The 127,422-nt window shown below is 49.3% G+C and overlaps 3 protein-coding genes across 4 annotated transcripts; 1 reads left to right on the top strand and 2 right to left on the bottom strand.

Annotated features, from left to right (window-relative positions):
- Positions 1-6,422: 6,422 nt before the first annotated feature.
- LOC130480039 (dual specificity protein kinase CLK2) lies at positions 6,423-74,280 on the bottom strand. 2 transcript variants are annotated; one of them, XM_056852446.1, is made up of 20 exons: positions 74,199-74,280; positions 65,997-66,160; positions 63,425-63,659; positions 58,546-58,639; positions 58,090-58,156; positions 57,392-57,508; positions 57,080-57,246; positions 56,113-56,207; positions 55,253-55,382; positions 53,734-53,816; positions 50,868-50,951; positions 47,653-47,739; positions 17,326-17,403; positions 16,833-16,958; positions 15,722-15,848; positions 15,206-15,334; positions 12,050-12,209; positions 10,797-10,898; positions 9,724-9,841; positions 6,423-6,597 (listed from the first exon to the last, which is right to left on the bottom strand). In XM_056852446.1, exons 2-20 carry the CDS (start codon positions 66,158-66,160, stop codon positions 6,451-6,453), a joined length of 2,310 nt encoding a protein of 769 aa, XP_056708424.1. In that variant the 5' UTR covers positions 74,199-74,280; the 3' UTR covers positions 6,423-6,450. The 2 variants fall into 2 exon arrangements, with proteins under 2 accessions (XP_056708424.1, XP_056708423.1); XM_056852445.1 differs by lacking the exons at positions 6,423-6,597; positions 9,724-9,841; positions 10,797-10,898; ... (6 more) ...; positions 65,997-66,160; positions 74,199-74,280 and adding an exon at positions 46,700-46,895 and having other exon boundaries at positions 63,425-63,623.
- On the bottom strand, positions 33,085-37,578 carry LOC130480040 (complexin-3-like). Its single transcript, XM_056852447.1, has 3 exons — positions 37,424-37,578; positions 34,719-34,806; positions 33,085-33,291 (listed from the first exon to the last, which is right to left on the bottom strand). Exons 1-3 carry the CDS (start codon positions 37,576-37,578, stop codon positions 33,085-33,087), a joined length of 450 nt encoding a protein of 149 aa, XP_056708425.1.
- A 16,203-nt stretch (positions 74,281-90,483) lies between the features above and the next one.
- On the top strand, positions 90,484-120,451 carry HCN3 (hyperpolarization activated cyclic nucleotide gated potassium channel 3). Its single transcript, XM_056852444.1, has 8 exons — positions 90,484-90,725; positions 103,288-103,717; positions 107,092-107,253; positions 110,492-110,710; positions 111,809-111,955; positions 113,085-113,325; positions 114,799-114,963; positions 119,352-120,451. The coding sequence occupies exons 1-8, from the start codon at positions 90,484-90,486 to the stop codon at positions 120,449-120,451; spliced, it is 2,706 nt and encodes a 901-aa protein (XP_056708422.1).
- Positions 120,452-127,422: the final 6,971 nt, after the last annotated feature.

Genomic DNA, 127,422 nt, shown 5'->3' with positions numbered 1-127,422 from the left:
AATAGGCATGCTCCTCTGATCCTAGAGAGGATATAACGGGCATGCTCCTCTGATCCTGGAGAGGATAGGCATGCATCATGAGTAGTATCCATTTTGACTAGTAGCTGTGGATAGCCTTATCCTCCATGACCATGTCCACTCCCCTCTTCAAGCCTTCCAAGTTGGCAGCCATCCCCACCTCCTGGGGCAGGGAGTTCCACCATTCAACTACACGTTGAGTGGAGAAATACTTCCTTTTGTCTGTTTTGAATCTCTCCCCCTCCAGCTTCAGCAGATGACCCCCGCGTTCTGGTATTATGAGAGAGGGAGCAAAGCTTCTCCCTGTCCACTCTCTCCATACCAGGCATAATTGTATAGACGTCTATCTATCTAGGGGGCCTGTGGGTGCCACAGCACCCACCAGTACCCGCTGAGCTTTTCATAAAGGATTAGGGGCCACTGTAGGGCGAGGCTTGTTATTGTCTTCCCTCATTCACTGGAGGATGACGAGGACTGGCAAGCAACTGGGCTTTCATTTGCCAGAACTGGTTTCATTTTTCCTTCAGGATCTCCTTCTTCCCAGGAGGTGCGAGGAGGGAGGCGTTCTGTTTGGCTTCTCCTCCCAAGGCAGCCGTTTTGGGTCTGACTCCACGTCTCCGGCGGAAGCTCACCACCTCGCGCGCTGCAGTGGTTAAGAGCAGTGGACTGTAATCTGGAGTAGTGGGTTCGATTCCCCGCTCCTCCACATGAGCGGCAGACTCTAATCTGGAGTAGTGGGTTTGATTCCCCGCTCCTCCACATGAGTGGCGGACACTAATCTGGAGAACCGGGTTCGATTCCCCACTCCTCCACATGAGCGGCAGACTCTAATCTGGAGTAGTGGGTTCGATTCCCCGCTCCTCCACATGAGTGGCGGACACTAATCTGGAGAACCGGATTCGATTCCCCACTCCTCCACATGAGCAGCAGACTCTAATCTGGAGAACCGGGTTCGATTCCCCACTCCTCCACATGAGCAGCAGACTCAAATCTGGAGTAGTGGGTTCGATTCCCCGCTCCTCCACATGAGCGGCGGACACTAATCTGGAGTAGTGGGTTCGATTCCCCGCTCCTCCACATGAGCGGCAGACTCTAATCTGGAGAACCGGGTTCGATTCCCACTCCTCCACATGAGCAGCAGACTCAAATCTGGAGTAGTGGGTTCGATTCCCCGCTCCTCCACATGAGCAGCAGACTCTAATCTGGAGTAGTGGGTTCGATTCCCCACTCCTCCACATGAGCGGCGGACACTAATCTGGAGTAGTGGGTTCGATTCCCCGCTCCTCCACATGAGCGGCAGACTCTAATCTGGAGAACCGGGTTCGATTCCCACTCCTCCACATGAGCAGCAGACTCAAATCTGGAGTAGTGGGTTCGATTCCCCGCTCCTCCACATGAGCAGCAGACTCTAATCTGGAGTAGTGGGTTCGATTCCCCACTCCTCCACATGAGCGGCGGACACTAATCTGGAGTAGTGGGTTCGATTCCCCGCTCCTCCACATGAGCGGCAGACTCTAATCTGGATAACCGGGTTCAGTTCCCCACTCCCCCATATGAAGCCTGCTAGGTGACCTTGGGCTAGTCACAGTTCTCTCAGGACTGTCTCAGCTTCACCTACCTCACAACGTGTCTGTTGTGGGGGGGGCAAGGGAAGGCAATTGTAAGCCGCTTTGAGACTCCTTAACGGTAGAGAAAAGCAGGGTATAAAACCCAACTCCTCCTTCTCCTCTTCTTCCCTCAAAATCCCAAAGGTTACTGCAGCCTCAGAAAGGTTGGCTTAGTTTACGCAAGGCACAAATGCTATGCATTTTTTTAAAATGCCAGCGTCTGCAGAATTCACAAGGATCAGCACAATCCCGTTTCCCCAAGCAAATTTTCTCTCTCCCCTCCTCCTTTGCCACAATTTCAGTATCAAGAAAGGGCAGATACAGTCGCTGCTGCCGTCTTGTTTGTGGGCTTCCTAGAGGCACCTGCTTACAGTGATGGACGCTGTTGCCATACGCCGGCTCCTTCCTCCTTTGACAAACACACTAAGCCAAAATGACTGGTCCTTACAGAGGAGGGTTGGTTGGTTTTTAGGGAACATTCATCTCCAGTGGTCACAGAGAAGATCCTTCCCTTTCCAAACGTCAGGCAGAGGCATATGGCCATTTATTCATGGAAGGTTTAGCATTGGATTTGCCACTCTTTAGATGCACTTTTTCCCCATCCATATTCTCAAAACTCAACAATAAGCCGCCATGCAGAGTTTTGAGAATTCAGATGGGGAAAATGTGCATCTAGAGAGTGACAAATCCAATGCAAAACCTTCCATGAATAAATGGCCTAAGAACACAAGAAAAGCCATGCTGGATCAGAACAAGGCCCATCAAGGCCACACAGCGGCCAACCGGGTGCCTCTAGGAAACCCACAAACAAGACGGCTGCAGCAGCATTATCCTGCCCATTACCCAGCACCATTATCCAGCTGGGGCCACTGCCTGGGAAGGGAGCTCGGTGGGAATGTGACATCACTCTAGGACCAGTGGTTTCTCCTCGAGTCATAGAGTGTGCCCTCCAAAGCTGCCATTTCCTTAAGAACATAAGAAAGGCCCTGCTGGATCAGACCAAGGCCCATCAAGTCCAGCAGTCGGTTCACACAGTGGCCAACCAGGTACCTCCAGGAAGCCTACAAACAAGACGACTGCAGCAGCACCGCATCCTGGGGCAGGGAGTTCCACCATTTAACTATGCATTGGGTGAAGAAATACTTCCTTTTCTCTGTTTTGAATCTCTCATCCTCCAGCTTCAGATGACCCCAGCGTTCTAGTGTTGAGAGGGAGAAAAGCCCTCCCTGTCCACTCTCTCCATACCATGCATAATTTTACAGACCTCTATCATGTCTCCCCTTAACCGTCTTCTTTCTAAGCTAAACAGCCCTAAGCATTTTAACAGTTCCTCATAGGGCAGTTGCTCTAGTCCCCTGATCATTTTGGTTGCTCTTTTCTGGGCAAAAAATCCCAACTTCACATATACACTGATGGGATCTGTGCTGGCAGCAACAGACCGAGAAAGGCAACTGAACAGGATCCAACCTCTGCCAACACATTCCAGCTGGACCCAGTCTCGGAATAAGATCTAAATCCTCTCAGTGAATCGCTGGAAATCACAGCAAGCTCCCGAGTCAAAAATCAGAACCAAATGTCCACCAGGCCTCAATCCAGCAGCTGAACTTGCAACTGCAGGAGTGAGCCTCTGAGCATACACAGAGTAGTTTCTTCCCCCACAGACACACCAGCAGCACAGTGTAAACCTTCAACTATCACATCTTTAGCTGTAATAAACATTTATGCAGGATGCTCCACGGACCTCTTTGTTGTAGACAGCCAAGGATCCATGTGTTGGGCTGAGATGCAGATTCAGTTGCAAGTTTGAGGGCAGAGGAAGAGGGGGCAGCCGGGGAAAAGGCCCTGCTGAACTTAAATATCACAAAGATAACCTCCCCCCCCCCCACACACACACACACAAAAGCACATTTAAAATATTGTGTCATTTTTGTTCATTTTAACTGCTGTAAGCTGCTCCAGAGCCCCATGGCGCAGAGTGGGAAGCTGCAGTCCTGTAGTCCAAGCTCTGCTCACAACCTGAGTTCGATCCCGACGGGAGTTGGTTTCAGGTAGCCGGCTCAAGGTTGACTCAGCCTTCCATCCTTCCAAGATAGGTAAAATTAGTACCCAGCTTGCTAGGGGTAAAGTGTAGACAATCGGAGAAGGCAATGGCAAACCATCCCATAAACACAGCCTGTCTAGTAAACATCGGGATGTGACGTCACCCCATGGGTCAGGAATGACCCGGTGCTTGCACAGAGGACCTTTACCTTTTAAAGCTGCTCCAGAACTAATTTTTTTGACTAAAAACAGTTTTTTAAAAAACGAAACCAGGCGGTTCTTACAATGACTCTGCAAGGTAGGCTCTGCTTGTACTGCAGGTGGCATTCTGACAGAAGTGACATTCAAAGTGAGGTCATCCTGATACCAGCTGAGAGCCAGAGTGGTGTAGTGGTTAAGAGCGGCAGACTCTAATATGAAGAACTGGGTTTGATTCCCCACTCCTCCACATGAACAGCGGACTCTCATCTGGAGAACAGGGTTTGATTCCCCGCTCCTCTACCTGAGCGGCAACTCTTCTTCTGGTAGTAATACCAACCTTTCCAAGCACAATATATATTCTCAGCTTCCACCTCCACCCCGTTTTAAATGAGAGCTCCCCCACCCCCAAATAACCACACTCCAATCCAGAAAACGGTGAGTTAAAATGTAGTTTATTCCTTAAATAAAATCCCATTAAGTAATTTTTGCATTTGGCACAGCAAAAGAAAAATAAAAGAAATGGGAGCTTCTCCCCCTCCCCCCCAAAAGACATACCTACAAAACAAAGAAACCAAGGGGGAAATCAGAGGTGGCGAGGGAGGGGGCCGGGGGGACATCAAGTCAGTCAGGAAGAGATCGGAAGTCAAGTACAGATCCAGTCAAGGGAGAGGCGCGAGGCCGAGGGGGGTCTGTAACTGGGGGGGGGGGGTCCAAACAGATGGAATGAAACACAGGACTGAGCAAAGACAGCGAGTTAAAACCAGGAAGCAGCTCCAGGGGGGCTGGCAACGGAGGCTGTGTTGGTGGAAGGGGAGGGCATGTTAGAACACAGATGTTAGACAGAGGTGAGCGGCGGGGGGGGGGAGCTCCTTTCGAACACATCAGAGGACCCAGGGCCTGTAAGGGGCAGGCATCACGCCCCGTGCCACAAATCTGCTTTGAAAACAGGGATGGTGCGCATATGTACAGCGGGGGGGAATGGACAGAGACCGACAACAGTTATTCAAAAGCTGGCATGTAACAGTCCACAACAGCTTTACGGTTCATGGCGGGGGGAGCACACAGCCAGAACAGGCTGGTCCCAGGACACTCTTTTGGGGTCATCCCCCCACCTCCAAATAGGATACACGAAAGTCAAAGTATATGACTCTGGGTAAGAGAAATAAAACAATTTATCGGCGTACTTTTAAAGGCAACGTAAAAAGACGACTGGATTCAGCGCAGAGGCAGAATACAGAGGGAGGGGGGAATGAGAGGAAATACCCTGTTAGTGATGAGGGTGGGGGGAGAGAAACAGGGCAAGGGTCTTGGCTAATAACCAGACCCCCCCTTGAAAGAAACGGAAGACCCCGTGTGTGACGGTAAGGCATACAGAGACAAAAGCGACACTGAGCGTCAAGGAGAGATGCGCAAAGGGAGGGGGGCGCACAGAGCAGAGGCAGGGAGTCCCCTCACACCCCTCCTGCGGTGACCCATAAGGCCTGGGGCTGGAAAGGATAGGCAAGGGACACCTGCCTGAGAGTCTGGCGTTACACACAAGGATCGTAGCACACAAACACACCCCGGCATGCTGCCAGGTACTCATTAAGGTGGACTGTGTGGACCAATACTGCCTCCTGGTGGCGGCGAAAAGCACCACCTGCCCGGTTATGGGAGACTGACGGGGAAGGGGAAGCGTGACGGGAATCCAAGAACAACCCAATTCACTGGGATTCGGGACCACAAAGCCAATGCATCCCTCCCTCCCTTTCACAGATGGAGCATAAAGATTCCACCAAGCGGTGCAAAATAACTCTGGCACACGAAACGAGGCGCACACCCTTCCTGCCGGCGCCCGGAACTGCTGCACGGCCGACACGCATCCCCAAAGGGGTTCTCCACCCCCATCTCTGCAGGGCCACGCAGGGAACAAGAAGCACCAGCTGAATGGCGGCCCACTGGACAGCTATTCAAGGTGCAGCATGTCTTGCTAGGGAATGCTGGGCGGGGGGGGGGGGGAAGCATCACCCAAAGAGGATTGTGGGAGTCGAAGGGCCAACCTGCCAATGGCCCTTGGCTACTGCTTGAATGCAATTACTAAAATGGGGCGGTGTGGGAAGCTGAGGGAAGAGGGATAAGATCCCGGCTATTCCTCCTCGCCCGACCTCGGTTGGGGAGAGGGGGCGTGAGCCCGTGGAAGCCTCGATCATCCGCAGCGTTTCCGTTTGTTCCAAATATTGTAATTCGTCAGCCTCTTCGGTCCCCCTTGCGAGGGCAGGAAAGGCAGGGTAAGCATTTTGCAAATCAATAACAACAAACTCCCGGAAAGACATCGTGGCTTCCCCCCCACTGCATCTTCGGTTCTAGGGTCAGGGAAGAAGGGAAACTTTTTACTGTGTGCTGGGCCCGGGGCGGGGTGCGTGTGTAGAGGGAAAGGGGCAGAACAGATCCCATGCTGAAACTGGAGGGGAGGGTGGGGGGCAGCGTTCTAATCGGCACAAGGAAGGACTCCAATGAGAGCAACTCAGTTTCTGTTTCCACGAAAGCTGCCCCACGTGGGACGGGGTGCAAGGAAGAGCGGCAGGCTGATTTCTGCCCCCGACTTCTACGGGGCTCGGAAGGCGCTGGTGGCCGCCCCAGTGGCCGCGTTGGCGGCCGCCGTGCGCACTGTCGGGTTGGAGAAAACGCCGGCTGCAAACTCCTCTTGCGCCTTCTGGAAGCTGGCCCCGGTGCGGCGGTAGAGGGAGTGGATCTGTGGGGAGGAGAAAGGAGGGAAAGAAAGTGAATCGGTTAAAGAACATAAGCAAAGCTCTGCTGGATCAGACCAAGGCCCATCGAGTCCAGCAGTCTATTCACACAGTGGCCGAACAGGTGCCTCTAGGAAGCCCCCAAACAAGATGGCTGCAGCTGCAGCATTCTGCCTGTGTTCCACAGCACCTAAGATAATAGGCATGCTTCTCTGATCCTAGAGAGAATAGGTATGAATCATGACTAGTATCCATTTTGACTAGTAGCCATGGATAACCCTCTCCTCCATTAACATGTCCACTCCCCTCTTAAAGCCTTCCAAGTTGGCAGCTATCACCGCATCCTGGGGCAGGGAGTCCCACAGGGAGGGAGGGAGGGAGGGAGGGAGGGAGGGAGGGAGGGAGGAGAGAGAGAGAGAGAGAGAGAGAGAGAGAGAGAGAGAGAGAGAGAGAGAGAGAGAGCGAACGAACAACGGATCGCGCCTGGTGAGTTTTGTGACCAAGGAGCAAACCAGAGGCTGGAAGACCTGAGAATTAGCACCCTTGTAAAACAACAAACAAATCCAGTTCACCAGATTAGCCTCCACTGCTCACGTGGAGGAGTGGGGAATCAAACCCGGTTCTCCAGATCAGACTCCACCGCTCCACACCACTGCTCTTGACCACGATACCATGCTGGCTCTATGGTTTAACTGTGACTGCTCATCACAACCCCTCCACAAACGCATCTGAGAATTTCCAGGAAATACCAAGTCACAGGCGAGATTGTGTGCACTCAGCTGAAAGGGGGTGTGGCGGGAAGAATCCAGTTTTTGCATCAAGGTGGCTGAGTTCGGCGACCTGCTTTTAGCATACCAGTTTAGCAAAACAATATAAACATTGTGTTTCCGGTCCTCACGGCTGTGGAAACTGGCTTCAAAGCACGCAGGCGACGCCAGGCAAACCCGAACTCTGGCGCAAATTGTCACGGTGCACGGTTTCCAATTTGCTCCACTTTCTCTTTGTGATGCTTTCCTTAAACCGCTGCTGCCAATCAAGTGGAAGGGACTTTCAGAGCCGCCAACGGCTCGCCCGCATTTCCAGCAGATGAACTCTTCCCTGGCGCCTCAAATTACAGCGAGAATTCATAGAATCATAGAGTTGGAAGGGACCACCAGGGTCATCTAGTCCAACTCCTTGTACAATGCAGGAAATTCACAACTACCACCCCTTCCCACACCCCCAGTGACCCCCTACTCCATGCCCAGGAGATGGCCAAGATGCCCTCCCTCTCATCTCTGTCTAAGGTCATTGAATCAGCACTGCTGACAGATGGCCATCTAGCCTATGCTTAAAAACCTCCAGGGAAGGAGAGTTTACCACCTCCCAAGGAAGCCTGTTCCACTGAGGAACTGCTCTGTTCAAAAGTTCTTCCTAATGTCTAGACGAAAACTATTTTGATTTAATTTCAACCCATTGGTTCTGGTCTGACCTTCTGGGGCAACAGAAAACAACTCAGCATCCTCCTCTATATGACAGCCCTTCAAGTACTTGAAGATGGTTATCGTATCCCCTCTCAGTCTTCTCCTCTTCAGGCTAACCATACCCAGATCCTTCAACCTTTCCTCTTAGGACTTGGTCTCCAGACCCCTCACCATCTTCGTTGCCCTCCTCTGGACAAGCTCCAGCTTGTCTATATCTTTCTTAAATTGCAGTGCCCCAAACTGAACACAGTATTCTCTAGCAGTCATTCAGCAGGACTAGAAACTTGCTTAGCTGCTTTTCTTTTTTAAACAAGGAAGAACCTTCCGGAAGCTAGATTCGAAACCAAAGTCCACCCACTGCACCCTCTCAGCCCTCCGGCACATGTGCAGGTATCATCCGACACATGGGGCATAGTTTAAGCAGCAGCGACGGAGTTGCGTCAACAACAGCAGAAGAGAAGATCAATCCTTCCCCCTCAGGCACACTCTACCCCACTCCTGGGCCTTAATATAAAATATATTATATTAATATAAAAGTACAACATGGCTGGCTTGTTAGATTCTATCCCAGCCTTCCTCCAAAGGACTGAAAAGCAAAAGTAAAGTAAAAAAAAAACAAATACATTTCAGCATCCATACAGTAGTGGAATGGTGGACCCAGGTTCGAATCCCGACTCTACTATGGAATCCCGACTCTACCATGGAAACTCACAGGGTGTCCTTGGGCTAGGCACACAGTCTCAGCCTAACCTACCTCACAGGGTTGTTGTGAGGAGAAAATGGGGAAGAGGAATATGATGTAAGCTGCTTTGGCTCCCCATTGAGGACAAAAGTGGGGTGCAAACGAAGTAAATAGTTAAAATAAATCATAGTTTCTAAATAATTGTTTTACAGCGCATTCCTAAAAGGAATGCCTGCGCTGGGCTTAGGAGGCAATCCAGCGACGTTGCCTCCTAAGGAGGTTTCGGCACCCGGTGCCAAAACCCGTGCAACCCTCATAGGGTTGCACAGGAGATACGCCAGCATCTTTTGAAAAACAAAAAGGGGAAAAACAAAAACTAACATCGGCCCTGCCCTCTGGCCGGCGCCATTACACCCCGGGAATGCCTCCCGGCTCGCCGCTGTGGCCTGTACCGGCAGCCGGAGGCCAGCGGGAGGCTGCGGCGGTGGCCAGGCCCAGCACTGTCGCAGTGGCGGACAGGGACGGGCGGCTGGGCCTGCACGCCGGCGCTAGGGCCACTCACACCGCCGTGCGCCATCCAGGCACCGGTGGTGTGGGCTCCTGCGCTGGCAAAAGCCTTCGTCAGCCTCCTAAGGTCTTTCGCTGCGGCTGCCAGCGCATTTGAGGAATGCGCTGTTAATAGTTTTAAATAATTGTTTAAATCTGAGACATGCTTTTAAAATGAAAAACACAAACAACCACTTTCGTTTTAACCCAACCTTCTTCCAAATATACATGGGTATCCTCTCCTCCATCTTATCCTCACAACCACCCTACGAGGTAGGCTAGGAGCAGAGTGACCAGTGGTAGGTCCACGGCCACACACACCCTGCCCCCCCGACGCAAAGACTCACAGCAACGAATCGATGGCAGTGTGAGTGGAGGGAGGAGAGAAAGGCAGGAGAAGGAGAAAGAAACGCGACCCCTGACCCCCTTCCCACACTTACCCGCTTCAGCATGACGACGCCTAGGACCGCCACGGCTGTGAAGAGAGTGGCAACCAGCATCATGAGAACGGCCACGGCAGTATTCTCCTTCAGTGCCGAGAGACTCACAATCCAGCCACTGTGATGGGGTGGGTGGCGGGGTGGGATTCAGAAAAGAGAAAGGGGAGAAGTCAGCGATGGGAGGGTGGGTCCAGGCAATGAATAAGTTATACACTCCTGGCCAGTTTGGGAAACACTGCACTGAGAGAGCCAGCGTGGTGTAGCGGTTAAGAGCGGCGGTTTGGAGCGGTGGACTCTAATCTGGAGAGCCGGGTTTGATTCCCCACCCCTCCACAGGAGAACCGGGTTGGTTTCCCCACTCCTCCACATAAGCGGCGGACACTAATCTGGTGAACAGAGAGAACAAAACCAACCCTGTAGCAGCAGCTTCGGCCAAAACAACATTACTTTAATCTGCCCAATCAATCAGATCTTTAATGGCCAAGAAGAGTTGGTTTTTCTATGCCGACTTTCTCTGCCACTTAAGGGAGACTCAAACCGGCTTACAATCACCTTTCCTTCCCCGCAACAGACACCCTGTGAGGTGGACAGGGCTGAGAGAACTGTGACTAGCCCAAAGTCACCCAGCTGGTTTCATGTGGAGGAGCGGGGAAACCAACCCAGTTCACCAGATTAGCGTCCGCCACTCATGTGGACGGTTGGGGAATCAAACTTGGCTCTCCAGATCAGAGTCCGCCGCTCCAAACCACCACTCTTAACCACTACACCACGCTGGCTCTGAGGTCCTGCTGGGCAGCCCCACTTGGCCCCGCCCACTTTCTATAAAACACTTGGCGGGTGCCAGTAAAATAGTTGGTGGCCGCCATCTTGGGGATCCCTGTCTTAAGGTGCGAACTTCCAAGCCCGACAGCACTCTGCGAGCTTTCCGTTCATGAGAAATCACAGTGCATGGACATCCTCCGGTCCACCCAACCAAAGATCCTACATTTACGAGCTCCCCAAGTTCCCCCACTCCAGGCAAACTCATGTAGCACAAGATCCAGGGCTACAGGAACACACAGGGATTCCCCTACCTGAACCCCCAGCCCGGGATGCCGATGCACTGGAGGACATACACCACGTCCTGCGCGAAGAAGATGAAGAAGAAGACGAAGAAGTTGAAAGAACTGTCGCTCCTGGAGAGGGGAAGAGAAGAGAATCGTCAGCGATCCAGGAGAAGTCACCACAGTCAGTCAGTTGCGGCTCAAAGCTAACTAGAGCAGGGGTGTCAAACGCAAGGCCCAAGGGCCGGATCCAGCCCGCAAGCCAGCCATTCCCCCCACTCTCAATCTGGGCTGGCCAGGCACGGCCTGGCCCAACCAAGTGACATTGATGTCATATCCGGCCCTCGAAACAATTGAGTTCGTCACCCCTGAATTAGAGTCTTGTAGAACCTCAGAGAGGATCAAGTGTCGATTCAAATGTGAGCTTTGGTGAACTACAGCCCACTTCGTTAGATGCAAGAGGTGGGTTCTTGGCAGGCAGGCATACATAAATGAGATTACAAAGTAAGTAATTGTGAAAATAGGGTCAAGGGGTCATGCACTGCAGTAAGTACAAGATGTGATGTAACTGGGCAGAATTACTACAGCAAACATTTGCAAATGAGGCAATTGGCAATAATACGAAGTCCTTAGTTTTGTTAAGGGCAGAGGAGTCGCAAGATTTAGTTCTCGGGAGAATTTTTTAATCAAGTCTCTCAATGAAGTCTAATGCTAGTGACTCTGGGCTGTAAGCTCCACCGTTTTCACCCTCCCAACATCCCCAGGGATCGTGGGATACCCTGATGCTGGTGGCGCTCCCAAGAAGTTGATTTTTATATTCTGACTTTCTCTATCACTTAAGGGAGACTCAAACCGGCTTACAATCACCTTTCCTTCCCCACAACAGACACCCCGTAAGGTAGGTGGGGCTGAGAGAGTGTGACTATCCCAAGGTCACCCAGCTGGCTTCATGTGCAGGAGTGGGGAAACAAATCCAGTTCACTAGAGTAGCCTCCGCCACTCACGTGGAGGAGCGGGGAATCGAACCCGGTTCTCCAGGTCAGAGTCCATTGCTCCAAACCACCGCTCTTAACCACTACACCAAGCTGGCTCCCAGAGCGGTCCATAACTCCCCAAAAGCCCCTTATATGGAGCACGCAGGAGTTGGAGCCTTACCCTCCAGAGATCCGCGCTGCTCTGCCCTCTTTGCCAGGCATCACTCACCCCCCCTAGGCATTCGGATTCATGACCGCCCCCCAGCCCTGCCGAGATGTGCCCAGCCCCCCACCCCCAGGCCCCTGTACCTGAAGGCCTTGTACATGGGCCGATACCAGCACAAAAAGGAGCAGGGCGTGAAGAGCAAGGCCCAGAGGATGGAGAGGCCGAAGCCCGAGCCGCCCCCACTGTTCACGCAGAACCAGGCCAAGGAAGCCAGGAAGTTGAAGAAGAGGGTCACGATGCTGGCTGCGGGAGAGGGAGGATGTGGGTCAGCGGAGCCTGAGGTCGTGAGGCCTAAGCCCGTGCCACGTAGTGGAGGGAAGAATTCAACCAAACCCTTGCTCCATCTGTTGACATGGGCATCTCTAGACTGTGCCACAGGAGCTCCAAACTAAATTCCTTGCTATTGGGGACATTCCTGGATCTTAGAATCATAGAGTTGGAAGGGACCACCAGAGTTGGAAGTTGGAATCTTAGAATCAGAGTTGGAAGGGACCACCAGGGTCATCTAGTCCAGCCCCCTGCACAATGCAGGAAATTCACAACTACCTCCTCCCCACACACCCCCAGTGATACTGCTTGCCTACCTTACAGGACTGTTGGGATAATTATGTATGTGAAGGACACTTTTGTATTCCAGAGCCACAAAATCTGGTGCCATGGCTTGATACACAACACCTCAAAAACTAAAAATGGTTCTCGTGTGACCTGGTACAGGCAGCCTTAGAGCCCGCGTTCATCTAGCCCAAAGCTTCTTAAAGTGTGGGTCGTGACCCCATAAGGGGTCACGTAACTGACTGTGGGGGTCGCGAAAGATTTGGCAACAATAAAAGGTTTTCCAAGCCTTTTATTAGTAAATGTTTGATTTGTATACCTATTTTATATATCTATATATCCGAGGTTGCATAAAGATTTTTCGCGTGGAAAGGGGTCGCGAGTGGAAGAAGTTTAAGAAGCCCTGATCTAGCCAACTTAAAACTTTGGAAGAAAAACAAAAATGCTAACATAAATTCATTTAGTTAGCAATCATTTAATCTCTTGCTGAGCAAGGATCCAACTCGCCTTTGTATTATTAATAATATTCTTTTTCGTTATTTTGTCCCCGATGACCTGCTGGGCGCTTCAGCGACAGTTCTACGTTGCGCAACTGGGTATAGAAGGGCGATGCTCTGATTGATAGCTCATTAATTCTCCAATCTAAAGTCTTCTCCATGGTTTAAATTAATAAAAAAAGACCATCTCAGAACCAAATATCTAGTTGATATCTCAATCCAAAAGCTCAGAATGGCTTTCACAACTCTACGCTTTCAAACAATGCAAACTGCAATATTGGATGGACGATATCATAAAGTACCACTAGCACAATGTATCTGCATTTGTGGTTCTGCTGGAGAGGATTTATCCCATTATATTTTGGTTTGCCCTCTTTGTGTAATACGTATTCTAGGGGAAAATTCCTTCATACCATATTAACTGGGTTAAACTAGTGTCCTGACTCCAATAAATTAATATTTTTATTGTCAGATGTGTGTGTGTGTGTTAAGTGTCGCCAAGTTGCTTCCAACTCATGGCGACCCTATGAATCAAAGTCCTCCAAAATGTCCTATCTTGTCTTGCAAACTGAGGGCCATGGCTTCCTCTATAGTCAATCCATCTCTTGTTGGGTCATCCTCTTTTCCTGCTGCCCTCACATTTTCCTAGCATGACTGTCTTTTCCAGTGACTCTTGTCTTCTCATAATGTGACCAAAATACGATAGCCTCAGTTTAGTCATTTTAGCTTCTAGGGTCAGTTCAGGCTTGATTTGATCTATAACCCACTGATTTGTTTTTTTGGCAGTCCAGGGTATCCGTTACACTCCAGCACCACATTTCAAAGGAATCTACTTTCTTCATTGTGCAACTTTCACACCCATATACATGGTAATAGGGGATACTATGATATGAATTAACTTAATCTTGGTGGCCAGTGACACATCCTTACACTTCAGAATCTTTTCTAGCTCCTTCATGGCTGCCCTTCCCAGTATCAATCTCCTTCCAATTTCTTGGCTGCGGTCTCCCTTTGGGTTGATGATGGAGCCAAGGAATAGAAAGTCTTCAACCATTTCTATTTCCTCATTGTCAACCTTAAAGTTGTGTAATTCTCCTGTAGTCATTACTTTTGTCTTCTTGATGTTCAGGTGTAGTCCTGCTTTGGCACTTTCTCTTTTAATTGTCTTTATTTTTTATTGTCAGATACCAACTCATTTATTACTTACATGCTGACACTTTTCTCTCGAGCGGCTGGAAAGATAAAGAGTCAAACCGGTGCCAAAGAACGTTACCAGCCAGAACTGATAGCCAGCTAGGATATATTTTAATTATACTGTATCTTATCATAATTTATATGGCATTTTGTATTTTATCTTTATTGTATAATCTTCTTGTTTTATAGTTTAATATCCCTTGTAAAGGCCTTTGGCTATCTACAAATAAAATATTTACTTACTGGTGCAGGCAGCAAAACTCACTTGGGATCTTGCTTCGTGTTCCATGATCCCAGTTAGCCAGCGGGGCTCTTAAAACACTCACACCAACTCCTGGTACCAAATTTGATCCCAGAGAAGCACCCCCCCCCCCATCCTCCATATAAGCAAATGAACCTGCCTTATACCATTCGCCTCCTCTGAACGGCAGCCACCCTCCAGGGTCTCCCGAAGAGCAAAATCTTTCCCAACACCCGCTACCTAAGATCCCTTCACTGGGGATACCAGGCTTCCTCGGGAGGTGGTGAGCTCTCCTTCCCTGGAGGTTTTTAAGCAGAGGCTAGGTGGCCATCTGTCAGCAATGCTGATTCTATGACCTTAGGCAGATGATGAGAGGGAGGGCATCTTGGCCATCTTCTGGGCATGGAGTAGGGGTCACTGGGGGGGGTGAGGGAGGTAGTTGTGAGTTTCCTACATTGTGCAGGGGGTTGGACTAGATGACCCTGGTGGTCCCTTCAACTCTATGATTCCATGATCAAACTCGGGACCTTGAGCACACCCCGTAGGTGTTCTGGATACTGAGACCTCCCATCCATCTCAGCTTCTACTCCCTCCAGCTTCTGACGTGCAGCAGCTCCCAGGTAAGGATCCCTTTTTGTCCTGCTGCCCGAGGTTTTTTTTTTTTACCACGAGATACCTGGGACTGAATCGAGGGGCCTTTTGCGTGCGAAGTGGGCGCTCCCCCCCCCCACCGAACCACGGCCTCATCCACTCACCCATCCAGAGGTAGTACATGGTGGTGACGGTTTTCTGAGACTCCATGGGAATCTCCACCGAAATATCCTGGTAGAAGCAGGGCTTCACGGGGCAGAAGGAGGGCAACGGGGGCCAGTTGTTCTGTCTTGCTGCAAAGGTGGAAGAGAAAATGAGAATGTGAGACCCCCCCACCGGCACTCTGGCCAAAAGGTCCGGGGCAGGGGTCCCCAACGTGGTGCCTGTGGGCGCCTCGGCACCCACCAACAGCTTTACTGGCACTCGCCAAGTGTTTTTAGGAAGTGGGTGGGGCCAGGTAGGGCTTTTGCCCAGTAAGGCTTCTGATTGGCCACTGGATACCAGTTTGGCTGTGCAGCTTTTAAAAAAATGTTGCTTTGGCAACCATTTTGTGGCTGGCTCCGCCTCCTGCGGCAGTCATTTTGTTGCTGCGCCCACCATGCCGTGTCAGAATTCCAAATGCGCCCACAGGCTCAAAAAGGTCGGGGACCGCTGGTCTGGGGGCTTCTCGTTGCTGGGGCGTGCCGTACCCGCACCACCAGCAGCGGCGTTCTGCAGCTCGCGCTCCCGCCGGTCCAGCTCCTCGGCTTTGCGGTTCAGTTCCTCCTGGCGTTTCAGCAGTTCGGCGGTGGCTGCCGCGGCCGACTCCTGACGGGAAAGGAAGAAACAGATTGGAACGGGTGGGGAAATCCGTCCGCCACACATTTCCTCCCCCATTTTGAGAGGAGAAGGGTCCCTCTGCCAGGACAGGCATTCTGTGAAATAAGGGAGTGCCTCGCTGCAAAGCAAGCAATGACCGCACAACGCAATTCAATACAGCGCTGAGCCAATTAATCCCAATCACTGAACAGGAGATGTCGCCAACAGGCCGGGCATAAACCTTGCCAAGAAGCCTTAAACCACCACAACACAGGAGCCCAAAAAGGAAACCCTGAGAACCTACCACCTGTGAAAGATAAGAGCCTCAAATCAGACCCAAGAGGGTCAATTTACTCATCTGTCTTGTAAGCACAAAAACTGCTATCAGTGTATTTTCCCCCACAAAGTTTTATTGGCTTGTTGTCTTTTTTTTTTTTTGCCCTTTCTCCAGGGTGCCCTCCACTCCCTGCCAACCCTGACAATAACCCTGAATGGTTAGCTAAATGGTCAGATCCAATGCAGAAGTTGGTTTTTATATGCCAACATTCTCTACCACTTAAGGGAGAATCAAACCGGCTTACAATCACCTTCCCTTCCCCTCCCCACAACAGACACCAGGTGAGGTAGGTGGGGCCGAGAGAGCTGTGACTAGCCCAAGCTCCATGCGTAAGAGTGGGGGAACCAACCTGGTTCCCCAGATTAAAGTCCGCCGCTCCAAACCACCGCTCTTAACCACTACCCCATATTGCAGAGGGAAGGCTGAGGGTGGGTAAATTGCCTAAGGCCACTTTGAGGTTGTAAGTAATGGTCACATTCGAACCAGGGACCTCCTGAGTCACAATGCTGTGGCGATCCCCCAAAATAAATCTAGTTTTGTGCAGAGTTCCACACAATCCTAGGTGAGTGTCACAAAGAAGCCATTCCCCGTGCTCCAAAAATAAGATTTGGGACAAGATACATATATTCACACGCACACAGAGGCTTTTGAGATACCTGAGTTCCGTAGGAGCCATAATTCTTGGGCTCTGTGGGGCTGGTCTTCCTGGGGGGTTGTGGGGCAGGAGCTGGCTGGGCGGGCAGACCTGAGGGCCGGGGCTCATACGGAGGGGGAGGACGCTGCTGCAAAAGACACAGGAGGAGCATCCAAAGTTTATCATTTTTATTTTACTCCTTTCAAAAACAGTTCAGGCCCACAGTTCTCCGGCCCCCGTTTTATCCTCACAACAACCCTATGAGGTGGTCACATGGGGCTCTCATGGGGAGAAACTGACTTTCACCGGGAGGGGGAAGCCCCCTCATTTTTCTCGACCTCATGGAGGCAGGCTTCCATTTTGAAAACAGACGTAAGCAAACGAGGGCCGATCTCCAGCTTCGGCACCCGCTTTGATACCAAGAGGACGTGTGCGAGCCGAACAGACGCACCAATCTCGGCCTCTCCACCCCGCGTGAGTGAGACCCCAGGCCACCCACGACGCAACCCCCTTACCCCCGGGTTTTCAAAGGGATTGTAGACATCCAGGGTGGCGTACTCTGAGGTCGGCCTGTGCTGGGTGATGGCAGGGTCCTAAAAATGAAAGGAAGGCACAGTGAGAAACAAGGAGATCAGGAATGCCCGCCCAGGTCCCCACTTCTGCAGAGGACCCCGGAAGCCAAATGTCAAGAAACCTTCTTTAAAAAACAATCAGGAGCCGGGGGGGGGGGGGGGAGGCAACACCCGAAGCAGCTATCAGACAGATATATGAAAATAACTAGTTTGGGAAGCTCATATTCTTTGGATGATCACAGGGAGAATTTGGGACATGGAATTGCAGATAATAAATGCCGGAGCGAACAAGATCTGCTCGCCTAACTTTTTTGGCCTCTCTTTCCCAAAAAGAACGACGGCTGAACACTTCTCCAACTTGGCCCATCCCTCCCAGCGCAGAGCCTTTAGGTTAGCCAGATTAAACACATTCCCATCAGCCATCGTTTCTGGCAGATATCAAGGTATTCCCCAGAACAAAAGACTTTGCAACTGTCAGATGAGATAAGAGTTTTAAAACTGAAGTTTTAATTTGATAGCCATGTTTTAGTTATATCGTTGTATGTGAGACCCTTCTGAGCAAGATGGGAGTACGTGTATGCACTCTTGTTATTATTATCATGCCAATAAAGGTGACTGAAACTGAACTCAGAACTCAACATATCTAGTATGTTTTTGTCTCATTTTCCACCCAAGGAACTCAAGAGATCTCCTTCTTCCATTTCATCATCACCACAACCTTGGGAGGTAGGTACGTCTGAGAACGAAAGAGAGAAACTGGCTCAGGAGGCTCATAGCAGAGTGGAGATTTGAATCCAGGTCTCCCTAATCTTTAGAGTATTGTGTTCAGTCTGGGGCACCACAGTTTAAGAAGGATGCAGTCGAGCTGGAACGTGTCCAGAGGAGGGCAACGAAGATGGTGAGGGGTCTGGAGACCAAGTCCTATGAGGAAAGGTTGAAGGAGTTGGGTATGTTTAGACTGAAGAGGAGAAGACTGAGAGGGGATATGAAAACCATCTTCAAGTACTTGAAGGGCTGCCATATAGAGGATGGTGCCAAGTTGTTTTCTGTTGCCCCATAAGGTCAGACCAGAACCAACGGGTTGAAATTAAATCAAAAGAGTTTCCATCGAAACATTAGGAAGAACTTTGTAACAGTGAGAGCGGTTCCTCAGTGGAACAGGCTTCCTCGGGAGGTGGTGAGCTCTCCTTCCCTGGAGGTTTTTAAGCAGAGGCTAGATGGCCATCTGTCAGTAATGCTGATTCTAAGACTTAGGCATTTCATGAGAGGGAGGGCACCATGGCCATCTTCTGGGCATGGAGTAGGGGTCACTGGTGGTGTGGGGGGGGAGGCAGTTGTGAATTTCCTGCATTGTGCAGGGGGTTGGACTAGAGACCCTGGTGGTCCCTTCCACCTTTATGATTCTATTCTATGATTCTATACCCGCTACCCCACACTGCCTCTACAAAGCCGGTCCTCCCAACTGCTCACCAGCTGTTAGTAGCACAGTCAGCGTGAAAGTGGTTGTGGAGTCAGCAAAGTTCCCTCTGGAACGGTTTCCTGTTTTCAACAGTGGCAAGTCAGATGCTTCTGGGAAGCGCACTGAACCAAGAACACTCCCCTTGTTATTCAGCAGTCATGGGTAGGCTGCTCCTGGACATGGATGTTCTCAAAGTACCTGCCTTCAGCGAAGCAAGACTAGTGGGCAGGCAGAAGCTAGGGACGCCAGCCTCCAGGTGGGATCTGAGGATCCCCCGGAATGACAGCTAATCTCCAGACTAAAGAGATCTGTTCCCCTGGGGAAGATGGATGCTTTGGAGGGTGGACTCTATGGCATTGTACCCCACTGAGGTCCCTGTCCTCCCCGGGCTCCATCCCCAAATCAACTACTCCAGACTTTAAGATTATTTCATGACTATGAGATGTTGGCAACTTTCTTTATGGCCGAAATATAACATCCCCTCATTTAAGAGGGGATGTTAAAATCAAGAGGGGATGTTAAAATCAAAGGAGTTTCCGTCTAGACATTAGGAAGAATTTTCTAACAGAGCGGTTCCTCAGTGGAACAGGCTTCCTCGGGAGGTGGTGAGCTCTCCTTCCCTGGAGTTTTTTAAGCATAGGCTAGATGGCCATCTGTCAGCAATGCTGATTCTATGACCTTAGGCAGATGATGAGAAGGAGGGCATCTTGGCCATCTTCTGGTCACTAGGGGTGTGGGGGGGGAGGTAGTTGTAAATTTCCTGCATTGTGCAGGGGGTTGGACTTGATGGCCCTGGTGGTCCCTTCCAACTCGATGATTCTAAGAGGGAAACACGCACAGGGACTAGTTTCCCATCGGTATGGAAGCCTAAGACAGAAGAAGAAGTTTTGCAGTTATATATCATTTGTTATCCTGCAAACACAACACACATATAGTCATAAAGAATTTTAGAAATTTATGTATATATTTTGTAGTCTGGAATGGTAATTGTTTAGACCACTGAGGAAGGTTGTATAGCTGAATCGCATATGGTCAGAGTGTAACTGTGTGATCAGCCTCTGCCGCTCATATGGAGGAGTGGGGAATCGAACCCGGTTTTCCAGATTAGACCCCACCGCTCTTAACCACCACACACACTGGCTTTACTGATATGCATTCTCCTATGGTAGATTCTTGTTGGGTTTTATGGCTGCTTTTGTAAGTGGGGCTTTAAGAGGGCGGTTAAGGCCTGGTTTCTGAAGGTGCTTTTAAAAATGTTTTAATCTGTTTACCACTCTTTTGTAGACAGGCAGGATAAAACCACAATAAAACAATTTACCTCATTTGGGTATCAAAGGCAAAAACTAACTCTCTCTTTTTAAAGAAAACCTCTAAGCTGGTGGTTGTTGCCACATTTTGTGGCAAAGAGTTCCACGGATTCTGCAGTGTAGGATAAAATAATTTCCTTTTTCTAGAATCTAGTGCCAATTGCAATAGTGGGACAACCCTGAGTTCTAACATCATGAGAAAGAGGGATTTTTCCTCCCTGTCCCTACACCCCAATATTGGTAGCTTAACAGACTTCTAAATAAATAAATAAATTTTATTTGAGGCTAGTATGCCAGACAAAACAGGTAAAATTAACAGACTTCTATGTATCTGTCCTACCACTCAACTAAATTAGTTTTTAAAAAAACTGTTTCAAGATAGATCTTCCTACCTATACATCTAATACATTTTTAATTCCACCCTTTTCTCCACAGAGTAAGTCAGATGAGGACAAGGAAGAACCAATTTCAAACCTCCCCTCAGTTCTGAAGCTTGCTTGGGGACCGTGCGACAATCACTCTCTCAGCCTGTCCTACCAGACAGGGTTGTTGCGAAGATAACAGAAAGCCATTTACAACACCCTGAGCGCCTTGTAGGAAGAGTGGGATAAAAACATCAGAAGGACAGGAGCTCAGCGTGTCTTACATGGTCCCCCCATCTCTGTTTTAGCTTCACAACCAACCTGTGAGTAGGTTAGGCCAAGAGGGGATGACTGGCTGGGGGAAGAAATCCATCAAACTTTGTGGCAGTGTGGATTTGAACCCAAATCCTAGTCACTCTAACTACTACACCACATGGGCTTTCTTGCCTTTATATGAAAAGAATAAGGAGGTGGTGAGCTCTCCTTCCCTGGAGGTTTTAAAGCAGAGACTAGATGGCCATCTGTCAGCAATGCTGATTCTGTGACCTTAGGCAGATCATGAGAGGGAGGGCATCTTGGGCATCTTCTGGGCATGTGGGGGAGGTAGTTGTGAATTCCCTGCATCGTGCAGGGGGGTTGGACTAGATGACCCTGGTTGTCCCCTCCAACTCTATGATTCTAACTACCAAGAACTAGCCTCATCTGGGGGATTGGGACCAAATATGCCCCTCCCCAGTGTGGAATTACAAACTAAACCGCCTAAGGATCAGTATCTAACCCAGTATCCTGCTTCCAACAGTGCTCAGCTTTGGAATACTTACAAAAAAGGGCATGAATAGCCCTCATTGTCTGATATTGTAAGGTAGACTGCCTCAGAACAAAGAGGAACCACTTTTAAATAACACGTTAAAAGGGATTGTTAGGCCTGGTTATTTAATACAGTTAATAGGGATTGTTAGGCCTGGTTATCGAACACTTTATTAAACTCGTCCGGCAGGTTGAGACCAAAAGTCTACCTAATCTAGCATCCTGTGTTCCGAACACCCACAAACTGTTTCCCCTTGGTAGCCCATAAGCACGGCAGCAGCACAAAGGCCGGCTCGCCAGTTTGTGTTGACAACTAAGCATACAAGACCCACATCCACTCCAAACCTCCCTGTGGAATGGTAGGGCATCTGCTTGCCGTGCAGAAGGTCCCCGGTTCAATCCCCAGCATCTCCAGTTAAAGGGACTAGGCAGGTAGGTGATGTGAAAGACCGCCGCCTGAGACCCTGGAGAGCCGCTGCCGGTCTGAGTAGACAATACTGACTCTGATGGACCAAGGGTCTGATTCAGAATAAGGCAACTTCATGTGTTCACAATGCCGTCACGATTAAACCCTTAAGTGCCTCTGAGCATGGACAGAAAGAGCAGCCAGCACCCACAGCTTCCTCATTCATATCTGGGACCAGGAAAGCTGCTGGCGGATTACCAAGGGAGGTTTCCAAGGTGGCGTGAAAACCCCCCCATCTCTCTGAAGAAGTGAGACACCGAGACCCGCCCAAGGCAAACATGATCAAGGGCAGTTACTCATTGCCATGGGAGCGAAGGGACACTGTTTCCAGGCACAAACGTTGGCCCTCAAGATTAGGACCAGGGCCAAGAAGCCGGGGGAAAGCATTCCAGGAATCTCTCCAACCGTGACAGGATTCTCCTTCGCAATCGCAAAGTAAACGGAGGGAGCCAAATTGCATCCAAGCGGTAACGGGGATTCTGCCTCAGCTTGGGAAAGGGCTGCAGAGATAACTTAGAAAATATCACACAGAGAAAGAGAGAGATGTCAATTCAATTATGAGCAACCAGTGTGATGAAGTGACAAAAAAGGCTAATGCGATCTTGGGGTGCATCAACAGAGGCAAGATGTCATAGTTCCACTGTACACCGCATTGGTCAGGCCGCACCTGGAGTCCTGTGTGCAGTTTTGGAGGCCTCACTTCAAAAAGGATGTGGCTAGAATGGAGCGGGTGCAGAGGAGAGCGACGAGGGCGACCAGGGACCTGGAGACCCTATGAGGAAAGGCGGAGGGACCTGGGAATGTTCAGTCTGGAGAAGAGGAGGATGAGGGGGGACAGGATTGCTCTCTTGAAGCATTTGAAGGGCTGTCACTCAGAGGAGAGCAGGGAGCTGTTCCTGTCGGCAGCTGAGGTGAGGACGCGCAATGTGTGTGTGTGCATGTTAAGTGCTGCCACGTCGCTTCCGACTCATGGCGACCCTATGAATCAACGTCCTCCAAAATGTCCTACCTTTGACAGCCTTGCTCAGATCTTGCAAATTGAGAGCTGTGGCTTCCTTTATTGAGTCCATCCATCTCACGTTGGGTGTTCCTCTTTTCCTGCTACCCTCAACTTTTCCTAGCACGACTGTCTTTTCCAGTGACTCGCAATAATGGGTTTAAATTGAGGGCAGAAAGGTACCGGCTGGATATTAGGGGAAACGTTTTTACAGTAAGAGTTGTTCAACAGTAGAATCAGCTACTGGGGGGTGGGAGGTGAGCTCCCCCTCACTGGCAGTCTTCAAGCAGAGGCTGGACAAGCACTTGTCAGGGATGCTCTGGGCTGATCCTGGATTGAGTAGGGGGTTGGACTAGATGACCTGTATGGCCCCTTCCAACTCTACGATTCTAATTACCCTAAGGGGGGTGCCCTGACCTGGATAGCCCAGGCTAGCCCAATCATGGAAGCTAACCGGGGTTGGTCCTGGTTAGTATTTGGATGGGTGACCATCAAGGGAGTTCAGGGTTGTTACATGGAGGAAGGGAATGGCACGCCACTTCTCTTTGTCTCTTGCCTTGAAAACCCTATGGGGTCAACTGTAAGTTGGCTGCGACTTGACGGCGCTTTACACCACCAAGAGGGGCACTGATGCGACACGTCCTGAGGACTGAGAGTGGAGGTCAGCCCCCGAGAGCCCTATTGCAAAAGGGCAGAATGCTCCATCTCCCCAATAAGCCCCTTCCCAGTTACTGCTAGACATCGTTTATTTATATTTAACACACTTATTTTTATTTACTTCGTTTATAGGCCACCTTTCTCACCGAGACTCAAGGCGAATTTTTAAAAATGGAAAACGCAATCCAAATTAGGAAGCGAAGATGTCCAGTAAAAATGCCTGACCTCCTCAAGGTAGTCTTTACTCAAAGAGAATAAGTGCTAAGGACTATCAGCCCCACCTTACATCTCTCTAACCCAGCATCCTGTTTTCACCAGCGGTCAGTTAGGTGCCTCTAGGAGGCCCATAAGGAAGACAAAAACAGCCCTCGGTATTCATTATCAAGAGATAGGCTGCCTCAAAAAAAAAAAAAAGAGAGAGAGAGATAGGCTGCCTCAGAATATGGACGATCTGCGGTTATTTATCAGGCTAATAGATATGTCTAGGGGTAGTTATTGAATACTTGATTAAAAAACATGACTAATGATCCATCTTTTTTCCAAACACAGGCAACCATTCCCAGAAAGACCTGGAAGGCTTGGTATAGGAGAAATCCAAACGCCATCATCTATCTCCAAGGGGCCATGGTTCAGTGGTAGAGCATCTGCTTGGCATGCTGAAGGTCCCAGGTTCAATCCACAGCATCTCTAGTTAAAGAGACCAGGCAAGTAGGTGATGAGACCTTGGAGCGCCGCTGCCGGTCTGAGTAGGCAACACTGACTTGGATGGACCAAGGGTCTGATTCAGTATAAGGCAGCTTCATGTGTTCCTGTGTCTTGGGGAGGGGCTGTGGCTCAGTGGTAGAGCCTCTGCTTGGCATGCAGAAGGTCCCAGGCTCAGTCCCCGGCATCTCCAGTTAAAGGAACTAGGCAAGTAGATGATGTGAAAGACCTCCGCCTGAGACCCTGGAGGGCCGCTGCAGGTCTGAGTAGACAATTCTGACTTAGATGGACCGAGGGTGTGGGTCAGTATAAGGCAGCTTCATGTGTTCAAGGGGAGGCGCAAAGATATCACAGTGTAAGAATATACCCAGCAGCCTCAAACCTAGGGCACGGTATAGCCCAATCTTGTCAGCTCTCGGAAGCTAAGCGGGGTCAGTACTCAGAAGGGAGACCCCCAAGGAAGACTCTGCAGAGGAAGGCAATGGCCAATCACCTCTGCTTCTCGCTTGCCTTGAAAGCCCCTTGCTGGGGTCACCATAAATCGGCTGTGAACACATGAAGCTGCCTTATACTGAATCAGACCCTTGGTCCATCCAAGTCAGCATTGTCTACTCAGACCGGCAGCGGCTCTCCAGGGTCTCAGGCAGAGGTCTTTCCCATCACCTACCTGCCTAGTCCCTTTAACTGGAGATGCCGGGGATTGAACCTGGGACCTTCTGCATGCCAAGCAGATGCTCTGCCACTGAGCTACAGCCCCTCCCCTGTGACTCGACGGCGCTTTACACAGTTAGCAGGATGGAGGATTAACCCCCTGGAATCAACTTATTGCCAGGAAAGGTTAAGGACCGGAGGCACTGACCTCACAGCTGGCCCCCAAATTAGCCAACTCGAATTCAGCAGACACAAAATTAGGGAAACGGCAGCAGCCAGGATTAACAGCGATCCTTCAAGGCAAGGCCCTCGTGATAAGCCGAGGGCTTAATGTGTATAACTGAGATGGAAGCAGAACCCGGCAAGGCCTCGGACAACACAGGAGGGACATTTTAAAAATTTATTTACGTTTACGGTCCGCCTTTCTCAGTGAGAGTCGAGGCAGATTACACAACATAAATCAAGGCAGTCAACAGGCCGATACAGCTAATAAATAATCAAACAGGCCTAGGAAATACAGAAACTGAAACAGAGCTGTCGTCTGAACAATCTATTATAACATGGCATGCTAAACAATGGAGAACATGGTATTGCAGCAGTAAAAAGACAGGGTATCTTACTGCACCAATATCTCCCCCCCCCCCAAGGAAAGACAAGGCCCCGATTATTGTAATACTCAATTACCCCAGAATAAAGTAATTCCAAAACATAATTAGAGGGTATTTCCTCCCAATACTCGGGGATTCTGTCGCTAATAGAAACTAGACCTAACCCAGTGATGGAGCAGAAACGGAGCAGAAACCTTGGAGGAGATGACAGGGTAGGATGAAGGGAAAGAGAGCAAAACCCAGCCCCCGTAAACGGATCAATTTACCACGAGGCTGCTTCTTCCCTAGTCCATTACCCCCATGGTCTTGCTCAATGCAACTACCCCAGAAGGGTAGGTATAGGAGAAGCGCCAAGACACTTGGGCATTCATCTAGCCCAGAGGTAGGATAAGCACACGCCCAGCGACCTGAAACCTAGGTAGGCATCAAGGGAAAGTCAAACTACCCCGCTTCTGTTTTTATCCCGGAAAGATGAAGATGAGAAGCATACACCGCAGGGGGAGCAGGAAGCGGGCTGACATTTAGTCCCCCTACTACGTGCGGGGCCTAGGCTTACCCCGCAGGAACTGAGGATAAAGGTCCCAACAAACCTTAGTTACCCCGGTTTCTGGTCCATACTGAGGAAGGACCCCAGTTACCCCAAAGCCACAGTCACCCAAGACACTCCTGCATTCATCTAGCCCAGAGGCAGGATAAGCACACGCCCAGCAACGTGAAACCTAGGCATCAGGGGAAAGTCAAGCTGCCCCGCTTCGGTCTTTACCCCGGAAAGATCGGGGTGAAAATGAGAAACCTACACCGCAGGGGGAGCAGGAATTGAGTCCCGCTACTCCGTGCTGGGCCTACGCTTACCCCGCAGGAACTGAGGATACAAGTCCCAACAAACCCTAGTTACCCCTAGTCACATTTACATAATGTTAACATTTACATACTAATGCTTGTCTGAATTCACTCTCCTCTACTTAAAGACAGATCACGTTCTAGCTGTATCTGAAGAAGTGAGCTGTGGCTCACGAAAGCTCATACCCTGCCAGAAAATATTCTTGTTAGTCTTTAAGGTGCTACTGGACTCTTTGCCCTTTCCTAGTTACCCCGGTTTCTGGTCCATACTGAGGCAGGACCCCAGTTACCCCATGCCACAGTCACCCAAGACACTCCTCCATTCATCTAGCCCAGAGGCAGGATAAGCACACGCCCAGCGACGTGAAACCTAGGCATCAGGGGAAAGTCAATGCCCCGCTTCTGTCTTTACCTCGGAAAGATCGGGGTGAAAATGAGAAACCTACACCGCAGGGGGAGCAGGAATTGAGTCCCGCTACTCCGTGCTGGGCCTAGGCTTACCCCGCAGGAAATGAGGATACAAGTCCCAACAAACCCTAGTTACCCCTAGTCACGCCTGCTATTCACATTTACATACTGATGCTTCACAGTGGGTAGCCGTGTTAGTCTGTTTGCAGTAGTCAAAAAGGGCAAGAGTCCAGTAGCACCTTAAAGACTAACAAAAATATTTTCTGGCAGGGTATGAGCTTTCGTGAGCCACAGCTCACTTCTTCAGATACAGCTAGAAGGTGAATCCATCTGTCTTTAAGTAGAGGAGAGTGAAGACCGATGGATTCACATTCTAGCTGTATCTGAAGAAGTGAGCTGTGGCTCACGAAAGCTCACACCCTGCCAGAAAATATTTTTGTTAGTCTTTAAGGTGCTCCTGGACTCTTGCGCTTTTTGAATACTGATGCTTGTCTGAATTCACTCTCCTCTACTTAAAGACAGATGGATTAACATTCTAAGCTGTATCTGAAGAAGTGAGCTGTGGCTCACGAAAGCTCACACCCTGCCAGAAAATATTCTTGTTAGTTTTTAAGGTGCTCCTGGACTCTTGCCCTTTTTGAATACTGATGCTTGTCTGAATTCATTCTCCTCTACTTAAAGACAGATGGATTCACCTTCTAAGCTGTATCTGAAGAAGTGAGCTGTGGCTCACGAAAGCTCACACCCTGCCAGAAAATATTTTTGTTAGTCTTTAAGGGGCTACTGGACTCTTGCCCTTTTTGAATACTGATCCTTGTCTGAATTCACTCTCTTCTACTTAAAGACAGATGGATTCACATTCTAAGCTGTATCTGAAGAAGTGAGCTGTGGCTCACGAAAGCTCATACCCTGCCAGAAAATATTCTTGCTAGTCTTTAAGGGGCTACTGGACTCTTTGCCCTTTCCCAGTTACCCCCATTTCTGGTCCACGCCGGGGCAGGACCCCAGTTACCCCGGCGCCACAGTCCCCCAAGGGGGCGAGGCTGCGGAAGGGGCCCCGCCCCGCCCCCCGACGCACCTGGAAGGGATTCCCCGTGTCCCCCTCGAAGGGGTTTCCCCCGCTGTTCAGGGCCATGCCTGCCCCCCTCCGCCGCGGGTTCCACTGCGTCCGCTCCCTCGGCCAGCACTGCGAGGCTCTGAACGCCCATTGGCTGCCGGGAGAGCGCACGTCCCCGGCGGAGAGGGAGGGGATTCCCTGACGCCCAGGCTGGCGCGTCGCGCGCAGGGGACGTTCGGAGCGACCTGCCGTGGAGGCTGACGGGAGTTGTAGTTCTCGTGGGCCGGGGAGCGCGATTGGGGCATGCGCGGTGCCTGGGGTTGGACGTTCTTGAGAGCCCCCCCCCCCCGCCACCGCCCCCGTTGGAGGTAGACTGCCGCTGTAAAAGGAGGTGCGGGGTTGTCTGTTGAAGGTGGAGGATGTGTAGGGTTGCCAACCTCCAGGTACTTCGCAAAAAGAAAGCACCGATACTAAATAGGCAAGCTGTGTGAAATAATAGTGTCAAGCTCACTAATAATAATAGTATCAATAATAGTGTCAAGCTCACTGTGAATTAAGCTCACTAAGTTATATGCAAAAGTGTGATTATATTATATACAAGTGCAAGGAGCCAACAATGATAAGGATACACACATGAACATATATACAAAGATAGAATGTAGCTAGCGCTACATTCTTTGTATATATGTTCATGTATGTATATATACATGTTCATGTTCATGTACATATCCTTATCATTGTTGGCTCCTTGCACTTGTATATAATATAATCACACTTTTGCATATAACTTAGTGAGCTTGATACTATTATGTGATTATATTATATTATAAAAGTGTGATTATATTATATACAAGTGCAAGGAGCCAACAATGATAAGGATACATACATGAACATATATACAAAGATAGAATGTAGCGCTAGCTACATTCTATCTTTGTATATATGTTCATGTATATATATATATGTATATATATGTTCATGTTCATGTATGTATCCTTATCATTGTTGGCTCCTTGCACTTGTATATAATATAATCACACTTTTGCATATAACTTAGTAAGCTTGATACTATTATTTCACACAACCTCCAGCTACTAGCTGGCGATCTCCTGCTATTACAACTGATCTCCAGCCGATAGAGATCGGTTCCCCTGGAGCAAACGGCCGCTTTGGCAGTTGGACTCTATAGCATTGAAGTCCCTCCCCTCCCCAAACCCCGCCCTCCTCAGGCTCCGCCCCCAAAACCTCCCTCCGGTGGCGGAGAGGGACCGGGCAACCCTAAGGATGAGAGATTCAAAGCAGATAAAAGGAAGTATTTCTTCACATAACGCATAGTTGAATTGTGGAACTCCCTGCCCCAGGATGTGGTGATGGCTGCCAACTGGGACGGTTTTAAGAGGGAGTAGATATGTTCATGGAGGAGAGGGCTATCCGTGGCTGTTAGTCAAAATGAATACTAAGCATGATGCATACCTATTCTCTCCAGGATCAGAGGAGCAGGCCTATTATATCAGGTGCTGTGGAGCACAGGCGGGATGGTGCTGCTGCAGTGGTCCTGTTTGTGGGCTTCCTAAAGGCACCTGGTTGGCCACTGGGTGAACAGACTGCTGGACTTGATGGGCCTGGGTCTGATCCAGCAGGGCCTTTCTTATGTTAACTTGGAAGGCTTTAAGAGGAGAGTGGACATGTTAATGGAAGACAAGGCTATCCAAGGCCTCTAGTCCAAATGAATACCTAGTCATGACGTATACCATTTCTCTCCAGGATCAGAGGAGCATGCCTATTATTTTAGGTGCTGTGGAACACGGGCAGGATGGTGCTGCTGCAGTCGTCTTGTTTGGGGGCTTCCTGGAGGCACCTGGTTGTCACTGTGTGAACTGACTGCTGGACTCGATGGGCCTTGGTCTGATCCAGCAGGGCCTTTCTTATGTTCTTGTTTTTATAGTTAAATTGTGGAACTCCCTGCCCCAGGATGTGGTGATGGCTGCCAGCCTGGAAGGCTTGAAGAGGGGAGTGGACGTGTTCACGGAGGAGAGGGCTATCCATGGCTACTAGTCAGAATGGATACTAGTCCTGATGCATCCCTATTCTCTCCAGGATCGGAGGAGCATGCCTATTATATGAGGCGCTGTAGAACACAGGCAGGATGGTGCTGCTGCAGTCGTCTTGCTTGTGGGCTTCCCGGAGGCCCCTGGTTGGCCCCTGTGTGAACAGACTGCTGGACCCGATGGGCCTCGATCTGATCCAGCAGGGCCTTTCTTATGTTCTCATGTGCCATCGAACTAAAGGAAGTTTATCAGCATTCAGAGGGCTGCCGCCTCCAGGACGGGAAATTCCTGGAAACATGGAGAGGGAGGAAGGGTTGCCAGGTCCCTCTTCACCACCAGTGGGAGGTTTTTAGGGTGGAGCCTGAGGAGGGCGGGGTTTGGGGAGGGACTTCAATGCTGTAGAGTCCAATTGCCAAAGCGGCCATTTTCTCCAGCTGAACTGTTCTCTATCTGCTGGAGATCAGTTGAAATAGCAGGAGATCTCCAGCTACTACCTGGAGGTTGGCAACCCTAGGGGGGGAGGGACCTCAGCAGGGTATAATGCCATAAAATCCACCCTCCTAAGTAGCCAGTTCCTCCAGGGGAAGTGAGCGCTATAGTCTGGAGGACAGTTGTAACTCCAGGAGGGCTCCAAGCCCAACCTCACGTCTGGAAAACCTAAGTAGATGCCCCCTCCCCCATCCTCAATTCATAAGAATAATAAAGAGACAAGGAAGAAAGAGATATAACATTTTATTGAAATGAGGGAGTCAATCCGACCACCTCTGGCTTCTTTGTGACTACACTATCCCTTTTCTAAAACAGCATCACCCCAAATGAAGACAGGAAAGTGGGATGTAAGGACAGTTAGATGCAAGTCGCATAGCACCTTAGAGACCAACCAGATTTTGGGGGCAGGAGCTTTCAAGAGTCAAAGCTGTCTTTGTCAGAAGCTGCCTTATACCAGGGGGCCAAAATAGGAGTCTCTCAAGGCCAAAATGGGCTACCCAGACTAATACCAGCCCACTAGGGTCTAAGCAAACCGCTCGCCCAGAACTGCTCTCCAAGATATTGAAAATGGAGTTATCAGGAATTGAACCCAGGCCCTTGTGCACACAAATTGCACAATCTACCCCTGAGCCAATGTCTCCCAACTAGGGTTGCCTGTTGTGAATTGGGAAATACCTGGAGATTTTGGGGGTGGAGCCTGAGGAGGGGAGGGGAGGGACTTCAATGCCATCGAGTCCAATTGCCAAAGGGGGCATTTTCCTCCAGGGGAGCTGATTTCTGTCGCCTGGAGATCAGTTGTAATAGCAGGAGATCTCCCGCTATTACCTGGAGGTTGGCAGCCCTACTCCCAGCCCATTGAATTCCAGTTGCATAAACGGCAGATGAGCAGGTCCACATTTACGGTTGCCAACTCCAGGTTGGGAAATTCCTGGAGATTTGGGGGAGGGAGGGAGGGAGGGAGCTCAGCATGTGGACAGAAATGAGCCTGTGGACATTGTCAAAAGATTTTTGGAAATTCAAATACACAAAGTCCCCCACCAAAGACTGCTAAGCAAACTTCACAGTCATGGGATAAGAGGACAAGTCCTCTTATGGATTGAGAGCTGGCTGAAAAATAGGAAGCAGAGAGTAGGAATCAATGGTCAGTTCTCACAATGGCGGGATGTGAGCAGTGGGGTCCCTCAGGGATCTGTGTTGGGACCGGTGCTTTTCAACCTGTTCATCAATGACCTGGAGTTGGGGTTAAACAGTGAAGTAGCCAAGTTTGCAGGTGACACCAAATTATTTAGGGTGGTTAAAACAAAATCGGACTGTGAAAAGCTCCAGAAGGATCTCCATACTGGAAGAATGGGCATTAAAATGGCAAATGAGATTCAATGTGAGCAAGTGTAAAGTGATGCATATTGGGGCAAAAAATCCCAACTTCACATATACACTGATGGGATCTGTGCTGGCAGCGACAGACCAAGAAAGGGATCTTGGGGTGGTAGTGGATAGCTCAGTGAAGATGTCAACCCAGTGTGCGGCTGCTGTAAAAAAGGCAAATTCCATGCTGGCCATAATTAGATGAGGAATAGAGAATAAAACTGCTGATATCATACTGCCCTTGTACAAATCTATGGTGAGACCACGCTTGGAATACTGTGTACAGTTCTGGTCACCACACCTAAAAAAGGATATTACAGAGCTTGAGAAGGTACAGAAAAGAGCAACCAAAAAGATTAGGGACTAGAGCAACTGTCCTATGGGGAGCGGTTAAGATGCTTAGGACTGTTTAGCTTGAAAAGAAGGTGGCTGAGGGGTGACATGATAGAGGTCTATAAAATTATGCATGGTTTGGAGAGAGTGGACGGGGAGAAGTTGGCAATGGTAATATCCTTAGGTTGCTGGGACGTCACAAGATGCAGAGGGTATGACTCTTTAAGAAGGGGCCAAGGCTCAATGATAGAGCCTCTGCTTTGTGTGCAAAAGGTCCCAGGTTCAATCCCTGGCATCTCCAGTTTAAGAATCTGGTAGTACGTGATGTGCATAAGAAGAAGAAGAGTTGGTTTCTATATGCCGATGTTCTCTACATTTTAAGGAGAATCAAACCGGCTTACAATCTCCATCCCTTCCTCTCCTCACAACAGACACCTTGTGAGGTAGATGGAGCGGAGAGAGTTCAGAGAGAACTGTGACTAGCCCAAGGTCACCCAGCTGGCTTCATGTGTAGGAGTGGGGAAACCAACCCGGTTCACCAGATTAGAGTCCGCTGCTTTTAACTACTACACTACGTTGACCCTGGAGAGCAGCTGCCAGTCTGAGTCGACAATACAGACCCTGACAGACCAAAAGTCTGATTCAGTGTAAGTTAGGGTTGCCAGGTCCCTCTTCGCCACCGGCGGGAGGTTTTTGGGGCGGAGCCTGAGGAGGGCGAGGTTTGGGGAGGGGAGGGACTTCAGTGCCATAAATGGCCTAAGTGGCCATTTTCCTCCAGGTGAACTGGTCTCTGTTGGCTGGAGTTCACTTGTAATAGCAGGAGATCTCCAGCTAGTACCTGGGGGTTGGCAATCCTAAGTGTAAGGCAGCTTCATGTGTTCCCTGGCTGGGCCAGCTGCTGTTCTGTCCAAAGTTTAACTTCCAGAAGGTGGGTCTCAAAGACTTAAAGCCCCCCCACACACACACACACTTAAGTTTCCCCTAGAACTATAGGGCAGCAGGACCAAGATGGCCTGCAGGAGTTCAGCAAGCCCACTCCTCCCCAAACCCAGGGGGATCTTCGAGGCGTCGGCAATCCCAGCCAAGAAGACCTGCGTCCACGTGGCACATGATTTGTCAGGGAGACCCCCGAGGCTCAGGGTCCGCTCACATGACAGGGCACTGCACCGGACGCTGCAGAGACCGCATGGCGTTCTGTGCCGTCATCCGGAAGGAGCTGAAATCCAGGTCGCCGAGGCTGGGGAAGAGGGAGCCGGCTTCCGAGGGGCCCTTGGGCTTCACGATAGCCAGCAGGTCTTTGGGGAGCGCCAACTTGCCCCCGGCTGCTGCCATCTGCTTCTTATCCGTCCGGCTCTTGGGAGAGAAACAAGGAACAATGAAATGAGTCGAATGCGTTTTTATCCCACCCTTCTGCCCAAAGGCTCAGGGAAGCATACGTTTTATGCTCACACAACCACCCTGTAAGGTAGGATCGGCCGAGAGAGAGAGAGAGAGACGGGCCCAAGGCTAAATAAACCTTGCTCCTTCTACTGCCACCCATGATGAGGTCATCACTAGGGCCAGAGAGGCTAAACAACATGGCCAGGAGCCTGCAGCTAGCCCCTGGCAGAGGTGAAAATCCAGCCTCCCCAGATCCAAATCTGATTCTGTACTCCAGGTAGGATCACCATCTCCAGGTTGGGAAATGCCTGGAGATGTTGGAGGCAGAGCCTGAGGAGGGCGGGGTTTGGGGAGGGGAGGGACTTCAGTGCCATAGAGTCCAATTGCCAAAGCGGCCATTTTTTCCAGGGGAATTGATCTCTGTCGGCTGGAGATCAGTTGACATAGTGGGAGATCTCCAGCTACTACCTGGAGGTTACCACCTCAAAAAGAAGAACCTAGGTTGTTAGAATGATAGTGTTTTAGCAAAAACAACCTATTATAGTGTAAATCAAATTGCAAAAAGTTGCAAGTTTTGTTGTTACTACCCTCCTGGACGAACCTAAGGAGGAAAAAAACCTCAGTACCCAACCTCCAGGACTGGCCTGGAGAAAAATTCTCTGTTGCCACCCTCCAAGAATGGCCTGGAGGAAAGAGTGTTTGCCAATCTCAAGGGCTTCTCTAGACTGAAATTCTTTGGTTGCCAACCTCCAGGGCTTGTATTATAACCAAAACAAGCTATTATAACCTTTGCCAGGTTTTCATATCAAGGTTCTACATTTAATGATGAAATTCCTATGCTATGTGCTCTTACTTTTTTTTCCTCCTTAGGTTCGTCCAGGAGGGTAGTACCGGTACAGCAAAACTTGCAACTTTTTGCAATTTGATTTACACTATAATAGGTTGTTTTTGCTAAAACACTACCTGGAGGTTGGCAACCTTACCTCCAGGGGTCCCCATCCTTTGAGCCTACGGGCACATTTGGAATTCTGACACGGCACGGTGGGCGCAGCAACAAAATGGCTGCTGCGGGAGGTGGAGCCAGCCACAAAATTATTGCCACTGCTTAACTTCAGTAACACAGTATAGATCCTTGTGCTGTGCTGGCAGCTGCTGCCAAAGCAACTTTTTAAAAAATCTGCACAGCCAATCACATCTCCAATAGTCATTCAGAAACCTTGCGGGGCAAAAGCCCTACCTGGATCCCGCCCACTTTCTAAAAACACTTGGCGGGCGCCAGGAAAGGTGCTGGTAGGCGCCATGGCACCCACAGGCACCCCGTTGGGGATCCCTGCTATACGCATTCACCCAGCCTGGTTCTCTCACCCACTCTCCTAGCATAGGAGCATGAACTTTCTTACCTTGGGCAGCTGATATTTCTCCCGGAGGTGGGCCCGCATGGCCGCGCGCTCAGCCTTCTTTTGCGTGAAGACTTCTTCCCGCTTGCTTCTGTGGGGAAGCGATAACAGAACAGACTCAGAGCCGGGCGGGGAGAAGGTCTTCTGCTTTGGGGATTTCCACTCGAGAGCAAATGGGGAGGTGGAAAAGTATTCCACAACTTTGCGGAACTACAGGGAGCTAGTGAATAAATTGGTACTGGGAGTGGAATTCAGTCCTGGGAATCTCCGCATCGGATTATTATTATTTCTTAAAGCAAGATTCGAGTCCTCAGGACAGGCAAAAATCTCCCAAATCAGAGAGGCCCAGTATGACCGTCCAGTTGTATGACTTCAAATGCCTGCATTGCTTCTCTATTACAGAAACAGCATATCTTAGGCAAAACAGGCAACCAGTCGCTGGATCTGCATGATCGACAGGACCCAAAAGACTACCTTGTGCCATCTAAACTGTTCTTTTCCCCTGTCTCCAGAGGCTGAGCAGGTAGTGACCAGACAGGACCTTTTGGGTGCCCCCCACCCCCCATCCACAGAGAGGTCTGTTTGGCACCTCAGCTTTTGTCCTTGGGGAGCTCTGTAAATAGGGTTGCCAACCTCCAGGTAATAGCTGGCTATCTCCTGCTATTACAACTGATCTCCCGCCGATAGATAGGGTTGCCAGGTCCCTCTTTGCCACCAAGGGGAGGTTTTTTGTGGGCGGAGCCTGAGGAGGGCAGGGTTTGCGGGGGAGGGGACTTCAATGCCATAGAGTCCAATTTTCTCCAGGGGAACTGATCTCTATCGGTAGGGTTGCCAACCACCAGGTGCTGCTGGCGTAAACAAACAGCACGAAGGCTCAGTAATTACAATCCATATAAACAATTTTACTGGTTAAAGCCATATAATAACATTATAGGAACACAATCCCAACAGAAAGAACACAGGAGGTGGGCCCGCATGGCCACGCGCTCAGCCTGGAGATGTCCTGCTAAGACAACTGATCTCCAGCCGATACCTGGAGGTTGGCAACCCTACCAATAGAGATCAGTTCCCATGGAGGAAATGGCTGCTTTGGCAATTGGACTCTATGGCATTAAAGTCCCTCCCCAAACCCCCACTTCCTCAGACGCCACCCCAAAAACCTCCTGCCGGTGGCGAAGAGGGACCTGGCAGCCCTATCTGTAAAGACGTTTGCTGTGGATGCCCTGATCACATTAAGTTTATTGCTGTATTATTCTAAATTTGCTGTATTATTCTAAATAAAACAGAAGTCTTGAGGCAAAGGCTTACATTGATTCCAAAACGTAAGAGTTCATGAGAGTCATAAAATCATTCCATCAGATGCGTGGCGCGTGGGGGTGCCAACCTCCAGGTGGGGCCTTAGGGTTTCCAGCTCTGGGTGGGAAAATACCTGGATATTTTGAGGGTGGAGCCTAAGGAGGGCAGGGTTTGGGGAGGGGAGGGACCTCAGCAAGGTACAACGCCATAGACTCCACCCTCCAAACAGTCACAGCTGATTTAAGGCAACTCCTTAGGGTTTTCAAGGCAATAGACGTTCAGAGGGAGTTTGCCATCGCCTGCCTCTGCGTCATGACTCCGGTGTTCCTTGGTGGTCTCCCATTCAAATACTAACCTGGGCCGACCCTGCTTAGCATCTGAGATCTGACGAGATCAGGCTAGCCTGGGGCTATCTCTGTCATAGCTCTATTATGGACCAATGCATACATTGCAACTTTTAGGGTATATACACTCTCCACCCTTTCACATCTGAAAATACGGTGTTGTGATCCATCGTGATCTTTCTGAAAATACGGAACGGACACCCCAGTTCTCATCCCAAAGATCATGTCTGAAACCTCCACTATTGCGCACTGATGACAGCTCTTCCCAGCATGACTACATGGGTGCATGCATCGATTCTGTAACACCCTGTCTTCTGTTGATTTAAAAGCCCTGGGTGTTTGTTCTCTGGATTAAAGATCCGCCAGAAGAGAATCATGCTGTGATAAGTTATCAGCCATTCAAAGCCTTCCTAAACGGCGACACGGTCAGCTATGCGCGGCACCTTCGTGTTCATGCACAGATGCTGAGAAAGGTCTGCGCTCAGAGACAAGACGCATCAGTTGCCTTTGCTGAGATTTAACTTCTGCCGTTCCTGCCGAGGAAGCTGAGTCTTGAAGTGACGCGACACCAGCAACACACGTGAATAATGTTTTAACGAAAGGTTCCCCAAAAAAAGGATGACCGCAGAAGCGGCGATTTTGCCAGGGGCCAGAAAATAAGATCAGTTGGAACATACGGGGATACACCTAAAGTTTTTTTTTTTAAGCACACCCCCTGACCTGGATGGCCCAGGCTAGCCTGATCTCATCAGATCTGGGAAGCTAAGCAGGGTCAGTCCTGGTTAGTACTTGGACAGGAGACCACTAAGGAAGTCTATGGTTGCTATGAAGAGGCAGGCGTTGGCCAAACAAGCTGGAATGTGTCCAGAGGAGGGCAACAAAGATGGGCCTGGAGACCTATGAGGAAAGGTGAAGGAGCTGGTTTATGTTTAGCCTGAAGAGGAGAAGACTGAGAGGGGAGATGATAACCATATTCAGGTACTTGAAGGTCTGTCATAGAGAGGAGGCAACAGAAGGACCCCTCGATTCTACATTCACCCGGCGAGAAGGAAAGAGCTGGGGACTTACTTCTGTTTCGGGCTGTTGGTCCACTGTGGTCGCTGCTGGCCTCGGTCCTTGCTGGGGCGGATGCTGGAGTCCTTGTCCCTGGGGAAGTCGGCCGAGATACAGCACAACAACTGCCTGGCTGGGGCACCACATGCCAATTTCACGGAGGATCCCATAAGGAAGAGGGCTGGAATGAAGGACAAAGAGAGAGGGGGCCCATCAGAATAGGGTTGCCAACCTCCAGGTGGTGGCTGGATAGCTCCTGCTATTACAACTAATCTCCAGGTGACAGAGGTCACTTCCCCTGGAGGAAATGGCCACTTTGGCCATTGGACTCTATGGCATCGGAGTTCCTCCCCTCCCCAAACCCCGCCCTTCTCAGGCTCTGCTCCTAAAATCTCCAGGTATTTCCCAACCCAGAGCTGGCGACCCTATCTGTTGGACACAAGGATGTTTGGAACCATTAAAGGTCACATAGTCAAATGTGCACTCAGAAACCATAGACTAGACTACTGCAATGCACCCCATTAAGGCTTCACTTAGGGTTGCCAACCTCCAGGTACTAGCTGGAGATCTCCTGCTATTACAGAGATCAGCTCACCTGGAGAAAATGGCCGTGTTGGCAATTGGACTCTGGCATTGAAGTCCCTTCCCTCCCCAAACCCCGCCCTCCTCAGGCTCCGCCCCAAAAACCTCCTGCCGGTGGCAAAGAGGGACCTGGCAACCCTAGCCTCACTAGATGCTTGCCTATTTTAGCAACAAATCTGTTCACTTTGGATCAATTCCCCCCCCCAGACAACCTACCACTCCCCATTTCCATCCTGTCAATCATCAGTACAGTTTTCTATGCTCGTGACGCCCCTGCTTAGAAAGAAGTGCCAGGGACAACACTGGTTTGGTTGCCTTCCTTTTGTTTAGAGAGCCCTGGAATCGTACGCCGTTGATAACTTGATCTGCAAGCGACGCATGAGAAACAACACTCCAAGCCAGCAGATCCAGTGCCTCTGATCAGATCACCGCAGAAGAAAGTTTCGGCCAACTCACAGTCCTCTTAAGGAAACGATATCCCACTTCTCACACCAATTTCTCAAGCACCTCCATCCAGCTGGTGAAAAATCTCACTGGTAATGCTAGTAGGTTCAATTTCATTCGGAGCGGCTTTCAGGTATCTTTGCGACAGTGGCTTTGTTTACCAAAGTGCCTTTGTTTAGAGACAAAAAGACGTACTGGATGGATTGGTGTCACATTATGTCAAGGTGTAGTAAAATTAGAAAAGGTTCATATCCCCTCTCTGCCATGGAAGCTCGCTGGGTAACCTTGGGCCAGTCACCTCACAGGGTTGTTGTAAGGAGAAAATGAAAGAGAGACAAATGATGTAACCTGCCTTCACTCTCCCCTGGGGAGAAAGGCAGGGTATAAATAAAAGTAAATAATTAAACTCTGAGCTACAACAATTAAATGAACTTCCATATGCCAAGGCAGTATATCCTGGAACAGCAGACGCTAGAGATGCAATACCCTGTTTGAAGTAGCAGCTTTTCCTGGGCCCATTTCATCAGATGCATGAAATGAATTCTCAAATTACACACACAAAGAAAAAAAATGTTCGAACAAAAGGTATACTTTGTCCCGTTTCTATGTAAGAAGCAACACAATTACCATTTGCACCAGCTATTAACTGGCAATTATGTTAACAATTTAATAGTTGCTGTGGCTGAGAAATGTGGTGACTCTATTTAAGCCCTGGTTAATACAGTGAAGTACAAAGTTAAATTATAATTCAGCAGTTTCCCACTGGAGTCTCCCTCTGAGATTCGTTTGTAGAGTTGTGCCTTCCATGTATTGGATGAAGTGGACTTTAGCCCATGGAAACATATGCTTCAATAAAAACTCACTAGACAGAGCCAGCATGGTGTAGCGGTTAAGGCTGACCTGGGAAACCCAGCTTCAAATCCCCTCTTGCGCCATGGAAGCTTACTGGGTGACCTTGGTCCAGCCCCACACATTCAGCCCTGACCCTGGCTAGTATTTGGATGGGAGACCTCCAACGAAATACCAGGGGCGTGATGCGGAGGCAGACAATGGTCAAGCCACCTCCCAATGTCTCTTGCATTGAAAACCCTACGGGGTCGCCATATCTCAGCTGTGACTTGGCAGCAGAAAAAAAAAAAGATTTTACAAGAAATCCTTTGCCAAAGCGGCGGTTTTCTCCAGGCGAACTGATCTCTATCGGCAGGGGATCAGTTGTAATAGCAGGAGATCTCCAGCTAATATCTGGAGGTTGGCAACCCTAGTTACAGCGCAAAAAAAAGTTACAATGAAAATGAGGAATGGATTTTGAATGAAGTTGCCTGGACCCAGATAGACTGCTCTGGGATTAGATTGACAGCCCCCAAAGTTAAATGACGACCCCTGGAAGTAGGAGAAATGCTCTGGGACTGGAATGGTGGCACCCAGGATGGAAAGGCAACCCTTGGGAGTAGCAGAAGTGTTCTGGGCCTGGAATAGGGTTGCCAGGTCCCTCTTCGCCACCGGTGGGAGGTTTTTGGGGTGGAGCCTGAGGAGGGCGGGGTTTGGGGAGGGGAGGGACTTCAATGCCATAGAGTCCAATTGTCAAAGTGGCCATTTTCTCCAGGGGAACTGATCTCTATCGGCTGGAGATCTCCAGCCACTACCTAGTAGCTGGCAACCCTACTCATGCTTAACAGTCGCCCTACAAAATGAATACATAGAATTACATCATAAGCGCTATGGTTATCACTTGGATTACCATGAGAGGAAGAAGAAGAGAACGGACTGCGGGACTCCTTTCAAAGAAAGCCTAGAAAATTATTAGTTTGAAGGCCAAGCTTTACTATAAGAAGGGCCATGCAGAGAAGATAGAGATGGAAAAGACCATTCATTTGGACCGAAAGAGGAAATACCAAGCGGAGGAATGACCAAAAAAATCCCTGAAGGAGGTGAGTTGACCTACCTGCTAGACAGAGAAGAACAATCCAAAATGAAAGTTATTCTCCATATAATTCTACAGAAGTGAAAAGAGAAATCAGGGAAATGGTTCCTGTACCAAAAGGTCCGTGCCCAGGGAGAGACCCAAGTTCTTCAAGTGATTCAGACAGGATCTTTGCTCTTATATTCGATTTTAGCAGCAAAAATATTATATGCGCGAAAAAATTGAAACATCCATATATACCTACAACAGAAGAATGGCTTGTCAAGATGTTAGAATTAGCAGAAATGGCCAAACTGACTGCTCTGATCAGAGAAAATAACTTTTCTAAGTTTGTGGAAAATTGGAAACCATTTATGGACTTTCTGCGTAATATGAAAAAGAACGAATTCATGATTTGTGGGTTTGAAGAGCAGAAGAATAAGAATGTCGGTATGATAGAGAAAAGTTTGTTTAGTTGTAAGAATAATTTCAAAAATGATTTTGTATATGTAGCTAGAGAACAGGTTGTATTTCCTTAGATTTATATTCGATACAAACGAAAACGGAAGTCTTTTTGTCTCTGTTTGTTTTTTCATTTCCCCCTTTTTCTTTATTTTGTTTATTGTAATTTTGTTAACAATAAATTTAATAAAATGCAAAAAAAAGGGATTCGGGCAGGACAGAGAAAGGAGGGGTCAGGGAAGAGAAAATTGTGCTTTTGTCGGAGATGGGGGCCACACAAAGCCTCCCAAGTATGAACGATTCATTCAGCCAGGGGGGTTTTGTGGTTCAGGAAGGCCCAATGGGACATATCCTGAACTCAAAGCGACTTTTGGTCTTCCTATACTCAGCCTCCTATTTCTTCCTCCGTATGCATCTCTGGAGAGTAATTCCGAAAGGTACCGTTGTCGAGGTGAACGCTAGCGAATGTGGTCTTGTGATGCAAAGAGCAAAGTAGTTTGTGTATCGCCAGTAATAAAAGAAAACAACTTGAACACCACCACCACCACCCCCCAAAAAAGAAGACAATCATACTCGAGCAAGTACCCCTGGAAGATGGGGTACATCTGTTTGGGGGACCCAGCAATGAACAGGGAGGATTCCATTCTCACCCCTGCCTCTGCGGGATGGGAAGATCCCTGAACGCTGCCTTCTAGCATCGCTTACCTGGGCACCTCCAGGTCTTCAGGTTCTCCCCACGGCATAGGTAGCACACGTCTGCTCTCTGAGCGTCCCAGAAGGAAGATTACAACTCCTCCTCAACGCAAGCTCTTTAAAATAGGATCAGGGAGAACGTAGGGACTCTGGGTGACGAGGGTTTTCCTTGATCCTTCTGGGTGACATCCGGGACCAGCGGGCACAACAGCCAGATGGCACTTGGCGTGCGGGAACGTACGCCTGTCCCCGAGAACGCAAAGGACGTGTTGGGTGGCCAAAGTCATGACAGCTCCAATCCTAGGGTCAGACGTCTGACGAAGCCTGGGATTTTTTTTTAAGCCAACAAGTTCCTAGTCCTTATAAGTACACTGGACGATACCCCCCCAAAAAGGTTTCTAAGAGGTGACACCTCAGAGATGGTCTAGGAGAGATTTTGGCATCCATATGTGGGTTGACTTTCTCTACCACTTCAGGAAGAATAAAACCAGCTTACAATCACCTTCCCTTCCCCACAATAGACACCCTTTGAGATAGGTGAGGCTGAGAGAGTGTGACTAGTCCAAGGTCACCCAGCTGGCTTCATATGGAAGAGTGGGGAAACCAACCCGGTTCACCAGATTAGCATCCGCTGCTCACATGGAGGAGTGGGGAACCAAACCCGGTTCTCCGGATCAGAGACCACCGCTCCAAACCACTGCACTTAACCACTACACCACGCTGGCTGTCCAGGTAGGAGGAGACGAGGAGAGCCAAAGACAAGTAGTGAACTTAAGGACAGAGTAAGGATTTGAATCTGTCCAGTCCTTGTCTGACACTAACCACTATACACTCTATTTGTTAAACGAGGAACCTGCCCCATTGTTTGAGATATAAAATGATATAAATATATATGGGTCCATCACATCTAGCTTGGCCCTTCGTCTCTATCCCCATTCGTAACAGGATCAACTTATCTTGTAGGGCTGCGGTTTAATATTACACAGCAAAGACATGTCATCCCGTTTTTGATACGTATGAATCCATCAGGCAGTTCCCAAGAAGCTTAAAACAACGTGTTTTTTTTAAAAAAGTCTCCTCAAGTCAAATCAGCAAATAAAATTATCAATCAGAAATTGCCCAATAAGAGAGAATATCATGGGCTTTTCAAAAATACCTTGCAATCTTTCTGTTTGCATTCCTCTTAATCTGTGTCCCTTGGGCACAAAGACTACTCTCTCTCAAAAGAAGAGTTGGTTTTTATATGCCGACTTTCTCTACCACTTAAGACTCAAACCGGCTTACAATCTTTCCACAACAGGCACCTTGTGAGGTAGGTGGGTCTGAAAGACTGTGACTAGCCCAAGGCTTCATGTGTAGGAGTGCGGAAACAAATCCAGTTCACCAGATTAGCCTCCGCTGCTCATGTGGAGCAGAGGGAAATCAAACCCGGTTCTCCGGATCAGAGTCCACCACTCCAAACCACCACTCTTAACCACTACACCATGCTGGCTGAGAAGTGCCTAACAGAAGGGGAATACAAGCCACAGTGGGAAAAGGCCACCATAACAAAGAGAAGTATAAGCAGAAAGAAACTCTAGTACCCAAATGCTGCCTGAAAACATATGGGCTCGAAGGAGGGGCCATAGCTCAGTAGAAGAACATCTGCTTGGCATGCAGAAGGTCCCAGGTTCAATCCTCGGCATCTCCAGTTAAAGGGACTAGGCAGGTAGGTGATGGGAAAGACCTCTGCCTGAGACCCTGGAGAGCCGCTGCTGGTCTTAGACAATACTGACTTTGATGGACCAAGGGTCTGATTCAGTAGAAGGCAGCTTCAAGTGTTCATGTGAAGACCTCTGAACCATGAAAAAAGATTAAGTTCAAGGAGACTCCATAGGAAGGGACTTTGACCCTCATGGTATTGCTGTCAAGAAGGGCGTGACTTCATGGACATGTGAAACTTCCTTATACTGACTCAGACACTTGGTCCCTAAAAGACCATCTTGACATGATCAAGGCACGAATAACTGCAGCCAAATCTTGGTCCAGGAAAAGATTCCACAGGATATCCTCGGAAGGAGGGTGACCCCCTCCAGAACAGGCGGTTGGAAGGATTAGTCGAGTAATCTTTCCACCCTCCCAGTAATCTAGATTACCGTAATGCACCCTACGTGCGATGGCCTACGGAAGGTGTTCTGAGTCTTCAGTTGGTACAAAGCGCAGCTGTCTTAGTATTGATCCCACCGGGCTAAAATGAACACTGTTTACTGGCTTCCGGTTGATTGCTGAGCCAATTCCATGCGCCGGTTTTGACTTTTAACGTACCAAACAGTCCACAGTGTTTCAAGAACTGCCTTCTTCCCACGTGGATTTACTTGGGAGTTTTCAGGTCTTCTCGAAGGCTCTGCCACTTGTTCCTCTGAAGTCTGATGCATGGTGGGGTCATTCCAGAGGGCAAGGTCTTTTTAGCAGTGGTACCAAAATCATAAATTCCCTACCCCTCAGGGGTTTTCTTGGCCTGTGGCTGGCCTGCAGGTGACAGGCAGTTCTATTCCAATGAGCATTCAGCAGCATCCAGATTTAAAAAAAAAACATTTATATGACACTTTTCCCGGGGATGTTTTGTATCCCGATCTGACTGGAGTTCCTAAAACCGTTCACTACTTTCATAAATGCAACAGAATTCATTAAAAACCTTTAAACTGAAAAATTAAAACCATAAGAGATAAAGGAGAGAAAGAGCTACACACTGTCAAGAAACAACATTGGACCTGGATGACTTCAGACAGGTCTCTTTCAGCTTCTGTCCCATCTACCTACAATACAACACTGGCCTGCCTTATAGGTAGGGGAAGGACTGTGGCTCAGTGGAAGAGCCTTTGCTTTGTATGCAGAAGGTCCTAGGTTCAATCCCCACCATCTCCAGTTGAAGAGGAAAGAGAGTTGGTTTTTATACCCTGATTTTCTCTACATTTAAGGAGTCTCAAACCAGCTTACAATCACCTTCCCTTCCTCTCCCCACACACATTTTATCACTGATGATATACACATCCATACAACATTGGAAATAGATTATAAGACCTCTGTGTGAGCCAATTTAAATGGTGAAAATCCCATGTTTTACAAGTGACGATGGGCCACACAATATAGGTTATCACCTTTATACTTTTATGCATTTCTGGATGTGTTTCTAAAATACGACTACTGAAGGAGGCCACATTTGGGGTATGTATTGGACATTTACATTGATTTTTTATCATCAACTATGTTGGAAACTTAGCAACTATTTTATATATTCTTTTAATTGATCAGCCTGTACATTTAAGGCCGTGTTTTTAATTTAGTGTGCACTGCATAATAAATTTGTTTTCTGTTGCCCCAGAAGGTTGGACCAGAACCAATGGGTCGAAATTAAATCAAAAGTTTTCTTCTAGACATTAGGAATTTTCTAACAGTTAGAGCGGTTCCTCAGTGGAACAGGCTTCCTCAGGAGTGGTGAGCTCTCCTTCCTTGGAGGTTTTAAAGCAGAGGCTAGATGGCCATCTGTCAGCAATGCTGATTCTATGACCTTAGGCAGATGATGAGAGGGAGGGCACCTTGGCCATCTTCTGGGCATGGAGTAGGGGTCACTGGGGTGTGGGGGGAGGTAGTTGTGAATTTCCTGCCTTGTGCAGGGGGTTGGACTAGATGACCCTGGTGGTCCCTTGCAACTCTATGAGTCTATGAAATAATATCAGTATTTTGTTATAATTTTCAGCTCAACTTTTAGGTTCTTTGTCTAGTTAAGGTTGAGTTTTTTTTTCTTCCCTTTTCGTTAGTTCCGTGGGTATACACTGACTGGCATCATTTTTAGAGGGGAGGGGCTGTCCCAAGCAGACATTGCCCCTCCCAGACTCTGCCTCTCTTTCCCAGCTTGTGAAATCCACACCAATCTTGCACCTGATGAGTAAGGATGACATTGCAGCTTATCGCACATGTGTGAGGAGGAGCAATGATCGTGGGGGATCCCGGGGGCAGGGGGTCCTGAACAGTCTCCAGGCCCCGGGAAATGTGTTGCCCGCTGGTGGCGCACAACATTCAGACACACACCCAAAAAATCTTGGCTCACAAAATAGAGCATCCCTATCGGGGCTTTCCTGTCCGATTCAATAGATCCACGTCTGCGCGTCAGAGCCGACTGATGCAGAGGCTTAGACGGCTGTAAACAGATTGTGGAGTAAGCTGAAGGACGCGGGGAGAAGGGCGAACCGTGACAGGTGTGACCCAGCCGTGAATCCTAAGCTCCTTACTGGAAAAGAGGGCAGAGAGAACTGTGACATATGTGTGTTTTGATGAAAGGGGGAGGCGATACAGTAACACTGTTTAAGCATGAGGTATAGATGTTCTGCCTTTACAGATGAGAGTTAAAACCTCTCACCTGGCCCAGAGACTAACAGCTTTCTTTTCTTCTTTTTTTAAACAAAGAAAAAGCCCTCTTGGTTGTAGACAAAACAGGGACAGGAAATCTGCTCCCCCTATCATTATTTCTCTCCTTGCCAAACAAAATGGAATTTTAAAAAATCATGAAATGCATACAGAAGCTGGGATTATACAATTGGGAGGGTTGCCATATTATTAATTAATTAATTATTAGCAAATTAAAATTATATTGGGGCCATCGGATGCCCTGTTTCTTTATCCCCTATCGCCGTCAAGACATGAAGACGGGGCAGAAAATCAAAGAAAGTCCTTGAGAAGAGCAGCCCCTTGGCATTAGTTCACGTCGTAGTTTATTTCTCACAAAGACTGTACAAAATCCGTATAAAATTCTGGCACTGGAATGGGTTGTTATCCAAAAATAATTCCTGGGAGGGGGGGGTGTCCCACCAGCCTTATAACTTATATGGGGTGGGAAGGGGGGCAAGCAGCAAAGAGGAAGGGGCTAGGGGTATGTACAGCAGAACCAGAAGATGGGGGGGCATGAGACCAAGAAATTCGCATTTACAGGATTTGGGGACAGGACGGGAAGCCCGCAGGACTTGCCGTGTGTTATATATACACTATCTCACATATTAACAAGCTTTACATGATGATAACAAAAGGGAACCCGGGGCAACGTCATGCCAGGATCTCTTCTGTATTACTTTTTTTCTTTTTAAAGCACCAAAATCCACCATCATAGAGTCGCAGGGGGGCCTCCACAGGGGCCAAACGTGCCGGGAATGGGGAGAACCGAAGAGGTGGACAGGGCCACTTCCGGGTTGGTCACCGGCTGATGTCCCGACTGGCGTCCCAGGCCTTGGGGACCGACTGGAGCTTGAGGGGATTGAAGAATGGGTGCTTCAGGGCCTCAGCCAACGTGAGCCGCTTGGCCGGCTCGTACTCCAGCATGCCCTCGATGAGGTCGAACAGCTGATGGTGCTCCTCCGCCTCGGATGCCAGGTACCTCTGAGGAGACAGGAAGGGCCAGAAGGGCTGAGACCCTGGACCAAGATTTCCCCCCCATGCACACTGAACAGAGTATTATTGGGGAAGGATTGGACACAAATCTCCCAATCTCCCCTCTCTATCTTGCCTGTCTGCAAGAAAAAGCTAGTGAGTCACATGCAGAGAAGAAGTAGAAGAGGAAGAGTTGGTTTTTATACGCCAAATTTCTCTTACTACTTAAGGCAAAATCACACCGGCTTACAATCACCTTCCCTTTAGAAGGGGTCATCGGGGCCATCTAGTCCAACCCCCTGCTCATTGTAGGATCAGCCTGGAGCATCCCTGACAAGTGCTTGTCTAGCCTCTGCTTAAAGGCTACTAGTGAGGGGGAGCTCACCACCTCCCAAGGTAGCTGACTCACTGTCAAACAACTCTTAGTGTAAAAATGTTTTTCCTAATATCCAGCTGGTACCTCTCCGCCCGTAATTTAAACCCATTATTGTGTATCCTATCCTCTGCTGCCAACAGGAACAGCTCCCTGCCCTCCTCTAAGTGACAGCCCTTCAAATACTTCAAGAGAGCAATCCTGTCCCCCCTCAGCCTCCTCTTCTCCAGACTAAACATTCCCATCTCCCTCTGCCTTTCCTCGTAGGGCTTGGCCCCTGATCCTCCTTGTTGCTCTTCTCTGCACCTGCTTGATTCTGTCCACATCCTTTTTGAAGAGAGGCCTCCAGAAGTCTTTCCTCTCACCAAGCAGATGACAGTCTTTGCACCTTACCCGAAGGGGCTTGCAGTTTTCCCGTACGTAGCGCCCAGCAGAGGTGTTTTCGTCCCAGTCCAGCCGACCATGATAGAAATATTTCTGCTTCCTGTTGGGAACCAGACACAAGGAAGAATGGGGGTGAAAAACCACAAAGTGGTTAAGCGTTCCCTACCAATGCACATTAGTACACGCATGCACACATGTTCTCACAACAGCCTCAACAAGTTCGTTTCCTAACCGGTTCTCCACAAGGGTGAATTATTTGTGCATCTGGGATATAAAAGAAGGTCAAACTCTGGCATATTTTTGACCATGAAAGAAGGAGATGAGCAAGCACACATATGTGAAGTCTTATACTGAATGAGACCATCGGTCCATCAAGATCCGTCTTGTCTACTCAGACTGGCAGTTGTGCTCCAGGGTCTCGGGTAAAGTTCTTTGACATTACCTAATGCCTGGTCCCTTTCAACTGGAGATGCCGCAGACTAAACCTGGGACCTTCAGCACGCAAAGCAGAGGTTCTACCACTGAGTCGCAGCCCTTCACCAAACCATGAAGATGTTATCAGACCATCAAGGTCAGTATTGGCTATCCAGACTGGCAGCAGCTCTCCATGGTCTCAGGTGGAGGTCTTTCACATCACCTACTGCTGGGTGCTTTCAACTGGAGATGCTAGGGATTGAACCTCGGACCTTCTGCATGCAAGGCAGAGTCCTTTCCACTAAGCCACAGCCCCTATGCCAGGGGTGGGGAACCTCCGGCCCGCGGGCCATTTACGGCCTGCGGGACCATTTCATCCGGCCCCCGGCCCACCTGTGGAGGGCCCCCTGCCAAGCCCCTCCCTGCTTGAACCGCCAGCTGCTCGCGCTTCCCGCATGGCCACCAGAGGGCCCACTGGATCTGCTGGCTGGTGAGTGCTTCCCACAAGGCAGCTGGAGGGTCCCCTGCCAAGCCCTCCCCGCTTGAACCTCAGGCTGGTGGGCGCTTCCCACGCGGCACCCGGAGGACCCCCTGCTAAGCCCCTTCCCACTGGATCTGCCGGCTGGCGCGCATTTCCTGGAGGGCCCCCTGGCCAGCCCCTCCCCACTTGAACCTCCGGGTGGTGCACACTTTCCGCGCAGCACCCGGAGGGCCCCTTGCTAAGCCCCTCCCCACTGGATCTGCCGGCTGGCGCGCACTTCCCGCATGGCAGCCGGAGGGCCCCCTGGCCAGCCCCTCCCTGCTTGAACCTCCGGCTAGCGCATTTTCCACACAGCACTCGGAGGAGCCCATGCTAAGCCCCTCCCCGCTGGATCTGCCGGCTGGCGCGAGCTTCCCGCACGGCAGCCGGAGGGCCCCAACGCCAGCCCCTCCCCGCTTGACCCTCCGGCTGGTGCGCACTTTCCGTGCAGCATCCAGAGGGGCCCCTGCTAAGCCCCTCCCCACTGGATCTGCCGGCTGGGGCACGCTTCCCACATGGCAGCTGGAGGGCCCCCTGGCCAGCCCCTCCCCGCTTGATCCTCCGGCTGGCATTCTTCAGTACAGCATCTCCTTGGCAGGGGCTGTGGATCAGGGGTACAGCGTCTCCTTGGCAAGAGCTGTGGATCAGTAGTACAGCACCTCCTTGGCAGGGGCTGTGGATCAGGGGGAGAGCACCTTCTTGGCAGGGGCTGTGGATCAGGGGGAGAGCACCTCCTTGGCAGGGGCTGCGGATCAGGGGGAGAGCACCTCCTTGGCAGGGGCTGCGGATCAGTGGGAGAGCACCTCCTTGGCAGGGGCTGCGGATCAATGGGAGAGCACCTCCTTGGCAGGGGCTGCGGATCAGTGGGAGAGCATCTCCTTGGCAGGGGCTGCGGATCAGAGGGAGAGCATCTCCTTGGCAGTGGCTGTGGATCAGGGGTAGAGCATCTCCTTGGCAGGGGCTGTGGATCACTGGGAGAGCATCTCCTTGACAGGGGCTGTGGATCACTGGGAGAGCATCTCCTTGACAGGGGCTGTGGATCAGTGGTAGAGCATCTCCTTGACAGGGGCTGTGGGTCGGGGTAGAGCATCTCCTTGGCAGGGGCTGTGGGTCAGGGGTAGAGTTTCTGCTTGGCGGGGGCTGTGGATCAGCGGGAGAGCATCTCCTTGGCAGGGGCTGTGGATCAGGGGTAGGGCATCTGCTTGGCAGGGGCTGTGGATCAGGGGTAGGGCATCTGCTTGGCAGGGGCTGTGGATCAGGGGTAGGGCATCTGCTTGGCAGGGGCTGTGGATCAGTGGTAGGGCATCTGCTTGGAAGGGGCTGTGGATCAGTGGGAGAGCATCTCCTTGGCAGGGGCTGTGGATTAGGGGTAGAGCATCTGCTTGACAGGGGCTGTGGATCAGGGGTAGAGCATCTCCTTGGCAGGGGCTGTGGATCAGGGGTAGAGTATCTGCTTGGCAGGGGCTGTGGATCAGGGGTAGAGCATCTGCTTGGCATGCAGAAGGTCCCAGGTGCAGAATGGACTACCAAATGTGCAGCATCTCTGTGTGTGTACTCTGTGCCCCTCCCCAATCTGGACCCTTCTAAATTCAATCCACGGCATTGCTGGCTTGGGCAAGAAATGAACAGAGGAGAGTTGCCATTGCCTTTCTCTGCATAAGGACTCTGGTATTCCTTGGTGGTCTTATATCCAAGTACTAACCAGTGCCGACCTTGCTTAGCTTTTGAGATCTGATGTCAAGTTCCATCCAAGTCAAGTTCCAGGCAGCATGTAAAATTTCTCAGTAAACAAAGTGTACTTCATAGTTTCTCTGGGCAAAAATGGGTAGGCTCAGACTGCCAGTAGGTTAAGATCCTAGACATCTGCAGGACAAACCTACTGACACTTTCCAATGAGTAAGCCCCGCTGACTGGAGTTGAGTAGGATTTAGAGTAGACCTGCATAAGATTGCACTGCTGATCACTTTTTGTTTTATATATATATATAAATTTTATATATATAATTTTTGTATGGCCCCCGAATGATGTCGAAGATATTCAAATGGCCCTTGGCAAAAAAAAGGTTCCCCACCCCTGCCCTATGCAGACTAGCTGGGGTTCTCCAGGGTCTCAGGAGATCTTTCACATCACCTACTGCCTGGTGCTTTCGACTGGAGATGCCAGGGATAGAACCTGGGACCTTCTGCACTCAAGGTAGAGGCTTTTCCACTGAGACACAGCCTCTCCCCGAGCCCTTCAGGTATCCCCAGCAATCCCTAATCACTCACGCCCAAGCTACCCCCAGAGTCACTCGCCTGGTCTTCCGGGTCATGCGGGACGGGATGGGTCCCAGGATTCGCTCCATCATGGCTAGGTGCTCGCGGTTATCGTGAGTCTGAAAGATAAAAGAGGCCGGAGTGAAATTTCTCTCCTTGGAGGGGTAACAAAAGAAACCCTCCCTCCCCTGACACCCTACTCATACGGCTGTCAAAGGCGAGCCGGTGTGGTGCAGTGGTTAGAGAGTCAGTCTAGGATCTGGGAGACCCAGGTCCGAATCCCCGCTCTGCTGTGCAAGCATGCTGGGTGACCTTGGGCCAGCCACACATTTGCAGGGTTGTTGTGAGATTTAAAAGAAGGTGAGGAGAACGATGCAAGCTGCTAAAATCCAACTGGGGAGAAAAGCGAGGTATAAACAAAGTAGATAAAATAAAGGGACAGAGGGAAGAGATTGGCGAATGCTGGGCAGGCTTTTGCGCAGGAAGGACTTTGGTTTTTTTTGCAGGTTCCTTTTTCTCTTTAGACTCATAGAGCGGGAAGGGACCACCAGGGTCATCTAGTCCAACCCCCTGCACGGTGCAGGAAATTCACAATTGCCTCCCCCACACACACACCGAGACCCCTACTTCATGCCCACAAGAGGGCCACACAAAAAAAACAAAAAAACCCTTACATTGTGGATGGAAGTCCAAAACAGAGGAAGAAGGATTTCAGTTTTATATTTTAAATGTTACTTTGCAATAACAATCACACGTAATCATAAAGATTTTTTTATATATATTTATGTGTATCTTTGAGTCTGGAATGTTGATTGCTTAGACCACTGAAGGCGGCTGTATGGCCGAAATGCGTATGGTCAGAGTCTAATTGTGTGCTTTTATATCTTACTGTGTTATATGAGTATGTTAATTTGGTAGGCTATTGCAATGCCTTCTATGTGTTATATGTGGTATTAGATTTTATCCTGAAATAAATGGATACATATTTTGTACTTACATAATTTTTAGAGTGTATAACCTTGGGCCTTGGATTTTTACTTTTATTTATATTTTCTTGACCTTTTGGGTACTTAATTTCATCTAGTCCAACCCCCTGCACAATGCAGGAAAGTCATAACTTGCAATTTAGAGTAAGATGGAAGGTACAAAATGATACAGATTCACCCAGAGAAATGTATGTTGAATAATAGATTAGGAGTTTATTGTTTAATTTAGTCAATGTATGGTTGTGTGTATTGTGTGCAGCATCTGAGAATCATAGAGTTGGAAGGGACCACCAGGGTCATCTAGTCCAACCCCCTGCACAATGCAGGAAATTCCAAACTACCTTCCCCCACACACCCCAGTGACCCCTACTCCATGCCCAGAAATGGCCAAGATGCCCTCCCTCTCATAAACTGCCTCTCATGAACTGCCTACGGTCATAGGATCAGCAATGCTGACAGGGTACTGATTGTTATGCATTTTGTGTGTGACATTTTTTGTGTTGTTTTGAAAATAAAAGTTTACTTAAAAAATAAGCACCATACACAGGACCACCCTGCATGATTGTTTTAGAGCCCTGGTGCACATCTGTGCATGAAGTGTGCTTCGACTACTGACCACTGTTCAGCTCTCATTTCTAGGGTTGCCAACCCAAGAAACCCTGGAGATTTGGGGGTGGAGCCTGGGGGAAGATCCTCAGCAATGTATAATGCCACAGTGTCCATCCCCCCACCCCCCAGCAGCCATCTTCTCCAGGGGAATTGAGCTCAATAAGCTGTAGACCAACTGTAATTCTGGGAGATCACCAGGCCCCATCGAGAGGTTGGCAACCTGACTTATTTCTCTTTCTGCAAAGCGTCTCTAAGAAGCCCTCGAGGCCCATAAAAATATCTGCCTGCCACTCCCTTTACATTCTGGTTATTCAAGCACCCCCACCCCTCCAAGATCTCCAGGATTAGAGAAGCATGCCTATTATATTAGGCGCTGTGAAACACAGGCAGGCCAATGCTGCTGCAGCCGTCTTGCTTGTGGGCTTCCTAGACTTGACCTAATACACTGCTTGATGTATACACATCCTCAGGAGCCCGGCACGTAACAGAAGGTGAGACATGGAAGCCATGTTCTAGTATATAAGGAATAAATAACTTTACAGAAAGCTTCATTATACTAGAAGGGCTTTTATGCATTTTTCTACTATGCATTATGACACTATTATATTATTAGGATGTGTACTAGATTACAATTCTATGACTGACCACTGAGGAAGGCCTTTTTCAGGCCGAAATGCATTTGGTCCTTATTGGGTCCTACTTTGGTCAATGTAAGATTGTACATCGCATGAGTATGAGTTTGTATGTATGTACTGACTGTGAAAGACTTACCTATGTTATAGGCCTTATGTTTTTAACTTTACTGTGCACCTTATAAAAATTATATATTTGTAATTTCAGCATTTTTTAGCTCAACCTCTTCTGTTTGGAACCAGCATTTTGGTTGAGTTCAATTTGGTTTCCCCCCCGTTTTTTGTTGGTATTCCTTGGTCTGACCCAGCATGGCCTTTCTTATGTTCATACCCTAATTTAAAAGAGTTCATTTTCTTTTTCAAAGAGGCATAAACAATTGTTCTGAGTCTCGTTTGATTATATAGTCACACAGGCTCCAGCCCCACCACTCTGGCTGGTAATTTCAAATCGATTCACCATCTTCCACTTTCCCTTCTTGGCCCTCCTCCTCTGCTCACTGTTCACCATCCAGTTTTGCTTCACCCTCTTCTCTTATATGACTCCCACCCCCCTTTCTTATCCTGCCCAGCGCCCTCAGCCAAACACCATCACCGCCCCACCCCGGCCAAATCCTCCAATGCCTTACAATACAGAGGATTCTGCTCTGCCCAGAACGCCAAGGGGTGAGTCTCACCTGAAACAACGTGAAGCCCATGTAATACTCGAAAATAATACAGCCGATGCTCCAGACGTCACATGGCTGGGCCCAGCCGAGCTCTGCAACACAGAGAGCAAGTAACAATGGCAGCCCAAGAGGCCAGGGTCTCAAGTGTTCAAACCCTTGGGATGCCCCCCCAACCCTACATGGAGTTGTAGGTTTATCGCAATGCCCTCAGGAAGTTTCACACGCTGCTCGCCCACACTGGCTAGCTCAGCACCGTCTACTCTGACTGGCAACGGCTCTCCGAGGTCCTTAACGGCCTGCTCGGAAAACATTAATCAGGACTGAACTGGGGGATGTTCTTTGTGCAAAGGAAAGTGTGTTGCCCCTCTCTGGTTTCAAAAGAAACCGGTGTTTGCCACTACTCTTAAAAGGTAAAGGTACCCTGCGCAAGCACTGGGTCATTCCTGACCCATGGGGTGATGTCACATTCCAACATTTCCTAGGCAGACTTTGTTTATGGGGTGGTTTGCCAGTGCCTTCCCCAGTCACCTTCCTTTTACCCCCAGCAAGCTGAGTACTCATTTGACTGACCTCGGAAGGATGGAAGGCTGAGTCAACCTTGAGCCGGCTACCTGAAACTGACTCCCATCGGGATCGAACTCAGGTCGTGAGCAGAACTTTTGACTGCAGTACTGTAGCTTACCACTCTGCGCCACGGGGCCGCTACTCTTACCAAGAACTAAAGGGGGTCTCACCCCCAACTCTGCTAGGAGGGGGGAAAGGGAGGACCGAGGTGCAAGGGAGCGTAGTTTAGAAGGGATCTAAAAGGTCTACTAATCTAGTCTCCCTGGGGATCTAAAAGGTCAAATAAACTAGCCTCCCTGGGAATCTAAAAGGTCAAATAAACTACTCTCTCTTGAATCTTGTGGTGTAGTGGTTAAGAGCAGTGGTTAGGAGCGGCGGAGTCTAATCTGGCAAACCGGGTTGGTTTCCCCAGTCCTACACAAGAAGCCAGAGGGGTGACCTTGGGCTAGCCACAGTTCTCTCTGAACTCTCTCAGCCCCACCTACCTCACAGGCTGTCTATTGTGGGGAGGGGGCGGGAAGGTGATTGCAAGATGGTTTGATTCTTCCTTAAGTGGCAGAGAAAGTCGGCATATAAAAACCAACTTCTTCTTCTACTTACCAGTGCAGCCTTATTTTCTACTCAACTCTGCCAGCCAAGATCCTTTTAGCCAGAGATTTTGAGGATGGAAATTGGGACGTCTTTTGGGTGCAAAGCATGCGTTCTCCAACTGAGCAAGCCCCCATAAGAAACGCTTGATGTACACACCAGTGGTCCACCTAGCCTAATCTGGCCTACTTTGATGGGCAGCAGCTCTCCCGGGTCTCCCTTGGCAGGGGCCTCTCTTGGCTGTTGCCTCGTTCCATTAGCAACGAGCTCTTCCCCAGCCTCGACACCCAAGATGCTTTTCCCTTTTTCAAAGCCAGATATACCAGGGATTGAACCCAGCTGTGGCACGTGCAGGTTAAGAGCCGGGATCCCTCACCTAGGATAACCTCAGGCGCCCGGTAGTGCCGCGTGGAGACGATCGTGCTGTGGTGCTCATGGTCAAAGGTGGCGCTGCCAAAATCGACCACCCGGACGGACGTGTTCTTGACACATCGCTCGTCTCGCTTCTTGTGGGAAGGGGGGGTTGGGAGAGAGAGGGAAGAGGTGGTTAGTGGTCTGGGCGAGGATGTCCCGCTTTGGCCCAGCTCACCAAGCATGCTCCAAAGCGCCAACTGTCATTTCGATGGCGTGGGTTCGATCCCACCGCTGCCACCATGTATGGGGTGCCAGCCTCCGCAGACAAAACAGAGAGGCCTGGACTCAGGCTTTACTACTCCAGTGTTGAGGTTTGTTTCTGGGAGGGTAAGAGCCATGCACAAACTCACCTCACACCTTTGCTCAAATAAATCAACAGAATTTATTGATTACAGAGAGAGTAAAAAAGGCAAACTCTCATTCCAACACAGGCAATAAATAAGAAACTTAAAGCAATTAGCTAGCCGTGCTAACTACTAACAAAACAAAACTGATCGCATATGGTCTTACTGTCATATGGTCTTACTGCCAAAGACGATAACCCGAAAGGAGCTTCCCTCTGTGGAAAAACCCTCCCTCTTTCACATCATGGGCCTCATTAGTTTCAGCTGTTCCCAGTACCATCCCAGCTGTAACTCCCTAGGGCGTGAACCTCTCAAGGCCAGATTGCCCTTTGAGCCAGCCCAGCAGTTATGATAGCTTCTTTCTTACACCAATGGTACACGATGCAAAGGCAGATTGAGGCATCTATGTTACGGCAAGAACCGTCAACCACCCGTCACAAAGTTCGGCAGGATTTCCCCAAAAGGAGAGCAGACCCACCTTTTCCAGGTTGTAGGTCATCTCGTAATCCGAGTTGACAAAGAGGATGTTTTCGGGCTTGAGGTCTGTATGCGTGAGTTTGTTTTCATGGAGAACTAGGGTGGGAGGAGAGAGAAATCCTCAGTTTTTCACAAAGAGAGGTCCAAAGAAGAAACTAATACTGATTGCCCACTAGAGACTCCCAGCCACTTATTTGTTCGCTGGGGATCCCCAACCATTTTAAGCCTACAAAACACCTTTGGAATTCCAACATGGCATGGTGTGCGCAACCACAAAACAGAGGCCACACAATGGCTGCAGCAGGAGACGCTTGAAGATTCTTGGACTGTAGTGTCTCCAACGTGGCGTCTGTGGGAGCCATGGTGCCCACCAAGTGTTTTTAGAGCCAGCATGGTATAGTGGTTAAGAGCAGTGGTCTCTGATCTGGAGAACCGGGTTGGTTTCCCCACTCCTCCACATGAGGCCAGCTGGGTGACCTTGGGCCAGTCACAGCTCTCTCAACCCCACCTGAGGGTGTCTGTTGTGGGGAGGGGGATGGGAGGTGATTGTAAGCAGGTTTGATTCTTCCTTAAGTGGTAGAGAAAGTCGGCATATAAAAACCAACTCTTCTTCAAATTGGCCACTGGAGATTTGATTGGCTGTGTGGATTTTTCAAAGACATTGCTTTGGCAGTAGCTGCCGCTACAGCATAAGAATTTTCACGTTTGACTGACAGTAAACTCTAGCAGCCATTTTGTGGCTGGCTCCACCTCCTTTGGCAGCCATTTTGTGGCTGGCACCCACCATACCATGTCAGAATTCCAAAGATGCCTGCAGGTTCAAAAAGGTTGGAGACCCCGATTCATACCAGTGGAAGGAGCCAGCCTTTGCAGTCCCCCAAACTCTACCCTTAGTGTGGAATTTTACACACATGTGTTGCCCCAGTTCCAAGCCCCCTTTCTGTCCCCCCCCCCTTCCCAGGACTCACATTTCACTGCCTGGCACACCTGGTAGGCCATGTGCCGGATTTGGTGTAGGGGATAAGGCAGGTAGTTGTTATCTTTCAGGAAGTCAAAGGTGCTGAGACCCAGGAGCTCGAAGGATAGGCACATGTGCCCGTGGTAGTCGAACCAGTCGTACATCTGCACGCACAGGCTGGAAAGAGGCGCAGGTTGGTTAAAGCAGAGATGGGGGAACTGGGGGAGAGTCTCCTCCGGGACAGACCATTTGCAGAAGGCTGTGCGCGAAGGCACCCCGCCCCATCTCTCCACCCAGACCACCCCACCCCCAAAACACTCACTTTGTGTTGTCTGGATCCTTCTCGTTAATTTTCTCCAGCACGTTGATCTCCAACCGAGCGGCCTCTTTGTACTTTTCCACATTTTTGATTATTTTTAAAGCCACACGGGTGTTACCCCTGGGGAGGGGAGAGAAGGACATGAACTCAGAGGCAGAGCCGGTGTGTCAGATGCGGACAGAATCGAGCGGGTACAGAGGACAGTGACAAGGATGATCAGGGGCCTGGACACCAAGCCCTGCAAGAAAAGGCTGAGGGAGCTGGGAATGTTCAGTCTGGAGAAGAGGAAGTTGAGGGGGGAACATGATTGCTCTCTTGAAGTATTTGAAGGGCTGTCACTTAGAGGAGGGCAGGGAGCTGTTCCTGTTGGCAGCAGAGGATAGGACATGCAATAATGGGTTTAAATTACGGGTGGAGAGGTACCAGCTGGATATTAGGGGAAAATATTTTACAGTAAGAGTTATTTGACAGTGGACTCAGCTACCTAGGGAGGTGGTGAGCTCCCCCTCACTGAGAGTCTTTAAGCAGCAGCTGGACAACCACTTGTAAGGGATGCTCTAGGCTGATCCTGCATTGAGCAGGGGGTTGGACTAGATGGCCTCTATGGCCCCTTCCAACTCTCATTCTATGATTCTAATGGCTGGAGTGCAGGGCGGGGTCAAAGTGGGCTACAAAGGAAAAACTGTCAACGGAGTGCCTACCTGCGGTGATCAATACACTGTACCACTCTGCCAAATGTGCCCTCTCCAAGGGTGCTGATGATCTCATCTACAAAGGGAGAGAAACACAGAAAGTGGGGGGGGGACAGAAAGCCGGTGTGAGTATGAACGGCATCTGGACATAGCGCGTCACCACACCACCACAAAGCCTTCCTTCCCGGGCCAGCCCTAAGAACCCTCCCTGAAGGCTGGAGCAAACTAATTCAAATCCCTGGCCGTTTGGATCACAACATAGAAAGATAAGGGAGGAATAAGGGAAGGAGGGGAGGCAGGATCTTTAACGAAACAAAAAAAGGGGGAAAGCTTAAAAAACAAACACTGCAATGAGAAATAAAAGGAACAGGGAGGAGGGGGTTAAAAAAAACAGCTCACAGAACAATTGCGCGACTGCGACGGGAGCTTAACTAGAGACTAGATTATGTTACGATTTGGCTGTACATCTTTCTTGGAGCCAGTCGCCGATGCGATAGACGAGGTGGCCTTCGTCGTCGTCTTCCACGCTCTTGGCCCTCCGGCTGCTCTGCTGACTCCGCTGTCGGGTCCCAAAACGCAGACGCGGAGGTTGGGGTTTTTTGTTTTCATTCATTCACCGGGCCAATCGGGGCGTTTTCAAAGCGGCGCGGGCAATTCAGCCAGCCAAGCGTCACCCGTGGCACATGACAGGTAGAGGCGGGCCCGTGGCGGATTTGAGGAAGAGAAGGAGGAGGGACGGGACGATTCCCAGGCCAATTCATACGGCACAGAGGCGCATATATGTATAAAAACGATAAGGGATATTGCAAGGGGAAAAAAGTCAAGATAACACACACTAGCTCAGGAAAATAAATTCTCGTAAAAATATATATACACACACAAAAAGAAGAGGGGGGGAAATTACTGAGAATCCTCCTGCAAACAGCCCCACCCTAACCTGAGATAGAAGAACAGGGCAGAAGAGACATCTGAGCTCTATTGGGGGAGGGTCAACCCCGTGATGTTACAGCAGCATATTTCGGACTAGAGACTATGTGGAACTAGAGCAGGGGTGGGGAACGTCACGGGGGCCGTTTAAGGCCTGCAAAATCATTTGGTCCTGGCAGAAATCATGGGTCCTGGCAGATCTCTATCTCAGAAGGATCTAAGACTGGCGATCCGCCTCCTCCCACGGACAGGAATAGCCTCTATTCAAGACAGATGTGAGTTTGTTTTGCCGAGAAAAGGAACCTTTTTCCCCCCTTGCAGAAGAGTCATTACCTATGGAGCTGCTAGGACCGCCCAAGAAACTGTGTTAACCCTTTCCTACCCAGGCCGTGGAGAACCGTATTCCCTCTGTACTACAAGAGGGCTGGGGGCGAAAAGGGCAACAATGGAGGGGTTGAAGGAGGCAGGGCCAGAATGCGCGCGGGGTTGTGTGTCTGAGAGTTCTTAGCCAGTGTGTCCTCATTTCATCCCTGCAGACAGAGGTAGCAGGAGCCGGCTGTAGAATCCGGCCCTGACTGTGCGGAGCAGGATCAACTCTGGCGTGCGGCTGGACGGCTACACCCGGCTGGTGCAACAGACCATCCTGTGCCACCAGGTGGACGAGTGCACCACTGTTTGGATGCCTGCCTGCTTGCCTACACGGGGGGGGGGTCATCTGGGGCAGCTGCCTGCTTGGGGCTTGGTCGGCTAATTTTTAAGTTAATAATTTTGTATGGCCCGCGAATGATGTTATAAATATCCAAATGGCCCTTGGCGGAAAAAAGGTTCCCCACCCCTGAGGGTTACCCCCCCAAATCAACTGCTTCTTGAAAGGCACACATTCTCCAAGAAGATACAATCCATGCCAGCTTCTCTGCCCCACCAGAGAAATCCATAAGGGCAATGTTATATGAGCAGACTCCACACACACACACACCCGGGAAGTGTCGCCACAAGGTGAGAAACTAGCTTAAACGCACACTGCTCGCTGCAAACTTGATAATCTCCTACCAATTCTGTCCACTACCCAGAAAAGTTAAATCAGTTATTTCTCCAAGGGGTGACCCACGAGTGCTTAACAATTAAAGCCTTGCATGATAACAAAGCACCTGTTCTCAGAGGAGGCAGCCACTATGCCTCTGCATGATATACTGCTCCAGTTGCATCTCCAGTCAGTTTCTACTGCTAGCCTTGGGGTATGTGGGTTGATTCTGTAGTATGTCTACATTGGCTGCGACTGGGATCTTTTAATGACTCTTGAGGCAGACACACCACAGAAATTACCTTGTGCCATATAAGAGTGCCTGTTGCATCTCTGGATGAGTTAACTGCTCTGGCTGTGCATCCCTCCGTATAAGGAAGCATGCATGCTAATGGGAAACTCAACAGTCTCCTATGGGGGCAGATGTTTTTTTCTTGAATGCTCATAAAGCTACACTTTTTTGGTGGGGAGAGAATAAGGGTGAACCTGCTTTGCCATTTTAATTTAAGGAGGCCGTTAAGTGAAAAACGGTTACGCAAGCAATGGTTTATGGGGGAGAAAAATACCCCAGAAAGGACAGAGCAAGAGCCCTCTTGTGAACAAACCACTCTACAAAATAGAGTTTTACTGTTGCTTTCTCTTCACCAAGCCTGATGGGTTTATCACAGCCCGGGTTGGATAGCGGCTAAAATGACAAAGGGAGACCTGGGTTCAAATCCCGGCTCAATCTTGAGACTCTACAGGTAACCCGCAAGCCAAAAACTCCCTCAGCCTGACCTATGACACAGGAACAAAAGGAGGAAGGGGGGGTAACCTTCAGAGCCCCAAGCTCTTTGGAAGGCACAGGCCAGGTGCATGAAACTGGCCCTTGCCACTTGCCATCCTTCCTCCTGCCTGCTCTCCCCCTCCACCCCAGGAGACAGCACCAAGGTGGACTCCTTTGGGCATTGAGAAGATCTCAGCTTGGAGAAGCTCCAAATGCTTCCTCCCTTGCTACTGAGCTGGGATGACACTCACGTGGCAAAACCCCTCCTTTCAGACTCTGTTGGAGAGCCAGTGCGGGCATAGAGGTACTGGAGTGCGGGCATAGAGGTACTGGAGGTAGCTTCCTAAGCTATGGGCTAACAGCCGGCCATCCCTAAGCATTTTACGACTCCGGTTTACAATAAACGGAGCCACTCTCTTTGTGGAACTGAACAGAGCCACCCAACTAAACGCTTAGGGCTGTTTAGCTTGGAAAGGAGGCAGTTAAGGGCAGACATGATAGAGGTCTATAAAATTATGCAGGGTATGGAGAGAGAGGAGAGGGAGAAGCTTTCCTCCGTCTCCCATAATACCAGAACGCGGGGGTCACTGCTGAAGCTAGAAGGTGAGAGATTCAAAACAGATACACAGGAGGATTTCTTCACACGTCGCATAGTTAAATTGTGGAACTCCCTGCCCCAGGATGTGGTGATGGCTGCCAACTTGGAAGGCTTTAAGAGGGGAGTAGATGTGTTCATGGAAGAAAGGGCTATTCATGGCTACTAGTCAAAATGGATACTAGTCATGATGCATACCTATTCTCTCCAGGATCAGAGGAGCATGCCTATGGTATTAGGTGCTGTGGAACACAGGCAGGAGAATGCTGCTGCAGTCGTCTTGTTTGTGGGCTTCCTAGAGGCCCCGGGTGGCCCCTGGGTGAACAGACCACTGGACTTGATGGGCCTTGGTCTGATCCAGTGTGGCTTTTCTTATGTTCTTATGTAACCCCAGAACTTTACTATTAAGACATGCACCACGCTGCCAGGCACAACACTGACCTAGTTGCCTAGACAGAAGGGAGGCCTCTGGGAACGAGCTAAGGAGAAGCACAGCAATGGTAGGTGGCCACGATCCCCTGAAATTATGCATCTGTACACCCTGGGGTTGCTGTCACCAGGTCAATTACCTCTTAGTCTCACTGGCAAACGCTCGCCCTTCGCCCATCCCTGTGATAAACCCCGAGAAGCGCCGGATTTTGACAGAAAGGGACACCGGTTTGCCTAACCCGCCAGGTATCCTGGCTCAAGGGTACCGCACAGGTCCAGGTACAAATTCGGAAACAAGAGCTTTATGAACCCTCTTCATTAGGACCAAGTAAAATGACACAAATCTGTGGGCCAGCTTCCAAGTTCTCACAAACTGTGCTTTGGAGACATTCCTAGTGGGCGCTCAACAAAAATATCACCCAACCTGGCTTCCATCGACTCGGTACCCAGTGCAGCAGCCTTCGACCTGTGGGTCAGGACCCCTACGTGAGTCACAAAGCCCCCATCTGCTGGGTCAAGAACCCTCCCCCTCCCCAAATGTCATTTTTGCTGCCTTGTGGAAGAACCTGCTAGGGTGCGCATGCACAGTGAATGGGGATGCCACGCCTCCTGCCTCTCTCTGACCGTACGCTGAAAAGAGAAGCTGGACAGCAAGGCAAGACGAGTCGGTGGCTGAGAAGATCCCTCCATGGCTTGGATTAGGGCTTATCTCTCACTATGGCACCCCTCCCCTGGGCCATGACTTAGGTTTCCTGCCCCCAGACCACTGGCCCCAGCCTTGATGCTGGTGAGAGGACATTATTTGGGGGCTCATTCCCTTGCCGTGACATGACTTCCTCCGATGTGCTTGTTGTTCCGGGGGTCTCAGGCTGGAAAGGCTGAAGACCACTAGCTTAACACATCCTCTAAGTCAGGGGTGTCAAACACCAGGCCCACGGGCCGGATCCAGCCCCTTGTGAGCTCTTGTCCAGCCCGTGAGGCAGCCACCCCCCACTCTCAATCGGGGCTGGCGAGGCATAGCCCATTCCGGCCCAACTAAGTGACATTTATGTTTTTTATGTTAAACATTGTTTGCCTGGGCCATTGTGGGCAGTTAGCTTTTTCATTGAGTTGTGTGGCTATCACTCCTTGTGGTCTTTCGCACGCAGCCTTCCTGTTTCCCACTGTTTCTGCTTCCTGCACGGTATTATTTGCTACGACTGCTATGATTTCCATTTAGTGCTGCTGCTCGCTTGAACTTTAATTGCATTATGTTCTACGTCTGTTTTAACTGAAACCACCTTGGGATTTCTTCTGCAGTATGCAAACCTAACTCGGCACACGTACGCTCCAGGAAAGATGGCAGTAACAAGAAGCAGATCCCTGCCGACAGCCAGGGAGGGAGTAAACCCAGGCCAGTTAACAGTGATAACTATCCCTGATCCATAAGAAAGGCGCATGCATGGGCACTACTAGGACAGGAAACTTTTCCCAGGACTGCCCTGGGGATCCCAAAGAACATACCGTGCAGCTCAGCCAGCCGCCGCCATCACCCCAAGCCCCAAGGGTGTGCTACCTACTGAACACATCGCGTGGGGTGGGAGGGAAGGAGCTGGCGAATACTCACCGATGAAGAGCGGCTGAAGGAGCGGCTGCGGTGGCGCCCCCGCCGGCGCTTTCGCCGGCTGCTCTTGCAGCTGCGGTAGCTGCAGTCCCTGTCCCGGGAGCGCTGGTACTCGTAGGAGTGGTGGTACTCGGCCTCGTAGTAGGCTTCGCCCCGCTCGCGGCTGTAGCCATCTCGCCGGTAGCCATCGCAGTACCGCCGGTCGTAGGTGCGGCGGTCGGACGAATGGTCATCGTAGCTGAGGGCAGGAAGAAGAGGTCGATTCAGTTGGAAGCGAGCGGAGACAGCTTTAGGATCTCTAGTAGCGCCAGCTAAGCTGCTGGTTCGGCCTAACCTCACCCTCTAATCTGTATCCACATATCAAACACCCATCCAGATATCTGTAGCAACTATCTTTTCCCTCCAGTACTGAGCAACTACATGCAATTACTTTATGAGTATGGCTCAGTGGTAGAGCATCTGCTCAGCATGCAGAAGGTCCCAGGTTCAATCCCTGGCATCTCCAGTTAAAAGAAAAAGAAGAAGAGTTGGTTTTTATATCACAATTTTCTCTACCTTTTTAAGGAGACTCAAACCAGCTTACAATTGCCTTCCCCTCCTCTCCCCACAACTTATGAGGTAGGTGGAGCTGAGAGAGTTTGGAGAGAACTGTGACTAGCCCAAGGTCACCCAGCAGGCTTCATGTGGAGGAGTGGGGAATCAAACCCGGTTCTCCAGATTAGAGTCTACCACTCCTAACCACTGCATCACACTGGATGATCACTGCTGATTATCTCATTCTAAATCTTCTCTCAGGGAATGACAAAAACACTACAGAAATAACAGTAACATTTATTTCAACAGTCTTAAAGCTTTGTGAAGAAGTCTTGAAGTAAACATGACAGACTGGATTGTCTGGAGTTTGATTTTAATTTAGTATATACTTGCAACGATTTTATGACGTGAAGGCTACTTTAAAACTTAACTGCATCGCTTTAGAGAGCCAGTGTGGTATTAGTGGCTAACGTCTGACTAGGGCCTGGCAGGCCCAGGTTCGAATCCCCGCTCTTCCATGGAAACTCGATGGGTGATTGTGGACCAGTCACACACACCCAGGACCCCACGGCACAAAGTGGTAAGCTGCAGTCCTGCAGTCAAAAGCTCTGCTCACAACCTGAGTTTGATCCCGACGGAAGTCGGTTTCAGGCAGCCAGCTCAAAGTTGACTCAGCCTTCCATCCTTCCGATGGTCAGTGAAATGAGTACCCAGCTTGCTTGGGGGTAAAGTATAGATAACTAGGGAAGGCAGTGGCAACCCACCCCGTAAACAAAGTCTGCCTAGTAAACGTCGGGATGTGACATCACCCCATGGGTCAGGAATGGCCCAGTACTTGCACAGGGGACTACCTTTACCTTTTACACACACGCCCAGCCTGACCTCCCTCACAGAGTTGTCGTGATGATAAAACGGAGGGAAGGAGAATGCTGTAAGCCGATCTGGGTCCCCATTCGGGAGAAAGGGGGGGAGACAAATGAAGTTAAACAAAAGTACTTATTTTATGTGTAAATTTTCTGAGGATCCTATTTGCATCCATATTTGTAACGTGGCTTATTAAACCTTTGTACTGAATGAACAGGCTGGAAAAGTCCAACAAGCCACTGTGTCACATGGACCATTTTATTCCGAATAAAAGAATATGTGTTTACATATTTATCCTCCAACTGTCCTTCAAGGTGCTCAGGAAGGGTATTTTTTTAAGTACAGAAAAGCTCAAAGCCGCTTATATCACCTCATAAATCTTCGTTTCAACATACTAAAAATTAAATATTTAAACAGCTATTGCATTGTTCATTGGATATCTTACGCTGACTGAGCACATTGTTTCTGCCCTGCAGCCCTACCATGTGTCTCAGCGAGAAAGGCAGGCTATAAATAACATAAATAAATAAAAATTAATCAAACCATCCAGCCGTTAAGAGACACCAGAAGTAGTAAAATCCACATGAACCCTACCCGGCATCTTCTCTCACTACCCCCTTTTATCACACAACTACCTTGTCAGGGAGGTAAAGGTTCAGAGGATCTAAGGTTCTCACTGCCATCCTAAGCAGAGTTTTACAGACCTCAATGGGCTTAGAGTAGTGTAACTTAACTCTTGCAGGGCTCTTCTGATGTTCTAATGAAGGCCTCGGCCTCTATGCCCTGTTGCTGGCCCTCCAGAGGAACTGGTTGGCCACTGTGTGAGATGGGATGTTGGACCAGATGGATCGCTGGTCTGATCCAGCAGGGTTCTTCTGATGTTCCTATGGAGGCCTCGGCCTCTATGACCTGACGTCGGACCTCCATTGGTTAGCCACTGTGTGAGATGGGATGCTGAACTAGATGGACCCCTGGTCTGATCCAGCAGTGCTCTTCTTAAGTTGAAGGCCTCGGACTCTAAGCCCTGTTGTTGGCCCTTCAGAGGAACTGGTTGGCCCCCTGTGTGAGACGGGATGCTGGACTAGATGGATCCTTGGTCTGATCCAGCAGGGCCCTTCCGATGGTCTTACATTATGTGCCCGGCTTCCTCTCGCCAAGCCCCCTTCCTCACACTCACCTCCGGGACCGGACGTGGTAGCTGTCTTCCCTTCGGTGTTGCCGGTCACTGCTGCTCGACCGCGAGCGACTCCGCCTCCTCTTGTGCTTGCGACTTCTGTAGCGTTCGTGGTAGCTGCCCCGGCTGCTGCGTTCCGAAGAGCGGCACCTTCTGGAGTGAGGCATCTGGGGGAGAGATCAAGGGATGGGTTACGAGGACATCTGAAGCAGTCAAGCCTTAAGACAGCTGCATGCCTGCAGGAGACCCCGTTTTGAATTCTACGACCTTTTTTTGGTTCGGCAGTCACATGAACACATGAAGCTGCCTTATACTAAGTCAGACCCTTGGTCCATCAAAGTCAATATTGTCTACTCAGATCGGCAGCAGTTCTCCAGGGTCTCAGGCAGAGGTCTTTCACATCACCTACTTGCCTGGTCCCTTTAACTGGAGATGCCGGGGATTGAATCATAGAGTTGGAAGGGACCACCAGGGTCATCTAGTCCAACCCCCTGTACAATGCAGGAAATTAACAACTACCTCCCCCCACATCCCCAGTGACCCCAACCCTCCCCCCGCCATGCAGGATCCCACAATCAAAGCACTCCCAACAGATGGCCATCTAGCCTCTGCTTAAAGACCTCTAAAGATGGGGACTCCACCACCACCTGGGACCTTCTGCATGCCAAGCAGATGCTATGCCACTGAGCCACGGCCCCTCCCCAGTCAAATGTATTCACGCAGCTGAAAACACGCCAAACAGGAAAACTCAAGTATCTTAACACAGATCGATCCAGCGATGCCCTGCAAAGTTAAAACCTATCCCCCGGCTATTGTACAGTTTAAATTTAATAATGATGACATGAGCTATTTAATGGAGCCTTTTCTCATGGAAGGTTTTGTAAGCGCTAGGCCTTCTACAGCCATTTTAAATAGCTCCTATAAAAGTATCTGAAAAAGTATTTGGTATTGCTGGGCCTGGATAGCCAAGGGTAACCAGATCTCTTCAGATCATGGAAGCTGATCGGGGTCGGCCCTGCTTCGTACTTTGATGGGAGATCACCAAGGAAGTCAAGGGTCGCTCTACAGAGCAGAAGAAGGAGAGTTGGTTTTTATATGCCGACTTTCTCTACCACTTAAGGAAGAATCACGTTCCCTTCCCCTCCCCACAACAGACACCCTGTGAGGTAGGTGGGGCTGAGAGAGCTCCAAGAGAGCTGTGACTAGCCCAAGGTCACCCAGCTGGCTTCGTGTGGAGGAGTGGGGAAACAAATCCAGTTCTCCAGATCAGACTCCACCGCTCCAAGCCACAGCTCTTAATCACTAGACCACGCTGGCAGGCAATGGCAAACCACCTCTTTTAGTACCTTGCCTTAAAAAGCATGCGGAGGCACCGTAAGTCAGCTGTGACATGACGGCACATGACACACACGTACATTGCATGTTCACTCCTTCCCCCAAGAAGCTCATCACAGCATAAATGCTCCCCCCCATGTTATCCTCAAAACACTTGACATAGGCACAGCTGAGAGGCAAAAGTATTCAACTGGCCCACGGTCAACCAGCGAGCGTAAGGGCAGTTGGGAACTGAACCTGGGTCTTCCCAGGCCTAACCCAACAAGCTAATAAGGAGACCCAGGATGACTTCACACATAAGAACAGCTATGCTGGATCAGCCCAAGGTCCATCAGGTCCAGCAGTCTGTTCACACAGTGGCCAAACAGGTGACTCTAGGAAGCCCACAAACAAGACGACTGCAGCAGCATTTATCCTGCCTGCGTTCCACAGCACCTAATATCATAGGCATACTCCTCTGATCCTGGAGAGAATAGGTATGCATGACTAGTATCCATTATGACTAGTAGCCATGGATAGCCCTCTCCTCCATGAACATGTCTACTCCCTTCTTCAAGCCTTCCAAGTTGGCAGCCATCATCACATCCTGGGGCAGGGAGTTCCACAATTTAACTATGCATTGTGTGAAGAAATACTTCCTTTTATCAGTTTTGAATCTCTTACCCTCCAGCTTCAGCAGATGATCCTGCATTCTAGTATTATGAGGGAGGGGGAAAAGCTTCTCCCTGTCCCCTCTCTCCATACCATGGGTAATTTTAGAGGCCTCTATCATGTCTTCTTTTATCTGCCTTCTTTGCAAGCTAAACAGCCCTAAGTGTTTTAACTGCTCATAGGGTAGTTGCTCTAGTCCCCTGGTCAGTTTGCTCTTTTCTGCACCTTCTCAAGCTCTGCAATATCCTTTTTTAGGTGTGGTGACCAGAACTGTACACAGTATTCCAAGTGTGGTCTCAGCATAGATTTGTACCAGGGCAGTATGACAGCAGCAGTTTTATTCTCTATTCCTTGTCTAATTATGGCCAGCATGGAATTTGCCTTTTTCTGTTGTGGGAAGGGAAGGTGATTGCAAGCCAGTTTGATTCTTCCTTAAGTAGTAGACAAAGTCGGCATATAAAAAACAAGTCTTCTTCTTCATCACCTGCCTCTGTGTAGCAACCCTGGATTTCCTTGGTAGCTTCCCAGCCAAGTACTAACCAGGCCCACCCTGCTTAGCGTCTGAGATCAGACAAGACTGGGGTAACCTGGGCCAGCCAAATCAGGGTATCCCCTAGATATCAATCTCTAAACAAAGGATTCTTCCCCTGCCCTTGTCAAACTGACTTTCTCATTCCTTCTCCATGAATACAGATGCCCAGCCCTCACAAGGTATGTAAACAGTACGCTTGGGGAGCAAGGTTTGGCACAGCTCCACCTACGGCCTTATTGCGCTGTACTTGAGGTCACAACGCATCAAGGCACACCATTTAACAATACGAAGTTTGTCTTCCAGCAGCCACCAGGCCCAGGGAGTTCCCTTCAAAAAGTGCAGAGCCAATTGGCAGGCTCCAAAAATAGACCCGGAGCATACAAAGATCAGCATTTTTACCCAAACAGCCAGATCTGTGTGGTGCAACTCAGATGGTTGCCTGCATGGAAAGGCTTGGAAAGCAATGAAACCAGGGGATGCTGCTGAAGGAGAGGTTATGGGGGGACACAATTGCTCTTTTTAAGTATCTGAAAGGCTACCATTGGAGGGCAGGGAACTGTTTCTGTTAGCAGCAGAGGATAGGACTCGTAATAATGAGTTTATATTATGTTTATATCTCGCAGCCAATTAGGTGCTGTGGAACACAGGCAGGATGCTGCTGCAGTCGTCTTATTTGTGGGCTTCCTAGAGGCCCCTCATTGGCCACTATGCGAACAGACTGCTGGACTTGATGGACCTTGGTCTGATCCAGCATGGCCGTTCTTATGCTCTTAATACTGACTCTGATGGTCTGCTTCTCTTTAGGGTTTCCTGTGCTCATCTCAAGCAGCAGGAAGGAAAGATCTTTCTCTGCCTGAGGCCTTAAAGAGCCAAAGCAGACAACGCTGAGCAAGACAGACTACCCTGGTATATGGAAGCTTCATACGCACAGCCAGCAAGATGCTCACCATTATGATAGGGAGGGGGATGCTTACACACTGCACAGACCTCCGGGACGGGGTGTTATTGCCCTGCAGAGAGGCACATTTCCCCCTTTCTCAGCAATCCCTGGGGTTTGCTTTTCTCATTAGGAAAATGGCAGCCATTCATGAATATGGGAGAAACAAAGCCCTGCACCCCTAGCCAGGAACAAGGGGGGATAAATCAGTCCTCACCTTTATGTTGAGAGATAGAGGCACCCCTCAGGCCTGACCTGGGTAGCCCCAGGCTAGCCTGATCTCACCAGATCTCAGAAGCTAAGCAGGGTCAGCCCTGGTTAGTATTTGGATGGGCAACCTCCAAGGAACATGCCTCCTGATACAGAGGCAGGGATTGGCAAACCACCTGATCGCTATAAGTCAGTTGTGACTTGACAGCACAAAAAGAGAGAGGCACCACCAAATATGTCGCAGATTACAGGCTGTTTACTTTGCCCCACATAACCAAACTGGAGCCACTGAGAACTGAGCCAAACCTGATCTGCATAGCCCTGCCTTGGTCCTGTCTCTTACTGGAAGTGGAGCACAACAGAATGTAGGAAACTGATGTAGACATACAGGCATGTGAGAAGAATATCCATGACGGGGGACAGGCAGAATATGTATAGCAGGGTGGGGAGGCATAAGAACATAAGAAAGGTCATGCTGGATCAGACCAAGGGCCATCAAGTCCAGCAGTCTGTTCACACGGTGGCCAACCAGGTACCTCTAGGAAGCCCACAAACAAGACGACTGCAGCAGCATTATCCTGCCTGTGTTCCACAGCACCTAATATCATAGGCATGCTCCTCTGATCCTGAAGAGAATAGGTGTGCATCATGACTAGTATCCATTCTGACTAGTAGCCATGAATAGCCCTCTCCTTCATGAACATGTCCACTCCCTTCTTAAAGCATTCCAAGTTGGCAGCCATCACCACGTCCTGGGAAAGGGAGTTCCACAGTTTAACTATACGTTGTACGAAGAAATACTTCCTTTATCTGTTTTGAATCTCTCACCCTCCAGCTTCAGAAGATGACCCCCACGTTCTAGTATTATGAGAGAGGGAGAAAAGCTTCTCCCTGTCCACTGTCTCCATACCATGCATAATTGTATAGACCTCTAACATGTCTCCCCTTAACCCCCTTCTTTGCAAGCTAAACAGCCCTAAGTGTTTCAACCGCTCCTCATAGGGGCAGTTGCTCTAGTCCCCCGATCATTTTGGTTGCTCTTTTCTGCACCTTCTCAAGCTCTGCAATATCCTTTTTTAGGTGTGGTCACCCAGGAGACAAAAGGGGGATTATTCAAGACTCTGATATAGAGGCACATTATGACTTCGCCCTCTCATCAGCAAGGGCCATTCAGTAAGTAGAATCCAGTCCCACAGAAGAAGGGAAAGGGAGCATGCGTCTATAGGGCGGAAGTCAAATCTCCTTCCTTCCAACTCCAGTCACTGAGAACCTAGCCTGCTCTCATTGGCGTGGCTCCACCCAGATGCACCCCCAGATATGTGGTGTAGTGGTTAAGAGTAGTGGTTTGGAGCTCCCCATTCCTACACATGAAGCCAGAGTGGTGTAGTGGTTAAGAGCAGTGGTTTGGAGCGGTGGACTATGATCTGGAGAACCAGGTTTGGTTCCTCACTCCTCCACATGAGCAGGAGACGCTAATCTGGTGAACTGGGTTAGTTTCCCCACTCCTACACACCATACCAGCTGGGTGACCTTGGGCTAGTCACAGCTCTCTTAGAGCTCTCTCAGCCACACCTACCTCACAGGGTGTCTGTTGTGGGGAAGGGAAGGTGATTGTAAGCCAGTTTGAGTCTCCCTTAAGTGGTAGAGAAAGTCGGCATATAAAAACCAACTCTTCTTCTTCTACAACATATACAGCACTTGCCTCCCTTCCTTCAAATGTGTGTGTAAAGTGGCAGCAAGTCACAGCCGACTTATGGAGACCGGATTTTGAAGGCGAGTGACTAAGCAGAGGTGGTTTTGCCATTGCCTTCCTTGGTGGTCTCCCGCCCAAGTACCAATCCTGCTTTGCTTCCCAGATCGGGCTACACTATTCCTCTCCAAATCCTCATCTTCTCTCAAGTACCCTCCTTCAAACTCATCCTCAAGGCTATTTGGTTAACCCTTTCAGTCTTTCCACCTATAAGCAACTTTCAAGTATCCATAGCTATACTTGTCCACAGCCATCCTTTGCTACTCTAACTAAAGGTAAGAGCTGACTGAATTAAACCAAGAGTCCAGGTAACTCAGCACCTTGTTTCCAACAGTGGCTGGCCAGATGTTTCAAGGAAGCAGGGTATGAAGGCATGGGCTTTCCCCGGCTGCTTCCCACCAACTGATGCCTAGGCTTACCTTTCAGCCATGGGAGCTAATAGCCACTGATTCATAGTCTCCACGAACATGTCCAGCCTAGTTTTAAAGCCACTGCTACATCGCTACATATGACAAAATGGGGTCCTGATCCACAACTTTCTACCACACTATGTATGGGAGTGGTTTAAGAGAGCATGGTGCAGTGGTTAGAAGAAGAGTAGCTTTTTATATGCCAACTTTCTCTACCTTTAAGGAGAATCAAACCAGCTTACAATCTCCTTCCCTTCCTCTCCCCACAAGAAGAAGAGTGGGTTTTTATATGCTGACTTCCTCTGCCACTTAAGGGAGAATCAAACAGGCTTACAATCACCTTACCTTCCCCTCCCCACAACAGACAACCTGTGAGGTAGGTGGGGCTGAGAGAGCTCTTAATAGAACTGTAACTTGCCCAAGGTCACCCTGCAGGCTTCATGTGTAGGAGTGGGGAAACCAACCCGGTTCACCAGATTAGCCTCCACCACTCATGTGGGGAAACCAAACCTGGTTCTCCAGAGCAGAGTCCACCACTCCAAACCATCGGTCTTAACCACTACACCACTCTGGCTTCATATGTAGGAGTGGGGAAATCAACCTGTTTCACCAAATTAGCGTCCACCACTCATGTGGAGGAGTGGGGAATCAAACTCAATTCTCCAGATTAGAATCTGCTCTTAACCACTAAACCACGCTTGTGGACTTTAATCTGGAGAACTGGGTTTGATTCCCCACTCCTCCACATGAGAAGCAGACTGTAATCTGGTGAACCGGGTTGGTTTCCCCACTCCTCCACATGAAGCCTGCTGGGTGACCTTGGGCCAGTCACAGTTCTTTTAGAACTCTCTGAATTCCACCTACCTCACATGGTGTCTGTTGTGGGGAGAGGAAGGAAAGGCAATTGTAAGACAGTTTGAGACTCCTTAAAGGCAGAGAAAATCGGGGTATAAAAACCAACACTTCATGAGCATGGTGTAGTAAAGAATGGTGGTTTGGAGTGGTGGACTCTAATCTGGAGAACCGGGTTGATTCCCCACTCCTACACATAAGGCCAGCTGGGTGACCTAGGGCTAGTCACAGCTTTCTCTGCCTCATCTACCTCACAGGGTTTCTGTTGTGGGGAGGGGAAGGTGATTGTAAGCTGACTTGATTCTTCCTTAAGTGGTAGAGAAAGTTGGCATATAAAAACCAACTCTTCTTTTTCCTTCTAAAGACTACAAGATTCTTCCTTATTTTTGCTGCAACAGATTCCTGCTCCTCAACAATGCTACCCATTATTAACAATAACAACACAACGCAGTCAGTCTCCTGTAAAGGAGAACTGCCCTTCTCCCCCACCAATGCACTTGAAACCCTAAGATAAGATATTGCAAATGTTTGTTGGAATTTTATTAATATCAAGAAACATTAAAAGAAAAGCTAGACTCCTCCTCTGAAAAACCTCCCTTGTCCATCACCTCAGGCACACTGATTGCTCCATATACAGGTAAGCAATGGCATTATTAAACATTCCAATAGTACTACCACACTTAAAGCTACAACTACTATTATCATGAAAAAGTCAACTTCCTGAGTAGCAGAAACCCCCTTGCCACTACACACACAAACACCAATGGCCCTATACACACTGCTGCAATGACATTAGCAATCTTTCCACCACCGTTAACACTGCTACCAACACCAAAACAAGAAAAGCCTCCTGCCCTGCAGATCTCTCCTCATTCTCCACCGATGGGGCAATGTGTGCGCATGTATAATACATATGCACATGAACAATGCCCTTTAACTATCAATTATTAGTCTTAGCATTCACATTAACAAACATAAGAACGGCCATGCTGGATCACACCGAGGCCCATCAAGTCCAGCAGTCTGTTCACCCAGTGGCCAACCAGGGGCCTCTAGGAAGCTCACAAACAAGTCGACGGCAGCAGTAGCATCCTGTCTGTGTTCAAAAGCACCTAATGAAATAGGTATGCTCCTCTGATCCTGGAGAACAATGCCATTTAACTATCAATTATTAGTCTTAGCATTCACACTAACAAAGAGGGAAGAGGCAACTCCCCCGGTCCTGCAGAGATGCCCTCCCCCTACGGATGGCACTGCAGACAAACAATGCCCATTATTATTAGCATGAACATGCACAAAAAGCCCCCACCCTGCAAGAGCTACCCTGGAAAGCCCCCCATAAATGACAACCCAAGGCTACTATTAATTATTAGCATGGATATTAACAAGGCTCCCGCCCCCCCAGCAGAGCTGCCCTTCCCCCACCCGATGAGGGGCGGCCTCCCCCTCCTTTCCCCCGCCCTCCAGCCCCCTCCCCCACCATGGGGGGGTCTCTCAGCCCCCTCAGCCCTGCCCCCCCCTCTCGCACCCTCTTGGCCGCCAGCCCGGTGCGCTTGTCCCACAGGAAGTCCGTCGTGGCGGCCGCCCCTCCTCCACCGCCTCCGTCTTCTCCTTTTTCCCCTCCCCCTCCTCTTCCGCACCGAGGGACGGAGGCAGCTGGGCTGGTCTGGGGACGGCCGAGCAGTGCCGCGCATGCGCAAGGCGCCGGTTACGTGCGTGCCTGCGTCGGCGTGCGCTCTGACGTCACAGGGGAAGGACAGGGAGGAGGATATGCGCCTGCGTGGGTAAAGGATCGGCTCATTCGGGCGGTGGAGCACGTGACGTCTCTTACGTTCCCCCGGGAAAGGGGGGAAATGAGTGGCGAGGGGAGGAGTCAAGGCGCAGCCACTCCTTCGAACCGCCCCTCGGCCACGCCCCCTGTTCGAATCGGCACGTGTTAGGACGTCATCTGTCAATCCGAGAACCATTTAAATTGCGGTCCTGTGCGTGTTCATTGAGGACTTTTTTTTATATATAATTTTTATTAAATTTTTAACAAAACATACAATATAAAAAGAAAAAATACAAAGGGAAAAAAAGGGAAAAAAAGCTTTTTCATTAAAAGCTTAATGGGCTTTTATAGATAGGAAAATTAATAAATAGGGTTGCCAACCTCCAGGTACTAGCTGGAGATCTCCTGCTATTGCAACTGATCTCCAGCCGACAGAGATCAGCTCATCTGGAGAAAATGGCTGCTTTGGCAATTGGACTCTATGGCATTGAAGCCCCTCCCCTCTAGGGTTACCTCTTTGCTACCGGCGGGAGATTTTTTGGGCGGAGCCTGAGGAGGGCGGGGTTTGGGGAGGGGAGGGACTTCATATGTGTGTGTTAAGTGCCGTCAAGTCTCTTCCGACTCATGGTGACCTTATGAATGAAAGTCCTCCAAAATGTCCTGTCTTTGACAGCCTTGCTCAGGTCTTGCAAACTGAGGGCTGTGGCTTCCTTTATTGAGTCAATCCACCTCTTGTTGGGTCTTCCTCTTTTCCTGCTGCCCTCAACTTTTCCTAGCATGACTGTCTTTTCCAGGGACTCTTGTCTTCTCATCATGTGACGAAAATGCGATAGCCTCAGTTTAGTCATTTTAGCTTCTAGGGTCAGTTCAGGCTTGATTTGATCAAGAACCCACCTGTTTGTTTGTTTTTTGGCAGTCCAGGGTATCCGTAACACTCTCCTCCAACACCAGGTTTCAAAGGAATCTACTTTCTTCCTGTCAGCTTTCTTCATTGTCCAGCTATCACACCCATATGTAGTAATAGGGAATACGATGGCATGAATTAACTTGATCTTGGTGGCCAGTGACACATCCTTACACTTCAGAATCTTTTCCAGCTGCTCCATGACTGCCCTTCCCCAGTCTCAATCTCCTTCTGAGCTGCAGTCTCCCCTTTTGGTTGATGATGGAGCCAAGGAATATTAAAGTCTTGAACAATTTCCTCTAGCCTACCCCAAAGGGTTGTTTTTGTAAGGATAAAATGGAGAAGAAGAGGGTGATGTAAGCCGATCATGAGAGGGAGGGCAGGAAGGGATGAGCCAGTGTTCGGCTCTCGTGGCCCTTTCTTACATGCCCAGGGTTTTGCCGATCGCCATTTTGGTGTCAGGAAGAAATTTTCCTCCAAGCTAAATTGGTCAGAGATCCTGGAGGTATTTTGCCTTCCTCTGGGCATAGTGCAGGGGTCAAAGGGGGAGTGGGGGGGGGGGAAATAGTTGTGAATTTGCTGAGTTGTGCAGGATAGGGCTGGATTCGGTTCGGCCCGAACTGAAAATCAGCTGAATTTCCCCTGATTCGGTGGTTTTTAGTTCGGGAGGAACCGAACTCAAAACTGGCGGGCAACCGGGGGGGCCGAATTCAGCGAGTTCGGGAGTTCGCAAATAAATTCGGCAAATTCGGGGCCGTCAGTAAGCAGCATAACCGTCAGTAAGCAGCATTCTCCTCCCCCGGCCAATCAGTGGCCAAGCTGGGTCTTCTTCTGGCCAATCAATCAGGATTGAGTACTGGAGGAATCAGCTGATGTGCGGCCCGGCCAGGGAGAGAGAGAGAGACAGTGAAATCCTCGTGTGTGTGTGTGTGGGGGGGTGCTTGTGCACATTCGCTCCTTTCTGTGGCTGCAGGGGCGTATTTTTTGGGGTACGGACACAAAACTTTCAGTGGAGCTTCAGATGAAGCTTCTTAAGATACCCCCCAAGTTTTGTAAACATTGGGTCAGGGGGTCCCGAGATATGGGCTCCCCCCTTTTTCTTTCCATGGCTGCAGGGGGTGCATTTTTGGGGGTACAGATCCCAAACTTTCAGTGGAGCTTCAGATGAAGCTTCTTAAGATACCCCCCAATTTTTGTAAACATTGGGTCAGGGGGTCTCGAGATATGGGCTCTCCCCCTTTTCCCTCCCCCCTTTTTCCATTTATGTGGCTGCAGGGGGCGCTTTTTTGGGGATATAGCCCCCAAACTTTCAGCATAGCTTCAGACAATTATTCTTAAGATACTACCCAAGTTTTGTAAAGATGGGTTCAGTGGGGGCCGAAATATCGCCTCCCCCCTTTTCTCTTTCCATGGCTGCAGGGGGCGCATTTTTGGGGGTGCAGATCCCAAACTTTGAGCGGAGTTTCAGACCAGTGTTCTTAAGAGACCACCCAAGTTTTGTGAACATTGGGTCAGGGGGTCCCGAGATATGGGCTTTCCCCTTTCCCCTTTTCCCTATTGGGATGAATGGATCAGAGCAAAACATCCCGTGCCTAATTGGAATCATCTTGGATTACAAGTCCTCCCCAGCCCCTTCTGATGGAACAGAAGACAGCCACAGTAAGACCCCTTTGGGGGCTTTAATCTATAATTTTTCTCCTGTGTATGTGTGTGTGTGTGTGGGGGAAAGCAGAGTCTGTGTGTGTGTGGGGAGGGAGCAGTTTCTGTGGGTGGGGGGGAAGCCAAAGGGGGCTTTCGTCGGTTCTGCCTGGGGTGTGTGTTCCCCCTCGAGTCTCTCGCTCCCTGGTTTGAGGGGGGAGGTTTCAGTTGTGTGTTGCAAAGGTGTTGTTTTACAAGGTTGTGTTGTTTTGCAGTTGCTTTGCAAACGTCTCAGCTGTTGTCGGGGCTAGGAGCTTTGTGCTTGGGCGGCAAGCTCTGCTGAGAGATGCACATTAAGGGTGGGGGGACCCCTTTCAGGGCCCATATCTCAGCCCCCCCTGACCCAATCTTTACAGAACTTGGGGAGTCTTTCAATAAACGTCCTTTGAAGCTCTGCTGAAAGTTTGGGACCTCTAAACCCAAAAATGCCCCCCCAGAGCCACGGAAAGGCGCGATTGTGTTTTTAATGGCTTTATTCGGCCGAATTTTTTTTCCGAACTTTGAATTCCCGCCGAATTGAACGGATCCGAAGTGGGGGAGTTCGGACTTCGGCATATCCCGAATCTAAACGGGCTGAATTCGGCCGAATCCGAACTATACCGAATTTTTTTTAATTCAACAGCCCTAGTGTAGGAGGTTGGACTAGATGTCCCTTGAGGTCCCTTCCAGCTCTGTGTTTCTAAGCCACTTTGATCATCACTGGAACTAAAAGTGGGGTATAGAAATCTATATAAATCAATATAATAAATAATATAAATAAGTGCAAGATGAAATATTAGTAAAATTAGAAAACAATATAACACAGCAGTGATGAAACAGCACAGTTGAACAAGGACATAATTCTAGTTATGCGGAGCCAGTGGGTTAGAGCAGGGCAGACACCAAACTTGCTGAGCCTGGAAATTTGGGAAAGGGCAGTGCAAAATCTCAGCCCGGGGGGCAGGGCCGTCTTAACAGCATTATGGGCCCCTGGGCAAACCAGTGTGTTGGCGCCCCTACGACAACCACTCACAAGAATAAATTTTTTAGTATAGTCTAGACTACTGTGTAGTAGTATTTATTTATGGCAACTCACTTAACATACAAAGATTAGCATAGGGCCCCTATGATCGTGGGGGCCCAGGGCAAGTGCCCATCGGTCCCATGCGTTAAGATGGCCCTGCTGGGGGGGGGGGGTCTAACACTCCCCAATACATATTTTTTTTAAAAAAAATCAATAAATTAAACAATTGGGGAAGGGAATGAAAAATTCCACTTTTTTAAGGGAGGCAAGAAAATGTTCAAGTAACAGTATAATTTTTAAGGCTGCCAACTCCTGCTTGGGAAATACGTGGAGATTTTTGAGGTGGAGCCTGAGAAGGGAAGGGTCTGGGAGAGATGAGTGTCAGACCTCAGCACCTCATTGCGTTTCTTGCATAGGGAACTTCACTACAGACATAGTCGCGAGTTTAAAGTTTTATTAAGAAAGCCAGCGAGTTCAGCAAGTCATAGAAACTTAAGGCTAGAATACAGACATGGGGAAATACTGGTACATTTATAGGGTACATACAATGGGGTTGATTATGTTCAGGGTACAATACAAAAGGACAAGGAGCGGCAGAGTTGTCTTGATAGTTCAGATACAAGGAGACAATACGGAAGTAAACTGCCGGTAACTACTTAAGAAAACACATACAAGAATATAACGCGTGTAATAGCTAGATGATCTCCAGGGCTCCCAGGCATTGTTCTGCGGGACCTGGTATCATACTAGCGATTACTCGGGCGGGTCTCCATTGTGGTGCAGATGCCGGGGGGAAGGGCAGAGGCAGAAAGCCAGAAAGCCTTAGCTGACATTTCGCTTCCCAGAAGACTCCTCCCCCGGATCTCTCGGTTTGGTGGGGTAATTATGGTGGAATTCAGCTATCAGGGTGGGGGCGTCCACGTGCACAGCAGACACCCATTCGTCATGGCTAGAGTTCAGGTGTTTCCAGTGTACGAGGTATTCCAGCTGATTCCTCCGTATCCTGGAATCTAATACCTTGGAGATTTCAAAGTGCTGTTCCCCTTGAACCATAATTGGGGTTGCCGCCACGGGTTCGGCGTGCCAATCAGGGGCTGGCAAAAAGGGTTTCAACAAACTCACGTGGAATACTGGGTTTACCCCCTGTAAGGTTTTCAGGAGGTCCAACTCTACGGTGACCTCATTTATAACCCGGGAGATTGGGAACGGGCCCACATACTTTTGACACAGTTTCTGACAAGGGCGTAAGGACCTGAGATTTTTTGTAGAGAGATACACCTTTTCCCTGACCCTAAGGTCCCATTGGGGTGCTCTGTGTTTATCCGCTTGCGCCTTGTACTTTTCCTTCGCCTGCTCCAAATGCTTCACTAACCAGGGCCAAGTATTCCTTACTGTGTTAGCCCACACTGATACTTCCGGGGGATCCCCTCCTGGCGGGGGAGGGACAGCTCCCAAGGGATCGAATTCCATACCGTAAACTGCCTTGAAGGGGCTCAACCCTGTAGCTGAGTGTACTGAATTGTTGTAAGCATACTCAGCCAGCGGTAGCAGGTCGACCCAATTGTCCTGGTGGTAATTTACGAAACAAAGCAAGTAACATCCCACCACTGCATTAACCCTTTCCGTCTGACCATCAGTCTGTGGGTGATAGGCCGACGATAAACCCTGTTGCACCCCTACCAGTCCTAAGAACGCTTTCCAAAATTTAGATACGAACACGGACCCCCTGTCACTCTCAATCTTCCGAGGAAAACTGTGTAGTCAGAAGATCTTGTGTACAAACAGATGAGCCAATTTGTGGGCTGAGGGATTCCCTCGCACGGTATGAGGTGAACTTGCTTTGAAAAAAGGTCTGTGACCTGACTAGGGGAAAGGCCAGTAATGAAATCCATCCCGATCACCTGCCAGGGCGCCTCCGGAGTCTCCAGGGGCTTTAACAAACCAGGAGACTTCCCCATCAGGCGTTTACTCGTAGCACACGTTGGGCAAGACTCCTGTGAGGAGTCCGGGACTGGCTCCGGAGCCGCTGCATGGGCTTTGGGCTCTGGTCAGGAACCCTGCGCTCGCCCCTTCCGGGTCCAAGCCCAGGTGTTCCGGGATAAAGAGGGACCCCACCGGCCGCTCGACCTTACAGTCGTATTGCGGCATCTGGGACAGCCCGTCAGCCAGGCTATTCTCCCTCCCCGGGACGTGCCTAATTGTGAAACAGAACTTGGAGAAGAAGTCCGCCCAGCGGAGCTGTTTGGCCGACAGCTTCCTCTGCCCCAAGATAGCCTCCAGATTCCGGTGATCCATCCAGACCTCAAACGGCTCAGGTGCCCCCTCTAGGAACTGGCACCAGATCGTGAGGGCATGCTTAATCGCCATGGCCTCCCTCTCTCCAATCAGCCAGTTAAGCTTGGGACCGGAGAATTTCTTAGAAAAATATGCGCAGGGTCTGAGCACCCCCTGAGCATCCCCCTGAAGAAGCGCGCCCCCCATGGCCTTATCTGAGGCGTCCACCTGAAGGGTGAATGGGCGCGAACAGTCAGGGTGGGCCAGAATGGGTTTGGAGGTAAAACGGCTTTTCAGCAACTCAAACGCTGCCTGACAGCGGTCGTCCCAAGGCACCTGATAGTGAGCAGCAGTAGCCGCCTCCCCCTTTCCTTTAGTTTTAAGAAGGTCCGTGATGGGCAAGGCAACCTTGGCAAAGTCCGCAGTGAAATTGCTGTAAAAATTAGTGAACCCCAATAATTGCTGCGAGTCCTGGGGGGTTCCCACTCACGGACTGCCTGAACCTTCTCGGAGTCCATGATTAACCCGCTGGGAGACACGACATACCCGAGAAAAGACAGCTGGTCCTGATTAAACGCACACTTAGAAAGCTTGGCATCCAAATGATGTTCTCGCAAGTGGCGCAATACCTCCCTTACCAACTCCCGGTGTTCCTCCGGGTCCCTGGGGTAGATTAAGATGTCGTCAAGATAAACGATCACCCCTTTAAACAGTAGATCATGTAAGATCTCATTGATTAGTTGCATGAAGCACGACGGACCTCCAGACAACCCGAATGACATGACCATAAATTTGAACAACCCATAACAACATGAAAAGGCCGTCTTCGCCTCATCCCCCTCCTTTATCCGGACCTGGTAATAAGCTTCCACCAGGTCAAGTTTAGAGAATATCCTGCCCTCCTGGAGTTGACTTAGAAGGTCAGGGATGAGGGGAATAGGGTAAGCATTAGTTTCAGTAACAGCATTAAGCCCCCTATAGTTCACACACAATCTGAGGTCCGAGGTTCCCTTCTTCTTTACAAAGAAGCAGGGCAATGAAAATGCAGCCTTGGATGACCGCATGAATCCCCGGGCCAAGTTCTTATCGAGGAACTCCCGTAGTACAGTCTTCTCTTGGGGGCTCATGGGGTAGGCCCGGGCTTTGGATGGCTTAATGTCCTTAGTTAATTCGATAGCACAGTCCGTCGTGCGGTGAGGGGGTAGCAAATCACAGTCCTTCCCCTCAAATACGTCCGCAAAATCTCTATATTGGTGTTACTTAAGGTAGCCTTCCATGCCGGTTCTTTCACAGAAAGCCCTCCTCGTTTTTTGCCAGCGACGAGTCCCTGGAACAGCAGCGATGCTCGTGGTCGCAAGGATTAGGCGCCGGGCCTGCGCACAGAGCAGCCGTCCCGCGTCTGGTGATCGTCCCCTCTGCTCTCCTCTGGTCCAGGATCCGGGTAGGGATAGTCCCAAGTCCTCGGGTCGCTCTGTTAGCAGGCGAGTTCGTCGATCCGCTGGGGCAGTTTGCTGCGAAGTGGCCCATCTTTCTGCAGTTTAAACAGGCTCCCTTCTTAAAGCGGCGCGCTCTTTCCTCAGAGTCCCCACCACAGTACCTGCCTTCCCGCCGAGATTCCGCCGCAGTGATCCCCTTGAAGGAGCCTCGAGAGAACTCCTTTGCCGGGCGATCCTTTGCGAACTGGAGCGTCTGCTTACGGATTTCCACCTGGGCCGCCAGTCTGATCCATTCGGTGATCATCTCCGGGTCCCCTAGGGTTAAACAGCCGTCCAGCACTTCCCAACGCAGCCCTTCTCGGAAATGTTGGACCTTGGTGGCTTCGCTCCACTCCCTTACTTTGCAAGACAGGGACTGGAACTCCTGGGCATATTCCATGACAGAGCGGGCCCCCTGCTTCAGTCTACGCATGGCAATCTTGGCCCTCTCCCCCCATGAGGGTCTTCAAAACGGCGTTGTAAGGCAGACATAAACGCATCCAAAGAGTTCAGGATTCCGGGTTCGGCCTCTGTTGCTGCCACCGCCCACTCCACCGCCTCCTTTTCCAATAAGCTGATGACGTACCGGACCCGGGCTTCCTCTGAAAGGAAAGGGTCTCCTTGATCCTTCATGAAGCGGACAGTTGGAGTACGAAGTGGGATAGCTGGGCGCTGGACCCGTCAAAAGACACCTTCAGGTCCCGGGTTGCAGGTCGTCTGGGCGGCATGGGTGGTGGTGTCTCTGCGCCAACAGGTGATTTGAGGTCTCTCACCGCCCCCAATACTGCCGTCATGTCCCTCTGTAGAGCTCTCAGTTGCGCCTGGAGGTCCCGGTTCTGGAGAGTCAGTGCCTGGTTCTGTCCTCGCAGCAGGACTACCTCTTCCCTGGTACCGAGGGCTGGGGTACCCGGAGCGTGGATGGTTGAGGGATCGTCCCACCGGTCGGTCGTAACCCATTCTCGGCTCTGCTCCTCTCCCTCTCTGTACATGGCAGTAAGCGGTCCTTGGTAAAGTCGGTCAAGGTCAGGTTCCATCGCCGGCTGTCGGTCAATCTCCCCGAGAGCGCTGTCGGTCCTGGTCCTGCATCGTAGCTCGCCGTGCGTCGGCAAAGAGGTCCACGCTGGCCTCCCGGGGAAACCGGCGAACTCTGACGGGCGTCGTCCTGGAGTTGCTTCTCCCCAGCTCTCTCCATCGAGGGGAGTTGCTTCCTGCCAGTAACTCTGGCGGAGGTCCTCATCCACAAGGAATGGATTAGTGGATCGTGCGGACATCCTATTCTAAATCTAAACTAGTACAAAAATTAAAAAAAATGATTCTAGCCTACTGTCAGACCTCAGCACCTCGTCGCGTTTCTTGCATAGGGAACTTCACTCCAAATGTAGTCGCGAGTTTAAAGTTTTATTAAGAAAGCCAGCGAGTTCAGCAAGTCATAGAAACTTAAGGCTAGAATACAGACATGGGGAAATACTGGTACATTTATAGGGTACATACAATGGGGTTGATTATGTTCAGGGTACAATACAAACGGACGAGGAGCGGCAGAGTTGTCTTGATAGTTCAGATACAAGGAGACAATACGGAAGCAAACTGCCGGTAACTACTTAAGAAAACGCATACAAGAATATAACGCGTGTAATAGCTAGACGATCTCCAGGGCTCCCAGGCATTGTTCTGCGGGACCTGGTATCATACTAGCGATTACTCGGGCAGGTCTCCATTGTGGTGCAGATGACGGGGGGGGGGGGGAGGGCAGAGGCAGAAAGCCAGAAAGCCTTAGCTGACAATGAGGGACCTCAGTGGGGCAAAATGCCATAAATTCCACCCTCCAAAGTAGCCATTTTCTCCAGGGGAACAGATCTCTATTGTCTGGAGTTGTAATCCTGGAAGATCTCCAGCCCCCAGCTGGAGGCTGGCAACCCTAATTCTCCATGCTAACTACCCAAATGAAAAATTGTGACGGGTGACCTATTTATCATGGCAAAAGCCACCTCCTCCTCATCATCATCATCTGCTTGGCATGCAGAACGTCCCAGGTTCAATCCCCAGCATCTCCAGTTAAAGGGACTAGACAAGTAGGTGATGTGAAAGACCTCTGCCTGTGATCCTAGAGACCCCTGAGACCCCTGGAGCTTGTTTTACCAGGTTGATAAATGCACACATCTTATATGGGAGACATATACAGCCCAGCATAACAACTTGAGACAATCTTACCATATGTTTGTGTAATTGGTAATATACAACCTATTATATGCCTTGTCTGTTTGATATTGTCTGTATATGTATATATATCTGTGAATGTGTGCATGTTTTACATGGCTTTCAAATAGACCACTGAGGAAGGCCATATAGGTCAAAATGTGTCTGGCGTGTGGTTATAGATATCAACCTTAGGAAACGCCATTGTTCTGTTTTAACATTTTTAAATAATTGTAATCTTGACATAGATGCAAACGGAAAGTCCGAAGCTGTTCGACTCATATAATAGGAACATGGAATGTGAGAAGCATGAATCAGGGTAAGCTTGAAATTATTAAACAAGAAATGGAACGTATGGACATTTCAGTCCTGGGAGTAAGTGAATTAAAGTGGACTGGATTAGGACATTTTCAATCAGAAAATTACCAAGTGTTTTATTCAGGGAATGACAAAAAGAGAAGAAACGGAGTTGCTTTAATAGTGAGGCAAGATGTAGCAAAGGCAGTCAGGAGCTATAATCAAAGTCTGACCGAATAATATCAATCAGACTTCAGGGAAAGCCTATCAACATAAGCATCATTCAAGTTTATGCCCCAACTACAGATGCTGATGAGGAAGAAATTGAAAGTTTTTATGCCAGTGTTCAGGAAGAAATTGATCATACACCTAAACAAGATATGCTGATAATCATAGGTGATTGGAACGCAAAAGTAGGAAACAAAGCAGAATCAAATGTTGGCAGATTTGGGCTAGGAGCACAGAATGAAGCAGGAGAACGCCTCGTAGAATTCTGTGAAGACAACAATCTGTTCATTGCAAACACATGTTTCAGGCAATCAAATAGACGATACATGGACATCACCAGGTGGCCAGTATAGAAATCAAATAGATTATATAATTGGAAGCAGATGATGGAGAAGCTCTATTCTCTCGGCCAAAACAAGACCAGGAGCCGACTGCGGTACAGATCATGAATTGCTAATATCAAAAATCAAGATGAAGCTTAAGAAAAACACCAAAACATTCATAGCACCAAAATACAATCTAAGCAATATTCCGGAAGAGTTTAAAGACCATGTAAGCAACAGATTTGCATTACTGAGTTCAAGTGAATGTAAACCTGAAGAACTATGGGTGGAAACTAGAGATATTATCAAGGAAGAATGTGCAAAGACTATTCCTGTAGCCAAAAGAAAAGAAAAACCTTGATGGATGTCTGAGGAAACTCTTAAAATTGCCAGAGATAGACGAGAAGCAAAAGTAGAAGGTGACAGAAATAGAATCAAAAGTCTAAGTTCAATGCTCCAGTGACTCGCACATAGAGACAAAGAGACCTATTATAATAACCAGTGTAACGAAATAGAAGAGAACAACAAAAAAGGAAGAACAAGAGATCTGTTCCACAAGATCTAAGAAATCAAAGGGAAATTTAAAGCACGGTTAGGCATGCTGAAAGATCAGTATGGAAATACATTAACTGAACAGGACGAAATAAAGAAAAGGTGGGAACAATACACTGAAGAACTATACAAAAGAAGAATCTTTTGAAGAAGAACCTACAATTTTAGAAAGTGAAGTGAAAGCTGCATTGAGAGCAATCGGGAGAAACAAATCACCAGGAGCAGATGGGATATCAATAGAGCTATTCCAAGCCACAGAAACGAAGTCCATCAAAAACTTGACAAGAATATGCCAACAGATATGGAAAACAAAACAATGGCCCACAGACTAGAAACGATCCATTTACATTCCAATTGCCAAGAAAGGAGACATCAAAGATTGCAGCAACTATCGGACCATCTCATTAATTTCTCACGCAAGTAAAGTGATGCTCAAAATCATACAGCAAAGGCTGTTACCATATATGGAACAAGAAATGCCTGATGTTCAAGCTGGTTTCAGAAAAGGAAGAGGCACTATAGATCATATTGCAAATATACGCTGGGTACTGGAGCATACAAGAGAATTTCAGAAGAAAATCAGCTTGTGTTTCATAGATTACAGCAAAGCTTTTGACTGTGTGGATCATGAAAAGCTATGGCTGGTTTTAAAGGAAATGGGTGTTCCACTACATCTGGTCGTTTTAATGCGCAACCTGTACTCTGGACAAGAGGCCACAGTTAGAACAGAATATGGAGAAACAGAATGGTTTCCAATTGGCAAAGGTGTCAGACAAGGATGTATTTTATCTCCCTGTCTCTTCAATCTATATGCAGAACATATAATTAGGAAAGCTGGATTAGATTTAGATGAAGGTGGAGTGAAAATTGGAGGGAGGAATATTAATAATTTGAGATATGCTGATGACACTACATTATTGGCAGAAAATAGTAAAGATTTGAAACGACTACTGCTGAAAGTTAAAAGAGAAAGTGCCAAAGTAGGACTACAGCTGAACATCAAGAAAACAAAGAAATGACTACAGGAGAATTACACAACTTTAAGGCTGACAATGAGGAAATTGAAATTGTTTAAGACTTTCTATTCCTTGGCTCCACCATCAACCAAAAGGGAGACTGCAGCCAAGAAATCAGAAGGAGATTGAGACTGGGAAGGGCAGCCATGAAGGAGCTAAAAATATTTTGAAGTGTAAGGATGTGTCACTGGCCACCAAGACTAGATTAATTCATGCCAACGTATTCCCTATTACTATGTATGGGTGTGAAAGCTGGACAGTGAAGAAAGCTGATAGGAAGAAAATAGATTCCTTTGAAATGTGGTGTTGGAGGAGAGTGTTACGGATTCCGTGGACTGCCAAAAAAACAAATCAGTGGGTTATAGATCAAATCAAGCCTGAACTGACCCTAGAAGCTAAAATGACTAAACTGAGGCTATCGTATTTTGGTCACGTCATGAGACAACAAGAGTCACTGGGAAAGACAGTCATGCTAGGAAAAGTTGAGGGCAGCAAGAAAAGAGGAAGACCCAACAAGAGATGGATTGACTCAATAAAGGAAGCCACAGCCTTCAATCTGCAAGATCTGAACAAGGCTGTCAAAGATAGGACATTTTGGAGGACTTTCATTCATAGGGTCGCCATGAGTCGGAAGCGACTTGACGGCACTTAACACACACACACAATCTTGACATAGCGCTTCTAATAAATTATATTTTCATTATTTATATATTTTATATATGTTCCCACCCAACCTTGGGTACCCAGGTTCAATCCCCGGCATCTCCAGTTAAAGGGACGAGGCAAGTAGGTGATGTAAAAGACCCCTGCCTGAGACCCTGGAGAGCCGCTGCCAGTCTGCGTACACAGTACTGACTTTGATGGACCGAGGCTCTGATTCAGTATAAGGCAGCATCATGTGTTCACGTGTTCAATATATTTGTCTAACCCTGCTTTGAAATCTGAACTGGTAGCCATCACTGTATCCTGTTGCGGTGAATTCCACTCATTAATGTGTTAATGGGATTATTCATACCACGGAATTAAAATGACTAACAATGAGGTCCTTCGGATGTTTACTGGGAAGTAAGTCCTACTCAGTGGTTACTCACAGGCAAGCATGACTGGCAAATGTTGTTTAAAGCCCAGTTTATATTTAGAATCACACATCGTGAACTCGTTTCTCCATCTCAAAGTAACTGCTCGGCATATTGTACATTGCTTACATTGAGTCGACCATCTGCCAGCCTGGCTCAGTATTGCCTCTCTGACTGGCAACGGCTTTCTATAGTCTCTGGCAGATAAAGATCTTCCCAGACACTTGCTAACTGTGATCCTGTCACTGAAGGAGCAAGGGAAAGAACTGGGATTTTCTCCATGCAAAGCAGGTGCTCTGACGCTGAGACGCAGCCCCTCCCCAAAATAAAAACATATAATGAATCAAAAGCAGTCGGTCCATGTAATCCAGCATTGTCTATTCCAGGCGCCCCCAATGTGGTGGCTGCCGAAACCTTTCCTGGTGTCTCTGTAAGTATAAGGCAACTTCGTGACATTAGGGAGGGGTCGTGGCTCAGTAGTAGAGCATCTGCTTAGCATGCAGAAAGTCTCAGGTTCGATCCCCGGCATCTCCTGGTAAAAGGATCTGGTCAGAGGTGATGTGAAAGATGTCTACTAGAAGAAGAAGAAGAGTTGGTTTTTATATGCTGACTTTCTCTACCTCTTAAGAAGAATCAAACTGGCTTACAACCGCCTTCCCTTCCTCTCCCCACAACAGGCACCCTGTGAGATAGGTGAGGCTGAGAGAGCACTAAGAGAGCTGTGACTAGCCCAAGGTCACCCAGCTGGCATAGTGTGTTGGAGTGCGGAAACCAACCCGTTCAAGAGGTCATTTCCACCAAGCTTGGATGAGCGCTTGGGTAGACCCATTTCCTAACAATTGACCCACGGAGATAAGACCTGCGGTTGTTAAGATAACAGTACCAGCCTTTTTGACATAGGCTCTGGGTAGGGTTGCCAACCTCCAGGTTTGCGGTTGGAGATCAGTTCACCTGAAGAAAGTGGCCGCGTCGGCAATTACTCTATGGCATTGAAGTCCTTCCCCTCCCCAAACTCCACCCTCTTCAGGCTCCGCCCCAAAAACCTCCTGCCGGTGGCAAAGAGGGACCTGGCAACTCTAGCTCTGGGATCCTCCCCCCCCCCCACACCCCAGCATGCCACTTCAAGGCCAAGCTTCTAGGGCAGACCCATTCACCATCATTTATTTACACATTTCCTTCATTTGTCACCCTTGAGACTCAAGGCCAATAGCAGGATTGGGGAAACAATGCAATAAAGACCAGAAGAGTACATACAATAAAACAGTTCCATAAAACTGGACTGTGCCGTTTGAGAAGAATGAAAGTATAATACCGTATAATATATCTGATGCCCAGACCTGACTAGCACAGGCTCGCCTGATCTCAGAAGCTAAGCAGGGGTCTCTGGCCTTGAAAACCCTATGGGGTCACCATAAATCAGTTGTGACTTGAGGGCAAATCTATATCTATATATCATAAAAATGCAGTGGGAGGGAGAGAAAAAAGAAGAGTTGGTTTTTATATGCTTATTTTCTCTACCTTTTAACCAGAATCAAACTGGGTTACAAACTGGGGCTAAGAGAGTTCAGAAAGAACTGTGACTAGCCCAAGGTCACCCAGCTGGTCTTGTGTGGAGGACAATGGAGAAAGCTGATAGGAAGAAAGTAGATTCCTTTGAAATGTGGTGTTGGAGGAGAGGGATACCCTGGACTGCCGAAAAAAGAAAATCAGTGGGTTATAGATCAGATCAAGCCTGAACTGACCCTAGAAGCTCAAATGACTCAACTGAGGCTGTCGTATTTTGGTCACATGATGAGAAGAGTCACTGGAAAAGACAATCGTGCTAGGAAAAGGCAGCAGGAAAAGAGGAAGACCCAACAAGAGATGGATGGACTCAATAAAGGAGACCTCAACCCTCAATTTGCAAGGTCTGAGCAAGGCTGTCAAAGGTAGGACATTTTGGAGGACTTTGATTCATAGGGTCGCCATGAGTCGGAAGCGACTTGACGGCACTTAACACGCACACACAGCATTAAAGTCAATGCATTTACCTGGGCTGAATAAAGACCTTGCATTCATGGCTCATGACCAATGCTGACTTCTCCACACCCACCTCTCCCCTGGACATCACAGACTCTTCTGCAGACCACCCCTCATCCCATCACGCCTGCTATTCACATTGACATACTGTTAACATTTACATACTAATACTTGTCTGGATTCACTCTCCTCTACTGAAAGACAGATGGATTCCCATTCTAGCTGTACCTGAAGAAGTGAGCTGTGGCTCACGAAAGCTCATACCCTGCCAGAAAACATTTTTGTTAGTCTTTAAGGTGCTACTGGACTCTTGCCCTTTTCTACTACAGCATTAATAATAAAGCCTCCCTCGTACTTTGGGGTGGGTGGGTTTTGAAGCCCCCGCCCCTTTCCTCCGGCGCACAGAGCCCCCTCTCCCGGCTTCCCCATCGGGGCCTCCGCCCTCCAACCCCCGCCGGCCGCTCCGAGGGGCGGCGACCCCAGACGGGGCGGTCCGGACCAGGCTGGGCGCCGTTCCGCCGGCCGCCGCTAGGTGGCGACGCCCCCCCCCGCCCCTCCGCGCCCAGGATGGCTCCCCGTCTCCGGCCGCCCGGCTGACGTCTCCAGGAGCCACAGGCGGGGCCGGCGCGCAGGAGGCCATGCGGGAGGGGCCCCGGGCCGGCCCCCGCCCTTGATGCGCGCCCCCGGCCCGCAGGAGCCGCCGCCGCCGCCGCCGCGCCCCACCCACCCAGCCGGCCTGGCGCCTCCCCCGGCGGCTGGCCGGGGAGGGATGCCGGAGGGCAGGGGGGGCTGCGCGGGCAAGGGCGTTTGAAGGGAAGGGAAGGGAAGGCGCCTGCCGCGCCCGCCATGGAGGCCGAGCCCCACCAGGGGGCGCGCCGGGACGCCCCCGGCCCCGACCCCCGCCCCACGCCGCCGCCCCTGCTGGACGGGGAGGCCGCCGGCCGGCCCCCCGACGCCGCCGACGCCGCCCAGCCACCCCCGATGGCGCCGGCCACCGTGGCCGAGCAGATCGTGGCCGCCGACGCGGCGGCGGTGGCGGCCGCCCTGGCCGGGCCCGAAGACCCCGGCGGCACCTTCGTGCAGCGGCAGCTGGGGGCCCTGCTGCAGCCGGCCATCAACAAGTTCTCCCTGCGCATGTTTGGGAGCCACAAGGCGGTGGAGATCGAGCAGCAGCGGGTCAAGTCGGCCGGCTTCTGGATCATCCACCCCTACAGCGATTTCAGGTAACGGGGGGGGGGCGTGGAGTGGGGGGTGGGGGGTGGGTGGACGGACGGACGACCGCCTTACGGGGTGGTAGCCGGAGTCACCCACCCGCCGGCCTGTCGCCACCTGGTCGCAATCACACCCTCCCCAGGAACCAATGCCCCCGCCCCCAGGGCTACTTGCCCCATATAGCTCTGGTCCCCTCCCGCCCACACATGACACACATGACACACATGAAGCTGCCTAACATTGAATCAGACCCTTGGTCCATCAAAGTCAGTATTGTCTACTCAGACCGGCAGCGGCTCTCCAGGGTCTCAGGCAGAAAGTCTTTCACGTCACCCACTTGCCTAGTCCCTTTAACTGGAGATGCCGGGGATTGAACCTGGGACCTTCTGCATGCCAAGCAGAGGCTCTACCACTGAGCCACGGCCCCTCCCCGTGGCTCTCCAGGGTCTCAGGCAGAGGTCTTTCACATCACCCACTTGCCTAGTCCCTTTAACTGGAGATGCCGGGGATTGAACCTGGGACCTTCTGCATGCCAAGCAGATGCTCTACCACTGAGCCACAGCCATTCTTCATGGCTCTCCAGGGTCTCAGGCAGAGGTCTTTCACATCACCTACTTGCCTGGTCCCTTTAACTGGCGATGCTGGGGATTGAACCTGGGACCTGGTTGGCCACTGTATGAACAGACTGCTGGACTTGATGGGCCTTGGTCTGATCCAGCATGGCCTTTCTTATGTCCTTATGTTCTTATGCCTGCCAAGCACAGGCTCTATCACTGAGCCACAGCCCCTCTCCATGGCTCTCCAGGGTCTCAGGCAGGGGTCTTTCATATCACCTACTTGCCTAATCCCTTAAACTGGAGATGCCAGAGATCGAAACTGGGACCTTCTGCGTGACAAGCACAGGCTCTATCACTGAGCCAAAGCCTCTCTCCGTGGCTCTCCAGGGTCTCAGGCAGGGGTCTTTCACATCACCTTCTTGCCCAGTCCCTTTAAATAGAGATGCCGGGGATTGAACCTGGGACCTTCTGCGTGACAAGCAGATGCTCTACCACTGAGCCAAAGCCCCTCTCCGTGGCTCTCCAGGGTCTCAGGCAGGGGTCTTTCACATCACCTACTTGCCCAGTCCCTTTAAATAGAGATGCCGGGGATTGAACCTGGGACCTTCTCCCTGCCTAGCAGATGCTCTGCCACTGAGCCAGGGCCCCTCCCCTCCAAAAGGAGCCGCGGCCTCTCTGGGCGCCTCCCCTGAGGCCTTCCAAGATCCTTCCTCGCCAGAAGCGCTGTCCTTGGTGCTGGAAACTCTGGCGCTGTCCTTGGTGCTGAAAGCCGTCTTAGTCTGCTGGGACATTGAACACCGGAAGCTGCCTTATACTGAATCAGACCCTCGGTCCATCAAAGTCAGTATTGCCTGCTCAGACTGGCAGGGGCTCTCCAGGGTCTCAGGCAGAGGTCTTTCACATCACCTACCTGCCTTGCCCCTTTAGCTGGAGATGGCAGAGATTGAACCTGGGACCTTCTGCATGCCAAGCAGATGCTTTACCACTGAGCCACAGTCCCACTCCATGGCTCTCCAGGGTCTCCAGTAGAGGTCTTTCACATCACCTACTTGCCTAGTCCCTTTAACTGGCGATGCCGGGGATTGAACATGGGACCTTCTGCATGACAAGCAGACGTTCTACCACTGAGCCACAGCCCCTCCCCACATTCTAGGTGGCCTCTCCGGGCATGCCTGCCTTTCTCCTCTTCCCCTTCCCAAATGGGAACATGTTCCCTTTGAACTGCCCCCCCAACCAAGAAAGGAAAAAGATGCTTGAACTATGGATTTCCCTGTTGAAGCTGGATTCAGAGGTGGGAGGGAACGCATGGTCAAGTAGAAACCGACTGATGGTGACCCTACTGTGGGGGTTTTGAGGCAAGAGAGGAGCAGAGGTGGTTTGCCTGCCTCTGTGTAGCAACCCTGGACTTCCCCGGGGGATTTCCATTACTTATGGCAACCCCTTATGGGGTTTTCAAGGCAAGAGACGAACAGAGGTGGTTTGCCAGTGCCTTCCTCTGCACAGCAACCCTGGTATTCCTTGGTGGTCTCCCATCCAAACACTAACCAGGGCTGACCCTGCTTAGCTTCTAAGCACTGACGAGACCAGGTGCTGCATCTAAAAAAAGAAACTGGCCCCCACGTTAGGGCATTGACAACATCTAAAATCAGCCAGGGGACTCTGACCTAGGAGCTTGGTTTGCATTCCGTCGGTGGCCCGCGAGCAAAAAAAGAAAAGAATTTAAATCCCTTCTTGATCTGCCCGAGGGCCGCTTATGTCAAAGCAGATATTTGAAGGCCTTGTTTGTTAATCCAGAATGATTTTACCACCGGGCTGGTTGCTAAAGTGATTTCAAATCCCTGATCAACCGTCGCTGTAAACTAAAGGTGCAGCGGAAGGAAGTTCCCGTGTTTTATTTACCTGTTCCTCGGTTCTGGCGAGGTGAACAGGAGGATGATGGGAACTGACGGGAGAGGAGGGACGTTACAGGTGTATGGTGTGAGAGATGGGGATGGAAAATGTGTTGCGGTGCTTGCGAGTGTTGTCGGTGCCACAAAGGGGCCAGTACCAAGGAGGGAAACTAGCCAGTGTCTTGGGGAAGAGTCACATGAAGCTTCCTCATACTGAACCAGACCCTGTCCATCAAAGTCAGCATTATCTACTCAGACCGGCAGCAGCTCTCCAGGAACTCAGGCAGGGGTCTTTCACATCACCTACTTGCCTAGTCTTTTTAACTGGAGATGCTGGGATTGAACCTGGGACCTTCTGCGTGCAAATGACATGCTCTAACACTGAGCCACAGCCCCTCTCCATGGCTCTCCAGGGTCTCAGGCAGGGGTCTTTCATATCACCTACCTGCCTAGTTCCTTTAACTGGAGATGCCGGGGATTGAACCTGGGTCCTTCCGCATGCCAAGCAGAGCCACAGCCCCTCCCCAAAGTCATCTTTGTCCTGGGCAGGCCCTCGCCTTGCCTTGCTGTAAACTTTGAGGGAGTGACATCAGAGAGGCCCGGCTGCGTTCTGCAAACAGACCCAAATCCTAAATCCTGCTCCCACGTAGCTCAGAGTGTCTAATCAGAGCAAATCCTGGCAAATGAATCTCTCTTTTCTTTCCCCCCTCGCAAAACGTCGGGCTGGTTAAGTCACTTCCTCTCCCGGTTCTGATTTTGGAATTTCTGGGTCAGGAGGAAGGGAGCCTGGGGCGACAGAGGACACCAAAAGGCACGCTTCAGAAGAGGGGTTTTTTAAGCCTGGCTGCGGGAGCATGAGAGCTAGAACGTGAGGGACTCTTAAAAAAAAAAAACGACAGCTGAAATTGTCAGGATGCAGGATTTCGCACCAGAATGCCTGTCCTGTGTTTGCATAACAAATCTGTGGACATGTGGGGCGACACAGGGCCCACGTCTCTTAGCCTTGTCGCTGCTTCAGCACAGAGCTGAGAGCCAGCGTGGTGTAGTGGTTAAGAGCGGTGGTTTGGAGTGGTGGAGTCTGATCTGGAGAACCGGGTTTGATTCCCCACTCCTCAACATGAGCGGCGGAGGCTAATCTGCTGAACCGGGTTGGTTTCCCCACTCCTCCACACGAAGCCAGCAGGGAGACCTTGGGTTAGTCACCGCTCTCTTAGAGCTCTCTCAGCTCCACCTACCTGACAGGGTGCCTGTTGTGGGGAGGGGGAGGGAAGGTGATTGTAAACAGGTTTGAGTCTCCCTTAAGTGGTAGAGGAAGTCAGCATATAAAAACCAACTCTTCTTCTTCTTCTTCTGCATCCATCACTCCTTAGCAATGGCACCTATGATCAGAAGCCTACGTGTGACAATTTCTCACATGATAAAAGTCAACAGAAGTCTGCCTCACCCCCAAACCCAGTGGGCTTGCGCCCAACCTTGCGCATGCTTCAGCACGCCGTCGCCTACCACATTTTTATCTCACTCCCTTTCCAAAGATCTCTGGGTGGCATGCTTGGTTCTCTCCCCTCTGTCTCTCCTCACAACAACCCTATGAGATAGGTTAGGCTGAGAAGGAGTGACGGGCCCCAGTGAACGTTGTAGCGGAGTGGATTCTTGAACGTGGGTCCTCATCTGTTGCTCTAACCCCTAGACCCACTGGTCCCACATTGGGATGAGCCTTAACAGTATTATATCGGCTCAGTTCAAATGCGTTTTTTAAAAAATGGGCCAGTCTGCCCAGAGCAGGTGGCCCTATTGCTTAGAAAGAGGATTGCCTTACACCACGTCAGAGCCAGTATGGTGTAGTGGTTAGGAGTGGCAGACACTAATCTGGAGAACCAAATTTGTTTTCCCACTCCTCCACATGAGCGGGTTTGATTCCCCACTCCTCCACATGAATGGTGGACTCCAATCTGGAGAACTGGGCTTGATTCCCCACTCCTCCACATGAAGCCAGCTGGGTGACCTTGGGCTAGTCACAGCTCTCTTAGAGCTCTCTTAGCCTCACCTACCTGACAGGGTGTCTGTTGTGGGGAGGGGGAGGGGAGGCGATTGTAAGCAGGTTTGATTCTCCCCTTAAGTGGTAGAGAAAGTTGGCATATAAAAACCAACTTTTCTTTTTCTTCAAGGCCATGGGCCCAATAGTCAAGCCAATAGTCAACCTTAATTTGAACCTTAGAACTACGACTGAGGTCTGGAATATAAGAGAAGAGTGGCTTTGGTCAAACACAGAGTTCCTTTCCTTTACAATCATGGGTGTCTGAGCTGAAAGCAAAGAGCTTCCAGAAGAAGAAGGAGGAGAAGAAGAAGGAGGTGGTGGTGGAGGAGGAGGAAGAGGAGGAGAGATTTCCATTTTTGGAAAGGAAACACTGCTCAGCAAGAAATGTGACCAGGCAGTCCTAAGATGCCTTCAACCAAGCATTTCCCAGCAGTCTTTCCCTTTTCACTACTAGTGGGATTTCCTACTTTCGACTTGTCTCCGCTTTGTCTCTTGATGCTCTCAGCCGGGGTCAGCTCTCCAATTAAGCCACCCTGGTAATTGCTTGGGGTGGAACAACAAAAGAAACACTGATGCATCACAGGGAAGATGACTGCTCTCATCTCTTGGCCCTGTGCTGCCACCAGCCAGTTCCCGGAGGTGACAGGTGTACCTTTACTGGAGTAACAAAGCATTTTCAATCCTCTGGCCCTCCAGAGAAGTGTAGTCTCAGAGAAGAAGAATCTCTTCCAGTCTGGTGCTGTCCATTCCCTAGGTCTCAGGGCTGGTCAAAGCAAGTTTCTTACACCCACAAGGACAATGTCAAGAATGCTGTTGAGTTTGTTGACTTACATCTTTTCAGACCCAACTTGAAACAGCAGAGTTGCATTTAATTCTGTAGCACAAATATTTGCTTCTCCTTGCTTTTCTTTATCGTCTCTTTCTTTCTAGAGTTCTGTTCCTTGGCATGCTATTTCTGTACGGATGGACAGGTATCTTTTTTCAGTGCAGGGGACAATTCATGAATACATGAACACATGAAGCTACCTTATACTGAATCAGACCCTTGGTCCATCAAAGTCAGTATTGTCTACTCAGACTGGCAGCAGCTCTCTAGGGTCTCAGGAAGGGGTCTTTCACATCACCTACTTGCCTAGTCCCTTTAACTGTAGATGCCGGGGATTGAACCTGGGACCTTCTGCATGCCAAGCAGAGGCTCTACCACTGAGCCACAGCCCCTTCCCTTTTTTCACGTGCTTTCCTCACCTGCAGTTTGAAGTGGTACAGTCCCAGAACAGTTTCTTTGCATGCAAGAAATGTTTGTCTTAGGATTGATCTACACAATACAACTTACCATGTTTCTGGCTGGTATCATGATGTCCGGCAAGAGTAGTAGGTGCTGTGGAGCACAGGCAGGATATTTCTGCTGCAGTGGTCTTGTTTGTGGGCTTCCTAGAGGCCCCTGGTTGGCCACTGTGTGAACAGACTGCTGGACTTGATGGGCCTCGGTCTGATCCAGCATGGCTGTTCGTATGTTCTTTACTTGTCACAAATTTTGATCATTGCACATGATCAAATATACATCGTGTGATGTAAAGGGTATTTTAAAAAACCATTTCCATCCCAATGTGTTACCCTCCGCTTGGAGCTCCAGACATTCCATATACTATGAGTCACTGCTGACTATCTAAAGGAAATTGTAGAAGCCATTATTTTGAAGAGGAACCATACATGAATACATGAGACACATGAACACATGAAGCCACCTTATACTAAATCAGACCATCGGTCCATCAAGGTCAGCATTGTCTACTCAAACTGGCAGCAGCTTTCCAGGGTCTCAGCAGACGTTTTTCACATCACCTGATTCTTTTAACTGGAAATGTTGGGGATTGAACCTGGGGCCTTCTGCATGCCATGCAGATGCTCTACAACTGAGTCATGACCCCAACCCAATAAAGAGGCTCACTCTTTTGTTTAATCCCAGTTCACATGAACACATGAAGCTGCCTCATACTGAATTAGACCCTTGGTCCATCAAGGTCAGAATTGTCTACTCAGACTTGCAGCAATTCTCCAGGGACTCAGGTAGAGATCTTTGACATCACCTGTTGCCAGATTATTTAACTGGAGATGTTGAGGATTGAACTTGGGACCTTCTGCATGCAAAGCAAGTGCTCTACCACTGAGCTATAGCCCCCTCTAGATGGCTAGATGGTCTCCATTCTTTCCAATAGTTTGGGAGTCAACAGATCCTAAAAAGCTATTTTCCCCAGGGGCATATTGCAAACATTATAATTACCATGAGCAGAAAAGGTCATGTGAAATCATCACAGAATTCTTGAGCTGCATTTGCATGGTGGCAAGCTGACGACATACCGAATCCACATCGTAACCTTTCCCAGTGGATGAACGTGTCACATGAAAACAAAAAACTCCCTACAATGAGTGTATCGCGTAGACTGCACCTCAGTCATAGAATCAAAGAGTTGGAAGGGGCCATACAGGCCATCTAGTCCCACCCCCTGCTTAATGCAGGATCAGCCTAGAGCATCCCTGACAAGTGCTTGTCCAGCCTCTGCTAAAGACAGAGGGGGAGCTCACCACCTCCCTAGGCAGCTGATTCCACTGTCAAACAACTCTTACTGTAAAAAATCTTTTCCTAATATCCAGCTGGTACCTTTCCACCCGCAATTTAAACCCATTATCGCGAGTCCTGTCCTCTGCTGCCAACAGGAACAGCTCCCTGCCCTCCTCTAAGTGACAGCCCTTCCAATACTTAAAGAGAGCAAACCTCCCCTTCTCCAGGTTAAATATTCCCTCCTCCCTCAGCCTTGGTCTCCAGGCCCCTGATCATCCTCGTCACTCTCCTCTGCACCCGCTCGATTCTGTCCACATCCGTTTTGAAGTGAGGCCTCCAGAACTGCACACAATACTCCAGGTGCAGCCTGACTAATGCAGCGTACCATGGGACTATGACATCTTGCAATTTTGGATATTTTGCCTCTGTTGATGCACCCCAAGATTGCATTAGCTTTTTTTGTCGCTGCATCACACTGGCTGCTCATATCCAACTTATGGCCCACCCATACCCATACCAGTCCTTCTGCTTCCTCGACTGCCATTGACAATTTCCCACACATCTCCATTTCTTTAAGCATTTCCTACTCCACGAGGCCTAGAAACTTGGTTTTAAGGAGAGAGAAAACCCTAAGATTCCCAGGAGGCCAAGGATTGCATGAAGGCTTCTGTCACTTACAAGGCCAACATGCGGGATGTTTATGGATTACCTAGAGCAGTGGTTCCGAAACCTTTCGGGCCACCGCCCCCTTGGTTCCACAAACTCAACCCCAGTGCCCCCTACCCTATCCTATAAAAAGCATTATTCAAAATAGGGGTTTACATGACACAGTAAAGAAGATAATAATAAAATTTCAAAATAGTAACAATTAATTGCACATCTATTCCAGATCAAATGAAAACTTTTTAGTTGAAATTTATTCAACAAAGCTGATGAATGTGACCCAGTGGTACCAGCTCTTCAAAGACTGGGGGGAAATTCTGATAGTTTCCACCAAATTTGCCAGCATGATGCCATAGCTTGATCTATTGTAAATTAGTGAACAACACAGTTGAAGGGGCCCACCTCTAGCGCCCCCCTGCTGCCCCCTTGCCTCTTAGTGCCCCCCTAGGTAATCCCACCCCCCAGGGGGTGGTACTACCCCCTTTGGGAACCACTGAGTAGCTGAGCCTTCCTCGGCACTTGGACCATGTCTTGTTTTGATCAACCATGATGCTTCCTCAGGAGAAAAAAACTTCGTCACTTTCCTACTGTATCATCTGAGTACATATGCAGAGGATGCCAACGAGAGGCATTCCTGGAACTGTGCCCAGCAGAAACAGGGCACTGCCATAAGGGAATTGGGGATTTAGCTGGCACGGAGAGGGGAATGCCAGAGAGATGGTTGCTGTGTCCTCATTAGAAATGATCCTGAGAACTAAAAAAAAAAAAAGGTGGAAAATTCTAAGACATGAAGATGAACAAAGCAAATGAAGAAGAAGAAGAAGAAGAGATGGTTTTTATATGCTGACTTTCTCTACCACTTAATCAAACCAGCTTACAATCGCCTTCCCCTCCCCACAACAGACACCCTGCGAGGTAGGTGGGGCTGAGAGAGCTTGAAGAGAGCTGTGACTGGCCCAAGGTCACCCAGCTGGCATGTGGAGGAGTGGACGAAACCAACCCAGTTGACCAGATTAGCCTCTGCCGCTCATGTGGAGGAGTGGGGGAATCAAACCCCATTCTCCAGATCAGAGTCCGCCGCTCCAAACCACCTCTCTTAACCACTACACCACACTGGTAAAGGAGACCAACGTTATCCATTCCCTCTACCGAGGACAAGACTGATGTTGAAGTTGCTAATTTAATCATTTTCTCAGCTTCTGGGTCCAGGTGCCTCCATTCATTTGCAGAAAGAGGATGGCCGGTGACCTTCAAGTCTCATTAGAAATTTTTGGGGGAGACGGCAGGTTCAGATTTCAAAGGGAAATTCCAGTAGGTTCTTCATGTGCCACAACAAACGACGTTGTTCCCCCTTTCGCAGTCTGCATATAAAATATGCTTTCTACGAGTAAGATTTTGATTGCGTCATCAGTCTGATTCCCCTACAATTCAGGTGGCGTATTTGGGTTTTTAAAAAATATTCCAACGTATGGTAAGATGTAGGTTTCTCTGTTTACGCATTACTTCTGTTCACCCAGAGCCAGCATGGTGTAGTGGTTAAGAGCAGCGGACTCTAATCTGGAGAACCAGGTTGGTTTCTCCGCTTCTCCACATGAAGCCCGCTGGGTGACCTTGGGCCAGTCATGCTTCTCTCCGAACTCTCTCAGCCCCACTTGCCTCTCAAGGTGTCTGTTGTGGGGAGAGGATGGAGAAATGAACCCGGTTCTCCAGAGTCCGCCACTCTTAACCACTGTGCCACACTGGCTCTCCATAGATAGATATCAGACAGTGCTTAATCAATAACATATTCAGTGGCTCCATCCAATAGGAATTTGGGGCATCTGACTCCAGCTCTTTGCAAATTCCAGACTGTAAAAGGGCTGGTTCTGATTATGGCTTTCATTCAAGTCAAAGCCATCTCAGCTGAATGATCCTACACTTTCAGTTGATTGGATTTGCATAAATTTGCATATGAATAAAACAATAGCTCCGAAGGTAAAGAAAAGCTCTCCCCCCTTTTCATTTTAGACAATGCATGCGTCTGTCACAGTAGGCATCCGCTCAGAAGAGATGGTGAGGCAGAAGAGAGTGTTGCCTGTTGTGATAGGCAAGGGTCTGTTTAAGAGAAGGGAGGAATGCCTCTTCTTATACAATGTCCTCATGTATCATAGCAGGCTTCACCCCCGAAAAGAGATATTCTCTGTTCAATACTGAATAAGGGAGAATGTCTTTTCTTATGTAATGTCTGCATACCACCTCCGAAGAGGCATTCCCTCTTCTATGTGGGAGAAGGAAGAATGCCTCTTCTTACACAGCAGAGATCACCTCCAAAGAGGCATCCCCTGTTCTGTGTGGGAGATGCCACTTCTTATTGACTGTCCACACAGTAGGCACCACCTCCGAAGAGGCATGCCCGGTTCTGTGTAAGAGAAGGGAGAATGCCTCTTTGTATGTAATGCCCACCCAGCAAGCACCTCCTTTGAAGAGGCATTCCCTGTTCTGTGTGGGACAAGGGAGAATGCCCCTTCTTACACAGCAGACATCCTCTTCAAAGGTACATTCCCTCATGTGTGTATATGACTAAGAAGAGGTATAATTCCTCTTTCAGGAAGGCATCTTCCACCAATGAATGTGCAAGTACCTATTTATGTTTTTATATATTTAATATATACCACGTTTCCTAAATTGCCGCAAAGTTTATTTAAAATTATTTTAAAATAGTGAACTAAAAAAAAAATGTCAATCTTTTTCCTTGCTAGGGAAAGGAAGGCAATAACCTTCTGGAGGTTTTCTCTATCATTGAGGCTGCGATCCTTCCCTGGGATTAAACCCCATTGCTAGGGAGAGAGACAGACAGACAGACAGACAGACAGACAGACAGACAGAGAGAGACAGAGAGAGAGAGAGAGAGAGAGAGAGAGAGAGAGAGAGACTGACCAGTGAACTTTGATGGCTGAGTGGGGATTTGTTCCTAATCTGATACTAACCATGAAACCAAACTGGCTGCCCTGTTCTTGTGTGTGTGGGTTAAGTGCTGTCAAGTTGCTTCCAACTCATGGCCACCCTATGAATCAGTGTCCTCCAAAATGTCCTATCTTTGACAGCCTTGCTCAGGTCTTGCAAACTGAGGGCTGTGGCTGCCTTTATAGAGTCAATCAATCTCTTGTTGAGTCTTCCTCTTTTCCTGATGCCCTCAACTTTTCCTAGCATGACTATTTTTTCTAGTGACTCTTGTCTTCTCATAATGTGACCAAAGTACGATAGCCTCAGTTTAGTCATTTTAGCTTCTTGGGTCAGTTCAGGCCTGATTTGATCTGTAACCCACTGATTTGTGTGTTGTTTTTTTTGGCAGTCCACGGTATCTGTAACCCTCTCCTCCAACACCACATTTCAAAGGAACCTGCTTTCTTCCTATCAGCTTTCTTCATTGTCCAGCTTTCACACCCGTACGTAGTAATAGGGAATACGGTGGCATGAATTAACTTGACCTCGGTGGCCAGTGACACATCCTTACACTTAAGATTCTAGCTCCTTCATGGCTGCCCTTCCCAGTCTCAATCTCCCTGTTCTTAGCAATCCTTTAAGGAGGTCTATGTATTCGCTAACAAGCAAAACTGTTTATTGTACCCAAGAACACACTAAGCTGGCTTATACTGAACCAGACCATTTGGTCCGTCAAAGTCAGTTTTGTTCTTTTATGCACGGCTCTTTCACTTGCCATCACCCCTCCAACGACTTCAGGTCTTTGTATGGATTATGCCTGCCGTTTCTGACCATCAGAGGTCGCCTCACTCTCCCCCTGCGTTTCCCCGCGTTTTGCAAGACCCGTTTATCTCAAATTTGAAAACGCAAGGAAACGCAGGTTGGAAATGGCATGCATAATCCAATCAAAGACCCGAAGTCATCAGAGGGGTGACAGCGAGTGAAACAGCCATGCATAAAAGACCATTGCCTACTCAGACTGGCAGAGGTCTTTCACATCACCTACTACCTAATCCTTTCAATTCGAGATACTGGAGATTGAACCTGGGATCTTCTGCACGCTAAGCAGATTCTCTGCCGCTAAGCCACAGCCCTTCTAAGCAGAAGGAAAAGAGGCTAAACTGTTTGACCTGACTCCCAGAATCCTTTCCCTATATCTCTCGATGTGCATTTGCATTGTATTTGACTCCCGGGCTTGCTCATTGATCCTCAGCAGATGGCACATCACGGAGCGCCGGTTTTTGACCTTATTTGTGGGATCAAACTGAAAACACGATTAAAGCGTCGTTTATCGCTTAATGATCTTTAGTCAATAAACACATGGCCTCTCCCTGCATTAATTCTCGGAGCCATTAGCAAGCAATGGGGAAGCAAGCCTGAAGCCGAGGAGTATAATTTGCTAAGAAAATTCTCATCCACAAATCGTGGGAATGAGAAGTAGAAGAAGAAGAGTTGGTTTTTCATCTCCAGCCAATGGAGATCAGTTCCTTTGGAGAAAATGGCCGCTTTGGCAATTGGACTTTATGGCATTGTCTATGACTCTAGGAGCCCCGTGGCGCAGAGAGTTAAGCTGCAGTACTGCAGTCAAAAGCTCTGCTCACGACCTGAGTTCAATCTCAACGGAAGCCGGTTTCAGGTAGCCGGCTCAAGGTTGACTCAGCCTTCCAACCTTCTGAGGTCGGTGAAATGAGTACCCAGCTTGCTGGGGGTAAAGGGAGGATGACTGGGGAAGGCACTGGCAAACCACCCCACAAACAAAGTCTGCCTTGGAAACATCGGGATGTGATGTCACCCCCTGGGTCAGGAATGACCTGGTGCTTGCACAGGGGACCTTTAACTTTTACCTATGACTCTAGGACATGGTTTCTTCCACAGCTAGATGACCACCATTTGACTTTTGCTTGGCAGGTTCTACTGGGACTTAATCATGTTGCTGCTGATGGTGGGGAATTTGATCATCCTGCCGGTGGGGATCACCTTCTTCAAGGACGAAAACACGCCGCCATGGATTGTCTTCAACGTCCTCTCGGACACCTTCTTCCTGGCCGACCTGGTGCTGAACTTCCGCACGGGCATCGTAGTGGAAGACAACACGGAGATCATCCTGGACCCGCACACCATCAAGATGAAGTATCTCAAGAGCTGGTTTCTGGTGGACTTTGTCTCCTCCATCCCCGTCGACTACATCTTCCTCATTGTAGACCTGGAGACCCAGGTGGATTCTGATGTCTACAAAACGGCGCGAGCCCTGCGCATCGTCCGCTTCACCAAGATCCTCAGCCTGTTGCGCCTCCTTCGCCTCTCCCGTCTCATCCGATACATCCACCAGTGGGAAGAGGTGGGTGTCAGGCCCCACGCCATTTTTTTTTAATTTGTAACATTTCTGCCCAGTGTACCGAGTAAACCTATGGCTAGAATTTCAAACTGTCTCAAACGATTCTCTCAAGCGCAATTCCAAAATACGCCAGTAATCTGCAGAAGAAAGGAAAAGCAGTGGGACCTTGAAAACAAATTTAGGGGATGGATGGGAGGTTTTTAAGCAGAGGCTAGATGGCCGTTTGTCAGCAATGCTGATTCTATGACCTTAGGCAGATGATGAGAGGGAGGGCATCTTGGCCATCTTCTGGGCATGGGGTGGGGGTCACTGGGGGTGTGGGAGGGGGGGAGGTAGCTGTGAATTTCCTGCACTGAACAGGGGGTTGGACTAGATGAGCCTGGTGGTCCCTTCCAACGCTATGATTTTATTAAAGTACCGCGTAAACGTATGGCTAGGATGTTCCATATAGAAAGTCTCGCAGTTGAGAAGGCTCTCTGCTTATTTGCCATCTCATTTCAGGAGGGACACAGGACAGACCCCAGCAACAACAATATATAGTGGTTAGGGTTGCCAGTTGGCCTGGAGAAAAAAATCCCACCCCTTTCACAGAGCCTTAAAGGGCTGTTATTTGGTGATGGGAAGTACTGTTAACTCACAGTCGAATTATGGCGACCCCGTAGAATTTTTGAGGCAAGAGACAGAGGTGATTTGCCATTGCCTGCCTCTACATAGCAACCCTATACTTCCTCAGTGGTCTCCCATCCAAGTACTAACCAGGGCCGACCCTGCTTAGCTTCCAACATCTGATGAGATCTGGCCAGCCTGGGCCATCTAAGTCAAGATGGGCTGTAATTTACCAAGTGATATTATTAAGAGCCAGCATGATGTAGTGGTTAAGAGTGGCAGACTGTAATCTGGAGAACCGGGTTCGATTCCCCACTCCTCCACATGAGCGATGGACTAATCTGGTGAACTGGATTGGTTTCCCCTCTCCTACACATGAAGCCTGCTGGGTGACCTTGGGCCAGTCACAGTTCTCTCCGAACTCTCTCAACCCCACCTACTTCACAAGGGGTCTGTTGTGGGGAGAGAAAGGGAAGGCGATTGTAAGCCGCTTTGAGACTCCTTGTGGTAGGAAAAGCGGGGTATAAAAATCAACTCTTCTTCTTCATCTCCATTCCATGAAAAGCTTCTGCTGCCCCCACACATGAAGCTTCTATGAAAGGGACAGGACATGTTTCTCCAGGCCTTTTAGCAATCCATTTTCCCATCTTTATCCAGGCAGTCCCCAAATTTGCCAGATCCAATGTTCTCCCTCCCAGGCCGCTTTGGCAATTGGACTCTATGGCATTGAGGCCCCTCCCCAAACCCGGCCCTCCTCAGGCTCCGCCCCAGAAACCTCCCGCCGGTGGCAAAGAGGGACCTGGCAACCCTAGGGACAGAAGCTTTTGGCAGCGGAGACCTTGAAAACAGAGATCTTGGCAGAGTCCTGCTTGCGAACAGATGGGGAGAAGCCCTGGTTGTGGTGAGTGTATGCAGGAAACCTTGGCAGCTGTTCCAAGGGACACGGGGGATCCTACGAGCAGAGGCCGTGCTCACAGGACGCCAAACCCTGCTTTACTATCCTTTGAGGCTCTGGCCTGTCTGGTACTATGGGATGTCCTTGAGCACTGGTTCCCAACAGGGGGTCCACGGACCCCCAGGGGTCCGCGAGAACTAAATTAAGGTCCACGAAACAAAGTTATAAACCCATAATAAATTAATATTTTCAATTAAAAGTTCTCTATTATAAAAATATATATTCTAATATTATTCTAAGTTTAATGTTTAACTAACAGTTATGATTAAAGTTTATTTTCAAATTCTCGGAATTTTTATTTTGAACCTTGGAGTCCCTGCACCGAACAAAAAAGTCCTAGTGGTCCCTGGTCAAAAAAAGGTTGGGAACCACTGTAATATCCCTGTGGGGCCCATTCCCAGGAGCAGCCAGCCAAACAGTTCTAAGCAACCCACTAGCAGGGCATGAAGGCAAGAGGGCTCTCCCCTGGTTTGTCCCTGCCCGATATCTGATACCCAGAGATATACTTCCTCTAAACCCTGGAGGTTTTTAAGCAGAGACTAGATGGCCATCTGTCAGCAATTCTGATTCTATGACCTTAGGCAGTTCATGAGAGGCTGTTCATGAGAGGGAGGGCATCATGGCCATCTTCTGGGCATGGAGGTAGTTGTGAAATTCCTGCATTGTGCAGGGGGTTGGACTAGATGACCCTGGTTGGCCCTTCCAACTCTATGATTCTAAACCTGGAGGCTCCATTAAGCTCTCACATAATAGGCACTGGTAGACCTGCGGTTCTCTCTTTCTAAGCAAGGAGGGGTCTCTAAAAGCAGCTAAGCAGCCCCTGTCCAGAATTCTATACAGCAAAAAAGTTTCACAACAGCTTTACTGGTAGGGTTGCCAACCTCCAGGTACTAGCTGGAGATCTCCTGCTATTACAACTGATCTCCAGCCGATAGAGCTCATTTCCCCTGGAGAAAATGGCCACTTTGGCAACTGGACTCTATAGCATTGAAATCCCTCCCCACCCCAAACCCTGCCCTCCTCAGGCTCCGCCCCCCAAACCTCCCACTGATGGCAAAGAGGGACCTGGCAACCCTATTTACTGGGTCCGTTTGAGGCTGTCTCTCATGTCTGGTACTCAGTTTCCAACAGACGCTCTTAGGAAAGCGGAGCATGGCTGCGATGGCCTTACCCTCTGCGTCTGGTATTCAGAGGTAGACTGCCTGTGAACATGGAGGCACCATTTAGCTATCATGTTGCCCGTGCTAGACTCTCCACTGCTGTGGAGCTTTAGATGTTCTCCAGCGCAAAGGCATTTCCCCTGTTGCAAGGAGCGTGGACGTTCTCAGGGATTGTTTTGCAACGGCAGGGCATTTGCACTACAAATCTATCACCCATTTGATGTTGGTTCAACAGTTATGGGCCATTTATGCCTGGGAGGTTTTGCCTTGGATTTGCCACTCTCTAGATGCACATTTTCCTCATCCAAATACTCAAAACTCTGCATGAGGGGCTTATTGTTGAGTTTTGAGAATTTGGATGGGGAAAATGTGCATCTAGAGAGTGGCAAGTCCAAGGCAAAACTTCCCATGCATAAATGGGCATGGTTTCTTTGGAAAAATCAGTGCCAGGGAGGGAGGCCGTGGTTTTTTGCAGAAGCCAAGGATCGCAGGTAGAGACAGATCCGCATGCAGCTGGAGAGTTAGAATCCACACTGTCTGATTGGGAGTCCAAAGCAGGTTTGAAACTGGTTTAAAAAACATGTCAGGGTACAAAGGGGGGTGCTTCCAGGTCCCAGACGCCTGCTTACTTGCCCGTTCTGGTTCCCGCTGTCCAGATTTTCCACATGACCTATGACCTGGCGAGCGCCGTGGTACGGATCTTCAACCTCATCGGGATGATGCTTCTGCTGTGCCACTGGGACGGGTGTTTGCAGTTCCTCGTCCCGATGCTGCAAGATTTCCCGGAGGACTGCTGGGTCTCCATCAACCACATGGTGGTGAGTTCTCCATCCCTGATATTGATAGCCATGCCCGGATCTAGGTAGATAGAGGCAGGGCATCATAATTCTGGAGGTGGGGCATAGAGTCTGTTGACTCCCCTCCCCCTTGTAGCACGTGTATCAAATACCACATCCCGCTGTTGTGGATCCAGGATTTTGGGGTGTGTATTTATTTATTTATTTTACTTAAAACATTATTTCGTCGCCTTTCTCCCTTACAGGAATAACTTACAATGCAAAACACAATAACATAGGTAAAGACCACAAATTAAAATCAATAATTTAAAAACTGCCAATAGGCAGAAGAGTTAAAACGAGTCAAATGCCCTCGTAAATAAAAACCATCTTCAGCTGCCTCCTAAAGGTCGAGAGGGAGGGCGCCAGGTGCTTTTCCCTAGAGAGGTTGTTCCATAATCGTGGGGCTGCCACTGAAAAGGCCCCCTCTCGTGTGCCTGCCGGCCAAGCACCTTTGGTCAATGGGACAATTAAGAGCGGCACTCCCTGTGATCTTGGTTCCTGGGCAGAAACGTATGGGAGAAGACAGTCCTTGGTAAGGATGCCATATGAACATAAGAACATAAGAAAGACCATGCTGGATCAGACCAAGGTCCATTAAGTCCAGCTGTCTGTTCACACAGTGGCCAGCCAGGTGCCTCTAGGAAGCCCCCAAACAAGACGACTGCAGCAGCACCATCCTGCCTGTGCTCCACAGCACCTAAAGGAATAGGTATGCATCATGACTAGTTCCCATTTTGACTAGTAGCCATGGATAACCCTTTCCTCCATGAACATGTGCACTCCCCTCTTAAAGCCTTCCAAGTTGGCAGCCATCACCACATCCTGGGGCAGGGAGTTCCACAATTTAACTACGCGTTGTGTGAAGAAATCCTTCCTTTTATCTGTTTTGAATCTCTCACCCTCCAGCTTCAGCAGATGACCCCATGTTCTGGTATTGTGAGAGAGGGAGGAAAGCTTCTCCCTGTCCACTCTCTCCATACCCTGCATAATTTTATAGACCTCGATCATGTCTCCCTTTAACCACCTTCTTTCCAGGCTAAACAGGCCTAAGCGTTTTAACTGCTCTTCATAGGGTCGTTGCTTTAGTCCCCTGACCATTCTGGTTGGCTGTCTTCATGTTGTCCAGATCAGAAGGGTTAGTTCAAGTTCTTTATTATTACAGTCCACAACTAGTATATAAATAAAGAAAACATTAATTACAAAAGGAATAAAAGGAATATACAAAATTCATCAATGAACACAGGATAGTCCTAATGGATACCAGCTAAAACTACACATGTCTGACTACAAATTGGCACTTGGACACTCTCCTGGGCAAATACTAAAAATTAGGTCATTTCAGTGACTGAAATCACTGCCACTCTTCAGTGTTGAAGGCCCTTCCCATTTTTTTTTATGATTACAGACCAGGGTGCAAAACCGGGCAACCAATCGTGTTGTATGGCGGTTCTTATCTGACAGAAGATATTCAAGCATAATTTTATTAGATTTTCCGGGAAACCTTTCAGTCAGAAGGGTTACCAGGTCCCTCGTGGCCACCTGCAGGGGATGGGGGGGGGTAGGGTTTCCTCTCAGTCACCCCACCGAGTACTTCGGGGCTTTGCTTTGATTATGCTTGCATTTTCCAACCGTCAAAGGTCACCTCGCTCTCCCCACACGTTTTGCTCGTGTTTTCTGGATGCGTATTTAGCCCGCGTCCAGAAAACGTGTGGGAAAACGTGTGGAAATACGCGGGAGAGCGAGGCGACCTCTGACGTTTGGAAAATGCTGAATACTGGTAAATATGGGTATTTGGCTTATTTCCAAATTTACCAGAAAAAATTGGGCCCATTTATGGGGATTTTTAAAAAGCTCCTGTGGGGGCATTTTTTGAGGTACAGCCCCCAAATTCACAGCATAGCTTCAAGGGGCTCTCCTTGTACGACCCTAGAAGTTTGGTGAAGATTGGATTGGGGGTCCGATTTTATGGGGTCCGGAAGGGGTCAACCTCTCCTCGATAGAGAAGCATTGTAAACTTTACCAAAAATCAGATGCATAATTATAGGATGGGGGAGACTTGTCTTGGCAGTAGTGTGTGCAAAAAGGATCCGGAGGTCTTCGTAGACCAAACACTGAACATGAGTCAGCATTGTGATGTGGTAGCTAAAAAGGCAAATGCAGTCTTGGACTGTATCAACAGAAGTATAATATCCAGATCACGCGAAGTGATGGTATCACTTTACTCTGCTCAGGTTAGACCTCAACTAGAATATTGTGTTCAGTTTAGGGCATAATTGAAGAAAGATGTAGACAAGCTGGAACAGGTCCAGAGGAGGGCAACGAAGATGGTGAGGGGTCTGGAGACCAAGTCCTGTGAGGAAAGGTTGAAGGAGCTGGGCATGTCTAGCCTGGAGAGGAGAAGACTGAGAGGCAATATGATAACCATCTTCAAGTATTTGAAGGGCTGTCATAGAGAGGAGGGTGCTGAGTTGTTTTCTGTTGCCCCAGAAGGTCGGACCAGAACCAATGGGTTGAAAATAAATCAAAAGAATTTCTGTCTAGACGTTAGGAAGAATTTTCTAACAGAGCGGTTCCTCAGTGGAACAGGCTTCCTCGGGAGGTGGTGAGCTCTCCTTCCCTGGAGGTTTTTAAGGTTAGATGTCCATCTGTCAACAATGCTGATTCTATGACCTTAGGCAGTTCATGAGAGGGAGGGCATCTTGGCCAACTTCTGGGCATGGAGTAGGGGTCACTGGGGTGTGTGCGGGGAGGTAGTTGTGAATTTTTTTGCCTTGTGCAGGGGGTTGGACTAGATGACCCTGGTGGCCCCTTCCAGCTCTATGATTCTGTGATTCTATGAATCAATAGGATTGAGTCACCCACAGAAATTAATTGCCAAAAGTCTACCAGGTTTGTTAGCGTGCTCCAAATATTTCTGCTTAACAAATCTCAACCTTTTTTGCATTTCCTCTGTTTCCAGAGTCGCCCACAGAAATTATTAACCCACTTGCTACATTGGTCATTCCTGGCATATAGATGGCCTGGAAAAAAATTACAAAGAGAAAGAAAAACAAACACACCAAAGTTTACTATTTTCCAAGAACTTTCTGCCTGGTCACCTGGAGGTGGCCTGTACTCACCCTAGGTGATCAGCTGTTTACAGTCTGGCTTCTCATCACATGCCCACGTTATCAGTTACTGATCTATGGTGCAGTTCCTTTCTTTCTCTGCCCTACAGAACGACTCTTGGGGGAAACAGTACTCCCACGCGCTCTTCAAGGCCATGAGCCACATGCTGTGTATCGGGTATGGGCAGCAGGCGCCCGAGGGCATGACTGATGTTTGGTTGACGATGCTGAGCATGATCGTGGGCGCCACATGTTATGCCATGTTCATCGGCCACGCCACCGCGCTCATCCAGTCCCTGGACTCCTCCCGCCGCCAGTACCAGGAGAAGGTGAGGCAGGGGGATGGGTGGAAAGGAGGTTGCTAAGGGGGGAGGTCTGTTTATTTGAAGAAGAAGAAGAAGAAGAAGAAGAAGAAGAAGAAGAAGAAGAAGAAGAAGAAGAGTTGGTTTTGATATGCCAACTTTCTCTACCACTTAAGGAAGAATCAAACCAGCTTACAATCCCCTTCTCTTCCCCTCCCCACAACAGACACGCTGTGAGGTAGGTGAGGCTGAGAGAGCTCTAAGAGAGCTGTGACTAGCCCACCCAGCTGGCTTCGTGTGTAGGAGTGGGGAAACCAACCTGGTTCACCAGATTAGAGTCCACTACTCATGTGGAGGAGAGGGGAATCAAACCCGGTTCTCCAGATCAGAGTCCACCGCTCCAAACCACCACTCTTAACCACTACACCCCGCTGGCTCTCTCGATGGGACGATTCCCAATTCTGCTATGATTTTTGCAGTGCCCGGTGCTTTCTCCTCCAGCCCCTCGTTCTCCCCACCAGCAGGTAGGGTTTTTGCCCAGCAAGGCTTCTGATTGTCCATTGGAGATTTGATTGGCTGTGCAGATTTTTTAAAACATTGCTTTGGCAGCAGCTGCCACCCCAGCACAAAGATCTACATTGTGTTACTGAGGTTAAGCCATGGCAATCATTTTGTGGCTGGCTCTGCCTTAGGGTTGCCAACCTCCTGGTACTAGCTGGAGATCTCCTGCTATTACAACTGATCTCTAGCCGATAGAGATCAGTTCCCCTGCAGAAAATGGCCACTTTGGCAATTGGACTCTATGGCATTGAAGTCCCTCCCCTACCCAAACCCCACCCTCCTCAGGCTCTGCCCCAAACATCTCCAGGTATTTCCCAACCCAGAGTTGGCAACCCTACTCTGCCTCCTGCAGCAGCCATTTTGTTGCTGCTCCCACCATGCCATGTCAGAATTCCAAAAGCACCCGCAGGCTCAAAAAGGTTGGGGACCCCTGAGCTAGTCAAAATCTGTCACGTGGACATGTCCCTGGCCTAAAAATAAGCAAAGGCCTGCACCCCTGCCCAAAGCCACGCCCTTCCTGCCAAAGCCATGCCCTCACGATCTCCTCGGTCTCTTTCTCTGCAGTACAAGCAAGTGGAACAATACATGTCCTTCCATAAATTGCCGGGAGACACGCGCCAACGGATCCACGAGTACTACGAACACCGTTACCAGGGCAAGATGTTTGATGAGGAGAACATCCTTGGGGAGTTGAGTGAACCTCTGAAGGAGGTACAGTTTTGGCGATCTCTTGGGTTGGGGGCACGGAACACTGGGCTGGGTGGACTCCCAAGGGCACATCCACACCAGGTTGTGGTTTGAGTCAGAGCTTATAATTACATCAGACATAAGAATATAAGAAAGGCCCTGCTGGATCAGACCAAGGGCCATCAAGTCCAGCAGCCTGTTCACACAGTGGCCAACCAGGTGCCTCTAGGAAGCCCACAAACAAGACGACCGCAGCAGCATCCTCCTGCCCGTGTTCCACAGCACCTAATATATTAGGCATGCTCCTCTGATCCTGGAGAGAATAGGTATGCATCATGACTAGTATCCAAGACGAGCCCTACTGGATCAGATCCAAGGTCCATCTAGTCTAGCATCCTGTTTCACACAGTGGCCAACCAAAACAATCCCCCATGGCATACAAGCAGAGCCTGAAGGCCACAGTCCTCCTTTGAAGCATGACCTGGTATTCAGAGGTGTACTGCCCCCCAACATGGAAGCTCCATTTAAGTATCAGGGCTAATGGCCACTGATAGACCTATCCTTGAGAGATTACTTCTGTCCCCTTTTATATCCTGTATAAGCCAATGGCCGTTACCACATCTTGTGGTAGTAAGGGCCATAAGTGGATATGTTCATGGAGTGGACATGTTCATGGAGGAAAGGGGTATTCATGGCTATTAGTTGGAATGGATGCTGGTCATGCTGCATACCTGTTCTCTCTAGTATCAGAGGAGCATGCCTATTATTTTGGGTGCGGTGGAACACGGGCAGGATGGAGCTGCTGCAGTCGTCTTGTTTGGGGGCTTCCTAGAGGCACCTGGTTGGCCGCTGTGTGAACAGACTGCTGGACTTGATGGGCCTTGGTCTGATCTAGCAGGGCCTTTCTTATGTTCTTATGTTCTTAAGTGAATTGTGTGTTGTGTGATGAATGACTCCCTTTGGTTTGTGCTGAATCTAATGCTCATCAGTTTCACTGGGGGGACCCTAAGTTTTACGGTAGAAAAAGAATATGCCATCGGCTTTCTACTCTAATTCCTGAGTGAACCTGAAACGGGGGCGGGGGGCGCTTAGGTTGTAGATGGGATTTGGACTGAAGGTTTCCAAATTCCCCCTCTCCCTTCCCCCCAACCAGGAGATCATCAACTTCAACTGTCGCAACCTGGTGGCCAACATGCCGCTTTTTGCTAACGCCGATCCCAACTTCGTGACCGCCATGTTGACCAAGCTGCGCTTCGAGGTCTTCCAGCCGGCGGACTTTATCATCCGGGAGGGAACCGTGGGCAAGAAGATGTTCTTCATCCAGCATGGCGTGGTCAGCATCCTTACTCGTGGTTCCAAGGAAATGAAACTCTCTGATGGCTCCTACTTCGGCGGTATGTTTTAGAAATTGAACAAAATTTCATGCTGCAAAATTTTCAGCGAATACCTGTTTTAAAAATTGAAGTCTGCAGCTCAAGGATATCCAGTGACTGGGGTGGGGATTTGAACTTGGGCCTCTCTGGTCAAAGTTCAGCATTCTAACCACCACACCACATTGGCGAATGAAGGATTCGCAGTTCATGCGTCTGATGAAGTACAGTCTAGACCAGGGAAGCTTATGCAATGAATCTTTGAGGTGCCACATGATATGTCTGGCCCTCCAGAAATTAGGTACAACCTCTCCTCCTGAACAATCTCTCCTACTGTATGTCTGCCAAACACCAAGACCCCATACTGTGAGAGAGAATGTCAATGTGGTTTTAGCCAAATAGACACACTTCAGCATTCCTTTTTTAGCTGTGACTTGGGGTTACCGCACTTTGTATTTCCAGCGATGTATTAAGAGTTTGAAAATGTCATAAAAAACATCACTTTAAAAGGGTTTTTGGATACCACAACTTATAAATGGTTGGAAGACATCTTCACAGCTAAAGGGGCCAAACAAAGTGCGAACAGTATTTTTTATAACGTTTCCAAACTCTTAATACATCGGTGGGAATATATAGATAGTGCGAACAGGATTTTTTATAACATTTTCAAACTCTTAATACATTGCTGGGAATACAAGTGCGGTAACCCCCTTGCTCAATGAGGCTAGAGACAGATGGATAAAGCCTTTTATTCGGGAATCTGTCTCTAAACTGGATAATCTGAGGGCTCTTTTAGCAGGGGTGGGTTTTAATACTACATTGGCAGTTGCCAAATTTCTTTCCCGGTCAATAAGGTAAAAAAAAAAAATACTAATTTCCTTATGGGTAATTTCGATCCTTTTTTGTTCCTTTTTTTTTTATTTTGGTCTCAGTGTGACATTGTTCAGGGCCGAATTGGCCATATGAACAGTATCAGTAAAGTAAAGTAAAGTAAAGTAAAGGTACAACCTCTCCTCCTGAACAACCTCTCCTATCGTATGTCTGCCTGACACCAAGAACCCATCAATGCTTCTTCCTTCCCAGATGGAATACTCATAGATAAGTTTCCAGCTAGGATTGGTAATAGTGGTTAAAAGTGCCATCAAGTTTCAGCTGACTTATTGCGACCCTGTAGGGTGGTTTGCCATTTCCGGCCTCTGCATAGTGACCCTGGACTTCCTTGGTGGTCTCCCATTCAAGAACTAACCAGGGCCGCCCTGCTTAGCTTCCAAATCTGAGACCAAAAAGCAACGAATGGTGCAAGGGAATGCAATTTAATGGACTGGACTTGCTGCACCTTGGTCTGATCCAGCATGGCCTTTCTCATGTCCTTACGTTCTAATTTACACTGTGTGATCCTCCTTGAGTCTCAGAGGGCTCTCAATAATGCAAATAAATAAAACAAGGGGAGTGTGGACATATGGTTCCTGACGCTGCGTCCCCTCCTTGTCCTTGCAGAGATCTGCCTTCTGACGCGGGGCCGGCGCACGGCCAGTGTGCGGGCTGACACCTACTGCCGTCTCTACTCTCTCTCGGTGGACAACTTCAACGAGGTCTTGGAGGAGTACCCCATGATGCGCAGAGCCTTTGAAACCGTAGCTATGGACCGGCTGGACCGCATAGGTGAGTGGACGGGAGGGGCTGTGGCTCAGTGGAAGAGCCTCTGCTTTACATGCAGAAGGTCCCAGGTTCAATCCCCAGCTTCTCCAGCTAAAAAGGACCAGGCAGTGGGTGATGTGAAAGACCTCTGCCTGAGACCCTGGAGAGCCGCTGCCAGTCCGAGTAGACAGTACTAACTTTGATGGACCAATGATCTAATTCAGAGAACCAGCGTGGTGTAGTGGTTAAGAGTGGTGGTTTGGAGTGGTGGACTCTAATCTGGAGAACAGGGTTTGATTCCCCACTCCTCCACATGAGTGGCAGACACTAATCTGGTGAACTGGATTTGTTTCCCCACTCCTCCACCTGAAGCCAGCTGGGTGACCTTGGGCTAGTCACACTCTCAGCCCCATCTACCTCACAGGTTGTCTGTTGTGGGGAGGGGAAGGGAAGGGGATTGTAAACCAGTTTGATTCTCCCTTAAGTGGTAGAGAAAGTCGGCACCACTCCAGTGATCTGGCAAGGAAAAAAACCCAATGCCCACACATGTCTGTCTTAAACATATGTGGTCTGCAAAAAGAGAAACTATCAAATTAATTAATTGAATTTGCAACAAGTGAAAACAGTATGTATGTATGTATGTATGTATGTATGTATGTATGTATGTATGTATGTATGTAGCTGGATAGCCCAGGCTAGTCGGATCTTGTCAGACCTCATAAGCTAAGCAGGGTCAGCCCTGGTGAGTATGGAGATGGGAAACCACCAAGGAATACCAGGGTTGTGACGTGGAGATAGGCAATGGCAAATCACCTCTGAACATCTCTTGCCTTGCAAGAAAAAGAAGAAGAAGAGGTGGTTTCCCCACTCCTACAGAAGAAGAACAAGAAGAAGAGTTGGTTTTTATATGCCGACTTTCTCTACCACTTAAGGCATAATCAAACGGCTTACAAGCACCTACCCTTCCCCTCCCCACAACAGACACCTTATGTGGTAGGTGGGGCTGAGAGAGCTCTTAACAGAACTGTGACTGGCCCAAGGTCACCCAGCTGATTTAATGTGGAGGAGTGGGGAAACCAACCCAGTTCACCAGATTAGCCTCCACCGCTCATGTGGAGGAGTGGGGAATCAAACCCAGTTCTCCAGATCAGAGTCCACTGCTCCAAACCACTGCTCTTAACCACTACACCACGCTCGCTCTCACTGACCCCTACGGGGTTGCCATACGTCGGCTGCGACCTGATGGCAAAAACAAAACGTATGTGTCATAGCAGGCTTTGTCTTAGTAGAGATGCTCTCTCATCTTTCGTCCTGGAGGAGAGAGGCATTCCTGTCTGAGAAGTGGCATTCCCTTCTGCATATAAAAGGAGAATGCCCATTCTAAAATGACGCGTGTCCTCTGCAGTTCTTATGAGTACTTGTATTAAAATAAATGTTAAACATTCTGCTAAACAATTAATCAGAGGGTACCTTCTTGGTTGACGCAAAAGCATTCACTCAAACCAATTAATCAGCTCACTGTTGCCGTCCATTAAAAATATGAGGAAGCATAAAACAGAAACATTCATATTAATACAATTTGTATGGAGCTTACTATCTAAATTTCCTCTTTTTTTGGAGTTACATTACTATATCTTTTCGATTTATCTTCATAACTAATAATATATTTATTGTAACAATACATCCCTGACATCTTTAAGATTGAAAGCCCTTAGGAGGCCAGGAAGGTGCTGCACCGGCATTTGGGCCCCCCGCGCTGGCGTCCGGGCTACTTACGACGGCGTTAGTGGCCCCAGGACCGGCATGGAGGCCCGGATGCCGGGCGCTGCCCTGGAACGCCAACAGGGCCTTCCGCTGGCATCCCTCTGGCATAAAGGCCTGTGCTGGCATTTCGGGGGGGGGGGCATTCCAGCATCCTGGGAGGCGCTTCCGGGGGAAGCAGCTGCTGTTAGGCAGCCTCCTATCCCCATTCACTCTGGGTTCGCCAGCAGTGAGAAGAGCTTTGATTTAACTTTATTCTTAATTTCCAACTGTATAATTAAAAAGAATTCAACTTTTCTTGAAATTCTGAAATTGGTCTATTATGTAGATAGGATGTTAGTTTTGCCATAATCGCACGTTCAGTTAATTTACTCATCCATTCATTCAAATCTGGGTATTTCTCTGCCTTCCATTTTGCTTAATATGTTACTCTTGCCACCTTCGCCATGTACTTGAATAATTTGCTATATATTTCCTGGAGGCACCTGGTTAGTACTTTGATGGGAGACCACCAAAGAAGTCCAGGGTTGCTATGCAGAGGAATTCAATGGCAAACCGCCTCCGCTCGTCTCTTGCCTTGAAAAGCCAATAGGGTCACTGTCAGTCAGCTGCAACTTGTTGGCACATTTCACCACCATCAGCTACCCTGGCTAAGGTAGAACATCTATGTTCAGAGGCAGTCTACCTCAACACCAGCCGGGTTGCTTTCACACCTGTTGCCTTCATGCCCAGTTGGTGGGGGCTGCCAACTTGGAAGGCTTGAAGAGGGGAGTGGACAGGTTCATGGAGAAGAGGACTATTCATGGCTACTAGTCAAAATGGGTACTAGTCCTGATGCATCCCTATTCTCTCTAGGACCAGAGGAGCAGGCCTATTATCTTAGGTGCTGTGGAACACAGGCAGGATGGTGCTGCTGCAGTTGTCTTTTTTGTAGCTTCCTAGAGGCCCCTGGTTGGCCACTGTGTGAACAGACCCCTGGACTTGATGGGCCTCGGTCTGATCCAGCAGGGCTTCTCTTATGTTCTTATGGATTCTGCCAAAATTTGGTGAGGATGCTGGGAATTGTCTTAGAAATCCTTAGATCCACCTCTCTCACAAAATGACAGTCCCTAAGATTCCTTGGAAGGAGGAAATGACTGCTTTGTTTAAGTCTGTAGTGCCAGTTTGTTTGTTTGTTTGTTTGTTTGTTTTTGACCCACCTCTCAAAATGGACCAGAAATTGCTTCACACAATGCATAATTAACCTTGGAATTTGCTGCCACCAGTGATGGCGTTTAAAGCAGGGCTAGACAAACTCATTGAAATAGAATCATAGAGTTGGAAGGGACCCCCAGGGTCATGTAGTCCAACCCCCTGCACAGTGCAGAAAATTCACAACTTCCTCCCCCTCCCACATCCCCAGTAACCTCTACTCCATGCCCAGAAGATGGCCAAGGTGCCCTCCCTCTCATCATCTGCCTACGGTCATGGAATCAGCCTTGCTGACAGATGGCCATCTAGCCTCTGCTTAAAAACCTCTGGGGAAGGAGAGCTCGCCACCTCCCGAGGAAGCCTGTTCCACCGAGGAACCGCTCTAACTGTTAGAAAACTCTTCCTAATGTCTAGACGGAAACTCTTTTGATTTAATTTCAACCCGTTGGTTCTGGTCCGACCTTCTGGGGCAACAGAAAACAACTCAGCACCCTCCTCTATGTGACATCCCTTCAAGTACTTGGAGATGGTTATCATATCCCCTCTCAGTCTCAGTCTCCTCTTCACGCTAAACATACCCAGCTCCTTCAACCTTTCCTCATATGATCTGTAAACTATGGTTGATTATGCATAGGAGTTTTACCTGAGGTTTGTTGCTCGCTTGGACCCACACTTTCCTGTTGGGAGTCTGTGCACCAGCAGTCTCCAAGCTCAAATCAGGAAGTATTTGAATCCCCGCCCCTTGAAATGCTGCTTCGCAATTGGCTGTAGTGAGTTAAAAGTTTCCCCCCAACCCAATTGCTGCATAAAAAAGCATGTTAAGAGCATTTTAAGGGAAAAAAAACAGATCCATTTGAAAGGAAGCGGGGGGGGGGAGAAACCTCAGCCTCATTTTAAAAAACCTTCGGCTCAGAAAGAACTCGGAGGAAGCAGAAAGCATTTGAATCCCCGCCTCTTTACATGCTGCTTTTTGATTGGCTGTGAGAGAAACCAAGCTTGTGTGTCCCGTGCTTTGCCTTATGCACGGGGATTTCACCCAGGCTGAGCTCAGGGGAGAGGGAAGAATTGAGTTAACAGAGGAACAGGAAGTCCCGGGATTTGTGAGGGCTGGCAGTGAGGTCATCTCTTATGGAGGGAAAACTCATGCATAACTCCAATGAACAACCGAGACAAACGGGGGGGGGGTGAACGTGAGTGAAAGTACCCATGCATAAATGAGCAATGACAAACTTAATGGATCTTCCAGGTTCAGGGGCAGTACACCTGACAATTCAGAGGACAAACAATAGAGGTGGTTGTTGCCTTCATGCTCTGCCTGTAAGAATGACAGGAACTCTGTTTAGAACAGGACGCTGGACAAGATGGATCCTCGTCCTGATCCATCTGGCTTTCTTGATAATATTGTTCTTTGTAGATACGCCTTTCTTACTCTCCCTTCCATGTCCCCCTTTCCTCCCCAGGTAAGAAGAACTCAATCCTTTTGCGCAAGCGGGCAGAGCACAGCTCCAGCAGCGTGAATAACGAGATAATCCAGCAGATCGTCAAACACGACCGTGACATGGCGCATAACATCCAGGACCTACCACCAGTGATGGCCGGGCGGGAGCTGAGCGGCAAGCCCGTGATCTGGGAGCCGCTGGTGCACGCCCCTCTGCAGACTGCCGCTGCGACCACCAACGTGGCCATTGCGCTAACGCACCAGCAGAGCCTGGCGGCTCACATCTTCCTGCCACCATCCTCCTTGTCCAGCCCTCTCTCTCCGGACTCCGCCTTCATCCCCCGACACCCCCGGCGTTCCCAGCCCAGCGTGGGCGGCTCGCGCCCTTCCTTGGTCAGCTCCCCTGCTTCGGGGGCGCAGTCCCATTTACAGACGCCAGTGGCCGGGTCCCCTTCTTCACCCATGGTACAGTGCCCGCCACCCTTGGAAAGTGTAGGGCCTAGGGGAGGCCCTCCGGGACAAGCCACCCCGAGGCCAGGCCAGAAGGGAGAGCCGGTCCCGGGAGCGAACCAGCCGCAGCTCTCCAAATCGCGTGGCGCTTCAGTCTCGACCTCACTCCTGCAGCAGCCAGCAAGCGCCTCGTCCGTCCTCCCCGGGCGAACTCTCCACTACAGCCTGTCCCGTGCCACCGGCTCCCACATCTCCCTGTTTTTGCAGCCTCAGCAGCTGGTGAAACACCGGAGCACGCAGGGCCTTTCCGTGGGCCGCCTCACCCAGGATGTACGGCCACTTTCGGCCTCCCAGCCCTCCTTACCGAACCGGCTCGCCCTCCAGGCGGACATGGGCCACTCCCAGCAGGCCAGGAAGTCAGCTGGGAACCTGACACACCAGTCATCTCCCTCGGTCACAGGGCTCCTCTCCAAACCTGCCGCCGGCACCCCAGGCCAGCCTGCCTCCACCCAGCAGGTGCCTTTGGGTTCCAGCCGATCCATGAGCGGGGCGAGCACCCCACAGTCGCCTGCCTCCACACCCCGACGTGTGGCCAGCCCGTCCCGCAAGGGCTCTGTGGCGTTTAGCGCCGAGGTGGACACCGGGAAACCAAAGCTCCCGTCCAACATGTGAGGCCACGAGGAAGCCCAGGACGGCATCTTCTGACGCGGAGGGGAGAAGAGTGGGCTTCTGGGAGAACAGAACTGCCCGGGGTGGACCCAGAGATAGGGAAATGGGCAAGGGCAGAGCTCGCCCATCACCGGGCGGGCAGACGGCTCTGGGAGATAACTCGGGGTGGCTTCCAGTTCTGTCTCTGTGGGAAGGGGAGGGAAACCATTTCTTCGGCCCCATGCTAACTTTGAGCGCTGCTGTAGAGAGGAGCCTACCAAAGGCTGAGCCGAGCGCCCCCCAATTAAGGTTGCCAACCTCCAGTTAGTAGCTGGAGATCTGCTGTTATAACTGATCTCCAGCCGATAGAGATCAGTTCACCTGGAGAAAATGGTCGCTTTGGCAATTGGACTCTATGGCAGTGAAGTCCCTCCCCTCCCCAAACCCCGCCCTCCTCAGGCTCCACCCCAAAAACCTCCCGCCGGTGGCCAAGAGGGACCTAGTAACCCTACCGCAAATCCTGTCTTGAGCTCCTTTGTCAGCTTTTGTGTGGGAAAACCACCCCTGCCTCATTTCTGCCCCTGCCTACTACACACCCTCTCTAGGTCTGACCTTGATGGTAGCCTGTGGTCTTGGTTTCATGTGTACAGGAGCCCCACAGGCTCTGGTTTTAAGGCCTTCGGCGGGGGGGGCAGAAAGGGAACTGCATAAAGGGTAACGGCGTCATATTTGAATGAGGGAACCTAGTAATGGAGCAGTTCTAGGGTTCGCTCGCTCGCCTCCCTTCCAAATGCAAAGAAAGAGGCCCAAGAAAGAAGACTGAAGTTCTTGGCGTGAGGAAGTGCTCAACTTAAACTGCCCTCCCCCAGTCCAGCCCTAAGCAAGTAACTGCCAGTTTATGGATGTTCCTCGACGAGTAGGGTTGCCAACCTCCAGGTACTAGCTAAAGATCTCCTGCTATTACAAGTGATCTCCAGCCGATAGAGATCAGTTCCCCTGGGGAAAATGGCTGCTTTGGCCATTGGACTGTATGGCATTGAAGTCCCTCCCCTCCTCAAACCACGCCCTCCTCAGGCTCCGCCCAAAGAGGGATCTGGCAACCCTATCGAGGAGTGACTTCCCCCATCTCTCCCCCACCTTTAGGAATATTTTTAACAAGGAGATATTTTATCGAGTGATTTTTTTTTCACCCCTGATTTGTGCAATATGCATCTCAAGGCGTTTCGTGCGAGTGTGCGTAACCGTAGAAAACCCCGGTTCCATGGGGAGAGAAGGGAGGGCCAGCTGGGCTCCCAAGTCCCTCCCCTTCTGTCCATCTTCACCACCCCAGAGACAATGGGATGGAAAGCCAAGCCCGCTTTTGCCGTTATTGCCATAAGCTCAGCTTCAACGCTGGGCTGGGGGTCACGAGAGGCCCCCACCCACCCTCCGACGGAAAGCAGTGGTTCCTCCCTGACCCTGGCTCAGGTAACTCCCTAACTTGGAGGTGCATTAAAGCCCTGGTCTGTGGGCTTCCCCATAAGGATTGTGCCAGGAGTTGTTGGGGTTTTTTTTTTATTCCAAGGCCAGCCTTGGAGATGCAAGCAGATGACAACACACCCGTTTTGTGTCCGATTGATTGAGCCAGTTATCCACTGTTCCCTGCTTCTGTTACAGAATGAGTGCTGAAAGCTTACTCCGTTGAATGGAAACAACACAGTGTAGCCCTTCTGCAAGTGGGAGGGGGGTTGCATGTGTAAAATTATGGCCTTTTATGGCGAGTGTGGTGTAATGGTTAAGAGCGGTGGTTTGGAGCGGTGGATTCTAATCTGGAGAACCGAGTTTGATTCCCCACTCCTCCACATGAGCAGAGGAGGCTAATCTGGAGAACCGGGTTGGTTTCCCCACTCCTCCACATGAAGCTAACTGGGTGACCTTGAGCCAGTCACACTCCCTTAGAGCTCTCTCAGCCCCACCTGCCTCACAAGGTGTCTGTTGTTGGGAGGGGAAGGGAAGGTGATTGTAAGCCGGTTTGATTCTTCCTTAAGTAGTAGAGAAAGTTGCATATAAAAACCAACTCTTCTTTATGCAGGAACCTTTCCTTGTGGTCACCCCCGCTGACTGCTTCAGGGCTTCCTTTTGATTATGCGCGCCTTTTCTGACTGTCAGGCCATTTATTCATGGAAGGGTTTGCATTGGATTTGCCACTCTATAGATTCCCACTTTCCCCGTCCGAATTCTCAAAACTCTGCATGGGGGTTTATTGTTGAGTTTTGAATATGGATGGGGGAAAAGTGCATCTAGGGAGAGGCAAAGCCAAGGCAAAACCTCCCATGCATAAATGGCATCAGAGGTTGCCTCGCTTTCCCCACGTGTTTTGCCCGTGTTTTTCAGATGCTGTTTTAGCCAGAATCTGGAAAATGCGGGGAGAGCGAGGCGACTTCTGACAAGCAGAAAAGGCATGTATCATCAAAAGGAAGCCCCGAAGCAGTCGGCGGGGGTGACCTCGGGGAAACATCGCTGCATGAAAGGGTTGTGGGGAAATGAGGCCACACCAGTAGACACGAAAAGACAAAAGGAGAGCAAGGGGTCAGGGTGAGAGTTTATTTAGCTCTTCTACATCCTTAGAAATTTCTATAGAAGATCCCCTGTTGAAGCAAATTGCGAAACACATAGCTGAGAAATTTTGCAAATCGCGAAACGCGAAGCTGATAAATGTCTATAGAAGACCCCCTGACGAAGCAAATTACAAAACGCATAGGGATCTAGAAGAGCTAAATAAACTCTCAGCCTTGCTCCTTGGTCTCCTTTTGTCTTTTCCTTAAATTATGTTAGAACAATAGCCTTCATTAATGGGAGAAATTAATGTATCAGAAAGAAGGATTTCGGCTTGCATCGAGAGGGTTTTTAAAATAACAACAACAAGGGGAGAGTATAAAGATAACTCATTTGAGGCACGGCTGAAATATACATTTGTTATCTCTCAGCACCTTTGGAGCACCGCCTTGTGCACCTTATCAGGTAAGAGCTACGAAAGGGCAGGATTCTTCCCTCCCCTTCCGTCAGTGAGCGTTTCACTGTAGTGCGATTATAAGCAAACATCAATGATTGTGAACGAGGAACTGGAAAGCAGGAGATTTTCCTGGATTAGTTAACAAGTAAAAGGGTGTGTTGTCGGGTAGGGGCCCCTAGTTCGTTTTATATCTGATATAAAGAAGGTTTTATCAGGAGAAGGTCCTTTTAACCCCATCTCAGGGGGAATCCATCCTGGGCGGGATAACCGTGGGTTTGAACCTTCCCTTTGAATCAAACCACCAGAGTCTCGAGGATTTCCACTCTGTTTTGTATAGGTTTTAATCTGCTATTTGTGTGTGTGTGTGTGGGGGGGGTTTCCTTCCCACTACCCTCTGTACTCCTTGCCTCTTGTAAAGGGCCATTTATGCAGGGCTTTCCCCCCATGGTCATCCCTAACGACTGCTTCGGGGCTTTGCTTTGAGTATGCATGCTTTTCCCAGCCATCAGAAGTCGCCTTGCGCTCCCCGCATGTTTTGCCCACGTTTTCCAGATTCTGGCTAAAACAGCATCCAGAAAACACAAGGGAAAGTGGAGGGAGAGTGAGGTGACTTCTGGTGGTCAAGAAAGGCATGCATAATCAAAACAAAGCCCTGAAGCAGTAGGTGGGGGTGACCACAAGGGAAACAGCTCTGCATGAATGGCTGAGGAAGGAGTTCGATTTCCTCTCGGCCACCCACATGGGCGGTGTGCCATAGAGGCAGGAGGGAGAAAGAAACCCAGACCCCAGTTATAGCCCTCAACCCTCCACATGCTATGGGTATCTGTCGGAGCTGCTCATCACCAGCACTGATATATAATAATAGACTAGCAAAAGTGCCCTCTTTTTATCTGGCCCTCGTGCCTAAACACTGCCAGGGCTGGAGGGCGGGCTTTTCATGGCCCTGGGAACAGCCTCTCCCCTCACAAAAGACCCTATGCCCCCCCACCTGGTCCCTCCAGGAGGGTTAGGGTCCCTCCAAGTTCCATGGCCCCGCCCCTCCTCCCCAGGAACCAGTAGTTTGCGATGTGCAGTCAATTTGTGGCTCCGCCGAGCGGCTGGATTTTGCGTGAAAAAAGGTGTTGCTTTCAGATCCAGCTGTGTGACCGATTCAGGGTAGACTAGTTGCCCGGAACCCCTTAGATTCCTTCCTCCCGGCCTCTTCCTCCAGTTCTGCTGCTGCGCTGTAAAACGCTTTGTTTTACTCTCTTTTTTTCACCTCTAGAGTCTGGGGAGGGGGGAAAAGCAATCCATCCGGTGTCGCCTGCCCACCTTCTCCAGAAGGGAAAGAGGGGGGAACTCTTTGACGCAATCAGCAATAGGACCAGCAACCCCCCTCCACACCCCACCCAACCCCATCCTCTCTAGATTACTGCTAGACTAGAATCCCCGGCGTAGAGGTGCTAGGCACATAGGGTAGGCCCAGGGCGAGACCTTCTCTCTTTTCTCTACGTAGGTTAGGATGTTGAGGGATGCCTTCCCTGCCAGGTAGGCCACTGCCAGCTTACTCCAGCCCGGCAGGACATCCCTTCGAGGCACGTTTTCCGAAGGAACAGCCAGTACTGCCTTTCGTCCGCTCTGTCCTTTCTCCGCCCTCCCCTCTCAATCCCTTGTGACTCCTCTGGTAGGAGCCCTGCGTTCGATCACGTAGTTTCAGAACATTCCAAAATGTCTTCTTGTTTACACCCGGTCGGGTAGAGCCATTTATAGCTGCCATTCCCATATGCTGTGTAAGCAAGGGGTACCCCATGGGGGAGACATAGGCCGTGTCCTGGCTGGGATCTGCTTTTCCCAGTTTTTTGTGACTCTTGCTAGCCTCACTGCCAGGGGTAATGAATGTCTCGGAGGGGGGGAGAATCCAGGCGTGGGGAGCGTCTGCCCTCATTGCCTCTGAATATCCATGGAAGCCCCACACTTCTGCCCTTCAGTTGGGTCTTTAAGACCCCATGGGCGGTTGTTGACAAAGAAGGTTTTATCAGGAGAAGGTCCTTTTAACCCAGAAACACATCGTAGCTGTTGTTAGAGGAACGCATCCTGGTGTGGGACACGGCCAATTTGAGTGTGGTTGTGCGTGTAAAAGTGTGTGTGTGTGTATGTATGGTGTGTGTGGCGCACACATGTGCGCGGGGACGCGTGCAATCTAGTCACCAAAGACCATGATCCATCACCTTTACACTGTACAGAGCTTGTAGATTTCATATCACAGGAAAAGAAAATTAAAGCTGTTTTTCTTTCTTTTTTTAATTTTGTTTTGTTCATTTATTTTTTGGTCGTTGTACCATTGAACAGGTTTAAATAATAAAGAGAGACTTGGAGCTGTCCTTGTAGATCTCTGACTTGCCAGGTGTGATGAGTACCCCTTCCCGAGTGATGAGTATCTGATGGCGCAGTATCCTCCCAGCATTTTGGGGTCGCAGGCCAGCAGGATACAGACCTGGATCCAAATCGCCTGGCCTTATATAACCAGAGCAGACCACGTGACTGCCAGAGCCACACCCTTTCATCTGACAATGCAAACAATGCAAACAAAAATGAGTTCTCTCATGTGACTTGTGGGGAGGGGCTGTAGCTCAGTCATAGAGCATCTGCTTCAACACAATATACACCAGTACTGTATAGTAAAATTACAAAAAATAGACAAGTACTAGGCTCTCTCGCTATAGGATATTTATCAGAAAACTTACCAACTACTAAATCTATAATAAACATGCAATGTGATGACTAAACACCATGTGAAATGAACATACAACACTTAAAGATGTAAGTAAACGAAAATGAAGTCACAATAATACAATTCTCCAAAGGTCCAATAGACTTCTCCTTCTCATAGAATGACGCAATATGACGATGGAATATAATGAGTCCTTTTTGTTGTTTCTTCTTAGATCATATTAGTATCGAAAACATCATAATTGCCATAAGCAAGGAAACGTCTTCTGGATTAATAACGTTTTCACCACCCAAAGGTGGCTTCTTCAGCCTTAAAAATGCTTGTTCAAAAGAATCTTTGCACCTCTCACGGCTGCACCTTCCAAAAAGTCTTCCTAGACTTAGTTCAAGGTTCAGTCCCCAGCATCTCCAAAAGACCTTCTCCTGAAACCATAGACAGCTGCTGCCAATCTGAGTAGACAATACTGACCTTGATGGACCAAGAGTCTGATTCTTTCTTTCCCCCTGTTCTTAGACCGAGGTCTTGAACAATCAAACCATAAAACTGAAATAAGACCCATCTCTAAAAACACCTCCCTTCATCTCTTCTCTGCAGCCTCCAAAAAACGAGCAACAAAATAAGTACACTGAGGGTCAGAGTCCTCTAAGAGGAACAGAACCTTTTACTTCAAGGTTGCTTGAGAAGATGTGGACCTTTCAGTTAGGTCACAAGGTCTACCGGAAATCAACTCACACAGATCGCTACTTACACAAAAACTCCAACCACCACCACCGACAGAAAAGAGGAATAATCAAAACATTAATGGACCGTGCAAGACGGATCTGTGAACCACAGTTTCTCAAGGAAGAAATTAATCATCTAAATCACGCACTGCTAACAAAAGGCTGTTCCAGAAATGAAATCAGAAGAGCCATTAAACCAAACAAAAATCAGAAAACTCAGGAAAAACAGTCTCCCATAGAAAAGGTATTCTTACCATTTATTAAAGGAGTCCCTGATAGGATGGAGAAACTTTTGAAAAAACATAACCTACAAACAGTGTTTAAACCCACCCAGAAAATACAACAGATGCTATGATCGGCAAAAGACAAAAGAGACCCCCTCTCTGCAGGAGTATATAGTATGCCGTGCAGTTGTGGACAAGTTTACATTGGGACCACACAACGCAGCATACAAACAAGGAGAAAAGAACATGAAAGATACTGCAGACTTGGCCAACCTGAGATATCAGCAGTGGCTGAACATGGACTGACCCAAACAGGACACAGGGTCTTATTCCAAGACACTGAAAGA

This window comes from Euleptes europaea, chromosome 7, assembly GCF_029931775.1.
Source record: "Euleptes europaea isolate rEulEur1 chromosome 7, rEulEur1.hap1, whole genome shotgun sequence".
NCBI lineage: Eukaryota > Metazoa > Chordata > Lepidosauria > Squamata > Sphaerodactylidae > Euleptes > Euleptes europaea.
This window is presented reverse-complemented; position numbering and strand designations above follow the sequence as displayed.

Bases quoted from the DNA above. Each gene is read 5' to 3' on its own strand.
- LOC130480040 (XM_056852447.1), bottom strand. From the start codon at position 37,578: ATGGGATCCTCCGTGAAATTGGCATGTGGTGCCCCAGCCAGGCAGTTG. The intron at 34,807-37,423 runs GTAAGTCCCCAG...GCTTCCCCACAG, and splicing joins ACCAACAGCCCGAAACAGAA to AAGCAAGCGGGAAGAAGTCT. The intron at 33,292-34,718 runs GTAAGAAAGTTC...TTCTCTCCCAAG, and splicing joins AGAAATATCAGCTGCCCAAG to AGCCGGACGGATAAGAAGCA.
- LOC130480039 (XM_056852446.1), bottom strand. From the start codon at position 66,160: ATGCCTCACTCCAGAAGGTGCCGCTCTTCGGAACGCAGCAGCCGGGGC. The intron at 57,509-58,089 runs GTAGGCACTCCG...TCCCCTCCCCAG, and splicing joins CAGTGTATTGATCACCGCAG to GGGTAACACCCGTGTGGCTT. The intron at 15,335-15,721 runs GCCCCAGCAACG...CCACCTTTGCAG, and splicing joins TGGTGGTGCGGGTACGGCAC to CAAGACAGAACAACTGGCCC.
- HCN3 (XM_056852444.1), top strand. From the start codon at position 90,484: ATGGCGCCGGCCACCGTGGCCGAGCAGATCGTGGCCGCCGACGCGGCG. The intron at 90,726-103,287 runs GTAACGGGGGGG...TTTGCTTGGCAG, and splicing joins CACCCCTACAGCGATTTCAG to GTTCTACTGGGACTTAATCA. The intron at 114,964-119,351 runs GTGAGTGGACGG...TTTCCTCCCCAG, and splicing joins GGACCGGCTGGACCGCATAG to GTAAGAAGAACTCAATCCTT.